At 37.9% G+C, this 125,401-nt stretch overlaps 4 protein-coding genes across 9 annotated transcripts in view; 3 read left to right on the top strand and 1 right to left on the bottom strand.

Annotated features, from left to right (window-relative positions):
• Window positions 1–3,948: 3,948 nt before the first annotated feature.
• Window positions 3,949–26,645, bottom strand: TCTN3 (tectonic family member 3). Its single transcript, XM_032225982.1, has 14 exons — window positions 26,420–26,645; window positions 26,132–26,258; window positions 25,195–25,316; window positions 23,823–23,953; window positions 23,442–23,550; window positions 18,912–19,030; window positions 17,112–17,147; window positions 16,670–16,744; window positions 16,427–16,552; window positions 14,602–14,697; window positions 12,472–12,569; window positions 9,777–9,942; window positions 9,282–9,407; window positions 3,949–7,181 (listed from the first exon to the last, which is right to left on the bottom strand). Exons 1-14 carry the CDS (start codon window positions 26,631–26,633, stop codon window positions 6,954–6,956), a joined length of 1,773 nt encoding a protein of 590 aa, XP_032081873.1. The 5' UTR covers window positions 26,634–26,645; the 3' UTR covers window positions 3,949–6,953.
• Window positions 26,646–26,841: 196 nt separating this feature from the next.
• ENTPD1 (ectonucleoside triphosphate diphosphohydrolase 1) lies at window positions 26,842–83,371 on the top strand. Of its 5 annotated transcripts, none has more exons than XM_032225293.1 (11): window positions 26,842–27,866; window positions 64,826–64,981; window positions 72,028–72,152; window positions 72,807–72,924; window positions 75,455–75,605; window positions 76,216–76,375; window positions 76,883–77,119; window positions 78,993–79,250; window positions 80,827–80,934; window positions 81,244–81,381; window positions 82,358–83,371. In XM_032225293.1, exons 2-11 carry the CDS (start codon window positions 64,978–64,980, stop codon window positions 82,562–82,564), a joined length of 1,506 nt encoding a protein of 501 aa, XP_032081184.1. In that variant the 5' UTR covers window positions 26,842–27,866; window positions 64,826–64,977; the 3' UTR covers window positions 82,565–83,371. The 5 variants fall into 5 exon arrangements, with proteins under 5 accessions (XP_032081184.1, XP_032081182.1, XP_032081183.1 ...); XM_032225291.1 differs by lacking the exon at window positions 26,842–27,866 and adding an exon at window positions 43,288–43,361; XM_032225292.1 differs by lacking the exon at window positions 26,842–27,866 and adding an exon at window positions 59,046–59,120.
• A 7,238-nt stretch (window positions 83,372–90,609) lies between these two features.
• On the top strand, window positions 90,610–105,560 carry CPN1 (carboxypeptidase N subunit 1). Its single transcript, XM_032225296.1, has 9 exons — window positions 90,610–91,073; window positions 93,195–93,391; window positions 94,740–94,895; window positions 96,623–96,805; window positions 100,810–100,921; window positions 101,176–101,315; window positions 102,325–102,424; window positions 103,833–103,951; window positions 105,267–105,560. The coding sequence occupies exons 1-9, from the start codon at window positions 90,851–90,853 to the stop codon at window positions 105,393–105,395; spliced, it is 1,359 nt and encodes a 452-aa protein (XP_032081187.1). The 5' UTR covers window positions 90,610–90,850; the 3' UTR covers window positions 105,396–105,560.
• Window positions 105,561–110,355: 4,795 nt separating this feature from the next.
• Window positions 110,356–125,401, top strand: part of DNMBP (dynamin binding protein) — a 59,982-nt gene continuing 44,936 nt past the window's right edge. The window contains exons 1-2 of one of the 2 annotated variants that reach the window (XM_032225096.1): window positions 110,356–110,623; window positions 112,568–112,645. The gene's annotated coding sequence lies outside the window, so the exon portion shown is untranslated. The remainder of the gene's footprint in view (window positions 110,624–112,567; window positions 112,646–125,401) is intronic. The other variant, XM_032225095.1, reaches the window with a different exon arrangement.

Below are 125,401 nucleotides of genomic sequence, written 5' to 3'. Positions count from 1 at the left end.
GAAACATGTTTTAAAAGACAGAATAGTTGCCTGTAGCTTCCTGCCCATCCCCACTGTTAATGGGCCATTAAGGCCAAGCTAGTCCACTTTTACATAATAAAGACTTCTCCACTGAAGCTCCAGAGGGGATGGGAGTAAAGGCATGATAATATTGGCCCTTTACTCAACTGACCAGATGGCATCTGAGAACTCATCCATACCTGGATTCAAAACACAACCTAGAGAGTAGCCCCTGCATGGCCTCATGGAGTCTGACAATCAATCAGAATACATTTCTTACACAGGAACAGGAAACAGAGAGGTGGGACTAAACAGGTTATAAAAAGTCTAGCAAGCCCCTCCTTCAGCCCTTCTCTTCTTCTCCACCAACATTGAAGCATGTGATCACCTTTTCTGTTCAGGGCTCAAGCCATGTGGCCCTGTCCAACAATAAACCATCTTTCCAAGCAGCCTCTATGTCTCCAATGTCTTTTTCCCCACTTGGAGCTGAACCCAGAAGGATATTTCTTTCATCAATACATATACACACATGCATACATATATTACATACCTAGATATAAATGTTTTCCAACACTGAGACAGGGACGTGAAGTCACTAGAGGCAGGGGAGGCGTGGCCTCACCAGTCATGAGGAAAAGGAAAGAATTTTAAAGAATTTTTTAAAAATAATTAAAGCCAAGGTAGTTGCTACCAGATTCCAAGTCACTCGGGGCCTCCTTTGCATAAGGAATTTTTCGCCTTTTAAAAGTTAAGCAAGGGTTAAAAATTGAAAAATTTCGTATGCAAAGGAGGCACTAATTCTCCCACCTCCTGATCTGGGAGCAGCAAATCATGCCTGTCCAAGGGCACTTGAGCGACTGCGCAATCTAGCAGCAGGAGCCTTGCTTGTAAAAAGCACCTGTGTTGGAAAACTTCATGCTCCGAGCAAGTTCAACTCTCCAGCATGCAAGTAAAGTTTTTTTGGTTTTTCCAACCTTTTACCATTATGTCTACGGAGAGGTTCTCAATCATTCAGATCTGCGCTTTTTCCAAAGGCGAGTGGACTTTCTGCCCCCCCTTTCAGACGTTTCTCTTCTCATGTGTTTTCAAAGGAGGGGGGAAAATACCCCAAGAAAGTCAACTCACCTTTTGGGGAAAAAAAAGCACCTTTGGGACCACTTCTTCTTGGGTTAATGAGATAGGGGGGAATGTGATTTTTGTCGGCAATAAATCTGGAGCGTTACCCTTTTCTGTCTGGGAAACGGGTTTTCTCTTGCTTTGGCAAGGTCGCTTTTTTGGCTGCTTTGGTATTTGGGTTTAAATATGTGGGGTTGACAAGCGTGTTTTCGATTATTTCGATTATGAAATAAAAGGGGCAAAACGCGGTTCCCGATCCCCTGACAGCGATCGGAGGCAGGGAAGATGCTCAAAAGGGCAAAAGAATGGGCAAAAGAAACCGAAAAAGCCGACGGAGGAGTTTGATTTTCAAGCTGGAGCGGTTAAATACTTCCCCGTGAAGTATACCCTGAAAGGGCTCGATGCAACTAAAAAAAACCAAACAAACCTGTCTGCAAAAGCAAATTTACAGAACGATCTCTGGGAGATTCCCCCCCCCCTGCCCCAACTTTGCCCACCCACGAACTGGAGTGATCCTGCTCTCCTAAATACGTTTGTCGGGTTGCAATTGTGGATTTCCACGCGCCTTTCTGACTTTCAGTGGCCTGAGTCTTTCGGAATGTCCCTGCGGCAGGGGATGGAGGAGGCGGGGGGGCGAGGCGGCAGAGTGTGGCAGTGGCGAGAAGCAACACCTCCGCCACTGTGTCCGACAGGCGTCCCACATTTATGTCCGCCATAAATGCGAGACGCTTGTAGGACACAGCGGCAAGGACGTCCCTGCCGCTGCCGCGCTCCCCGACCTCGTCCCCCACCTCCTCCATCCCCGTCCGCTGCGGGTGTTCCATCCCCCCAAGCTGTTTCATGAACGTCTGCTAACGAAGAATCGGGCCCCCGCCAGCCACAGCATGATTCAACCTCTGCTTTTCTTTTCAAGGTGCCCTTCTCCTTCTCCCAACCCCCCCTCCCAAAAAAAACCTCCCACTTCCAACTGGTTTCCCTCTTTTTACTTATTTTTTTAAAATAAAGGATGACATTGCCAAGCAAAGAGCGACGTGCCAGGGGGAAATGCCAGCCGGACCGAGGCTTTAATGGGCTATGGAGGTGAAGGGGAATTAATTGGGTTGGCTCTTGGTTGGCACCAAGGGCGCCCCGAGCGGGTTTCGTGGGGAGGGGGCATAGGGGGGGCCTTTCCTACAACTGGCTGAGCCCTAAATGGAGGCGGCTGTTTTCCTGCGGCTTCTTTATGGCTTTGTCAGCAGCGGGATCGCTTCGTGCAGGCGCAATTCATATGCAGATGGAGACGCGGGGAAGCAGGGAGGTTGACAGGAGTTGAAGAAAAGAGGAGGAGGTGGGGGGTGAGGTGGGGGAGCACGGCAGGGGCGGGGACGTTCTCGCCGCTGCCGCACTCTTGCCTCACCAACCATAATCCTCACTGCACGTCACTGCACTGAGATATGCACTTGGATAAAAACTTTCTTGTTACTCTAACACAGGCATAATCCACTATCCAAGAGTGCTCACATTATTTATGTGTTTTACATTTTACAAGATATAGTAGAATACAACCTTTTTTAAACCAGGGACTGTTCATTTCCCAAGTTATATATGATTTATAAAATATAAATTATAGGTAATTCAATTATCTCTGTGAATCTTAATAAAATTAAGATTTGGCAGCAATTTTCGAATAAGCTCAGAGACCATATATACTCCTGTGATCTTAGAGACTGTACATTAACATACTACAGTTTTCCATGAGCCCCTTTCAAAAATGTTTGATTGAATCTGAATGTCGCAGTACTTAAAAATTTTGTTGTGCTCACTGTTGCTCCACTTTGCTCAGAACAGATAAGTCATGCAGCTGAATGTAAAGCTATATTCAGTTCCTCTTTATCACTTTTGAAAAAAGAAACTATGCTCACATTTGGAATCTGTTATTTCAAAACAAATGGAAGGGGCAGTCCCTGTTAAATATAAACCATCTAGAATATGCAATCCAGTATGCAATGACTACCTAATAATCAGCAGCTTCCTCACAACTAAGAACACAAAGTGACAACTTGAGTCTAAACCAAGTATCAATATGTTATCTTATTGCTCCATCAGAATATTGGTTTACTTTTAGACAAAAAAGGGAAGTCAACATTCAAGATTGTTTTGAGGCCTGGGGCAGGTCAGGAAACAGGCTGTACTCAATAGTTACCCATTTGGGAGTTGGCCTCCTGCTTAAACAACTAAAGTCAACAAAAGTGGACTTTGTTATATGATCTTATGTAGCTAAAGCCCAATCAGAAAAACCCATTCTACAATTGGGAATCACATGTGCTTTAATAGCTAATTCTCAGATATAAGAACCATACATACAAACAGATTTTTTGAAACATGATTTCTGATTAAACATGACTAGGGATTTCTGCACCAAATTCTCCTGAAAATCTCCTCTAGGAAACAATAATTCAGCATGCAATACAAAGATGAAAGTGAGTTCTTAAAGTGTTAAATGAATGATGGAATTGAAGATGAAAGTGCTAAAATCTATAAGCCTTTCCTCTTACTATACCAATATGACTTTCTTACACTTTTGCTAAATGTGAGAACACGGACTCTTGCTACTATAAATGCTAACTTTTGATGGGAAGGAATATATTGTACTAAGGAAAAACTGTGTACCTGGAAGGATATACTCTCACCAGCATTAATTCTATTAATGCTACGGTATTAAGTTATCAAAATGCACCAATTTAATTTTGTAATTTCAATATTTAACATAAAAAAGAATCACTTCAAACAAAAGTAATCATTTTGAGGTTTATGATAAAAAGGCAGAATAGTTTTTTTTAAAAAATACTTTAATTAAAATGCTTACAAAAAGTGCAGACCAAGTAACAAATTATTTTCATCAGTACTGAATCAAATCATCCTAAATTGACATTTCAATTCAACTATTTAAAAAATAATTTCTAAAATCTAAAACAATAAAATATAATCCAACTTACAATTTTTGAAGATACTAAAATTTTTGTAATAAAGATTTTATTGCTTTCATTAGACAATATTAAAAAAAACTTACATTGCCATGTTATCTAATATGTAATTTGATAATAGAATCTTGAGACACAAAGCACACCAAAACACACAAAAAGGAACTAACTCTGGGTGCTGTGCTGAGCACCCTAAGAAAACATAGTAAAAAAATATATAAATAGGAAAAATAATTAGTAACAGCACAGAATTCCATCAATTTACATAATTGTCAAATTTCACTTTTTACTTTCAAATCTCAAAATATAGTTCATACGTGCTGAAATAAGGTATCACCTATTTTATAACCTTTCTAATGGTGCTGCACAGTGGTGTTTTATTTATTTTGATTTTCTTTGATGGAAGCTCATAGCAACTTATCTTTACAGACACATATAATTCAAAACAGTTAAATCTTAATAAGCTGTATAAAGATAATAAAGTAACGTTCCATACTTTTGATCAATTCTTTGACTTAAGAAAAGATTGCATATGAAATAAACTAAGTATTATTATTCAGATAGACATCAATATCTTTGCAACAATATGGAACCTTTCACCCAAGCATCCCAAAAGATTGGGTTTGAGATTATATGTGGATTATGCACTTTATTTATAGTATACTCAATGACATTTTATGAAAGAAATATTCGATGCATACATGTTTAAGAGAAACCGCCTTAGTTTCTTGCCATTTCAAAAAGCAGCCTATTTATACAAATTTCTATTGCACATAGGGCTGAGAATTAGAGCATCATTTAAATCTAATGTGATTTCTTTGGGCTTGTTGTGAAAAGGCAAACATATTTAAACACAGTTGCTGAGAACAAGTACTCCAGCAATACTTACAACCCTGTGTATTTTGAAAACAGAGAAGCCAGACTTTTGGCCAAGCACTGTCTTATTGCACTCCAACTGGAAAGTCATAAATTGCTAACTCTCCTATTTGGACTCTGAAATTAGTTTTTCATAGAATGTCCTTATTTTAAAGTTGACAAGGTAGAAGGTCACTGTATTTGTCTGCTATACGATTCAAAAAGATTCTGAAATGTTAGCTGGAGGTTTGAAAAGCATTCTCTTTCTAGCTGATCATCATGGCTACAGTATGAACTTTTTCAGGTAAAAAAGCTGAATAATATGTACATGAGAATACATAAGATACAAAAAAAGATTAAATCCAACTTTATTTCAACACTTTTTTGTACATGCAACATGAACTTTTCGTCCTAAAACCCTAAAATCGTTTCCAATTCATATCTACTTTTCATCAAAATAGGTTTGATGTGGGGAGGTAATTCAATATCTAATCTATATATGCATGTTTTGATAAAACTAGTAACAGTTTAAAATGCTTGTTATTTTAATAATTCCTCTTGTGAAATTATTAACTTAAAGGATCTATAGATCCACAGGGATCCATTACTATTCTGAAATATTGAATACCTAAAGCTAAGTAAACTGAATGTAAGAATACCTTCTGAGTTAGTCCCTGATAATATCCTTTGCTTCTCAAGGATATCATTCATTCATTCATTCATTCATTCATTCATTCATTCATTCATTCATTCATTCATTCATTCATTCATGTGGATTTAACATAAAAGTAATTTGGTACCAAAAAGATTTATGGTTTAAAATATTAAAGAGCGGCTAACATTATTGTGTATGGCTGCGAAATGCTAACAATCATTCATAAGAATTCAATTAGTTCAATTGCTTGAGCAAAGGGAAATTCAAAGTATAATTACTGAAAGCATGCTAGAATTTTTAACACTATATGAAACTACAATGAACAGTGATATAATTTGTCACATCCACTGTATATCACCATTTCAAAGTATATATTTGCAAACACAACTTTATACAACGCAGTAATTGATAATGAAAACATTAAAACATGAGAGTGGAAAACGTCATAGATTACAACGCTCATTAAATTCCCAGTTTTGTGTGTGTGTATTATTTTAATGAAATATTCATCAAATATTTTCAATTTAAAGAGTGATTCTGGTATTAAGGCACATATATAGATTTATATTATAGCTTTTGGTGGTTCAGGCTCATTCTTTTAGGAAAGACTGGAACATCCTACAAATGAAGAACTGGTATTCTAAACAGTCACAGCAACAACAGCATCAACATTGTTTAATTAAAAGATTAGCTGTTAAATAATACCTATGAAGCTAAGTACTTGTGATAATTACTGACTTGTAATTTATCAAATATCTCAATCATACTCCTAATAGGAAAAATGTATACTAAAAATTACAGGATTCTTCATACTTTTGATATAGTTCATCTTGAAAAAAGATACTAAGAGTCCATGATTAAGGATTTTTTTGGTCACTGGTAATCTAAAGATGCCTGGTTCAAAGCTAACACACCTTTAGGCAGAAGAAAGGCAAGGAGTTGTACAGACAACAGAAATTCAGAACACAAAAAGAACTTCTACCAGTATTGCTTTTGAACCCCACTTTTACATCTCCCAGGCTGGTAGCAAGGCTGGTAGCAAGCCTGTCACACAGAGCCCATCCATAAACAGAAACAGCAATCACTTATGGAACAATTGCTGTCAGGGGCTAAACATTAAATGTTATGCATAGGAAGCATATGGTCAATTCATTATGGACTATTGGTTTACAAAATGTCCACATAATCCTCCATGCAACCTTTAGACTGGTTGGGATGCATCTCAATTATCTGACACATAGATGTGGCAGAGCCTCCTTCCTTTAGGAATTTAGGGGAAAAAACTAGCGCTCAATCTTAAACACTCGATCACTCATCATGCAACCATTTTTGATTCCATGTTACATGAAATGCTACTCTTTTCTGTATTAGCTCACAAATATTCCATAAAACATTAATGACATCAGCAAAGTGCCCAATATGTTACATGAATCATTCCCAGCTTCATTCAATGCCATTTTAAAAGGGAAGAAGAAATCAAATGGAAGTTTCCTATAAACGTCAGGTTGACCATGTGGTGACTCTGGCCATTTGGTAACATCTGTGAAGGTAACTGTACTTGTTAAAGGCAACATGTTCATATAAATACCCAGAGACTGAAAGAAAACAGAGTATATAACATTATTTAGCTATTACCGTATATCAAGTGTTTTGAGGAAAGAATGTAGGGAAAGGATAGGAACAAAATGTAGGACAAAACTCTTTCATTTCTAACTGAACTATTTATAATTTAAGACTACTATTTATTCCTTTCATCTTAAAGTGAATAGAATATTTAAGAGAAGACCTGTGCCATTTGTTAAGGGTCTTGGATATAAAAAGTAGCTGTGTGTCATGAATATTCTTCCTGTTTCCTAGACAGGATATTTTATAACAAAGGAATTGGTATAGAAAAATGATGATCCTTTCTAGACTTATCATTACTTTCTTCATCACATAAGTAAAAATAAATACAGAAAGGAAGTCCACAGAACCTAGAGATTATTTAGATGCATGTAATCAAATCATTCCGGCAGCTGTCTGGACAGTTGCCAGAATGATTTGAAAGCACAGTTTTATTTAATATTTATTATAAATATTAGAACCTCTGTCATTATTATCATAATGCCCTTTCCTTAAAATGAAATGTAATAGGCAATTTTCTTTGGCTGGCTTGTGTCTAAATAGCTCAATAGGGTGTAAGTGAATTTGTTCTTTTGGCAGAATGTTATAGTTCTTTAAAAGTCTTACATAGCACAGAACTTTCTGGTGCTACTTAATGGCTTATGAGTAAAGCAATCCAAAGGCCCTGGAGATATAAAGTCCTTGGAAGTCAGAAAATCTAGATTTTATTTAATATTTATTGTACATACTAGCATTTCTGTCATTGTTATAATGTTCTTTTCTTAATATAAAATGTAATGGTCACTTCAGGCCTTCAGCTCTTTTAGTCTCACATATATACCATATTTTCTGGAGTACAAGACCCACCGGAGTATAAGACCCACCAAGGTTTTGAAGTGGCATTTTTTTAAAAAAATAGGTAGGTAGAGAGATAGAGGGATAGAGAGGGAGAGAAAGAGAGAGAAATACAGTAGGTAGGTAGGGGGAGAGAGAGAGTAGGTAGGTAGGTAGATAAAGGGATAGATAGATAGATAGATAGATAGATAGATAGATAGATAGATAGATAGATGATAGATAGATAGATATAGATAGATATATATATAGAGAGAGAGAGGGAGGGAGAGAGAGAAATACAGTAGGTAGGTAGGGAGAGAGAGAGAGTAGTTAGGTATGTAGATGTTTCCAGGTGTATTTATCCATGTGCTGGAGAAGGAAATCGCTGACAATCTGCAGCACCTAAGACTTTGTTTCTGCTGGTACAGCACTTGATCAATGTAATTCTCATCAATCAGTTAAGAGCTTTCCAAAAGGAAAAAAATGTTTTTGCACTCTGCAAACTTCCCCCAAACAGTCCATTTTTTGCAAAAATGCCTCCCCCTTAAAAAAAAAAATGCATGAATAGCCTTGGGGGGGGGGGCTTGCAGAGTGCTCCTGGGGGGTGGGGAGACCAAAAACGAGAAAAAAGGTCCATTTTTTTTGTCAAATAAATTGCATGCATAGCCTTATGGAGGCTTATAGAGTGCTGTTGTGGGCTGAGGGGGGGCAAAAATGGCCGTTTTTTGCTTATTTCTGCCCTCTCCAGCCCCCAGGAGCTTTCTGAAAGCCTCCGTAAGGTATGCACACCCATTTTGGTGAAGGGGGGGGGCTTCAAGAGGCATAAAATGCTGTATTCGATGTATAAGACGCACCCAGATTTTCAGCCTCTTTTTTTGAGGAAAAAGGGTGCGTCTTATACTCTGAAAAATATGGTAAATGTACACATGCTCTTTATCTCCTTTGATGAAATAAAGCATCCTTTAGTTTTAAAACTAGAATTCCCTTTTATGTCTGAATTCAGATAATCTGATTAGTAAAATTCCTAATTTATGAATAAATCAAGACAATCACTTAATTTAACTAGAACTTAATGTGACACATGAAATCAGAAAACAACCTTAAGATACTGAGTTCATACATGTTAAGTCATAATGCAATTTGTTTCATTTGCTTAACATAATATGGGAATTCAGATTATTTTTACTTATTCAACAAAATGAGATTAAACAAATCCTAGTTTAGTATGACTTTCGAATTCAGCATTATGTAAAACTAACCTTAAGAGGTCTGCAGAGGTAATAATACCGTGCACCCAACACTTGAGCTTGTGGATTAGATAAGAGGCCTACATTAGCCCATATCACCTGAATCTCCAGGGAAACAGGAATCATACAATGCCCATCCTAGAAAAAAAATACCAAAATTTAGATAATAGGAGCCCTAATACTTCCTGTTGATAATCATAAGTAAGATCAGAATTACTGCAACATTTACATTCAAGTACAAAACATAATTCACAGTACTACAAAGGGATACAGAATGTTCTGTCATCTCCATCTCTCCATTTGTGGGAAGAACAAACAATGTACAGCAGGCACATTGGTTCCAGTGGGGAAAAAAATTCTTTCCGAATACAAAGCTGCAAATGTACAGTGACTGTAACAAATTATGTCTAGTTTGATATAGCTGAAAAAATAAGAGAGGATATGTTTTGGTACTTGTGACAAAACTTTTATTAGGAAACTATAGATGGATACTCTTTCTCATATTACCTGCAACTTACACCTCTGGGTAAAAACTCTGGTCCATTGCTCTGGATGGCTTGGATCAGCATTGCCAATTATGGCCAAATGCCCTGTGCTGAGTCCTCCTTCGAAGGCTTGGTAAAATGGCTCCTGCAAGTTATTACAACTTCTTTCCTCAGGTTTGAAGGGTATACTGCGAAAGACCAAGCCACCATGTGTCAAAAATATGAAACACCAAAAAAGATATTAAACAGAACTAACGTTACTCCTATTAATACAGTGAGAAAAATCTACATGGGAAAACTAGCTAAGTTATAAAGGAAGGATAACACAAAGATCCAGTCCTTTTAGAACTGGAATCTCAGGAAGTAATTGTCTGGAAATATTTGTGGAGATGTTTATACACAAGTTCTTCAATGTTCAATGAACATATAGTATATGATGGAGAATATTTAGCAAAATTCTTCACTTTATGTGCCAAAACTGATACAGTACATCTGAAACCTGAATTAGAAGAGCAAAAATGTAGAGAGGAGGAGCCAATGCAACGACGATATGGTTGTGTGGTCTCAATGCTCTGAGACTACAACCAACACTTTTGCCGCTGGGTGGTTCAAACAGACCTAAACCGTCCCGAAGAGATGGTGAACAGGAAGAATACGTCTTGCTGATCTTAGGGATATCGCAAAATCCCTGAAAGAAGCAAGAGAAGTTCTTCAAGCCAGCGACAAAAAATCCAGCCAAGGCTAACAAAGTCGGGGCGGCTCAAAAACGGAAGGATATGGAAAGAGAAAGTGTTTCCAGCTGGTGAGGATTTTTTATTGTTTTAAAAAAGAGACTGCCATAAAAACTCAAAAATCAATTTAAATTGAATAGAAGAATCAAACAGCGGAATTAAATTTGGAATGGTTTTGGACAGTGGTTATTTTACTTTTTAAATATTATTTTCATGGATCAAATCTATGCAAACCTTTTGAAACGGATGGATTAAGTTTTCTTCTTCTATCTTCTCTTTGTGACTCTCTGTAATTTATAGATTAAAGTTTTCCTCTTTTATTGCTGTGGGTATTTTTCTAATTCATTTAAAGATTGGACCTCTTTTTCTAATTTGAAATACAAAAAAGATACAAAAAGAAACTCTTTAACAGTGTTTCTGCTCGGAGGCTGAGAGGTTTTGTTGATCGGAGCTTTGTGTATTCAAAATGGAACGTGTTTTTTTTTTCACGGATTGCTTTGACTTGGCACCACAAGGTTTTACTGTTTGGCTACAGAGTGATAAGAACACACAGATGTCCCTTTGAAGTATATTTTCAACCAGAGAAAAGTGAAAACAACGTTCTTTGTGAATCTATGCTTTAATTTTATTAACCTTCCAAGCTAGAGCAGCTGTCTTTGTTAGCATGACACAACCTCAAGAGAAAATAGAGGTCTTAACTTTGCAAAATATATTTTCAGAACTACAGAAATTATCAAATATAGTAGAGAAAAAACTGGAATACCTAGAGCACATAACAAGAAAATATGATGAAAAAATTGAGAATGTTCATCAAATGCAAAACGGGGTGATTGAAACTCAAAAAAACGAAGTGGAAAATGAATATAAAGAGACTAAACCTGCTGATATCTATGGTAATTGGTTTTTTCCTGAAAATGCAAAGAATGGAATACAGAAATAGGAATTAAATGGAGAGGAAATCTATTCCAAAGGTCAAGATATAGAAGAAGATAAAATTAAAGAATCTATGGGCTTAAAGAAAGAAATTCTATGAGCAAAAGCATTGATAACACTGCTGACAATCAAAGACAAACTAAATAAGGAAACAGAAAGAGGGCATCAAGATTATATGAGAGATTTTATAAGCAAGGAGTTGCTAAGAGAAGTCCATACAAAGCTAATCAAGAAGATGATTAGAGGATTAGTACCACAAATGGCAGAAGATATAAGATTGTTTTGTTATGGGAAAGATACAGATTGATAGATGGAAGAATATAACTTAAAACTAGTAAAACAATGAAATTTAGTGATATTAGATATAGTTAAATAAATAATTGATAATGATAATAATGTATACAATGTGTAGTGTTATGATAATAATTGGATATGAATATTGAATGGTACCCATGAAAGGAAGATTAGAAATCCTTTTGGATTATATACAAAGGTTAATAAAAAAGAACTAAGTTAGATACAGTTAAGTTTTGATTATTAGGGGGAAATGTTATAAAGGAGGGATAATGATGACAACCTATATATATGTATGGGTACAACGTAAGGAAACTGGATGAAAATTGCAAACAGTGTTTTGGAAAGGAGGATTAGAAAAGTTTGTTATTAAATATTATGGATGTTTAGCTAGAATAGGACATAAGGATTCAGTGTTATTGGAGGATTTTAGAATTAAATGAAATGCCAGTATGTGGTTATGTATTAAATATTGGTATATTTTATGATGAAGGACGTTTAAACAATTATAGTCAAATAAAAATGGAGGTATAAGGGTAACATGTATAAATATCTGAGTTAAAATACTTGAGTTAATATGAATTATGCTTGATGACTGTGGAAGAGATGCACAAAAGCCTTTTGTAATCAACTGATACACTTTCTACAGTATGTAAAGAAGGAAGATTTTATGTGTTGTGTTTGTTTTGAAAAATAAAAATTAAAAAAATTAACAAAAAAAAGAAGAGCAAAAATGTAAATGGCTATATAAGATGTTACCTGAATTGGCAGCCCGTTCTCACGTTCTCCCCAAATTGTACTGTAAATCTCTCAACTGCTGAGCAGTGGCCATTAGCTTGGTTCTGTAAAATGGTTACCTGAGGAAAGGGAGTGTTATGAAACTAAACAAGAATATAGTGGAGCCACAAAACAAATTACAGATTGATACTGGTACCACATATAACTTTTATCTATTATTTGTAAAACTATGACATGAACAAATTTTGAATAGTAAAACAGGCTGCTAAAGTTTTAAAAAACAAATTGAGTGTCTTGCTGGTTTAGTCAAACAGTAAAATTCTTCCTTGCGAAGATTTCATTATTCTTTTGGCAAACCTTCATTTAAAAAAAGTTTTACAGTAGTAAGGGAGCTATCAGGAATTCCTCGATGTTGTACTTGCTGCTTAAATATAACAAAGAAATAAGAAAGATTGGCAGCCCACCAGGATTTGAAGGTCACAGTACAACCAACTATTATATTCACAAAGTTGTTTTTTGTTATTAAAACCTCTGACTGGTACTGCAATAATGTGTTCTCCTATGAAGGTACTATGTGTATTTTGCATGTATTTTTATTTTAACCAAAATGTCAAATTTATTGCTAACTGATCTATTAATGTGCATGGTTTCCCTCATTCCTGTACCCATAATTATAAAACTGCCAGTTGGGGATATTCCAAGCGAATCCCAGTTCTAAACATTTATACCACTATAAATTCAGGTTTTTAAGCTGTATCTGTTGACTTCCTGTAATAAATAACTTGGAGACATTATAGCAGTGTTCCAATATCTCAGGGACTGTCACAAAGAAGAGGGAGTCAAACTATTTTCCAAAGCACCTGAAGGCAGGACAAGAAGCAATGGATGGAAACTACTCAAGGAGAGAAGCAACTTAGAACTAAGGAAAAAAAATTCTGACAGTTAGAACAATTAAGCAGTGGAACAGCTTGCCTCCAGAAGTTGTAAATGCTCCAAAACTGGAAGTTTTTAAGAAAAGATTGGACAACCATTTGTCTGAAGTGGTATAGGGTTTCCTGCCTATTCTACCTCTGGAAAACTGTATATATATATATAGATATGCTATATCCTTAAAGTCACAACCCCTGGTATGCCCAAGTCGATTCCCAAACTTGGGTATGGCTAGCTGATGAGAGCTAAATAGCTTGAAATAGATCTATACTAGTCTCCCTTTATTTATTTATCAGCATAAATATATAGCATATGCTATATCAAATATACATTTCATATACACTTATAAAATTAAGACTAGGCATATTCTACTTCCCTCTTGACTTTATAATAGACACAAAATTTCTTGTTACGGGTTAAAAAGCTTTTGAAAATTGTGGAATAGATATCAAAGAATTAAAAAAAAAACCAAATACATAGAACCCCCCCACCCCTACCCGGGGGAAAAAAAGAATGGAAAGAAAAAAAATGGAATTGCTATTATTTAAAACTAAAAAAGTATTGGAATTACTGGATCAAAAATCTATTACAAGTAACTGCTGGTTTCACACAATAAATGACAACACTCTTATTAGTGATTGTGGGTAAAAATGCAATATAGTTTCTTAACCTGGTTCCAAAAGGCATTATTTTCATACAATTATATGTTAGTTTCAAGAACCATAGGAACAGAAAACTTCTCTGTATTATGTTCTTGGATAATAAAAGCTTTCCAATGGACAATCGACTAAAGCCGTGATGGCACGCATGCCACAGGTGGCACAGGTGGTACGCAGAGACGTATTTGCTGGCACCCCAGTTGTCCACTCCAGCGTGCATGTGCAGCGCCAGCCAGCTGATGTTCGGCCTTCCAGAGGGCCGAGGGAGGCCGTTTTTCACCTTCCCCAGGCTACAGGAGAGTCTTCGGAGACAGGGGAGTGAAAAAAATGGCTCCAGCAGGCCAACCAGAAGTTCGTTCCCTTCATCCCCACCTCCAGAGGCTTTTCTGAAGCCTGGGGAGGGCAAAACGGCCTCCCCCAGCCCTCTGGAAGCCAGAAATGGTGTAGGCACGTGTGCACAATTTTGGCACGCCATAAGAAAAAGGATTGCCATTTCTAGTCTAAAGCTTATACCCACACATCTATTGACAAACATAATTTAATATAGAGTAAGAAAACATACATGTTGCTGGATCCCATTATATAAAGCTCTTAGTGGTGCTCCTTTGATATAGCCAGGATTTCCACTTCTTCGTTTGGTCAAAGAAGGTCTTCTGCTCTGTAAGAAACAGAAAAATGGCAGGAAGGGGTAGGGAGAGAATGTTACATTTAGAATGCCAAAGAAATGAGTCTGACCTTTCTCAGGTCAGGGCCATGCATGCCTACATTTTTGTTATCCAGTACTCCTTTAAAAATGCCCAGCAGGTGGCAGTATCCAATTGACCTTCTTAGTACTCAGGACACTACTATGGAATCCTGTATCAGGAAAATAGAATAGACTGGAAAATTGAAAAATGTCTTGGAAAAAATGCAATATCAAACAACTCTCCTACTGTGGCAAGAACACTGGCTGTAACTGTGTCTATAAAGATTTGTAAGGAAGACTTTTTTAAAAAAAAAAGTAAAAAACTGAAATACCATACAATAGTGAATTGCAAGGCAACTCAGAAATTATCAGAGAGATTAATCAAACAAGAATGAAACAATACATCTTATAATATCAATTGTACATCCATGGATGAAAGACATCCATATGGAAATGACAGAGAATTGGGAAAAAGCAAATAAAACATAATCAATTGTATTTATCTAAATTATCAAATATTGAGAAGAAAATAAGGATTTGTCCAGAAATATTTAAGACTGTCCATACTTTTGGATTTCTAAAGGTCATATTTTAGGTATATCTGAGTTTCATACCCACCAAATATATTTTCAGGCTTTTTAAATGTTTACCTGCTGTACAATTGATACATTTAAAGTATTTGTCCAACTTTTCTACTTAAAAAGAACTCCAAAGTGCTTTAATATGGTAGAATTGTTTATTAAAAGGTATTTTAATAGGTTATTTTGAAGCTATCTAGGCTAGAGATATAGACACTAAAATATATTAAAATACTTGAAAAAAAATCATAAATCAATCCAACAATGAAAGCATGAAAAGCATATAGATAGCAAACAAATCCCTCTAAAATCCCTGTGCATGTTGAGTTCTTAGTGATTTATGAGCTTGTTTGTTTCCTTGCATACATTTGGTCACCCTGACTAGGTAACCTCTTCTGTGGTAGAGGAGTGGGGTTTGCTCTCTGTATATCTACAGCAGCTCGCTCTGTCAGTGCTGGAAGGGAATATTTTTCTCCTTCATAGTTCCTTAATTAGGCTGTTGTTTACTGATTGATTGTTTACCTGGATTTAATTCCTGCTAAATCTGGGTATTTGATTACTGGTGAGGAAGTGCTCTGGTCCATTGAAATGTTTGTTGCAAAACTCACATCTATTTAAGCAACATGTGGATTATCATTTTTTTCCCCTGGTAATAGCTAGCCAGATAGTAATGTTTCCAAAACCATGCATACTTTCCCCCTTTAATTTCAGCAAACATATTTAAAACTGCCTGCTATTCTATATTAAAAATAGCACCCTTCTCTAGCTGCCATATTAGTCTACATTATAGTGCTATATAGCCCAATGTCATTTTTTTAAAAAAAATTCTTATTTAAGAAGCCTGAAACTTTGGTGGGACAGAAAAGAATCTAGACTTCTACATCATCCTTGCAACAATTTTTCCACAATGCAGATCTTTATGCAATTGCGTAAAGCCATGAAATTGATATGGAACCATGTCTACCAGCTTGCTTGGTGCTAAGGCGCATTTATTGTATTTATACAGAATCAAAGCTGTCGAGAGACACAACAAACATTAATTCAGAAACTCTTGCCACTGGGTTAAATACAATAGAAAGTTTAGTTGTATACTTTGAACCCAGTCTGAAGATATAAGTACTGACCCCAAAATGCAGAGAAAAACGTTGTTGTAATGTGACTCCTGGATTCCCAGATATATTGGTCAATTTGAACTGAACGTAAACCTTTTGGATTCCATGGATCCCATTAAACTCCATCTCATAATTCACCTAGAAATACAGCAAATACAGATCAGTAAAAAACAAGATATGCTCATGAATAATCTTTAGCTTATTTTCCCCCTTTTCTATTATAGAAAAAAAGCAATTGTTGATGTAACTAAATACCTCAGAAACAACATTGTGGCATGTATTTCCATTCAGCCCAGGAGCTGCAGGCTCTGAACGTGGGATAATGTGGACCTGTATAGGACCAAAACATATACTCAATTTAAAAAAAAAACTTCACCTCACATGATTCAATCACAACCATTTAAATCAGAAAATTTTATAATTTCTAAAATGTTACGATTTCTAAAATTACTCCACATAATTTTGCATAATAACTCACTTATTTGTTTCCTTCTGAACTAGTGACCTCTTTGATTCCAATCATCAAGTCATGACTAACATAAATAAACCAGTTATCATTCCAAATCTAATTTCTTAAATATATCTAGAACCCCACTTCCTTTCCCACTTCATATTAGTCCAAATAATCCCATGTTATTTCAAGATGGAATTTCCTTAAATTAAAAATGGAAAGATGGAAATAGTCAATATAATTTACCTCGAAGAGGTGAAAATCGCTAAAATTGACTGGGACCTGAAAAAGAAAAGAAAACCCAAAGTATAGATGCCTCATTTTGCCATAAACCCATACAGGCCATAAATGTGAGGTTTTAATCTTCTTTACAGCCCAATTTTCTGCATAATTTCTCCCCTTCTCTCAGTAGGAATGGAGGATTGTTTCGGAATACAGGTAGTCCTCGACTTATGACCTCTATTGAGCCCAAAATTTCCCCTGCTAAGCAAGACCGTTGCTAAGTGAATCACTGCAGTTGTTAACTGAATCATGTGATTCTTAAATGAATCTGACTTCCCCTTTGTCAGAAACTCACAAGACTCTGCGATACTGCCACCATTATAAGTACATATCAGTTGCTAAGCATTCAAATTCTGATCATGATGCTGCGAAGGTCATAAGTGTGAAAAACAGTCATAAGTCAGTGCAGTTATAACTTTGAAGGATCAACACTCAAATTATTGTAAGTCAAGGACTACCTGCAGTCAAGTTTTTCTAACAATATTCTGGTTTCCAGAATTTGCCACAAGTGATCTTTGAGGATCAGGTTATTCTGTAAATAAGTCATGCAGAAACAATTAATTCTAATCAAAAGTTTCACTACAAGAGCTGTTGAACTTCTATTTGCTTCAATGCATTGAATTATTAATATCCATGTTTAGGAAGTAACAAGATGAAATTTATTTTGAGAGGTTTTATTGTTAGGTTTTAATAAAGAACATTTAGTTCTTTATTAAAACCTAACAATTGCAAGAAAGTGAAATGGAGATTTCATAGCTAAAATAATTATAAGTAAGTTTTGATCCTACATAGTAGTATCTAAGTTCTAAGTCTCCTATTTATATATAATTTTACTCACTAAAAACAAAACTGTGGAGAAAGGGTTTAGATTGATGAGACATTCTTGATTTTAGGCCTATGTATGTCTCCGTTTTCTATTTTATTTGTATTTATGTATCTTTTCCCTCGTCTGATCAGATATATAAAATATAAAACAACTTACAAAGATTTAACCATAAACCTACTTGAGGGAGTCTGCCTATAATGCTCCCATAGGGCTGAACCCACAGATCACCTGCCTTAAAAAAGATATCTCCCTAGATGAGATATCTGTTTTTAAACAAGGAAAATAATTCTCTTTAGAAAAGTCCCAGATCTAAATCAGGACTCTTCCTTTAGTTGTTATCACAGAACTTCACAGGTGCTGTTGATAATACAAACATTTGTTGCAATTAATTATATTATCTCTTTTCCCAGAATGCTAGCATTTCATATTAGTTAACATAATTGTCTTTTACATTAATATCATATACAATACATTTTTATAGGACTTGAATTCCTGCCAGTAACAGGCCAAGAGATAATATTTCCTCAAATTTCTAATTTTCTATAGAAGAAAGCAGTGACTAAATTCACCTCCTCCTCTTTCTTTGACACATAAAAAGTATACAGGCTTACTTTTACTAATAAATATGCATAAGAGTCCACTGAAGTTGGACAGCCAATAATCTTAACGAAGAAATAAAATAATAACAACAATAGTAACCATTTGGAGATCCTCAGTATTGACAAATTCATCAATCAATTACAAGCAAAAGACAATTTTACTTGAAATAGCTTATATCCTGCAACAACATCCACATTTGCCTATCCCAGATCTTTGGGAAGGACTCAAGAGGCCAGCAAGAATGCCAAATCCGGTCTAAATATTTGGCTGACTGTGCAACAAACCATAATAAACAAAATAGCAAATTAATATGCTTCATGGGAGGTCAGATTTTACACCTGCAATACGCTGAAGTTACGATAATATGAAGCTGCATCCAATGCAGGGTCAGAGGTACAACTGCTCATCAGGTCAGTAAAGATCCTAATACAGCTGGTAGTTTTACTTTCCAGGAAACCTAAGAAATGAACATACTGTAAGAAGTAAAAAAAGACAGACAGACAGGAATTGTTGACTTAAGAGTTAAAAAATGCAGTTAACATTTTTAATATTTATATACGGTATACATGTTTTCCCTCTCTTTCTCTCTCTCTCAACCAGAGTTATAAACAGCCAAATTCCAGAATCTTATTTTTTGACAATGTCACCTTCACAGTACAGTATATCTTTTATATACTGAACTTTGTACTTCAAAGGTTCTGACTACATTGTCACCTGATAGAGTATCACAACAATAACAACCAACACTTTTATAAAGAGCTAGTTTCAGAATTTGCATATCAGACTGCATATCTTATTGGAGAAGCCTGTACCTGACTAAGCTTTTACTTTTCTTCCAGAATCTGAGACTCCACCTAGAATTGGGTATTTTTGAAAATTGAGCTGCTATGTAAGACTGCTTAGGAACCATGTTGCCATTTGTCACACTCCTAAAATGTCAATCAGTAATACTCAAGAATGACAATTAACAATGCCCTAAAGAATTTGAAAGTTGGCTCATTAGTTTTGCCCTGACTAAAATTTAATTTTCCAATCTGTCAGTACAGTGCTGGCAATAAAACATTTCTTTCCAAAAATGTTAGGCTGTATTTCAATATGTTTCTTACATTGGTTCTTACGCCTAGGCATGGGCTCACAATTAAGATTACTATGTTCCATCTATCATTTCTTTCTCATAAATTTGCTCCCCCTCCATTTACAAGAATTAAATAATGTATTTATTTTTCCTATCAATTATGCAATGTTAAAAACACTACAGCATATGGTGGCTTCTTGAAAAAATAGTTAGTCCTCACTTAACAATGTTTAATGGTAGTAATTGAGACTGGCAATACTTTTAGTAAGTGACAGTGTCATAAAATACTATGTCACATGACCATGATGACTTATACTGGCGGGGACTTTAGGGCTGGCCATTACCGGGGAAGGAGGGTTCACTATCTTACAGAGATCCCTCCTTCCGGCCCTATGAGTCCCACTCCAAGGCCAGATGGCGCGAGTAATCAGGACCCTGGTCTCAGGCTGCTGTTGCTAAATGCCAGGTCTGTTGTTCACAAGGCTCCCCTCGTCCGGGACTTAATTTCTGACAAGAGGGCAGACCTGGCATGTATTACTGAAACCTGGCTGGGCACAGAAGGAGGAGTCCCCCTTGTAGAGATGTGCCCAGAAGGATTTCAGGTGCTTCATCAGCCGAGAGCCCAGGGAAGGGGTGGCGGTGTGGCTATTGTTATCCGGGAGTCTCTAGTACCTCGTAGGATCCCTGCTCCGGAGCTTGTCGGGTGTGAGACTCTGCTGGTGAAGTTGGACCTCAAGGGTCAAGTGGGTCTGCTGCTAACGTACCTGCCTCCCAACTGCGTTGCAGCAGCCCTCCCCTCGCTCCTCGAGTCAGTAGCCGAGCTGGCAATTGAGTTCCCTAGGCTTATGGTTCTGGGGGACTTCAATTTGCCATCGCTCGGTGAACACTCTGACGGGGCGCAGGAGTTCATGGCTTCCATGACAGCCATGGGCTTGACCCAGGTAATTCGGGGCCCAACCCACTCAGCGGGTCACATGCTCGACCTCGTATTTCTCTCGGAGCAGTGGATGTGTGATCTTGGTCTGAGGGGTAATGAGACCATACCCCTGTCGTGGTCAGACCACTGCCTACTGAGGCTTGACTTCCGGAGGCCAAACCCCCACCGTAGGGAGGAGGAACCGACCAGGTGGTTCCGCCCCAGGCGACTTATGGTCCCTTCGAGGTTCCAGACGGAGCTTGGGGTTATTCCTGATACTCTCGCCCACAGTTTGGCAGAGACTCTGGCTGCTGCCTGGTACTCGGCGGCATCGGAGTCTCTTGACCGGATTGCGCCACTACGGCCCCTCCGGGTCAGCGGATCCCGGAGACCTCCTTGGTTCACCGAGGAGCTCCGGGAGAAGAAGCGCCGGAGGAGATGCCTAGAGCACTTGTGGAGGTCCGATAAGTCCGAGTCGAACCGAGCAATGTTGACAACTTGCACCAAGGATTACATCAGGGCATTGAGGGCTGCCAAAAGAACATATATCGCCACCTTGGTTGCATCCGCTGAGTCTCGCCCAGCCGCCCTGTTTAGGATCACCCGCTCCCTCCTAAATAGGAGGGACGTGGCAGACCCCCTACAGGGTAAGGCTGAGGACTACGCCCAGTTCTTAGCGGACAAAGTTGCTCGGTTTCGGTCGGACTTGGACTCCGCCGCTGCAGATCCAGCCGGGACACAAGAGGATTACTTGGCAAACCATCTCTGGGTTGAGTTTCAGGATGTTGCCTCTGGGGATGTGGACAAGGCCATTCGAGCTGTGAGTGCCTCCACCTGTATTCTGGACCCGTGTCCCTCCTGGCTGGTTGCCAACAGCAGTGAAGTGACACGTGGCTGGATCCAGGCGGTCGTAACCGCCTCCCTTCGGGAGGGGCACTTCCCCGCCGCACTTAAAACGGCGGTGGTGAGACCCCTCCTGAAGAAACCATCCTTGGATCCAGCCATTTTAAATAACTACCGTCCTGTCTCCAACCTTCCCTTCGTTGGGAAGGTTGTTGAGAAGGTGGTGGCCTTCCAGCTTCAACGGGCCTTGGAGGAAGCTAGTTACCTTGACCCCTTCCAGTCCGGCTTCAGACCCGGTTACAGCACAGAAACCGCTTTGGTCGCATTGACCGATGATCTCTGGAGGGCCAGAGATGGAGGCCATGCGTCCATCCTGGTTCTCCTTGACCTCTCGGTGGCTTTCGATACCATCGACCATGGTATCCTTCTGTGACGACTGCGGGAGGTGGGGGTGGGAGGCACTGTTTTGCAGTGGTTCTCCTCCTACCTCTCGGACAGGTCGCAGTCGGTGTTGGTCGGGGGGCAGAGATCGTCCCCGAGGCCCCTAAAATATGGGGTGCCGCAGGGTTCGGTCTTATCCCCCCTACTATTTAACATATACATGAAACCGCTGGGCGAGATCATTCGGAGGCACGGGATAAAATACCATCAATATGCGGACAATACGCAATTGTATCTGTCCGCCCCGTGCCAACTCAATGAAGCGGTGGACGTGATGAACCGGGGTCTTGAGGCCGTTAAGAACTGGATGAGTGCTAACAAACTGGTACTCAACCCGGACAAGACCGAGTGGCTGTTGTGTTTCCCTCCCAACAATTTGGCCAATGTTCCATCTATCAGGCTGGGGGGTCAAATTTTATACCCCTCAGATAGGGTTCGTAACTTAGGAGTCCTCCTGGACCCACAGCTGACTCTCGACCATCATTTGTTGGCTGTGACCAGGGGGGCATTTGCCCAGGTTCGCCTGGTCCGCCAGTTACGACCCTACCTGAACCGGGAGGCTCTCGCAACAGTCACTCGAGCCCTTGTGATCTCTAGGCTGGAATACTGCAATGTGCTCTACATGGGGCTGCCCTTGAGGTGCATCCGGCGACTGCAGTTAGTTCAGAATGCGGCCGCGCGAGTGATAGTGGGCGCACCGCGGTTCGCCCACATAACACCCATCCTCCGCAAGCTGCACTGGCTACCTGTTGATCTCCAGGTGCGCTTCAGGGTGTTGTTGAACACCTTTAAAGCCCTTCATGGTAGTGGATCTGAGTACTTGAGAGACCGCCTTCTGCCGATTACCTCCCTCTGACCGATAAGATCGCACAGACTGGGCCTCCTCCGAATCCCATCCGCCAGTCAATGCCGACTGGCGACTACACGGAGGAGAGCCTTTTCTGTTGCAGCTCCGACCCTGTGGAACGACCTCCCCGTCAAGATACGCACCCTCACCACCGTCCAGGCCTTCCGCACAGCCCTCAAGACCTGGCTATCCCAACAGGCTTGGGGATAAGCTTCTCATTTGCCCCACCCGAGTGTTGAGTGTTGAATGCAAGTTGTGTTTTTATTATTTTACTTTGTTCACATATTGTTTATTTTTGAACTGCACCCCCTCCCTAATGATTGTAAGCCGCCCTGAGTCCCCTCAGGGAAAAGGGTGGCCTATAAATCCTAATAAATACAAATACAAATACAAAACTTACACTGGCAATTCTGGCAGTTTTGGTGTGCTATCATTAAGCAGATAGCTGCAGTTGTTTGGCATGATGTCATATGATCGCCTCCTGCTGGCTTCTCCTCTGACTGTGCTTGTCAGAAGATGGCAATGAAGGTCACAAATGGTAATCACATGACAGCAGACTGCTGCAATTGTAATAATTGCAAGCTGGATGCTAAGAGAACCAACTGTTAAATCTTGTGCAGTGTCATTATAATTTTGAACTATAGCTAAATGAATAGTTATTAATCAAGGACTACCTGTAATCAGTTACCAAATCCAATAAACTTTGTGACCTGGTGCTAGAACATTACTAAAAACTCAATGCTCACCAGCAGGATTCTCATCAGTGCAAATCTGACTAGTTCCAATGCCCACAGGTTGCTTAAGCACACTTAGTGTAGATGAGGCAGCATAATAAATCTGAATTGGATCTCCTACCTGGAATGGAAACAGAAGAGGTAAAAAAGACTAATTCCTAGAATAGCCCGTACAGAAAAAGAACTTAAGCTTTAACTTGATTTTTTTTAAAGCCAACATTTTTCATCTATTTCACATAATTATTAACTAATCTTACATTGCAAGCTACTAGGCAAGTCTTACCTTGTTGAGATAAGGCTAAAATTATAAAAATCTAAATCTGGTCTGCTTCACATTTTTCCACTGCTAAAAATATCTCAAAGGGGGAGGGGGATATTGAACAACCAACTCACTTGATAAAAGGCAGATGGAGGCGGCCAAACTTGTTCTGAAGGGATGAATGATGGCCTTCCATATTGTGCTAAAAGTACTGGGAAATTTACTTCTGTCACCTTCTGTGGCACTTGTAAATAGTTCAGTGTGGCTAAAAATAAAATACGGATAGGGGAAGCACAACAGTAACATCACAGTGTTAAAAGGGCATCCCATATTGCAAATGTAATAAATGTTATTCCCTCTCTATATCCTTTTTTAATCTGAGCTATAATAGTGTAATTTTTGCAAGTTCTTTCCTTTTTTTTGTCAGAGGGCTTGTATATATGCCTTTTCTGTTACATTAGTTGTCCATCTCACTGGTTTAGGGCAGAAGCATTTGTGCATCTGTGCAAAAATGGAATAATAGAAGATATTTGGTGAATAAGGTATAAAGAGGTTGCATTTTTCAAATCAAACATCACTTGCCCTTTAACAGAAACAAAAATCTACACAGTACAAGTCTTGTAGCAGACAAATTGGCTTTATGTATTGATACCCCAATTTGATTTGATGTACAAATTTTCCTAGGTAAGTTATTAATGAAATAGATATTGGAAAAACTATTCCAGAGAAAAGTAAGTATATTATACTATATACTACTTATAAAGGTAGTCCTTTGATCATTCAAAGTTACAACAGAACTGAAAAATTGACTTATGACTATTTTTCACACTTATGACCCCTGTAGCATCCCCATGGTCGTGTGATTTACATTCGGAGGCTTGACAACTGACTCATATTTATGACAGTTGCAGTGCCCTGGGGTCATATGGTCACCTTTTGCAACCTTCTGATGAGCAAAGTCAATGGGGAAACCAGATTCACTTAACTAATTTAACTTAACAAATGTGACAAGAAAAGTTGTAAAATGTGGGCAAAATTCACTTAAGAAATTTCTCTTACCAATATATAAAGTTGGGCTCAATTCTGGTCATGAGTTGAGGACTACCTGTACTATAATACTACACTATTCATATATTTAAATTAAGATGTTCTTCTAATACTGTGGGTTTATTTTTATGAAAAAAATAGAATTCTAAGAGTTAGACATCATTTTACTATCAGAAAGAAATATTGAGAGAATCAGAAAGAAATATTGAGAGAATCAGACAGAAATATATCAGAAAGAAATATAGAGAGAAAAGGAAAGTGTTTAGAAAAATTGAAACCATAATGACAAATGAAAAATGACAAGATTTGAAAATGAAAATGATAAACAAAATCTATTATATTGTCCTTTAATCTTCAGAAAATAAGCATTATGATTTGTATTTCTATTCCTAAAATTAGATTCAGAGAATAGCTGCAATCGAAGAGTATAATTAGTTGTAGACAAAAAGTCAAACTTACAATCATTTAACTGTATACAGAAGAGTAATATACATCTCTCAGGACCTGGAAGAATTTCAGTATGGAAGGGAGTGTTATTTCGGAAAATCAGGGACTTTTCCAAACACACCCGACTCACAGCCCTAAGGAAAAATACAAATACAGAAAACTATCTTAAAGAACATTGTTTACACAAACTCAGATTAACAATATATATCAAACAAAAGCTTTCAAAACATAGAGCTAAATTCAAGGGTTACTTGGTTTTTGGTACACAATAAAACTTAACATTAAAAGCAATTTAAAAGCTGCTCCTCCAATTCCAAAACTGTGCTTTTTTTCAATCACAAAAATATGATTCCAATATGTTTTCTAGATTCAATTATTTATTTATTTCAAGTACTGCTCAATTCTGAGCAGCTGACCATTTAATACACAATAGACCACTATAGAACAAAATGGCATCTGGTCATTCTGTACAAAAACACACTTGATAATACTCTCCATTCAAATTAACCTTAAGCCTGTAAAAACAGCCAGTCCTTAAAATGTTACGGAATGCCAACAGAATGGGAGTCACATGGATTTCAGGGGGGTTTCATTCCAAGAGGCAATGCTGCCACACAAAAAGGCACACTTCCTGGGTCCCAAAAGATAGTACTGTTTAATCAAAGGTATCCGGAGGGTACTAACTCTGCTGGCACATTTTGGCCAAGCAGAAATCATGGGAGGCAGGATATCTCTCAAATAACCTGGTCCTATACCATGTACAGCTTTATAGGTGATGACCAGCACCTTGAATTGCACCCAGAAGCACCGGTGCAGTTCACAAAGCAGAGGTGTCCCACAGATATATTGAGGCATAACCATCCCTGTCCGTGCCATTGCCTTCTTGACCAGTTGAAGCTTCCAGCCTTGGTAGGATGTCTAGAAAGCTAAATAAAATCTTCATATTCACCTGGTACTGCCTGGAAGGCAGAAAGAGAAGGGACACCCAGGGGCACCAAGGTTGCATTCTGAACCACAGTGTGAATCACAACAGCAATTGATGTCGCAGAAGCCTGGATGCAGGTCACAGGGGCAGCCTGAGAAAACATTGGTGGGATACATAAGCAGCATGAGCAAAGATTTTAAAAACAATGCAAAAAAATCAAAACAAAAAAAAGTCGATAAGGGGGGTAATTCGCTTCAAAGGAAAGAGGGGCACATGCCTTTGGGACATAGCCCACACTTCCTCCCATCTCACCAGCACTTTCTTCTGTCTGCATGCCGGGAGTTCTGCTTGGGGAGGTCCCGCTTGGGGAGGTCCCGGGGAAGGACGTTTCGCTGGGGGCCGTCCTAGTGGGGGCCGTTTCATCTGTGGAGTTTTCCGCTTTTAGGGTGACGTTATCAGTCTCGGTCTTCGACCACATCTCCGACAGCAAGAGCAGCAATGGGAACAGGAGCCGCCACGCTGCCATAGCAAAGGCATTTCTGCGTTGCTTAGAGACTGAGTCGCAAAGATATGACGTTTGCCTAGAAGGCGACAGAACGTCACCCGTAACGTGCTTTCATAAACCTATAGAACTAGAAAATTATAGAGATGGAAAAAGATCCTTGTGTTTTTGACGCCGCGCAGGTTTTATGGAAGTTGTGATTGGATAGCGTAACAGGTATCCTGAAAAAGACACAATTGTAACAAAGACACTATCGTGATACGGTCCTGTAAAGAAACGACAGGTCAGAGATGGGATGGAGTTCGGTTTGTATTTTAAGCACTAAAGCCTGAAATGAGCTTTTTTTAAATCCTTTTTTTCCTTATCATCTTTTATCTATCCTTAAAAGAGCCTCTCGTTTGAGGCAACCGTATTGCCTCTCTTTCCAATACGGTTGTTTGTTTGTTTTTTGCTTACCGGAAGGTTGAAAATTCTGAAATGCAACATACCTGCATTCAGTAATGAGAGAATTAAGAGCTTTAAATCTGAGTCCCATCAATAACTTTAATTATTTCAGTTTAGTTATTGCAATTGTTATTTGTAGGTTATGATTTATACTATCCGAAATACAAACCGATCTCTGCCCCATCTCTGACCAGCAGTTTTTATAGAGCACTATTTTACAATGCTGTCATAGAAATTTTCTGTCAACTTTAACCAGCCTATGATGCAAGCTGTATAAATATTGGAAAAGAAACACAAAATATTTACAAATGCTTCTCAACCATAAGGCGAGGGAATTGAAATTAGACTGGTTGTACCTTTTCTGAACAGACAATTTTATTAAAAGACATAAACTGCAATGAGCTGCAGCTTACTTCATCTGGGAACTATGTTTGTAGCATTTATTATGCTTTATTATCCCTCCAACTGTACTTGACTCTGAAGATACTGGGATACAGTCAAGAAATTTTCAGGTAATAGTATGGCACTGGTTTCTCACTGCCTTCTTCCAGAATGTTTCTTTGACTCACCAGTCTATCCTACAACCTTGTGTTTCCCGCTGCACTTCCATTCAAGTACCAGGCAGAACCAGCCCTGCTCAACTTTCAATACCAGCGATATTTACCATATATCTGAATGGAGAAAGGAGAACGGACAATTCAAAGGAAGGACAGCTGAAGAGAAAAGGAGGATACACAAAAACTGTTTTAACTTTCTTGGCAGGTGCGACAAAAATTACAGCAAATACTGCAAAAAATGTACTTAGACCTACAGGTATGTGAAATTACTTTTCCAGCATCAGAAAGACTGGTTTTCAAGAATACATATGCTAGCAATAACATTGAATTGATGATGACATGCTTTTCAAGTTTTATCACAGAAACATAAAGCAAGCCATGCAATCTATTGACTACAAAGATCATGGATTTTAAGTGGTTGGATTGAAGCCAATTGCTAGAATTAGGAAAAAGATCATTAACATACATCTAATTTGTCAAATTTGTTGATAGATGAGGAAAAGAAAGAAGCAGGCTATTTTCAAGATCACAATGTATGAAATTTTGAATCATTACTGTTGTAAAAACAACCCAATTTAAAAAAAAAAAAAATACTCAGAAAGCTGGGACATATTTGATTTTAAGGCTGTGCCTTCTGAACAGAGGACATGAGGGCAAAAAAGAGGACAAACTATCCTTTTGCCAGACATCTAATAAAACTAAACCCAGGCAAGTGTTGATCAGGTGCACAAAAAGTGTCTTCTCTACACCATAGAATTTTTTTCTACAGAAATGGGGATTATTCTAAGCTATTACTTCATTTCAGAAATGCTTCTATACCAGAAGTTAGTTATGATAAACAATGGAATATTATTGTGCTAAGTGCTATAGATTGGTATGTAGTGTGATTGATTTTTATATGTTTTGGTTCCTATTATGGTTCTTATCCACTGTTATGATATTAAGTGAAGCTTAATTAAGGTATTAAAAGGATTTCATATCACTAGCAACCAGAGCTGTTATACAATTCTCCATCTCTCCTTAAATGAAGATCATTGTGCTTCTTTCCCAGCTTTTTAGCACAATTTATAACATAATTTATTACATTTTTATAAAGAAAAACAGAAGTGGGTTGCTCCCGGTTTTATTACCGGTTCGCTTTGCTCTCTTTTGCACCAGATGCGTGCTATGCACGCGTGCACAGTTCAATATAAAAAAATTTTCCGCATGCGCAGAACAATTTATAGTGAACTGCACACAAGTGCGCACTACAAAACAACATGCCGTCAGGGAACCAGTTCAGGGGCGTGGCCAGCCTTGATCGTTGCCAGTTCTGCAACCCAAGCCAAAAAACCTGGAAGCAACCCACCTCTGGAAAAAATGTGTTAAAGGTAAAAGAATCGGAGAGCTGCCATGATGTCCTTTGATTATGCACATTAAGTGTTATCCATCTCAAAGCATTTTTGTCTAGCAAATAAAGAAGTGAAAGGAAAACAAGTGAATGTTACAAATGGAGGACTTAGGCATCTCATAAAATTTTGTGAATAACATAAAAACAATAGTCTCAAATGGAAGTATTTTCTATCTTCTAGATACAGGCCACACAAATATAGAGTTGAATGGACTTTTGTGGTTTTGTAATCTACCCTGCTGCTCAGAGCAAGAATCTTCCAATCACGACAAATGATTCCAGCTTTTATTTGAAACCCCCAATGCTGGAGCAACCACAGCTTCTGGAGGCAATCTGTCCCACTACTTAATAGCTTCCACAGTCAGGAAATTCCTCTTTATAAAGTTTGGATCTCTCAGAGTAAAATTCTACCCATTAGTTCCTTTTCTTTCTTCAGGGACTATGAAGAATAAATCTATATTCTCTTCCCTGTGATAACCTTTCAAGTATGGGAAGACTGCTATCACATTTTCTTTCAGCTAAATTTATCAGTTCCTTAGGTATTCTACATAGAATTTAGTCTTCCGGCCCATTACTATCTTTGTTGTTCTTCTATACACTCTTTCCAGTTCCTCAACACCCTTGTTGTATTGTGGCAACCAAAACTAGACATGGTATTCCAGGTGCAGAGTGACCAATGCAGAATGGAGTGGAACTATAAATTCCCATAATCTTGACATATTTCTGTTGATGCATCCAAAGTAAGTTTCCAAAGTAGTAAATTGACTTTTGATTGAATATGCATAAAATTGGCTACAGGCAGGGGAGGAAGAAAAATAATATTTGAGTTTGGAGGGGTAGATATTAGGTAAATATAAATTTACAAAATGGGAGATAATTGGCTGGGGAATTACATTTTTTAGACTTAGAAGAATAAAAGCCAGGCTATATCAAAGAAGGAGCTTATGAGACTCCTGTAGTAAAAAAAACAGTACATAAAAGCAAACAAGTTTGCTTAAAGTATTAGATTATACAGTATATGGGAAAATATAGAACGAAGAGTTTGAATAACAAAAGGTTTCCAAAATAACATAATTTTCATGTGAACTGGATAAGGCAATGGCAGTTTATTGAGAAAAAATCCAGGATAGGTGAGAAAAGTGCTGAAGTTGTATGGGCCAATCTTATGCACTAGTCAGGTTTTGATAGAAAGTTTAAATAAATAGATTTTGGGAGCCATCATATGCAATAAACATTGCCTTTATTTTTCTGAAACTCAAATATAACCTGCTGATAGTTGCCTAGATTTTGAATTAGGAGGTGTGCTGGGGTGCATGAATAAGTTGAGATTTTTTTTAGAAACTGAACTCTACTGGTATTTTTGCTACATGCCTGAGTCTCTAGATAAAAAGAACAAGTAAATCTGGAAATAACCTTTGGAAATTGTAGGGAGGACATGTCAGAAAAATACAATAATTCAAGAATAATGTTTTTCAATCTTGAAATTCATGTAATAAAGAAATGTTTTCATCCAACCCACTTGCTCCTGCTTAAACCTCTGAAAAGAATTAAAGAAACTACTGAAACAATTGAGAAATATGAAGTTATAACATTCAAGAGTCACATGAGTTAACTTCTCCATTTTAAGAGCTCCTGCTACACATTTAAAAATAGTGCTACAACAAACCAGAATCAGGCTATCTTGGGGGAAAGTATGATAAATGTCATGTTCAAAGCAGCTATGTTTTCTCAGGAATTCTCGGCAATAAAAAATGACCATAAAAATTCAAATTTTGAGCATATTAATTTTTCTGGATGAAAAAAATCATACCACTCCTTGATTGAAGAAAGTTATTTTTGTCTATGCCAGTCATGCCTAATCAAACAGAAACTATCATCTTTGAATTCAATAGTCAAGGAAAGAGAGAAGCACACATATACTTTGATCTCAAACTTGTTGTGTATAGGGAGTTACTCCTTCTTTGATTTTTATTTATTAGTATCTGTTCTCTGTTTTATAGAATTAAATCCTTTGGTACAAATTTAGCAAATTTAGCAATGTTAAGCCAAATTCTTGTATTGTGGCTCATCCACATAGTTCCATCAATATACACTATATTGCCAAAAGTATTCGCTCACAACTGAGTCTGATTATTTGGATGGGTGAGCAAATACTTTTGGCAATATAGTGTACATTGCCCCCAACCTTGAGAGGAAAAAAATATGGCACTAGAAAACTAATGAAATGGTATGCCTGTGTACTTATTTATTAAAAAAAAACAGTAACTGCCCAGCAGAAAAGAAAGAAGGGAAAGAATAACTATAAATGGCCAAACAAACTAACAAATCTAACAAGCATTATTTCTGAGATTCAAACCAAGGATGTTCTATAGGTAAGGCAAGTATTAGATCTTTTATGCTAATAAAGAAGTCTTGCCATAATAGAACATGTAGCATGTATTTTTCAGAAAAAGTGGAGAAAATATGGTGCCGCAGAAAATAGCCTCTTGAATGTCAGGGGCTCACCTAGAAGAAAGAAAAGTACAGCAGGTAAACCAGAAAGCAGAACTTGAACCAACGAAGGATAAATATAGTAGTTGAAAACAGAGCAGGAAAATGCACCATGAGGTCCCATGTAAGGTGGGTGGGGTGACCACGAGGTGAGGTCTTGTATTGTTTAAGGTGTACATGTATATTTATATATATACGTACGTATCTATCAAACAACAAAAAATTTTCACAAGCAAATGCAAAATGATAAAGCATGGACATTTTATTTCCTCTAATTCTGAACATAGGAATTAGTATCACAAGGGAGATAGTTGATGTATTTGCTATCCTCTGACTGAAAGGAGATGATATAAATGATTGGAAAGGTTTTTTTTTTTTATTTTACTACAGATTTAAAGAATACATACCAAGTTTTAAAAATCCAAAAGACAGATTTTCTGGGGATAGAAATAGCAAATTTGTGCGTAATGTTCCTATTAATTCAATGTGAATAAAATTAAAGCCACTGAATTTAGTACAGGTCTCAGTTCCACTTTCTCATGGCCACATTTTAGAATGTAGCATTAGTATACTTAAAGAGAAAGTATGGCCTTTGCCCCCCCCCTCCCTCCGTTTCTCCAAAATTACATACATTCTACTGAAGACGCCGAAGCAACAGTTTTTAGTGATGCCAACTTTGGTTATGAAATTTTGTCATGGTCAGCCTTTTGTGCTTTAGCTGGAACAGGAAACATCTTTTAAGTTATGGTACCCCAGAGAAAGAAGCTGAAGGACAATTTGCTAAGTTCTTCTTTCCTGTTTCCGGGTTTCATTCTTTATCCAGATATAAATAATATTGTGACCTTATCACAGTTCTCTTTTATATTTATATTTTAAGATATTCTTTATAAATTGTATGTAAAATTTAATAACTCTATTTTGGACTGGGATATAATCCCCCACAAAATGGATTGTGATCAGATTTTTTCAAAATTTGAAGAGAACATTTCAAATTTTTGTTTCAATAGAAAGTGAATATATTTTGGACAAAGTCAGCTGTGGTAGTGTATATCCCAAGTAACGCAGTTTCTGCCTTGAAATTTAATTGTCCTAACTATGCAAGAAATCACTCATTTTATGAAAGAATTTTGTGGAGGAAGGAGCCTCATTAAATGCCGAAATTCTTTTAACTCTCTTAGGTTAGGATGGCTTGTGTTTTCTTCTCTTCAGGTTGCAACAATTTTTAGAGAATTTTTAGATTTAATGATACATGTTTTAATTGCAATGAAGCTGGATTACTGTAAAATACTTCACGGGTTTGCACTTGAAAGTGGTATGGAAACTGGGTTTTATGCACAATGCAATAGCTGGAATGTTCACTGGGATCTTAGTATACTGATTAAATTATGTAACACCAGAAGATTATCAGCTATGTAATTATCTATTTCTGGAGCAATTTCAGGAGTTGTTCGTGTCCTTTAAAATCTAATATAGTTTGAGTATGAATTTTTGAAATCCTGCACTATATGAATTATTTAAAAGGTTCATTTTTCATTTTCAAATTTTAGACTATTAGGAGATTAATAGTCCACAGTTTTGGTCCTTTCATCCTGAAGAAGATCCAGTGTTTTATAAAATAATATGTAAAGTTTTAGTACAATCAATTTTATTTAATTTATTGGCAAATGCTATCTACACTAGGCTTTTAATTATAAAGGCTATTTTTATATTTTTAGCCTGGTCCCTAGATAATTAAATGGCAAGGATGGGAGATTTTAATTATCATCTGATGTTGAAATAATATTTAATAATGTTGTCTCCTAAAATTTTATGGATTTTTTTCTCATAGTCCACCAAACTATGTATCCTAAACAAGGGTAAAAATGTGTAAATTATTCATATCAATTGGGGAGAACTGATTCATGGTCTCATGGATTTCATGGATTTACAAGTTTAGATTCACATTTGAATCATATAGATACCATTGATACCAGTGACGTGCGGTGAAGTTTATGGCTGGTGAGGCAAGCGGGCAAAAGCCGCCCTATGTCGGACACAGTGCCGGGGCTTTGGCGGGGCTTTCAGAAAGCCCCGCCAAAGCCCCAGCGCATCTTTCCAAAAGCCCCACTGAAGCCCTGCTGCTGTGTCCGACATAGAGGCGTCCCACGGGCATCATAGAGCATCAGAAGGAGAAAGGGGCAGATTATATTAATGAAGACATGCCACACTTAAAGTGGTTCCCCTTAGACAGGAATCGGAAAATGATTATAAATGTGCCTGCTGAATGGTCAGCCTCCTCGCTTTAACAGTTTTGGGTTGCCAAAACATTAAAAAAAAGTGCCAGCCCGCCTGCCAACAGAGGGGGGTAAAACACAAACACACAAATTACTTACAATAATACAATTACTTACAAATTACATTAATTTTGAATCCCTCCCCTTCCCTCCAATCCACATACCTTTTCCAGCTGTTTCACAGAGGATTTCAACTCTGCTCTTGTCTGCCATGATGAAAATGTAAAAATGTAAAAGGAAAAAGGCAAGAGCTACTGAGGTCAAACTGGGTTAGCTGCTGCCAGAGTCTCCAATGGATAACTCTGCTTAACTGTTTAAAAAATCCTCTAAAAAAAGTGCCCTCTACAGGAGGAGGCGAGAGAACCACGTGCCTCATCTACATAAGGAATTTTTCGGCTTTTAACCCTTGCTTAACTTTGCTCAAGTGATCATAAAGATAGACTAAATGAGGCACGTGGTTCTCCCGCCTCTTCCTGTAGAGGGCACTTTTTTTAGAGGCTTTTTTAAACATTTAAACACTAAGCAGAGTCATCCAACTGTGACTCTGGCAGCAACTACCTCAGCCTTTTTCCTTTTACATTTTTTTTCTTGTCATGATGACAGTGGTGAGGCCCTGCCTCCCCTGCCTCCCCTGACTGCACATCCCTGATTGATACAGCTGAGATATATTTTACATGATTACAATATATAAAACTCTTTTATGATCTGTTACATAAACACATTCATAAAAACAGTGGGCATTTCCATGTTCAACATTTTCTCTGGACTAGTTTCCTTTGAAATAACATGACTGGGTTTCTCATAATTTGTCTTCATATGCAGTGAGAGAAAGAGGGAGGAAAAAGAGAACGAGAAGATAGCAGAAGCCATGGCTATAAATAAATGTTCTGATAGAAGTTTTATGGATTTCCAAGGAGTATAAACTATATCTGCTTCCTCATCTTAAGCTATCTACCTTTATATGTTTCTCCCATATGAATATTTTCTCAAATATACAAAGTTTTACTTAAATAAATAAATAACCAACCAGGAGACAGTGCTGTTCTACCCCCTGTCCTATAATGAGTATTTTCAAATGCTGTTAGAGTAAATATATATATATAAACTCTGATATTCTTGTGATCTGTACTAGGGACACAAGATATGTTCTGTATTTCTATTTAAAGTATACTTTTTCTTTAAGTTTGGTAACTTCCCCAAAGTTTTGCTTCAAGGAAGAACATATGGTGACTTCCTCAGCAAATTTAAACCACTCTAATGCAGCTACTGTTTATAGAAAGAGATAGCACTACAGAGTCAAACAGAAACAAAAAGAAACTAAAAACTACACATTCATAATCTACAAAATTATTGTTCCTTCTCTCTCAAAGAATGCTGCATATTTGAAGAAAAAAACACGTTTATTCAGGATTCAGTGGATTTTTTGTTAAGGAAAATGCTTAAATCATGAATTAAATCATATTGCTTTTCTATATTCTCTCGAGTTACAGGATAGGATTCATTTGCTTTGATTCTACTTGTAGTTGGCACAAAATACTAAAATGTGTCTAAAAAGAAAAATTTGCATTATCCTGTAAATAGATAGAGAATATTATTTAAGAAAGTTAACAAAAAAATGATTGGGCTAAGTTTCTGGAATCTTAGCCCAAAGAGTAAAGAGCTGAGATTCAACACAGGATTGTAATCATTTCAGTTTGAATCTAATCTATGATTACATTTTATAGAAAGTTAATTCTGAATATCGGAGATAAAGCTAGACTAACCTGTAATTGAGTATTCTTGTACTGTGTGTGTACTGTTTTTCTTTAACTGAAAAACTGAGTTTACATTTGTTTCCTAGCACCGTCCTTATTCCAGATCCTAATTTTTCAAATTTCAGTATTTTTTCCTGAATATCAAGGGAAGAACTATGTTAGTTTATAGTAAGCAAACTTAGAAAGAATCTGGCAGCACCTTTTGAAATTATGAATTTTATTTAAGACACAATATTTCTACTTATAGAAGCTTATCCCTTAAATAGAATTGCTAGTCTCAAAATGTGTTTTTATTACACTTCCACATTTTTGTCTCCTCACAGCTCTTTTGAGGAACTGCAAAATAGAGTTTTCTCATGATTCCTCACCACTGAAAAAGAATTGATACATGGCAGTAATATGCTAGGCTAATATCTCAGTCTGTTGCACAATAGTTCATAATGAAAAAGACAAGTCTCACTACCTCTAGGATGTTTAAAAATATAAAAGTGGAACATGTAGCAAATTATCATAAATGAGAACAAACTGACATAAAAGGAAACTGCTAGATCGGGTAATGGAAAGGCACACTCAGGCTAAAGGCAACAACAGCTCTTTATTGTAACAGAACAAGTATGTACAATCCAGCGAAGGTTGAGTCTGACAGCAGCCCTTTTATAGGGAGCTGTTATGATGAAGGACGCTTAAACAATTATAGTCAAATGAAAATGGAGATATGATGGTGATATGTTTAAATATTTGAGTTAAAATGCTTGAGTTAATATGAATTATGTTTGTTGACTGTGGAAGAGATGCATGAAAGTCTTTTTGTAACCAACTGATACACTTTCTACAGCATGTAAAGAAGGATTGTGTTTATTTTAAATTAAAAATAAAAACAAATATTTTAAAAAAGAATGCAATAAATGCTGTACAATGGGTACAGGGTGTGCACTTTGTTGTAACACTTTATTGATTGTGCATTTGTAGTCCACACAGATGCAGACAGATCCATCAGATTTGACAGGTGTCACTATAGGGGTCTCCCAGCGTGCGTGATCAACCAGCTCTAGGATTTCCTGGCCTACGAGCTTGTCAATTTCCATATCAATTTTGGGGTGGAGAGCGAAAGGTACTCTCCTGGGTTTTAGCTTTATGGGGGCTATGTTGGGGTCCAAATTAAATGAGATTGGAGTCCCCACATACTTACCCAGACCGGTGCTGAAGACGTCCTCGAACTCCTTAAAAATTGCTTCGGCACTCTCATCTTTCAAGGCGTTGATACCAGTCACTTCTAGGCCCAGGGCTTCAAACCAGTCAAGCCCCAGGAGGCTCTGCAGGTCGCCATTGACCACCATCACTGGGAGCTGGCCACTGTAATTTTTGAATTGCACCCGGAAGGTGCTCTGGCCCATGATGGGGACTTGGTTCCCCTGGTAATCACGAAGACGGATGTCAGGGGTGCGTAGATGCTGCTTCTTCAGGCTAGGGATAGCTTGCTTGGGTGTAGACCACAGCATGATGGTCAGTGATGACCCCGTGTTGATCTCCATCTCGCATGGAGAGTCCTCGATGAGGACTGTGACCTTCAGCTTTTTTGGCCACCTAGTGAGGACTTGGCCGATTGAGGTGTGGTAGGTGACTCTGGTGTTGGCTTCTGGGCTGCCAGGTCATTGTGGGGTGCTTGCTTCTGTAAACCTTGGCAATGTGCCCTTTTCGCTTGCAGTGCTGGCAGATAGCATCGTGGAAACAGCAGGACGATCAGGTATGGTCTCCTCCGCAGCTTGCAGAGGTTTGAACTAAGTCATATGGAGTTGGTGATGCGTGCATGGCCATTTTGTGTTCTGTGGGTATTTTGAGTTTGCTGCTCAAAAATGGCTGCTCGAAGCCATGCTGAGCTCCGGGCTGGATTTACTTGCTGGATTGCTACGCTCTTTTTGGTTTGCCTAGTTGCCTCCTAATCCCACCTTTGTCGCCAGTGTTAGATCGGGTAATGGAAAGGCACACTCAGGTTAAAGGCAACAACAGCTCTTTATTGTAACAAAACAAGTATGTACAATCCAGCGAAGGTTGAGTCTGTTAGCAGCCCTTTTATAGGGAGCTGTCAGACCCTTCGACCAATGAGATTAAACCTCTGTTCCAGCGGGAATCTTGGTGGAAACCATTATAACTGTAGCTAGTATCTAATAGAAACACTCCAATATTACCATATTAATAGAAATAAATTTACCATCACCATCCTGCTCACCACTGCCATTCAGTAATTATAATAAACGTGCTGCATATTCAGGAATATTTCTGTTGGAGATCTGCTCTCAAATGGTGAAGTGTCCCAAGTGGATTCTAAGAGGTGACATATTTAATCATAGTTGGTTTTTCAATTACCTCAATATAGCTCAATAAAAATTGTGCAATTCTATAGCAAAATCTACTTTTTAGACCAATAACTGGGAATTTGTAATCTTGCAGAGCTTGTTGAACTACATGTACAAGCATCTCTTATGCTGGCTGGAATTCCTGGAAATTTGTAAGTTCACTTTGAGCTAAGAAAGAAACATACATCAGTATCAGTGGGAGGGATGTATCCAGATGATCTTTCTAGCAGGGTTAAATGTCAGCCATGTTTTAACTGTGGTGGAATATTCTTGCCAGGTGTCATTTCAACAAATACTGTGCATTTTAAAAAGCAAATGTGATTTTTGTGCTGATGGGTGGAAGATAATTATACTAGTCTTTTCTGTTTGGAGATAAAAATCATGCTAGATGGGACATCCCACTTACAAGCTATGTTTTGTTTATTTTACAATAAATATAAGTTTTAAAATAAGTTTATAACCCACCCCAATCCTAACAAATGCTGGGGAGGTACAATAAGGTCAAGTGCATGAAAGGTCTGAACATGACAATTATAATGGGTAGCACACACACACACACACACACACACACACACACACACACATACACACACACACCCCTCTATAAAATAGCATGGGCAACCTGTGTAATTAATCTTAGTAGAAAATGGACAAAATATACCCACCACATGGTTGACAACTATAAATACTTCATAGTTGTATGTTATTTATAAAATATTTAATATATACTCAAATATTAAAGTATGAGATGAAAATATTGTAAACATAATTGTTTGTAAACCATGTTCCTCAGTTAGCAACAAATACATGAGTGGAAAGTATCTTGATGTGAGGGCTGAAGCTGGTAAGGCAGGAAGCAAAAAGCTTGAAGTGATCAAGGCCATTAAGTAAAGAGGGTGCTTGTGCCCTCCCAATTCCTATTGGGGAAAAAGCAAAAGTCCATTGCAACAAAACAGCCATTTTGGGATTTAAACCCTGGGATTTGACATAGACATAACATAGTTGGATTCATTTGTAGTTAATATTCTATGTTGATATACAATATAATAACAGAGTTGGAAAGGATTGGAGGTCTTCATTTCCTGCAATCGTTCTTCATATGTTTTAGTCTCCAGTCCCCTCATCATCGTTGTTGCTCTTCTCTGCATTCTTTCTAGAGTCTCCACATCTTTTCTACATTGTGGCGCCCAAAACTGAATGCAGTATTCCAAGTGTGGCCTTACCAAGACTTTATAAAGTGGTATTAACACTTCACGTGATCTTGATTCTATCCCTCTATTTATGCAGCCTAGAACTGTGTTGGCTTTTTTGGCAGCTGTTGCACATTGTTGGCTCATATTTAAATGGTTGTCCACTAGGACTCCAAGATCCCTCTCACAGTTACTACTATTGAGCAAGGTACCACCTATACCAGCGATGGCGAACCTTTTTTGGCTCGCGTGTCATAATGGGGGGAGTGCAGGAGGATCATGTGAAGGCATGCTGTGCCCATAATGCAATGCGCAACCCACCCCAGTGTGCATGTGCGCACTACAGGCACTACCTCCATTAGATAGTATTATAATAATGAACAAGCATGAGATCAACAGCTAAGTTTTTAAAAAATCAATTTTATTTATTAAACATATTATCAATTATTAAATTATGTCTTCTTTTATACATTCAGATAATCACTTGTACACCAGAATAATTCTAATTTCCGAAAATAATGTAATTCATCAGGAGCCAGAGGTCTAGAGTATTTCTATAGTCTGTTGATCTTCTACAACTTATGTTGAAATTGTACATTAGAGCAGACGTCTTCAGTTTGCAAACTGTAAGCCTTTCTTCTAGATATCTCAGGGTTTTCCCCTTTACAGCTTAGTTTCTTCCTTTCAATTCCCAATAGATCCATTTCTTCATATAGCTATTTTATTTGATAGGTTATGAACATCCTCTTCCTATTTTATGGTGGCTTTTTATATATTTTAAATTCTCCATTTACGATCTAAAAAGTTGCCATTGTATTTAAGTTGCAGCAGAAATACAGGTGCAACTGTGGTAATAATTGTTATAAATGAATAGCTGTGGTTATAAAAAATAAAATAAACAAAATTATGCAGCCATTGATAAGTAGTATATGGATAATTCATAATACAAGTAGAAGAGATCATATAGTGCCCAATGTTCAAGTTTGTCAAGATCCTTCTGTATCTTAAGCCTGTCTTCTGGAGTATTGGCTCTTCCTGCCAGCTTGGTGCCGTCTGTAAATTTGAGGAGTTCCCTATTTATTCCCTCATCCAAATCATTGATGAAGATGTTGAAGAGTACTGGGCCTAAAACAGAGCCTTGGGGTACTCCACTGCATACTTCCCTCCATGTAGATGCAGTTCCATTGAGGACTACACATTGAGTGCGGTTGGTCAGCCACTTACGAATCCATCTGGTTGAGATGCTGTCCAACCCACATTCTTCTACTTTATCTTGTAGTAGGTTATGGTCTACCTTATCAAATGCGTTACTGAAATCCAAGTAAACTATATCGATGGCATTCGTCTGGTCCACTAATTTTGTCACTTTGTTAAAGAATGCAATAAAATTAGTCTGGCATGATCTGTTTTTGACAAACCCATGTTGGCTTTTGACTATTACTTTATTTAGTTCTAGATGTTCGCTAATTCGTTGCTTGGTTATCTTTTCTAGAATCTTCCCCGGTATTGAGGTCTGGCTGATAAGTCTGTAGTTTCCTGGATCTATTTCTTTTTCCTTTTTTGAAGATGGGAACCACATCAGCTCTTTTCCAGTCCTCTGGCAGTTGCCCGGTGCTCCAGGATCTCCGAAAGATATAGTTCAGTCGTTCTGAGATCTCGTCTGCAAGTTCCTTCAGAACCCTGGGATGTAATCCATCCGGTCCTGGTGATTTGAACTCATCTAGGGTAGACAGGTGCTCACTTACCATTTACTTCCTTATTTCAACTTGTCTTCCTAATCTGATTTTTGTGGTGCTATTTTTGATAGTTGGACTGTTTTGTACCTTTGTGTAAAGACAGATACAAAATGCAGAGCGGGATCCCGACGGGGAGGCCGCGGTCCTTGGTCGGGAACCGGCATTGGCGCTTCGGTCCCCATGTTGGGGCCTGGGGACATCCGCAAACGGTACATGGTCTGGTCTACTCGAGTCTGCCAAACCGGGCAGCTCACACGCATGGAGTCGTGTGGAATGGGATCCCAATTCAGGCGCGGAGACTTCGGTCCTCGGTTGGGAACCTCTGCCATTGGCTTGTGCCTGGCGCCAGGGCCCGGGGAGGTCCATGAAGGGCAGAGGTCCCAGTATATTGTCGCTGGGGCAATCCGGGCGCCACTCGGTGGGATGGGATCCCGGTGCAGAGGCCGCGTCCTTGGTCGGGAACCTCTGCCATCGCCTTGGGACCACCGTGGGGGCCCGTGGAGGTCCGTGAAGTACAGAGGGTCCGGTCTACTGGCGCCGGGGCAATCCGGGCGCTGCTCAGCATGACTGGATCGTTGGTCGGGAACCGCCGCCACTGCCAATTAGTTTTTCTAACTGTCAGGAAATTTCTCCTCAGTTTTCAGTCACTTCTCTCCTTGGTTAGTTTCCACCCATTGCTTCTTGTTCTACCCTCAGGTGCCTTGGAGAATAGTTTGACTCCCTCTTTTTTGTGGCAACCCCTGTGATATTGGAACCCTGCTATCATGTCTCCCCTAGTCCTTCTTTTCATTCAACTAGACATACCCTGCGACTGTTCCTCATACGCTTTAGCCTCCAGTCCCCAAATCCTCTTTGTTGCTCTTCTCTGCACTCTTTCTAGAGTCTCCACATCTTTTCTACATCGTGGTGACCAAAACTGAATGCAGTATTCCAAGCGTGGCCTTACCAAGATGTTATAAAGTGGTATTAATACTTCATGTGATCTCGATTCTACCCCTCGGTTTATGCAGCCTAGAACTGTTTTGGCTTTTTTGGCAGCTGCTGCACACTCCTGGCTCATATTTAAATGAGAGATCCGAGATCCCTCTCACAGTTACCATTATTGAGCAAGGTACCACCTATACTGTGCCTGTGCATTTCATTTTTCTTGCCTAAATGTAGAACCTTACTCTTTTCACCATTGAATTTCATTTGATTAGATAGTGCCCAATGTTCAAGTTTGTCCAGATCCTTCTGTATCTTAAGCCTATCTTCTGGAGTTTTGGCTATTCCTGCTGGCTTGGCGTCATCTGCACATTTGATGAGTTACCCATTTATTCCCTCATCCAAATCATCAACGAAGATGTTGAAGAGTACTGGCCTAAAACAGAGCCTTGGGGTACTCCACTGCATACTTCCCTCCATATAGATTGGACTGTTTTATCCCTTTGTGTAAAGACAGATGCAAAAAAAAAATGAGTTAAATAGTTCTGCTTTCTCTCTGTTGCTTGTCACCTTCTTGCCACTTTCTCCCAGCAATGGAGCAATTATTTCCTTAATATTTTTTTTGTTTTTAACAAGATATGATGTGTTTTAATTTACAGTAAAGGCTATATTTAGTTATACTGAGTCCTTGAAATTCAGCCATTCAGAACTCTGAATAAATTATTCTATTTACAGAAATAAAATCAAGACAGAGAATAAGAAATTTAATGTTAAGTCTCAGTTTATCCAAAAATATGTATATCAGAGGTTTACAGATGATGACCAAGGAGATCAATTTGATAAGATCTGTCTGTCTGTCCATCTGTCCATCTGTCTGTCTGTCTGTCTGTCTGTCTGTCTGTCTGTCTGTCTATCTATCTATCTATCTATCTATCTATCTATCTATCTATCTATCTGACAAATTTTATATATATATATATATATATATATATATATATATATATATATATATATATATATATATAATATATATAATTTTTTAATGAAGTGTGTATGCAAGCTATAGTAATGTACCAATTAAATAAAATGGAAACAAAACTACATGTCTATAGAGGGAAAGTCTAATCCCAAAACCATGGGGCTGCAGGAAAGGATAGCTTTTGTCTAGCATTTATAATCACCAAAGGTAGCAAGAACAAGGGGCACAGAAATGTTCTATTGTAAATAGTTATTCTATTTGGATCCAATAACTTGTATGTCAGGCAACTTCAAAAGAATGTAAGTAATTCTGTACATAACAATGGCACTAGTTCCCTCTGAAAAATGACCCTACAATGAGATATACATAACTGATTTCTGAAAGTTAGAAGATTAAGAAAGCAATGCATATACTTGGATAAAGGGTCATAAAATACCCAGATGAAACTTGTAAGAATTGCCCTGCAAGAGATGCAGATAAAGAAAGACTTCTGGGGTGGTGGTGACCTGTTCTCCTGAGTCATCAAATAACCCCTCCCACGGCCTTGGACCGTTAAATAACCCTGCTGCATGTGCCCCTGTCAGAGGCAGCAGAAGCTGATCAAAGAAGCGGGAGAAGGAAGAATAGCAGGCGTGAGCAAAGGGGATGGAAAAGCCAAGTGGTAAGAAAAAAAATTGTTCTGAATAAGCAGCAAAGGCAGACTCCCCCTCCTGCTTTCTTTCAACACAGAGGAAGAACTGGGGAGGGGAGGGAGTGAGAAACTCTTGGAGAAATTTGTGGCCGCTGAAAACAGCTGTAATGTCAGCCCCGATACAGACAAAAGTTGAAGAACTCATGAATATTCATGTGAAATGTGTATAGTCCTTCAGTTTTGCCATTCAAGAGAGAACTGAGTTCATTCTACCGGCTTCCGACTGAATTTCCAACCTCACTAACTAGAAAGAAAGTCCTTGTTGAATGAGGACTTTTTGTGTGTGTTGATTCTGAGATGATGGATTTGCTGTTAAGGAGACTTCTTATAGCCAGTGGAACAAACATAAATACCTGCTTTAAGTTTGGATCATGTGTAAAAGGTAACAGTGAAAGTATTTGTATGTGTTTGAATGTGTATGTGTGACAGCTATTGAAATTGTGATAACTATTCTGCTTAAAAATCCTTGTTAATGATCTTTGGAGCACATAAGATGACAGCAAGGAAATGTTTGTCATGCCACGTTATCTTAGATTGAGCATGTTGTATGGACATATATATAAACATGGGCTGAAAAGAGGAGGGAGCAGTACAGTTCTGTTTGGAATGTGTGTTTTATTCACTCAAGTTTAAACCTGCAATTTTCAGTATATTAGCTCCCTTTGATTTTTGCATTATGTTTTATTTTTAATAATAATGGCACATGATAGAAATTGTGCCTGAGAATATGCTTTTATATATTTAGTGTGAATGTTTCTTTGCAGCTTTCCGCTCTGTGTCACTGTACCCAAAAGCAAACCATTATATTGTAAACAAACATAAGTTGGTGTTGGAGCACATGCTTGTATGCTGAAGTCTCAGGTGTAGTCTTGGCCTCTGTGGTAGATAATCAAAACAAGCTCTGCCTGATATCCTAGACTGCTGGTATTATTCTAAATAAATAAGAAAACTTCATCATATATATGATATGAAAGTACCATGTGCAATGTAAATAAAAGAATAGTATAAGAAAAATATTCAAAAGTGCCAGGATATTTCTATCCTAAGTTCTGGTTGGGAAAAGTAATATTCTTTGCAGAAAATGAGATGCTGGTGTAAAACATTGCCACCGTTCAAACATGAATTAATTTGTTGGGCATATATGCAAAGCAGGAATTTGTTCCAGGCAACAATCTAAATGTTGGCATTCTGCTTTGATAAGCGTAGGGTAAAGTAGAGACTTTAAGTGGCTGGGATGCAAAGATTCTCCATATCTTGCATGGTTCATCAAGTCATGATTGGATCAAGATTATCTAGGCATATCTGGAGGTGGGGAGGGTATGTCAATAGCATCAAAAGAGCAGAGGTGATTAACATGATTGAAGCCTTGCCCTTTTTTATAAGCATACAATATATGGAGTGCACATTAAAAAAAGACCTATCTCAGACATGTTACTGGATTGTTTGTAGTTGAAAATACACATATTTCTTGCCAGGAAAAAAGCTTTATTTTGTGGTATTTCCCCTTTTGGCAGGAAATGCAAAAGAAGAAGAAGAAAAACCAAGGTTTTCTGTAGGCAAATAGTTTCCTGTGAAACTAGTGTATTGCCACATTACACCTACCTTTAGAAGCATATACTCTGGACTTTAAGATGTGTGGACTTCAACTTCCAAAATTCTAAGAGTTGAAGTCTATATAGCTTAAATTTAAAGGTTGAGAAACATTGCTTAGTAAGACTACTTCAATGGGAAATATGAATTCAAAGGGAGAGAATGTTAATACATTTAAGATGTCTATTACGGTAGACATCTTATACATTATACACACACACACCACCACCACCACCATCATCATCATCATCATCAGTTAAATCAACTCTTTATTTAAATCATCTGTCAACAAAGGAATACCTTCTAGATCAGAATTGTCAAACTCGCAGCCCAGATGCTGGCCACGGCCACGCCAGGCTTAGTAAAGGGGAGGAAAGTCCCAATATGTCATGTGGCACCACAAGTTTGAAACCCCTGCTCTAGATTCATTGGGTTGTGAAATCACCTTTGTAGATGAATCCAGGATAGTGCTCAAATGTAAGATATGAGCAGAGCACAATCCTCTCATGTGCTCTTCAGCAGTGATATATGAATACCACATTATTATGGGGTTAATACTATATGTAGTAAGGCCTAACCAACTTCGACTGATCTCAATATGCCAAACAGAAATAGTACTTGGGAGGGAAATCACTAGGAAATACCAGGGTTGTAGATTACAATAGAAAATTGAAAAAATGTCATGGAAAAAGGCAGAATCAAGCACATTGTACAGTTGCCAAGAAAATTACATAGATGTCTCCATGAAATTACCAGGAACCAACTTTGTCTCAAAGGAGAATTTACTTGTTTATATGTACAATGGGTGTGACTAATGCAGATTTAAATTGTAGCTTTTGTCCCTGGATTTGTCTGTTTCCTTTTAAAGCTCTCTGAATTGATGGCCATCACTGTCTCATGTTACATTATTTTAGAGGTAACATGATTCTGTTTTGAATGAAAATTACCTTTCTTTCTACCTTCCTTCCTTCCTTTTCTTCCTTTCTCTTTCCCACTTGAGCTACTAAAATTCAAACACATTTCAGCTATCTATTTATCTATCTATCTATCTATCTATCTATCTATCTATCTATCTATCTATCTATCTATCTATCTATCTCTATCTATCTATCTATCTATCTATCTATCTATCTATCTATCATCTATCAAGCTAATTTTTACACTGTCCATCTTACTTAAGTGATTCTGGGTGGTTTACAAATGTACATATATGCCAGATAGAAAGCTCTTAGATAACAATCCATTAGGTGCCCAATCCAAAGGTGCACAATCTAGTGCACTTTAACATTTGATAAGCCATCTTTGCTGCATTTGTAGTTCCCCTGTTTCTTCTACGGAGTAGAATCATCCCAGAGTTACCTTAAGAATTGTTGTTTCTCTGGTGTTGCTGTATATTATCTCCAAAAGTTATATGGATGATGGAATAATGTAAAATGACTTTGAAAAGCCAGTGAAGGCTTGGTAGATGATACCATAAATTAGTTGATCTGCTTCACCTGGATTGGAAACCTTACTTATCATAATTGCCCATACAACTTAAAGGAGCAGTCTGTAACAGTAATGGACTGGCATCCTGACAGGTCAATAATAATGATACCTTAAGAACAAAACAGGACAGGTCAATGGATACAAGTTGTGAAATTGGAAAAAGGAATGGCAGCTCCTTGGTTGTTTTGTTTCAATAAAAAGCATACTATTGCATTACTATAGAGTAGAAAGGAAACATGACAAGGGCTGTTTGCCCTAATTCATTATAAGGCTGCTATCTGCTGACTTTCATGTAGTACATCTTTTGCCCATTTTATGTATTAAACTACTAGGAGAAGGGGGATTATTGTCTTCCTGGCCAGTGCTTGAAGTTGAAAGACCAGTTTTTAAAACCCTACATTCAGACTTGAATCCTGACAGATGGCTTGGAGATTAAAAACACACCAGCATGATATCTTCAGTTTATCTGGAATTTGATTCTTTTCTTATCTAATGTACCATACACATGATAATTTATGAATAAACATAAAAGCTGAATAACTGGTTTGATTTATCAGTCTTCTATTACCTTTTGTTAGATAATGAGATCTGCAATGTTCCCCATAATTTTATTTCACAAAAAAATTAAACCCTGTAATTCTGCACAAACCTGAGTTGAACAGTAATATATATATTGTATAGAAGAGCTGTATGAATTATTTGGCAGCAGTTCCCCAACTGGAGGGGTTTTCTGTATGATTAAATGATCTGAAAAGACCCATAGAGTGACTATCGGACCAGGGGTATCCAACTGGCAGCCTGGATGCATCATATGCAGATCACGTCCACCCCAGCTCCGCGAAGGGAAAAAAACATCATGAAACGTCATGTGACTGCAAAATGATGCCATGAGTTTGACACCCGTGGACTATCCTAAACCTTTATGAGATCATCACTTCTTCACAGCTTCAAGAATAGGACTTAGCTTGCAGCATTGCTATGATTAAAACCCTCTCCAGCTTATTTGCCTAGCCCTACTAGCAGTTCAGTACAGATGGAACGCCAGGCCTACATATTAGCAACCATGGTCAGATAACATATAAGGGCGATGGAGTCCCCATATTACAGGCCCTTACATAGGCATAGCATGGTCATGCCACTATAAGCAAACTGTGTCTGTACTTTGTACAACTTCTTGCTTTGCTCCAGGCAGTTCATAGTCCCTCCCACTCAGTTCTTTGTCTTTCTGTGCAATAGTACCTCAGGAAGCTTGGCTCCCCCCCCCCTCTTTCTTTTGTTATTCTTAAAATCCCCTTGAAGTTAGCCAAGATGGCTGTTTGATTTCTTAGCTTGGCTAGTTATAGCTCAGCTACCTTTCTTTGTAAATGTACCAGGCTACTGGTAGGAACTGTTCTATCTATTCTCATTTACTGAAACTATATGCCGATATATTCCATGCCTTCTTATTCATTGATCAGAGAAAGAATATTAAAGTCATTCAGCTGAACAATATATAACCTGGCAAAATACCTTTATCTTGTTTCTCACTGTTCTTGGGCAGTTCCTGACTGACTCATTGACCCTGCTGTTATTCAATCAGCCCTACTTGGTTAAAGTATCTTATCTCAGCACTAGATACTATTAGAACAATGTTTTCAGATTTTATTTACTATTCAAATTACATGATTCACTATTTCCTTAATTATCCTACACTATTTTAATTATCTTTGTGGAAGGAAGTTAACTTGGATTTCTTTGCAGATAGAAACCTTAAAGTTTCTACAGCCCTTAAAAGAAGTTACCCAGGTAGACCTGAGGTGAGTGGGAGCAAGTTAAGTGGCCCTCCCTGGCAGCCAAGAACCTCTTAGTCTGGATTCTTTTCTCCTCTACATGAAAGGGAAATGGTGGGATGCAATGTATTGTTTTAAATCTGTACTTCTGACCTATCTTTCAAGGATCTTGGATAACAAACAAAGAGGCACTGCATATTTAGTTTCATGAACTAGAGATAGTTCATGAAACTATTGTATTGCAACTAGAGATATCCTATAATAAATAATATGCCATGTGACAACTTCCTGGGGTTTCTTTAAGCTGTTTACCAGAATATTTGGGGGATAGCTTTTATTTCAGGTATTAATTTAAGAATGTTGTTTTTCTGGTTGATTTTTTTATTTATTTTATGCTTCATTGCATGTATGTGGCTGATGCATTTCTAGAGAGCATAAAACTTTCTCATGGAGAAAAGACAACTTTTCCAAATGCTAAATGCTTGGCAAAATGCTTGGCATTTTCTTAATTATTTTTACCTGACTACAAAAATATTATACACTTATACATTATTTTTATAGAATTATATACTACCCAAGTCAAACAACAATCAGATTATCTGCATCAGATTCTTAAAAATAACTGGGACTGATTAGAAACTGGAACATACTGAAAATGCATTGATGCTCACTGCATCTATTATATGAGGAAGGTACATTATTGATAATGTTCCTAGTCCTGTTAGTGGACAGAAGGGACTCACAGTACTCTTATCCTGGTCACTTTCTAGTTGGACTATTGCAGTGTACTCTACATGGGCTGCCCTTGAAGAGCATCTAAAAACTTTAGCTGGTGCAAAATGCAGCAGTGTGAGCATTTATGTGTGATCTTGGTGAATACACATTACATCTCTGCTTCATGAGCTGTACTGATTTTTTCCCAGGTCCAATTCAAGGTACTGGTGTTCACCTTTAAAGCCTTCATAGCAAGAACTGGGTTATCTGAGAGACTGCCTCTCTCTGATTTCATCTGCCAATCTCACAAATCTAGCAAAGATGGCATGTTATGAATGCTAGGAAGCTACATTTGGTGGGTCCTAAGCAGCAGGCTTTTTCTGCTGTGTTGCCTGTGCTGTGGAATCTTCTCTCTCAGGTGAGGTCAGCCTCGACTCTTGTGAGTATCTGAAGGTGCCTTAAGACCTGATTATGCCAGTAGGCCTAGACCCCAGAGGGAGGGGGAACTAGTGAGGTAGCTCCAGTATTATTAACATCCTTTCATCTGTTGTTTATTTGTTGTTCTGTTTTTCAAGTCCTTTTTATGGTTTTAATGATTTTAACGATTGATGGTATTAGGTATTTTTGGACTATTTAAGCTAGCTGTCCATAGTCACTTTGTTTGATGAAATGAGGGAGGGGGTGTATATAAATTGGATAAATAAATACATAATCTTCCTTATCTTGTGAACATCAATATAAAGGGACATGCAGTGAAGAAATATACCACAGATTACCACTTAGAAGAAATAGCTGTGAAAGTTTTGAAAAAGAAACTCAGATGTTATGACGTGTCTATAACTACAAACATCAGTAATGGTACTCTTGTGACATTATAATTTAAAGAAGCAGAAATTGGACTTTAAAGAAGCAGAATAGAAAGAGTATGCTGCTTTTGAAATTTAGTGTTAAGAAAAACCTGAGAATATCATCCAACAAATGAATCAACAAAAAAATCAAGTCAGAATTTACACTCCACCCTTCCTAAGTCTGTATGTAAAATGTGTATACAGGACTGCACACATTGTATGTGTCAGCAGGCAACTTCTTCAAAGCAAAAATATCCAAAATAAAGTCCAATAGTGCAGACTACAAGATAACGATATGGCCATGTTGTCAGTAATGGTATCCTATTATCTTCACTACCGGTTCAGTAGAGGGAACGCGTGCGCACACACGCATACACAAGGTTATGCACGGAACCATGATGATGTCTGAGTGGGTATGCGGAGCCTCGTGCCGCTGCCACTACCGGTTCGCCTGAACCACTGCGAACCGGCAACAAACCACCTCTGCATGGTGTTCTACAAACTTTTATTAGATGTTTCCATGATGGGACTGGGAAAATAATTACCAATATTACTATCAGCCCTATAAAGTAGACCAAACTAAGAAACCAACACCATGCAGGCCTAAGGCTACTTAAAACAATTGTAGTAACAAAATCTGAATGTGTTTTCCTTCCTCTCTTTTTTATCTTCATATGAATTAAGGGGAAGATCTGACTGAGACATTTTCATAAACCACTTTCTTGCCTTGGAGTCAAGATGTATTTATTTGTTTGTTGCCTTAGTAACAAATATTCTCTCTGTCCTTCAAGGCCTATGCTCACTGTAATTACAGTTCACCAAAAGATTCTCTACAAGACTTTGTATCTTATGAGTGCGGGCTGAAGAATATATAAAAGCTACATCTACATCCAATTCTCTGACTTGTATAGAGAGTAAGATACAATTAGATTTAGGTCAGTATGGCAAACAAATACAAAAACATCCTAGCCTCATGTTTTATCTATTTGTACAAAAACAGAAATTACTTAAAACTATATATTTCTGTGCTATAATTCCCTGAACTTCTCTGCATCTTGGGAACTACACATAGCTTCTTAAAACTATTATAGAGACAGAGAACCTTATTCTTTGTCAGTCTCTCATTATGGATTACTGGAGTTTTGTATAAGTTTCCAGGGAAACTAGGAAACAAATGAAAGAAAATACAGACATAAACAAAAGATAGTGAGTCAGTTGTCAGCTTACCTCAGTGGCAACTTAGCCCAGGTGGATAGAGAGCTGGGAAGAATCATTTCAAATTGCTCAGAGATTCTGATTTAATTAACTGAGTATAAATAAGGGTGGGAATTGTTATAACAGCTTCCAAGATTCATTATTTACTCTCAATGTTACAGTTGCCTTTCAAAGTGACCCAACACTTTGTTTTTAAGCAGCTTTACAGGTAGTCCTTGGCTTAGAAACCCTTGCTTAATGACCATTCAAATTTATGACAGACTTGAAAAAGTTACTTATGACTTGTCCTCGGAGTTATGATTTCCTCACCACCTCTCTGGTGATGTAATTGCATTTCGGGTGCTTGGGAACTGGCTTACATTTAGGACCAGTTGCAGCATCCTGTACCTGATCACATTTTATGACATTTTTGTCATTTTCCAGCAACAAATGCCTATTGGATAAGCTAGATTTGGACTTACCACCATGTGCTTTATTTAATGACCACATGGTTCACGTAACATACCAACCAAAATTTCAGGCTAAATTGTAGTTGTAAGTTGAGGACTCCTTATGCTTTTTTTAATATCCAGCAGAAGGAGGGACTGGATTCAATCAGATTCTGAGGCTAGCAAGGTCAGATAGTTCTCATTTGTTGGAATGTGGAGTATAAATCTGAAATTAGCTGTTGTTAGCAAGCTGGCTTCATTGACAATAATTTGTCTTCTTGAAGTCAATTAACAGCCATTCTTTCCTTTAATTAATTAATTAAATTATAAATGTTAATTAAATTATAAAGGATGTTATCTCTCCAGAGCAAGGATTAGGGATGTGACAAAGCAACTTCTTAATTTATTCAGTTCCTTGACAATTATTATTTTCTGCTAATATAAGTAGGGCCAAATGATACCACAAAGAACATTTATAAATATATTACTACAAACTTTGCAAATTTAAGAAGGAAGCTCATGACCATAAAAGCTTAAGTGATGAATTCATCTATACTTCCAGTCTATAAAAAATATTGGAAATGGAAATAGACAACGTAAATGATATTGACTATTTGGATATCATTGAGAGATTTGTTTGTTGGAAATAAATTCTGCGGTATTCTAATGGGATGAAAATGAGTTGCACTTAATAAGGATTAATAAAAAAAAATATTCCTGGCTGTTTTTGATAGGATGATTCATATGTCTTAGAATAGAACAGTTGAAAGATACTATTTGTTAAAAAGAAACAAAAGCAATAGAAAGAGAAGAGGAATTGCAATGTATATTTTTTTAAAAATCAATTCCACTCAGAAATTCTAAAGAATGAATTGGCAAGATCAACTGTGTTAAAATAAGTATAAAAGCAAATAGAAGCAATATGTTTTTTTGCATCTCAGCTAAAGAGATGATGTGGATAAACACCTTCCAAAAGCAAACTGCACATCTTTTAAAGAGGCATAAAATCATAGTGATGAATGAAGAAAGAGTTTAATTTTTCTGACATTTACTGAGAGGCAAATTCTGCTAAGCAGGGGCCTCCTAGGAAATTCCTGATTTGTCTCACTGACAAGTTTTCATATCCGAAGAGTGAAGAAAGATACTAACTAATAGGCAAGGTTAGGTTGAGGACCCAAAAGTAGCAGGAAGCCTTGACACACTCAAATAGGAGGTTACCCATCAGATCGCATAGAGCTGGCCTCCTCTGTATTCCATCCGCCAGTCAGTGCCGACTGGCGACTACTCGGAGGAGAGCCTTCTCTGTTGCGGCTCCGACGCTATGGAACAATCTCCCCGTGGAGATCCGCACCCTCACCACCATCCAGGCCTTCCGCACAGCCCTCAAGATCTGGCTAGCCCGTCAGGCCTGGGGATAAGTTTTTATTTTCGCCCCTCCCGAATGTCGAGTGAATGTTGTGTTTTTATTGTTTAATTTATTCTCGCTCACATTTCTTTTTGTATTTGTCCTACACTCCCTTTCCCCTTTTATTGTAAGTCGCCCTGAGTCCCCTCAGGGAAAAGGGCAGCCTATAAATGCATAATAAATACAAATACAAAAATACCTTCCCAAAGATGTTACGGGTAGTGCCATTCAGCACATACCAACCATTCTGGTTGTCTTAATATGGAGTGAAACTATGCATAATGGCAGTTTACAGTTCTAGAAGGAAGTGATTCTGTTTAATTGAGAATAGTACAGTATCAGATGATGACTGCTAGGTAAATTCAGATGATGACCATAATTAGAAAAAATTCTCATCGCATGCTGATGTCCATTTCAGTTTTTGCTATCTAAATGCAACTGCATCTCAAACTGAGAAGCTTACTTGATTGCGTAGATATTATGGATTTCTTAAACTTTGGGAAAGAAGGTGGCTTATACATTTACAAATACAGAATGTAGCAAAAAGAAAAAAAACAGGCTGCCACCTCTCAGTTCAGACAATAGGATTTTCAAGTGCATGGAGCTGAACATGCGTTCAGTATTTGTATCTATAATGGGCAAAAATGCATTGGATCTGGGTGTGACCTTGCCAAATCTCTTGGTGATTTCTTAAAAGGGTTGTTCCTGTTGCCTCCTTATACTCTGAATTGAAATGCATATTTTTCTGAGGTGATGTGGCTACTATGAAAGGTCCAGGAAAAACACTGGCACCCTAAAGAGCTTCCAATAGGTACAGTGAAATAACTCATGCCTATTTTTCCAAATTCAATTCCGAACATACCTCTAATGCTTAACATGTTGTAGAAGCTTGCGATATCATCAGTATAACAAGTGTGTGGCTAGTTGGTGCAGATGATCCAAAGTGTGGGGATCAATTGATGCAACATAATTAAATCCTCATTGAGAGGAGGGGAAAGTTATGTTATTATTGCTTGTGCTCTAGATCACAGAAAACAAAAATTTTACAGCATTTATCTTTTACAGATCTGGGTAAAATTTTATTTTTTAATTATTAAAAAATGAAATTCTGTGATTGTTTACATTTGCTTTACCAACGCCTTTCATTTAAAACTGGTCTTTCCAATAATAAACTCTTTCAACTGTTTTTTAAACTTCATCAAGTTTAATATCATGAACTAATTTGATTATTTTCCAATCTATTTACTGAGTCTATCCTCTTGTCTAAGCTTCTTTTGCATTTTTCAGATTTTCTAGCAGCTAATATAAACTAAAAGCTTCTAAATTAAAATATAGTATTTTATATTGAAATTCCAATACTGTATATTAATAAGAATCAACACATTGTTAAAGGACATTATATAGAGACAGTTGGAGAAGGTTGCATGAATGGAAGAGAGTGAACTGAGATCACCATCTATTGCAGACATGCTGATTATTTCCAACCTTTTGTACTCTAGGTTCAACAGCTGCAGCTGATTATAGCAAATCCCATTTTCTCACCAGACATAAATGCAATTACATAAACTTGCTACGTAGGCAGCATCTTAATCTCCCTCATGCTCCTCTTAAGCTAAAGGATGCTTGGTCAGAATATGTGTGCCTGATTTAGAAATAACATTCCTATCTTAAAGAAGACCAACAGCACTTTTTTGAAGAAATCAATTTAAAAAAATATTTATTACAGGAAAAGGCAGTCATGGTTTTTTTTTTTAAAAAAAGTAAAAAAAAACTGTTCATGGGCCTTTAATTCATGCATGAAGCTCAGAAAAAAGGTAAATTGATTGATCTAGGCAGACCCAGGAATGCCTTTTGCACCAATGTTTAGGTTAATTTGCTTTGGCCGGAGGGAACCGACAGTTCTGCTGTTGTTGCTCTTTACTAAAGCTAGCTTGTCAAGAAGGCCAATCTTCATGCTAAATGGATTACCATACTTATAGCAATTTTAAGCATGCTGTGCCAAGGTATGATGCTCATCATTTTGCAAACATGTTGAAATAATTGAAACAGAAGGGAAGGATATTCTCCCTTCATAGTGTGCCATGTTCCTGACCTTCCTTGGGGAGTGGCCATATTTCTCTGTTAAATACATTTTAATATAAAGTGGCTTTCAGAAACTCTCCCAAGACTTTTGCTTTACTTGATCCTAGCTAATATTACTATCTTGGAAGACTCATCTGGCAGGGTTTTCTGTTTCTTTCTTTGTTTGTTTTCCTCTGTTGATATGGTCATAGTGACAAAAGCAACTTCAGGAAAAGATTTTGAAAAGGGAAAAACTGGTGCGAAACTATGTAAACTTCCCATATGAACAACTTTATGATTTACTGCCAAAGGTTAAAAATAGATTAATCTAGGAAAAAACAGTAGCAGAAAGAGTGTACAATAATGACTCAGTTAATAATCTCAGGAGTTTTTTCCACGGCTATGGAAAGGGTTATATGTTAGGGCTCCTATGATAGTGCTTGGTTTCATTTCCACAGGTAACTTGAGTTGTGGGGAATCTTGGGATGAGATCCATGTATGGGGAATGAAATTAAAGGGGTGAAGCACTTGCAAGATGGCAGGACAAGGAGGTTTATTCACCCTGCAGTAAACTCCAACATGAGGATCATTGTTTGGATTTAGATTGCCTTGTTTCCAAAGCTGAAGTAGACAATGTAGTAAGCCGAGGACAATAGTTATAAAAGTGAAAAATTGTGATGTCACCCTGTGCACACTCACAATGCAATAAAATGGTGATGTTGGACACTGCCTGCTATTGCATTACTTGTTCCAAATATTTCTAAAATGGTGAGTGTTCAGGGTGCCTTGGTTGCTCTGTAAATTTTAGTTGTAACCTGCAAGCAAGGCAGGAGGTTTGGAAAAGCTGACATGAAGTCCTGTGTTTTATTGAAAATGAAAACGTGAGCTGGCCATTATTATTCAGCTTTGGAACAATTGCTGAAGCAAGGATTTCACGGATTCTACTTTGGGGATTGGCTGCCCACATGAATCAACTTGGAATCTTTACAGAGACTAAGTTGTTACCTTATTGGTCTAGTCTAGTGTGTTAAAGTCCAAAAAAGGGAGTCCGAGCTTTCTACTGTTAATAATGAAAGCAGAGACTTCTGCTGGGTGGTTAAAAGTGTTCCATTCTGTCAGGCTGTACATGCTGTGGTTGATTATCAGGCTCACCACAGAACAGTAGAGAATATATTGAAAACTGATTATTTTTGTTTGCTTTTTATTTAAACATAGAAACCTCCACAGCACACCATCTTGAAACAAAATGCTGAGGAAGAACTACCCTTATTTACAACTAGAGAACAGCTGATTTATGGCTAGTTTATGATTTTCCAGGGAAGCAACACAATGAGATAAAATTCGTGAAGATGTGGCAGCCAGGAAAGAATCTAAATATTATTCTCAATTTAAAAAAATAATGGCCTTCAGAAGATAAGTACATTTTAGACCACCCATGATTTTTTGCAGTGTTTTAGGTCATGAAAGCAATTTAGGATACAGAATGGTACACTGGCATGGTTTTCTGTCATGCAATATAGTATCTGATTATCTATTTGTTCCATTTCAACACCTGAAAGAACAGTAAGCACATTAAGCTTCTGCATTTTATAGTACAATAAACCCTAGGTAAATTTCAGATACAGATTTGAACAGACAAAAATTGCATCCATTCAGCAGTATAAAATAACAGACTTGTCCATTATTTGAGCAATCTGGATAGTGGTTGTTGCTTCCTCTAAAAGGAATATGTTTCTAGGCACACTTTGTGTTTCAATTCCAGATGGAGGGAAGGCATCAGGGAGATCAGATAGATTAGTAGCATAATGGGTTGATGGGTATTGACTCAAGAAGATTTGAGTTAACAGGCAATACTTATCGCCACAATAGTCTATTAAATTAAGATTCCATAGTACTGTTGCTGCAAGTTGACAAATACTTCTTTACTGTGTTATCATTCACAGTACATGTCAATATTCTGCATTATTTATCCTTTCAGTGCTTATCTCCTCCCCTAAATAAGTGATGAAGGCAGTAGCAAATAACTTCTGAAAAATGTTACCAGCAAAACTGCATGACTTGTCCATATAGTCACCAAGAGGCATAAGCACCCACAAATCAGTGAAAATTGTGATCTCCACTGCAAGCCTGATCATTTATTCGTTCATATTTGTTAAATGCAGCTTAAAATAGATTACTCCACCTCCAGGCCAGTTCCTAGTTCATCCACCCGATTGGCCAAAGCAGTATCCATCATGTAACTATTCTGAAAATTGCTTGTAATAAATCCAGATAATCTGCTTCTTCCAGAATTTTCTGCAGTTGTGAACTCTTTGTCTTTTTATCCAATGATGGTAAATTAGAGAGTGAGCTATAATAACCTATTTCTGAGGGATCCAGAATGGCTACTAAAGAAGAGATCTAACAATTGTCTCCTTAAACAAGGAGACATTGTAGGACAAAATATTTAGTATATTAATGAAAATGTCCCTAACAACTTCCCAGTTACAAGACAAGTTGAGCAAGGATTCAGAGGACAACTAGTGGAGCACACCTTTTCAAGTAACCAGTGTATGTCCTTGGGATTTCCCAACTGTAATTGATTTAATCTAACTACAGTAGAAGCATTACTACATGTATATACCCTATAGCTGACTCTGTATCACAGGTGGGTTGCTCCTGGTTCGGCCCAGATCAGGTGAATTGGTAGTGGTGGGAGCGGGAGGCTCCACCACCTGCCTGGGCACTTCTGCGCATGAGTGTGCGCACTAGCAAACTGGTAGTAAAAAATGGAAACTGACCACTGCTCTGTATCACCATTTTGCAGCTTTGAAGTTTCTATACAGTAATAAGATTTTGGAAGACTTTCTGGAGGAAGAGGTTGCTGAGTCATCACAGACAAATGAATTTTACACATATTGTTTTAGACATTTTAACAGTTAATTAATCATAAAAAGCTTTACAGGCAAGCCAAACAATTCATGCACTAATTTAATGTTTTCAGACTGTGGAAACTTCCAGAAATATGAAGTTCAACTCCCAGAACAACTTATTTTCCAAAGCACCTGACAGCAGGACAAGAAGTAATAGATGGAACTTTATCAGAGAGAGAAGCAACCTAGAACTAAGGAGAAATTTCCTGGCAGTTAAAACAATTAATCAGTAGAACAACTTGCTTTCAGAAATTGTGGATGCTCCAACACTGGAGATTTTAAAGAAGAGATTGGACAATCATTTGTCTGAAATGGTACAGGAGTTTTCTATCTGAGTGGAGGTTTGGACTCCAAGGTCCCTTCCAACTCTATTATTCTGTTATTCTGAATCCTGGGAAATATCATTTGGTTGTAATTTTCAAAGCTGGCTATAAATTTCATCAAGTGATCAAGAAAGCCTGACTAGGTGGCTCAGTGGTTAAGACACTGAGCTTGTTGATCAGAAAGGTTTGGCAGTTCAGTGGTTTGAATCTCTAGTACAGGCCTCCTGCGTGAGCAGGGGATTGGACTAAATAACCTCAAAGGTCCCTTCCAAATCTGTTACTGTTAATTTATTTGTTTATATTAAGAGTAATTTCACTATAGCTGAAAATGTTGCTCAAAATTGGTAAGCTTGTGGTCCCTGTTTCAAAATGTTATCAGTCCACCTGCTGTACATGCACAACAAAGGAAGCTTTATATAACGATTCCTTAAAAAAGAAAATCTTCCGACTTCGTGAAATTGACAACATGTTCCCAATATCTGTTTTCCTTTCCACCCTTGAACTGCTATGTTGGGGCATTCTTTGCACAGTTGTATAACAACTTTCATCTGCTGCCTTACAATAGACTCTTGTCCTAATTTTTAATTCCTTCTTTTTAAAAAACAAAACCCAGATCGCTTGCTCCTTATTACTTGGAATAAAATATAAGCAAGATGAAACACAAAGAGGATAATAATAATAAGCAGCCTAAACTAACTTCTTACGATGCCATGAAAGTTCATAGTAGATGACAAACTTTAGGAGACCACTTCTAAGCCTCAGCAGGCAAATACATAGAAAAGATATAGGTGAGGGGGCATTCCTGCCAATGTGTAGCCAATCAAAGGAGTTGCATAGATAAAAGTATACTAGGCAAACTGGACTTCAACACCAGACTGTTGAAAAATGTAGAGCAGCAGAGCACAGAGTTCAAATCCATGGTGGGTGCGGGGTGAATAGAAGACAGCTCTTCAGAAATGGTTGATGACTGATACAGGTAGCCTTCGACTTGCGACCACACTTGAGCCCAAAATTTCCATTGCTAAAAAAATTACATTTTAAGCAATTATTTAGCAATCATTAGCAGCAAATAAGTACATGAGATAGTTTCTGTATTATATCTGTGGTTAGGTTTGAAGAGGAAGTTGGTTAGCTAGAGCTAAATGAACCTCTGGTTTGACATTTAGCAATTATATTTAGCAAGTACAACTTAGTGGCTCAAGTCAATTTTAAAATGTGCCATTTTAAAATTCATTTGTAACCAATTACATTTATATCTTGTATGTCCTTGTTGCTTAATTAAAAGTATGGCCTGTTTCCTATGTGTCAGGGTGTGGGCCATGGAATGAGTTTCAACTATTTGACCTGGCTTTGCAAACCTTGTAACAAAGTGTTTAGAGATTGAATAACTCCAATGTCCTGCCTGAGTAGGCAAAATTAACCCCATTTTGAGATGGGAGGGAAAAAGTTCAAGTTGCAAATGGGATGGAACCAGACTTTCCTCTTTTTATTCTACAGCTTGCAATAAATTATTCCAGTGGGCTATTTTCTGTGAAGATGGTAGTCTTGTTCAAAAAAAAAAAATGCTTGCAGATTCACATTGGTGAATTGTTTGAAATAGTTATTATTAACTGATACTTTTGGTTCGGAATTTATTTAGCAAATTTATATAGCTACCTGTCTCACTGAATGTGACTCTGAGCGGCATATAACTAACAACAAATAAAAACAATAGTTTAATGTATTATTTTATTTTATTTATTAAATGTATTTGCCACCCATCTCTTTTTGAAGTGATTCTGTGTAGTTTAAAGCATTAAAAGTGTTTAAATCATAAAAGATAAACATTTCAAAAACAATAAAAAACACTTCTATAAAAATATAGGTGTCATTAATACAACTAAAAATAAATAGAAACATGAAAACCAAGATTGCAGCAGAATAACTGTATGTAAATACAGTACAGCCATCTCGCAGGTCCCCTATTGGATCTCCAAGTTGTAAGGGCTTTCTAGAAGGCTAGCAGGGTTGGGACCAACCTCCTCTCAAGGTGAATGATGTTCCAGAGGGCAGGAGCCACAACCAGAAAAAAAGCATGTCTCTAGTAGCATCAACATCAGATAGAATTCCTTAGCAGATGTGACTTGCAACATGCTCCTCTTGCTGTGCCTGAAGAGATAAGTAGATGAGGTTCAAGGAAGCCTAGGAAACATGCCTTATGACTGTAAAAGTTAGCACCCAATAACTGTCCATATAACACAGAGTTGTATGGTATTATATTAAACAGAACTATACGGGTCACACTAAACTAGGTTTTTCTGTACATGTGATCCTGATGTTTCCTCAGTTGTAAGTAGTGGCTGCCATATAACATGTACTTATAAAATGTTTTTCCCAAATTTCCATTACATTATCAAAGAAGGCTGTGGGGAGTTTTGTACCATTTGTCTTGCATCATGTATCTAATAAATTAAGGATTTCCCCATTAATTTAGGAGAAGAGTTGCAAAGAATACTATGTTAATTTGTTTGCATGTAATATAATGCTCAGCAGGAGAGACAACAAAGGAAGTAGGTAAAGGGTCAGAGAATGTTCCCTCATTGTATGAACTTAGAGTCAGTCATAAGCTGTTGTCATCTGTCAGAAATGCTGTGAATCTGTATTTAAAGCTTAAGAAGCACAGGTTATATACTATTGTTCTGGGGGTAAAAGCTTCAGAGGGAGTTTTTTTAAATCAGGGAAATTGAATCAGATAAAACAAGTGTTACCATTCACATAGGCTGAGGCAATTCTAAGTATATCAGAAAACAAGAGAAAATGGGTAGGTTTGCTTCAGTTCATAGATCTTTGAAGATTGGAAGCTAAACTCCAAGAGCAAAGAAATGAACAGGATATATTTAGATAAAAGAACTGGGAAATAAAGGGACAAATAAATAATGGATTGTAACAATAAAGACAATAATTTGTATTAACCCATGTACTAAGTAAAACCATTTGAAAGATTTTTTGAAGAAACTTATATGAGCTGTGCAAAAAAAAACATCATTACGGTATGTTGTTGGTAAAAAGCCAGGCACATCTAAGTATCACAGGATGAGACAAAGATCAGAAATCTCAGATGAGAAAGGATTTCAATAATCGGTCTAGGAAAGAGATTTCCTGAATATAGAATGGAACTTTCTCCAAGAGGGGAGAGAAAAGTTTTTGTTATGTTTTCAAGGGAGACTTGTCACAGAAGAGAGAGAGGTGGAGTGAAAGATCAGACCAAATTTGTGTACTTGTTATGCGTGATATATAATAATGTTAATGGATAAGGAAAAACAAAATGGTCCCTCTGTCTTTAGACTGATTATACATAAGTCCTACATGACTGGTCCATGGTACAACTCCTTCAGTCTCAGCGAGATTAATAATTCATATTGCGTGAGAATAGTAAATTTGCCAGGATTCTCTTCAGGCAAGGAGGCAGGTTTGCTACACCATCGTTTTTTGTCAGATCTTAGACTGGGACAGATACTGAAGTTTCTACTGCTCCTGCTGAATTAGCTAGTTCATTTTTAGGCTAAGTGATCCATTTGAATCAAAATTTGATTTTGATATTGAAACAAAGTTTTGATGGCATAAAGCATACCCAGCAGGGTTGCAAGAATATCAATATGATCTTTTTTTTAAAGCTCAGAGTCAGAGTGTAGGTTTACCTCCTGCAATGTTGGAAAAACAAGTACATACTGTAAATGTTGCTACCAGACTTCATGCAGATATCTGTTCTCTAAAAACTCCACTCTTCATTCACTAACTGAAGTACATTCAAAGGCTAGGTAAAATTTATTTTTAAAGTGTTTGATTTATTTTATAGCATTTATTGCAGAGTAGGAAGAAGTTGTATATATATCCTGCAATCAACAGCAGTTAAGGCCTCTATGTATGTTATTCTCTATAGTTTAAATCCTGGGGGTGGGGGGGTTCCTCCCATCTTTCCAAATCAGTGTCTTTCCTCATGGTCATGGGAGGGAGGTGCAACTGAGATATGTTTATATACAGTTCTGTCTCGACTGAGAATCTTGTTTCCTGCCATGCCAGTTTCAGTTCTTTAAAAACACAGATTAGCTGGAGAATAAGGGCCTTCTTTAATAAGATAGTTAGTTTATATATGTTGATATTGTAAATAGTGTCAGGCTTGGAAGCCATCTTTTACAGTGGGCCTCAAGCCTGCCACATATTCAAACATATTCTACTGTGGGAAACTGGGAGGGGGGAATTGCATGGGAGATGTGTAGCTATAATAACATTCTTTCGCAGAGAGTCAAGGTCATTTTGTCCCTGCACCTGGACTGATGTGGATGAGAGAAGTCTTCCTTAGTGACAGTGGCTGATTGGGCTATGTGATGGACTTGTAGGTGCTGGGGCACCTGGGTGGGAAAAAACTGGAAGCTTTCAGATTCAGGTTTTCCCAGATGTGCCAACATGGCTCTTCTAATAAATTGGAATTTTGAAAAAACTCTAGCCTTGAACTTTTATTTTTTGGAGGATGCTATTTGGAACCTTGACAAATAGATTAGTATTTTAACAGAAAGTCTCAAGGCATGTTATAAAGAGTAAATAGATGGGATGGTTTATAGGTTGGACACAATCATAAGCAAACCAGATTAAGACAGCAGTTAACACCACTTAGTAGTGCTGAATTTAATGGATTTATATTATGTGGGTTAACCACTTGATTTACATAAGTGGCTTACTTATTTCATAAAACAGAGAAGGCAGAAAGTTATGAAAGGGCCAGGATCTCTGAAGGCTATTCCAAGGCTGCTAGCATTGTGTTTTGTGTAAGAATGGCTTAAATGATGCATCTGGAAGTCACTATTTGCCTCTCTTCAGTGTCGACACTAACACAGTGGGAGTGTCTCCAGATGGAAGGAATGTGCTTGGTATTGATGTGGTGAATGGGCGCATTGTCAGGCTGAGTTACCCTAGCTCACAAAGAATTCCTGTCTGTAACCCCCCGATGACATTTTGCCAGAAATAAGCCATCAACCTACTGCCAACACAAATAAAAGCTTGGATTCCTTGGTAAGCACAAAGCTTCTGTATGCTCATTTCCGGGCTGTGTGAACCCTTCTGCGAAAGGATAGATGGATGGTTCAGCTCCTGGTTATTCCTTCACACAGCTTAAAATGACAGATCCACACTCTTAACATGGAAAATCAACAAGAGACCATTTCTAATAAAGTTTGAATTCTTTATCAATGACATCTGCTCTTCATATATTCAAAAGTTAACATTTATGGCTTTCCATTAGAGCAAGAAAATGAATATTTTATTCATTTTACATTTGACCTTTCAGACATCACTTTTCCTACATGGGTCCAGCTCCCCAAAAGTAAAAACAAAATGAAAGCTTTTATGTAATCCAAAGCAAATCGTCTTGTACTTTGTCAAAAAAAAGGTTTTAGTGTCATGGAGAAAAAGAAGTCATGCATTAATACTCTGTGGTGGGACCACGGGCTAGCACACCTAAACATTTACAACTGCGGTTCAACATTATGACAATATTTTAAAACATCAGATGATCTTGAAAGAGATTGTTGTATCCTCTGTATTTTTAATAAATTTAAAATACTTAACATTTTCTGAAAATGCATGGAACAGAACCTCAAACTTAATAAAAGCAAATAGGCAGTCCCAAAAATTTTAAAAGCATGAGTGAATACTGTCAATGTAATATTTTTCTAGGAGTAGTTCCAGAATTTATTTCCAATATTTGTGTGTGATGGTGATCTACATTTTAATTCTAAGGCTATAACAATCTGTTTACATTTTGAAACTACTCTTATGCTTGTTGTATTGATATGAGTAGTATTCAACTCTTAGTGACCATATTGATAGATTCCCCGCCCTAGGATGATCCATTCTGAACTTGGCTTTCAGATTATCCTGTAGTGTATCCCTGCTGTAATTGCTATAATTGAGTTCATCCACTTTGTTGCTAAATCTTTCTTCCTTTTCTCCTTTCTCATCATTACAGATTTCTCCTGAGAGCTAGAACAGGGCACAGCAGAATAGAACAGAGCAGAACTTTATTCCGGTGACTGTCCACTAAAAATACAGTCAATAATATGAACAACACAAAATTGTTGTGTTGTGATAACTGAACTGTTATCAACCATACTCTGATTTCTTTTCAGATCACATTAATCTTTTGCTTTTTACTAAAGATTTTCAGAGATCCAGTTTGTGTCTAACATACAATATTTAAGCCTGAGCATTTTATGTCTCAAGTGAAAATTCTGAGTCAATATTCTTTTTATTCTGCTTCTACAATGTTCAGTTTTTGCTTCCAAGAGTGTTATGGAGAAAACACAATTTTCTCCAATTGCCTGCTCCATTCTGATCTTTGTAGATATAGACACACACCATCTGAATAACTTTTCCAAGACCTTAATGGCAATGTTATTAAGAGCTACTCTGTGGTGTATTTCTTGATTGCTGGTTCTTAAAAGGCAGAAGCTGTCTTCAGTATCTTCATTGTCAGTTCTAAGTCTGGTTGCTGTACCTATTGTCATGTTTGATCTTATTTATACTTAATATTAGTCCCATTATATAACTGTGCACTTTGGCTTTCATTATTAGGGAATGTAGAACTATCAATATAAACTGTACTAACATGAAATTTACTGCCATTGTTGATCTCACTCTTGTCTCTAGTGCATCAGCTATAACACACTATTGAATGGTGTTGGCCTGATTTTGCACATCCAGCATGTAATAAACAAATTGGTTCGGGACTTTACAGACATTCCTATTCTTCATATCAACCAAGGTGAAAAGCATCTGCCAATTACAGAACTGCATCAGGAATGGGTGAGTCATCTCTAGGATTCTTCCATTACTCTTTTCCAAGGGGAATATTTTTCTGAGTCAGAAAGAGAGTCAGAGAAGAACGGCAATTAGAATTTTTCTTCTTTCTTCTATTAAATAGGCAATAACTGCCATCTTCCAGATTTCTTTCAGCTCTCTTTGGCAAAGAGAGGGTTAGTTTCCATCATTTCATTGTTTCAGTAGTTCAGTCTTCCACCAAATTGGTAAGGGCCATTGAATTAAGGTATTTACTGTACAGCAGACTTCCTCAACCTTTGCAGACTGATGGTGGTGGTGGGAATGGTTCCATGCACAGCAGGCAAGTGTTTGCCTGCTCACCCGCCGCTTGCACAAATGGAGCGTGGGTTCATGCGCTCACTCGTGTGAGAGGGGAGGTGCCTGCAAACAAGCACTGTTTCGTGGCCCAGTTTTAAAAGGCTCAAGGTCCCATAGTGGCCCGTGGCCCAGGGGTTGTGGATCCCTGCTGTACAGTACTGCTTTCTAAGTAGACTAGTAATTCTGATGGGCATTTTGGTGTCTGTCATTTTAAGGGGATCTCAGTAGACTGTTGGCAGACAAGATTTGCTGGCAATTGAAGGTGAGGAGGCAGGGCAACAATAGATAAAATCACCAGTGGGATTCCATTATAGAAAAGCAGGTGTAGAGAAATTTCAAAGAAAGGGACTCTGACATCCCCCCTCCCCGCTGAAATCTCTGGAATATAAAAAGGAGCAAAGGGAAAACACCTCTACTGAGATATAGCCTATCTCAGTATAGTTCTAATCTTCCTGTAGAGCCTGTTTCCTGTGCTGAACTACTGTGAAGGGCTGACATCAGCACACATTGTGTGGTAATTTGGTGCAAGTAGTTAAAGGCCCAGAGAGGTTTTAAATTTCACTAAAGGCACTGCTTGCTGGGGGGAAGAAACAAGCAAATATATGTGTTCCCTACTGTAAATGTGGAAATATAGTACCTTATTTCCTTTGCCATCTTACTGTGTTCATCTTACTGTCTTTCAATTGTCAAGGGATTTCAATATCTGTAAGGTGATTGTGTTTTCTAAACTATACAAATTCTAGGAATTAGTATATCTTAGCAAAATATTTGTTGATATCTTATAAATAAATACTTTTCTTTTTTTGCAAGAACATTTGAAATCTTAGGGATTAACATTATTTTTCAACTGTGTTTTGAATAAAAGTTTAAGAATGAGTACTTCATAAATGACCTAGGCTTAGATAGTATAGATTATAGAAAGAAGAGAATTATGTTGTAATTATAAAGTAAGAAATAAATGCTGCAAAGATCAGAAGTTTTTTTGTAACTTTATTTTCTATTTTCTTTTTTCTTGTACCTTTAGCTTCCCCCTTTGATTTCTTCTTTTCTTTTTCTCACTTTTAGTTTGCATTAGCTTTTATTATGTTTTTAAAATGTTTAAAAGTATATAAATAAATAAATAAATATTCTAGGCTTTGTTGCATTTATTTCTCTTTTCCCTCATGAGGATCTTGTAAAAAACACATAAACCTAGATCTTTTTTTAAAAAAGCACAGTCACATATAAAATAATAAAAAGCAAGATTAAAAGATTAATATCAATAAATAATATGTATTGTACCAAATTCTACATACATTTTCCGCCTTAAACATTAAATAAGTAATCATGTACATTAATTTATAGCACTGAATAAAGTCATGCAGAAACTTAATCTGCAGGTGTTGAATGTAGGATTTCATCTTTAAACCAATTACCTGATAGCTTGATAGCCCTTTTCTGGGATTATCCAATCCCATCCTTCCTCCTCCTCCTATTACAAAATACAAAGACCTGCAAATAGAAATAGAAATACTGTGGCAGAAGAAAGCAAAGATAATACAATAATAATAGGTGCCTTGGGTGCAATCCCAAAACATCTGGAGCACCACTTGAACACCCTCAGCACTGACAAAACGATCAGTCATTTGCAAAAGGCACCTTTACTTGGCACAGCTTATATCCTGTAATAATACCTTTAACACCATCAAACAACAATATCTGCCTATCCCAGGTCTTTGGGAAGACTCAATAAAAATGCCAAAAGAAACATCTGGCTGATTGTGCAACCAACCACAACAATAAATTAAAAATTATATACATAAACATAAAAATCATATATATGTATATGTATGTATGTGTGTGTATGTATGTATGTATGTATGTATGTATGTATGTATATAGATAGATGATAGATAGATAGATAGATAGATAGATAGATAGATAGATAGATAGATAGATAGATAGATGCATTTGTGCTGATAAATAAATAAAAGGAGACTAGTATAGATCCATTTCAAGCTATTTAGCTCTCATCAGCTAACCCTTACTGGGATTTGAACCTGGGCTATTTTACATGTTAGGCAGTTGTATTAGCCTCTAAGCCACAAGTTCTCCTCTCTTATCAGATGAGCCAAGGAAACAATTAAGTGTTATATCAAAGCACCTGGTATGCCCAGATATGGGAGGGAGCATACTGCTTCCCTTTTAAGGAAGCAGTATGGTCAGTGATAAGGAAGGAGAGCTTGTGGCTTAGAGGCTAATACAACTGCCTAACATGTAAAAACAGCCCAGGTTGAAATCCCACTAAGGGTATGGCTAACTGATGAGAGTTAAATAGCTTGAAACAGATCTATACTAGTCTCCCTTTATTTATTTATCAGCTCAAATGCAACACAAAAAATGGTTTTCTGCCTGGAAGGCTCTTAGGGTGGAGCTAAAAGGCAAAAGGGAAGTACTATGCTCCCTCCCATATTTGGGCATACAAGGTGCTGTGACATAACACTATATACTATAAATTGGTTGGGGGTTGGGGGACAGAAGAAATAAATATTTACAGTAGCGATAAAATGTGAGTGCCAGTGGTGCTACTAACAAAGGATAAAATCAGTCGCAGCCAGCCCAGATCCTAAAATATTATGTCAGTTAAAGAAGTTAAAGAAATAAGCTTACAATATGCCACACTGCTTAGAATAAAGAGGCTTGGAAAGACAGCAGTGGAAGGAAAACATGGGCAACTTTATTTCTTGAACTATATTAATTAATTGATTTTAAAAACAAACAACAGAAACATTTACAATACAATACAATAGCAGAGTTGGAAGGGACCTTGGAGGTCTTCTAGTCCAACCCCCTGCCTAGGCAGGAAACCCTATACCATTCCAGACAAATGGCTATCCAACATCTTCTTAAAAACTTCCAGTGTTGGGGCATTCACAACTTCTGGAGGCAAGCTGTTCCACTGATTAATTGTTCTAACGGTCAGGAAATTTCTCCTCAGTTCTAAGTTGCTTCTCTCCTTGATTAGTTTCCACCCATTGCTTCTTGTTCTACCCTCAGGCACCTTGGAGAATAGTTTGACTCCCTCTTCTTTGTGGCAGCCCCTGAGAAATTGGAAAAGTGTTATCATGTCTCCCCTAGTCCTTCTTTTCATTAAACTAGACATACCCAGTTCCTGCAACCGTTCTTCATATGTTTTAGTCTCCAGTCCCCTAATCACCTTTGTTGCTCTTCTCTGCACTCTTTCTAGAGTCTCCACATCTTTTCTACATCATGGCGACCAAAACTGAATGCAGTATTCCAAGTGTGGCCTTACCAAGGCGTTATAAAGTGGTATTAACACTTCACATGATCTTGATTGTATCCCTCTGTTTATGTAGCCTAGAAGTGTGTTGGCTTTTTTGGCAGCTGCTGCACACTGCTGACTCATATTTAAATGATTGTCCACTAGGATTCCAAGATCCCTCTCACAGTTACTACTATTGAGCAAGGTACGACCTGTACTGTACCTGTGCATTTTGTTTTTCTTGCCTAAATGTAGAACCTTACTTTTTTCACCATTGAATTTCATTTTATTAGATAGTGCCCAATGTTCAAGTTTGTCAAGATCTTTCTGTATCTTAAACCTGTCTTCTGGAGTGTTGGCTCTTCCTGCCAACTTGGTGTCATCTGCACATTTGATGAGTTCCCCATTTATTCCCTCATCCAAATCATTGATGAAGATGTTGAAGAGTACTGGGCCTAAAACAGAGCCTTGGGGTACTCCACTGCATACTTCCCTCCATGTAGATGCAGTTCCATTGAGGACTACACGTTGAGTGCGGTTGGTCAGCCAGTTACGAATCCATCTGGTGGTGATACTGTCCAACCCATGAGAAATTGGACACATGGTCTACCTTATCAAATGCCTTACTGAAGTCCAAGTAAACTATATTGACGGCATTTCATATTCTTAAAACAATTACAATTAGATAAAGCCAATTAGATAAAACAAACTCCAGGAAATTATTTACTCTAGCAAAATGTGTGTTAATACCCTATAAATCAAAGTGGATTTTCTTGTCTCCTGATGAGATTCAATGGAGGTAGATAGAAAATTTAAAATTCCCCATCTAAGCGAAGGAGGCCAAACCAAAATCCTTATCCCTATTGGATTTCTAAATTCATTAACCATGATTAAATATTATTTCATTCCGCATTTTAAAGGGTCTGTTAAGTGGCTATTGTCTTTACAGTATATTTCTATATTAACTTTGGAACATTAACATTCTTTGATCTCTAACCTAAAACTTGGGAGTCTGAATTATGTTTTCTTATCTCTCCCCCTTTATTAGAATTTCTCACATAAATGAAGTTGTTATATTCTATTGTACAAGATCTTGAACTTTGATATTTTGAGCCTTAGTGATGTCAGAGAAGTTGGCATCAAACTGGGAAAGGGAAATATAATTTCCCCCACCTTTAAGCTAGAACTTCTAAAAAGATTCAAATATGCGTGGAATATATTAACATGACGTTAACCTGGGAATAGTAAACTGGCAACTTCATGAAAGTAACAAATGTCTAAATATAGCTCAAAAATTGTATTTATGGAATAAACATCAGTCGCTAAACAACATTTTGACAAAATTCCAACCATTTCAAATGCTGGCAACAGTATAGTGAAGTCTAAGCCAGGAAAAAGGCCAGAAATAATTTGTTTTGGAATTTTAGATCTCCAGCTGCATTGATCCTGGAATAGATATGCAGAAACCCAAAATAAAGCAGAGGCAGAGGGGATTGTGCAGCTGGGCTGTGATCTTCCCTCTATTACAGTGTTTTTCAACCACTGTGCCACGGCACACTAGTGTGCCGTGACATAGTGTAAGGTGTGCCGTGGGAAAAACACCTGCCTATAGTCAATATAGGCACAGAGTTAAAAATTTTTAACATTTTCTAATGGTGGTGTGCCTCGTGATTTTTTTCATGAAAAAAGTGTGCCTTTGCACAAAAAAGGTTGAAAAACACTGCTCTATTAAGTGGTGAGTGACAGTAAATGCCTGTAGTGCTAGACTTTAGAAACAATGGAATTGCTTTTGACAGTGTTTTTTTAACCTTGGCAACTTTCCAGTGACGTGAGGTGACGGTTACCGTTGGTGAGGCAAGACTGCAGCAACGGCGAGAAGCAACGTCCCCGGCACTGTGTCCGACAGGCGTCTCGCATTTATGGCGGACATAAACGTGAGATGCCTGTCGGACACAGTAGCGGGGGTGTTGCTTCTCGCCGCCATCGTGCTCCACCGCCTTGCCCCCTGCCTCCTCCGATGAACAATCCTGCAGCCAGCCCACCCACCCCTCGCCCGACCTGCTCCCTGCCTGGACTCACTGGTCTTCTCCTCCTCCTTGTCCCTGCTCGGTGCTGGGCTGGCTGCAGGCCGGGGCATCAGGATTGTTTTTATGAGGAGGCAGGGGGGGCAAGGCGGTGGAGTGCGACGGCGGCGAGAAGCATCTCAGATGGAGTTGGGACACCCGGAAGGCAAGCCGGAATTTCGGCACGCCTTTAAGTGCCGGCTTGCCTTCCGGGTGTCCTGGCTCCATCTGAGATGCTTCTCGCCGCCATCGCACTCCACCGCCTTGCCCCCCCTGCCTCCTCATACAAACAATCCTGATGCCCCGGCCTGCAGCCAGCCCACCCACCCCCGCCCGACCTGCTCCCTGCCTGGACTCACCGCTCTCCTCCTCCTCCCCACTCGATGCTGGGCTTTAAAGGGGTCTCCCCTCCCCAGCCAGCCAGCCCACCCAGCCAATTCCTCCCACCACCACCACTGTGTCCAACAGGCCAGGTGTCTCGCGTTTATGGTGGACATAAATGCGAGACGCCTGGCCTGTTGAAACACAGCGGCGAGAACGTCCCTGCCGCTCCCGTGCTCCGCCGCCTCACCCCCCTGCCTCCTCCGACCCCACCGCTGTGAAGAAAGAAAAAAAAAACACACAAACCTCACAATAAAAAATTATTTTTTTATTAAATTACAAATTACAAATTAAATTACAATAAATTTGAATCCCCCCTCCCTCCGTCCGATCCACCTTTTCCAGCTGCGGAAACTCTCTCAACTCTCCTCTTGTCTGCCCAACGTAAGCGTGCTAACGTAAGCGTGCTCCTAAGGCATGACTCGCTGCTCCCCGATCAGGAGGCGGGAGAATCAGTGCCTCTTTTGCATATGAAAGTGTTCGCTTGTTAACTCCGCCTTAACTTTTAAAAGCAAACAATTCCTTAGGCAAAAGAGGCCACGAGTTCTCTGGCCTCCTCCCATAGTTAACACTGAGAGCAGACACCAAGCCACTGTGACTTTGAATCTGGTAGCAACTACCCTGGCTTTAATTATTTTTAAAAAATTATTTAAAATTCTTCCTTTCCCTCAGGAGACTGGTGAGGCCCCGCCTCCCCTGCCTCTAGTGACTGCACGTCCCTGCAACTTTCAGATGTGTGGACTTCAACTCCCAGAATTTCCCAGCATGCTGATTGAGGAATCCTGAGAGTCAAAGTCCACATACCTGAACATTGGTAAGTTTGAGAAATGCTGTTTTAGACCCTGCCATCCTTAGTATAGCACTGCCCAATTAGACTTCACTTTAAATTGAGAGTTATAGCAATAATTAAAAAAAATATGTGGAAAAGGTATTCCTCTGTGGGACATGTTGCAACGTTCTGAATTCTATTGCTTCTAATCCTGTTTTTTCTTCTGTTGTAATTACAGGTATCATGCTGAGAAAATATTGTCACCTGAAATACATTGTTGTTGGATTATTGTTGGTGGTGGCTCTTATTACTTTAATCACTGTGGCTATCACACAGAATTTATCTTCCACCAGGAACCATAAAGTAAGTTACAGAAAACTTCCCTGCTGAACTGCTGTGCTTCCAATCCCATTAGACACAAAAGGGGAGCCCACATGAAGACTAAAGTCAGATGTGTGTTAATGCATTCACTATTGCATGCTTCTTTTTGTTGGAGGCTCCAGGTAACAATAATATCTCCTTTTCTCTTCCAATAGAATCCCAGAAGGATTGCCCACAACACAAAGAATGCTCTCATTTTAAAGTCCAATATATCTTATCCCCTGCTCACAAGTAACAGTTTTAGGCTTTAGCCTTCCTTAATTGTACCACTTTACATTCCATTTTGTTCTGGCAATTTCCAATTTCCCTTTTATTCTAACAATTTCCAAAGCAACCTTATGGTGTATAAAATCTGCTAGTAAGTACAGTTTAACGGTGGAACTAGTTACCAAGTTAGGTAGTGGATTTTTCTATACTGAAGGTCTTCTCACCAAGACTGTATAGTCATTTGTCAGGAAAATTTGTCCAGAGTACAGGGTTGGGTTCAATAATATAAATGTTCCCCTGAAAATGTGGTTCTGTTTGTAAAAGAAATCTGCTATGTGACACTGTTTTCAAAGGTACCTTTTATCACCATCTCCCAGTACAGTATCCTGAAATTTAAAAAACAAATTTGTGAGTTTTTCTCTCCTGCAGTATGGGATTGTGTTGGATGCCGGTTCTTCCCACACGAGTCTATATATATATGAATGGCCAGCTGAGAAAGAGAATAATACAGGAATGGTGCATCAGCTTGAAGTATGTGATGTAGAAGGTAAGAAATGGGGAAAATGGCATTTTGTAATAAATTAGCCGTCTCCATGGAATATGATGGAATTGTGAATGAGGAAAACAGATGCTACCAAGGAACAATCAGACAAGAGAGACAGGAGCCCTCAAGGGTTTAACAGAGAAAGAACTTTAGGAAGGTCTCACCCTACTTGACCATGTAATTAAAAGTGGCAGGAAATTTGTATTTTCAGAATTGGCAGATTCTTAAAATAAAGTGGAATTTGTTTGTCTAGTTATGTTTTCTGTCAGGTTTACCTGGGAGGGAATGTGTTTATGAAGAGGGAGGTAGTGCGATGGACTGCACTGAAGGGCAGAAAGGAGGGAGCAGATTCCAAGGAGTGGGGGGAAAGGCAAGAAATAGCACAGTCCAGACCTGAATCAACAATGGATAAAACAAATCAGGATTTAATACATAAAAACCTGCTCAAGTTTTTTTTTAGTCCTTTAATACAATTTAAGAGTTAAAATTACTACATTTAAGCAATTTAATGGGAGCAGTGTATATGTGAGATAAGAGATGGGAAGGAAAAAGCACTTGCTCTTGTAACCTTGAACAATCTTTCACTGCTGAAAAACACCACATAAAAATTATAATTTGTGTTCCTTGGACTGAATCCTAAACTGTGTCAAAGGATGCAATTTATATTCTTACACAGATTTACGGGTCCATCAAATTTTTGTTATGGTCATAGACCAACTTAAGGTTGGGATACAACAATAATTTTAAAAAACCTAAAAAAATAAAACAAAAATTTCACAAAATAAAAAACATAAAAATGCATTTTAAAAAGCTAATTATTTTTGTGTGTGTATACACACACAAGTTTTTTAAAAAAAACTATAGGGAGGTGTCATAACAGTAGATAAATACAAAAAACATAAAAGTTAATATATGGCTAATTCAATCTATCACAATGCAAAACACTCTTAACTAATGTAAATCTCAATAAGATTAATTTGAGGCATTCTAATGAATAAATAAAATTGTAATGAATTTTAAAAGCTGCTGTGCAACTCGACAACACTGAAACTTTTGCTATTTTAAATTAACTTGAGTCCGTGCATGTACAGGAGATACTGAATATTCTGAGTTTGAGCTGATCATAATTATTCTGTCTAGAAGTTATCATCTTGATTTAGTGGGAGGGCTTGATATCTTTAGAATCCCTGATAATAATGCCAGCTGGAGTAATATTTCGTAATAGGGTCAGTAACAACAGAGTAACAACCCAAAATGGAAGTAACCACACAAAAGTAACAACACAAAAGAGAAGATAAAGCTATGTAAAAGTATTCCATAAATAGAAATGAGGGAAATGGGGCTTTGCAAGCATGAGGGAAACCAAACCACATAGAAGGAGAAACTTCAGTACATAAAAGATGGCACTGAAAAACCATTTCTTCTTACTAGAGTAAGGAATAAGGTTGGCGAGGACAGAGCTGTTCTCAGACTCAAACTATTTATCGCAACATGGATCAAGTATCAAAGGTGGGATGTAAAAGTGCAATGAAAAAGCCAAAAAGTTAAACCTTTGATTAAAGTTCTGTATCGGGGCTTTGATTTTTGCGTGCTGCAGTGAAATAATAATACGTATTTATATGACTTCACTCATGTCTGCACTAAAGAGACTAACATGTCTGAGTCATGTCTGTGAGCCTTTTGCCAAGTGGGCCAAGGCTTAAATAAGGATTAGGTGGAGAGAGTTAGGAACCTTGATAGTTGCCAAGATAATTTAAAGGTGTAAGTGAAATGTCTGGACCTGTTTAGGTGCCCGATTATGAGTTATGAGATTGGAAAATGCTCCTATACTTACTAAAAAAACCATAGGTAAGAGCACCAAACTCTTCACAAGTAAATCTGAAAGTGATCATGACCAAAACCACAAGGAAGTCTCAGAGGGCATGGGGGGAAGGAGGGAGTGCAGTCAAGAAGGACAGATGACAAAAGCAACATTGCACTGTCACAGGACAAGGTCCATTCTTTTGTGCTGATATGATAATGCTGTGCGCGCGCACGCACACACACACGAACGAAAGGGATAAAGTTCACACTACAATGCTGCTTTCATTATTTTCATAAAAAACTTGGACTGTACTTTCTCCCTTCCCCAACCCCCCTCATGTATATGTCTCTGCTAGACACAACTATTGAAAGCATTATAAGCTGGATGTTTTAGGAATAAGTGGACTGAAGTGGACCATTTTAAATCAAAGTATATGATACACCACTCAAGACCATATGTAGGAGAGGACTCCAAATAAGGATACCACACAGAATGGGCCCAGCTGATCAATTAGCATGGTTGTCTCTATTAAAAATAATGGATACCAGATTAACAACAATAATATTCATACAAAGATATGCACCAACTACAGATGCAACTATGGAAGAGGCTGGCTAATTCAGCTTTTATTTTGAAAAAAAAAAGGATTAATTAGAGAAAAAGATATTTCACAGAATATATAGCTCTGAAATCAAAACAGTTGAAAATACTCTGCTTTTCTTCTTTCAGGTCCAGGAATCTCATCATATGCTAATGCTGTGGAAAATGTCAGTGTTCCCCTAAAACACTGTATGGATTCAGCAAAGGAGATTGTGCCACAGGGAAAGCATCAGGAGACGCCTGTTTATCTAGGGGCAACAGCTGGAATGCGGCTGCTGAGGTACCCTAGGAAAAGCAGCCTGCACTCTTTTTAATGTTTCATAGAAATGAGCTCAGAGAAAACAGGCTTTTAAATGTCTATTTTGATTGGACATGATAGGAATTTTGTATTAGTTTCCCGTGAGATGCTTGCATTTCACTAACCCACTGTGTATTTAGTTATGTGCGAATGTATTTCGGTGTCCAATTTTATATAAATAAAGGACAGTTCAGTTTAGGATATATTTCTGGATCTAGCACAACAACGTTGCATGCATTCCTGTTTCCCATATTCTTTCAGCTTCATTGGTTTTGTGGGATAGATCACAAAAGCCTGTGAGGGCCGGAGCAGAAGATATTTCTTATATTTAACCATGATATCTACAATTTTGCCATAAGCCACTGCTAAATAAGGATGTGCCATTGTTTGAGGCACTTGTTCCGCAGACCCCCTACCTTCTTTCTATGGTTTTAATGGAGCAATAAACCAGATGAGTCTTTCTGCTTCTCCCATCTTCTAAAAAATCATTTTTGGTAATATGTATCTTATTCCCTCACCATTTTCAAAAAGAAAAAATATGAGAACTCTTCCTAAGGAATCCTGTATAATCCCCCCTTCTTTTTACATGCAGTTTGAAAAATAAGGATGCTGCTAAGAGGGTTCTCTCTACAGTGGAGGAAACATTGCGTATATATCCCTTCAAGTTCCAGGGCGCCAGGATTCTCAGTGGTGAAGAAGAAGGTGCTTATGGCTGGATCACCCTTAATTACTTACTGGGCAAATTTACAGAGGTAATATGACATGTCAGAAAAGCAAGTGATGACCAGGAATTCTCACTTGATTTGGTTTTCTAAGAGTCCTTTCGTTCTTCAATTCTATTCAGAGCTATAGGAGAATATCAAACATTAAAATGGAATATAATGTAACAAATCCCACAGGATTATGATAGGGTTGGAAGGGGATACTGACCCCAATCGGATACAACAGCATGATTGTTAGAGGACTTTCCACTTCAGCTTCAAATAATATGCAAATGGGTGCCTAGAATTTAGTAATTTGTTCCACCATTTTTACCCTAACAAAGTTTTCATAACAATCCATTAGAATTTGCTTTCCTAAAATGTAAGGTCTTTATTCTAATTTCTTCATTCTGGGAAAATAAAGAAAAGATCACGATCACGTGGCTGAATGTGTGATATTGCTTTCATTTTTGTGCTGAGGTCTTATATCCTGTTGTAGTCACCTAGGTTTGGCTGTTATATCTCTCAGTCTAACTCTCCAATTTGTTCTTCTTGCAGTCTAGCTGGCCAAGAGTATTTGCTGATGCTTTCTTCAAAAGTGGGACAACAGGAGCACTGGATCTTGGAGGAGCATCTACACAGATTACTTTTGTACCCGATCTAGATAAGATTGAATTACCAACAAATATAATAAATTTCCATCTCTATGGCAAGGAATACATGGTATATACACATAGCTTCTTATGTTATGGGAAGGACCAAGCTCTTCAACTCAAGCTGTTACAAGATGTTCTTGTAAGTAATGGGTATCGATCCTTTTCTTAGATGTTGTGTGATGAAACTGATACAGCCTGCTTATCCAATGGTTTGCTTCTTTTAATACAGATAGTCCTTGACTTAATAACTACATTTGGGACCAGAATTTCCTATGCAATGTGGTTGTTAAAAGAGTTGCACCCTACTTTACAACCTTTTTGCTATGGTTGTTAAACAAATCATTGCAGTTGTTAAGCGAATTCTGCTTACCCCATTGACTTTGCTTATCAGAAGTTGCTGGGAAAGTTGTAAATGGTGATCACACGTCCCCAGGACACTGCAACCGTCATAAATATGTACCCGTTGCCAAACCCCTGAATTTTGATCAGGTAACTATGTGGATGCTGCAACAGTCACAAGTTAAAGAACCAGCTGTAAGTCACTTTTTCAGTGCCACTGTAACTTGGAACAGTCTCTAAATGAATGGTCAAGAATTGCATGTAATGCAATTAGGTTGTACTTCCTGAGCCTTTATACAATGAGATTTTGACTGTTCTGGAAACTTCAGTTTTATCCTTAGAAAATAAGAATTACTAAGCATAAATGGGAAACTTTGGCCAGTGAGCCAGCACTATCCCATCAGATCAGAGAATCTAACTCACAAAACCTCTGATCTTGGCAGTTGTACTCCCTCCCATAAGAGGTATCCACAGGATACGATCCAATAAAAGCACATCATTGTGATACAAACTTGGTAGTTGTAGGATGTCACAATGTATTACAAATGGGATAGAGCTTGTGTCACAAATCTGCTTTTGTAATTTGCCCACTCTTCAGACTCTGTGCAGATACCTTACCTCCTAACTACCTGAAGCTAGCAAGCTATGGCTGTGCTTTAATAACTTTACCCTTTTCTCCTGTCAAACTGTGAAATAGAACATACCAGTACATATTGTGTTATATACAATAACTAGGATTGTAAGAGAATGGCATGCCTCAGCTGTGTCAGACAGTATTCCTGCAGAACACTAGTTGTTTTGTGAATTGGAAACTGGATAGCAACTTCTGCTGCTAATTATTCTCACATATTTTTATTTGTACCATAATCACATTATACCACTAAAGCAGCTTTTCCTTGTCTAATGACATCTAGATATATTGATTTACAATTTCAATCATCTCAGTAGTTGGATATGTACTAAATCTAGAGAGTATGGGAATACACCCTACAGAATCAAGATTCAGAGGACTCGACCAAAATTAACTGAACACATCTTATGCTCCATTTTCCTTTTATTATTTGGCTCTGCTCAACAGTAATTTGAAATTAAAGTAAAAGGCATAGAAGAACTTTGACTTTGAGATGCTTATTCTTAGATTAAGAGTTTATGCCTTCATCTCAGCCTAATATTGTATTAAATCTTGAGAGTCATTTTCTTCATTTTTAATGTAATCCACTCAGTTGCCTAAAATGTGAGTTGAATAGCAAATTTCATAAATAAATAAATACCCAAACAAACAAACATTTGTAGGAACACTGCATGTGAGAACAAGTACACAATAGATTGCAATAATTTTTCTTTCTAAAGTATTTCTTTCATTTCATCATTGTGTGTGTTCGTTATTTTTTTTTTAATGGAATACATATATAAAATATGTAAGGATTCAAGGGTATAAATGAAGATTCAAGGCAGCCATTTCTTTTCTGACCTAGGCCTCACTGTACCCAGGTCAGGACTGTGACTGGAGTTATGCATAATGTTGCATATTTTGGCTTATTTGGTTTTGGCTTAATAAGATTTTTTTTTTCAATCCAATCATTGAGGATTGTAAGCCATTGTTTATGGTGTTATGTGATAAATGAATGTACTGGGACTCACGTGATTGCTGATGAATTTTTTAACTTTTTTAGCTTTCAAAAACTGTCAGAGTCCATGACCCATGTTTTCACCAAGGATACGAGAGGACACTTAATGTTTCTGATCTGACCACAAATCCCTGCACAGCACATAACATCACTCCACCGTATTCTCAGATCCAAATCCAAGGTGATGGGAATTATGAAAAATGCTTAGAAAGCATCCAGAGAATCTTTAATACTGAAGAATGTCATTACTCCAGCTGCTCGTTCAATGGCACTTTCTTGCCTGAGGTGTCTGGAGAATTTGGGGTGAGTCTTTTTAACATAGTGACAGCTTGGCAATGAACTAAAAGATTTCTGTGATGCTATTTCTTTTTTTAAAATTATTAATCCTATTATCTTTAGCAGTAGTCTTCAGCCAGGTTTGAACTGCAAAAATAGAAGCACTGACGAATCAGTCTAATAAAATTACTGACGTAAATGGCATGTAACAAACTGAGGATATAAAAATGACCATTGGTGCATATTGATTAAATGTGATTACATACCACTATCACAAAGGCTGGCATGGCATTTGTGTGATAGCATCATTACACAAATCATGGCATTTGTGTGATAGCATCATTACACAAGTATTGTTATTTGCTCTTGCTTGACATTCCCCATGTGCAACCATGTATTTAGTCTAAGTAGCTGCCTGTTCATTTAAGGCAGTGTTGCTCAGTTTTGCCGACTTCAAGATATGTGGACTTCAACTCCCTGACTGGTTGGGGAATTCGGGGAGTTGAATAATACTTCTTCAAGTTGCCAAAGTTGAGAAACATTGGTTTAAGGGAAATGTTTTTTTTTTTTAAACTTCCTAACTTTTTTCCCCAGAGACCCATTTTTGCAAAGGCTCCATTTTATAGTAGTGACTACATTTCCATAAACATTACTTTAACAGACACTGTGCAGAGGCTGGCAGTTGTAGATGCAGCACTATAGCATTTCCACTGGCTGGAAACATCCAAAATAAATTCCCAAAAGGAGGATTCCCTCTGGAGTCTATAGATGGCATATTTGATTTCAGTTTCCAAAAATAAAGAGCCAGGATCTTGGTAGAGTCTCTTTCCCAGCTTCTGTCATGTTGTAGCTTGAGCCAGCAGAGCTTTGGAAGTGGCGGGTGATCTATCCCTGTGATCTCTTTCATGAAAAAACTGCTCTGCCTCCATTTTTTCTTAATTGTTAACAAGTGGTTTCTATTTGCAAATAAAGTGCTATGTGTACTTGTTGACATGAAGCAATAGGAGAAGCCCCCTGGGTTGTTGTTCTTCTTACATGTAGTATTGAATTGGAGCTCCCAGCCATGTATAGAAGAAGCATAGCTTAGAGGCAGAGACACTGCCACTTTGCAGGTGGAAGATCTCACATTCACTGTCTGTCATCTCTAGTAAAAAAGCAGCAGTGATGTGGCTCAAGTCCCTAGAAACTGATGTAAGTCAGAATGATTGACTAAAATAAAGTTAGATAGTTTGTTGTCTAGCATCTTATTTCTTATGTATTCCAGCTCCTCATCTATTGTAATACGGTTTATTTCTTTGGACATAATATGTTATATCAATGTAGCAATTATGTTTTGTTCACCCAGTTCACATTAGTGTGTAGTTTCTAACCAATTATTAAGTACAGACAGTTGTGGACTAGATGAATAATTTGAACAAATATTTGTTCAGAAAACATATGCTTTGTGCGAAATATTGCTTATAGCAATATTTTGTTTCCATTTATTTATAACATTTGCAGGGCACCCCAATTTATTATGACTAAGTGGCTTATAAAAATACAACTATAAAAAATGAGTCTTTTTTAATCTTTCCTGAATAATTTCATATTACTTGATCTTTAGGCATTTTCTGCTTTCTACTATGTAATGAATTTTCTAAATGTGACCAAAAAACCCATGGACCAAGTGATAGAAACAGTGAAGAACTTTTGCTCCAAACCCTGGAATGAGGTATGTAATTTTTTCAAACAAAAAGACCATGATCTTGACTCATACAGTGAGTGGCCTTCAATTCGTGCTAATTGTGTGAGATTAACTCAACTCAAAAATCAAAGCAAGGGAAGGGAAATCCCTAAAATCCGTTTACACTACAAATGTATAGTCCTCATGGCATGTGAAAAGGTTGTTCATTTGAAAACACACAAGATGGATTGTGATAGCTCCAAGGATTAACATTTATATGGAAGACAGAGTGCCTCAGTTTTTATAAAAGAGGAAGAAAGTCAAAGAAATAAACTTGTTTCCTTTTTCTCTGTCTAGGTGAAAGTCGAATTTCCTAAGGCAAAAGAGAAGTACTTGAGCGAGTACTGTTTCTCGAGTACATATATTATCTCCCTGCTTGGCCAGAGATACAACTTCACTAAGGAAAAATGGCAGACTATCCACTTCCTGAAGAAGGTACCTTTAACATTCAGAGGTAGAAATTAATGAGTGGTGGTGGAGATTTATTTTAGAAGCTCACAAAAACTTTACACTACCATCTAAAATTAATCATTTGATTCAAAATCTTTTACACTAAGAATATATGGGGAGGGAAACAAAGACAAGTGGACTCCACAATAAAAATGTCTTTATAAATCTTCAAAAGATATCCAGAGATAAGGCTATTCAAATTTCCTAGGACAAGGTAATCTTAGTGTTGGTGCATTAATTGAAAAGCCTTATCCTTTACTCTGTCTCACTGAGGTGTGATACAGAGGACAGTTTCTAGTATTTTATGAAGCAGATAGATCAATATGGAAGGAAGTTAAGTGGAATATCATGAGCACAAAGCATTAAGAACTTTGAAGGCCAGGAGTAACTCTTTGAATGGATTCACACAACATGCTTATCTTGGCTGTTGAATTTTCTGAAAAATTTTGGGATGTTCATAATTTATAGAATCATAAGCTGACTGAAAGGGCCAGCTTGGCCCTTACATAATTTCCCAAGCTTAAAACCAACACTCTTAGCAGATAGTGTGAATTCAGCTGCTGAATCTTTGGCTGACTTGATTAAACTTATTATGCAAACCTAGCCACTGAATTGTTGGAGAAAGTTGCATGTGAGCCAATTTGTTCTAATGGTTAAGGCTCCAGGCTTGAAACCAGGAGACTATGAGTTCCAGTCCCACCTTAGGCCACCCATGAAAGCTGACTGGGTGACTTTAGGCCAATCACTCACAGCCCAACTCACCTTATAGGGTTGTTGTTCTGGGAAAAATAGGAGGAATAAGGAGTATTAGAAATGTTCATGCTTTGAATTGTTTATAAAACTAATAAAAGTGGAATATAAATAGTAAATAAATCAATTTTAAAAATGCAGTGTTTGCCCCAGTTTTCTTGGAGCTGTTTGATATTTCATTGAGTGATTCTTCTTGTCTCCTTCATTTCAGATTGGAAACAGTGATGCAGGATGGACACTGGGATATATGCTAAACCTTACCAACATGATCCCGGCAGAGCAGCCCTACACACACCTCTTATCTCACACAGGTTTTATCGGCTTCATGGTCCTCTGCTCTGCTCTAGTGATGACTCTGCTCTTAATAGGATGGATTATATATCACAAACCAAAGTGCCTGAGAAAGGAAATAATTTAGGATGCATCTATGGAAACATGTGGTCAACATCAGGGGTTGTACTTTCCCACTCTGCTCTGCTGAAATATCTAGTTTATATGAGAGCTTTCTGGACTATTTGATTTGGCACCAATAGATGCCAAAACAATAGCATGCTACCATTCTGTTCATCTCCCTCAGATTGAAGATTCGCTTCTCATCCTACTCTAATTGAGGGTTGATAAATTCTTGCATGTTGTTTTAAAACAAATCCCACTTCTCTCAGGAATGCTACTTCAATCATACATTGCTTTGGTCCTGGAAATACAACACAGGGGCATCCAGTCAGAAGGACTGAACACTGCAAGGTCTAACTTATACTGATAGCTGCAACTGCTCTTCGATTGTGTGTTTACTTTCATTCTACTGGAAAAAAACACAAGCATTCAGAAATACCATCTACTACCCAGTTACAGTTTTGGAGTGGTACTTTATCAGATTTGTGATAGTGTTTGTATTATTTCATTGTAGTAATATTTGTAATAATTCCTGTATGAAAGAGGTTGAAAGTAAAATCCTTTGACAATAACTTATCAATTGCTGGGAGAAGAAGGGAAGAGTACTCTCTACTGAAAGCTAAAGAACAAAGTGCAGCTTATGAATTTGCAGCTTGGCCAGAAAAAGGAGCAGTAAATTATTCCTGATGTGTAACAGTTGGTACCTGAGTAACAGGCCTTGCACTGATGAACTGTTTATGAAGTGTTTGGATTCACTGTCAGCTGCCTTATGTAAGTTATACAGTTCTTGGGCACTGAGGTTTGATTTCACATTATATATTATCAAAATCCATTGGTATTATTATTATTCTTCAAAAACTATTCTGGGGAAGAGGGAAACAAACTCTTTGCAATCAAATCCACATGCTTGCAATGCAGAAGTTCTTAAGAGTAGCGCCTGTGGAAGAAGAATTCCTTCTTACAACACCAAAGGAATGTTCCTAGGGACAAAATCCTATGGTTTGATTTGCACTGAGGTTTTATTGTACATTAGGAATATAGGTAATCCTCGACTTACAACAGTTCATTTAGTGACTGTTCAAACTTACAATGGCATTTTAAAAAGTGACTTATGACCATTTTTCACACTTTATGACCAATGTAGCATCCCCATTATCATATGATCAAAATTCAGACAACTGGTTCATATTTATGATGATTGCAGCGTTCCTGGTTCACGCAATCAACTTTTGCAACTTTCTGGGCAAGCAAAATCAAAGGGGAAGCCAGATTCACTTAACAACTGTGTTTCTAATTTAACAACTGCAATGATTCACTTAACAACTGTGGTAAGAAAGTTTGTAAAATGGGGCAAATTCACTTAACAAATGTCTCACTTAGCAACATAAATTTGGGGGTCAATTGTGGTCGTAAGTCAAGGACTACCTGTATAGTTAAAGCATTTTCCAGAGTTCCTATAACAAGTGAGCCAGTCTGTTAATCTAGTCTATCTGCTGACTAGCAAACCTAAGTTATCCTCTGGTAACATTATTGATCCAGCAACATTTGAAAAAATCTTCCATCAATACTGTACATCTGTGCCACTCTTGCAATTTGCTTCAGGATAATAACGTTCCTGCCAATCTCAACTCTTCTGGAGAATCAGACCAATGGAATAAGCCTGTCATCCACCAATAATCATGGCTTTAGTCAGGGAAGATTCCTGCAAACAGAACTGATACAGTAGAGTGGGGGGAGGGGAGTAAAAGCCAGTTTGGCTTAGTAGTTAAGACATCAGGCTAGAAAATGGAAGACCATGAGTTCAAGTCTCACTATGAAAGCCAGCTTGGTGACTTTGGCCCAGTCACTCTCTCTTAGCCCCACCCACCTCACAGGATTGTTGTAATGTGGAAAATAGGAGAAGGAAGGTGTGTTTGATATGTTTGCCACCTTTAGTTATTTGTAAAAATAATAAAGGTGGAGTATTAATTAAATAAATCCATACATATGGTCAATCAACTTTTTCACCCACCAGCTTTCCAGTTTTAAGAAGATTAGATTTATCATGTGTTGCATATTAGATCAAATCTGAGAGTTTCAATAGTAGAATCACATGGTAAAAAATATGGGGAGATAATCATAGATCCAGAGGCTGACAGTTGATCTGGTAGGCATCTGATACTGGCATTGAAGGAACTAGGATAGATAAAGGAAATGTTCAGACTGTTTTGGCTAATTTAAGGAATCTGCTTTTATTTAATCCACAATTATAGAAATATAAAAATAGAATATAGAAACATTGTTTAACATAATGAAGAAGTGATTCGCGTATGTTAAGCATTGGTCCATTTGGGGCACACTTTTCTTAAACTATAGTAGCTTATTTGTTCATTTCTTAGTTATAAACCATGTTTATAATCTACAGGGTCTGAGTTGACACATTGTACTAAGTCATAACGTGGCACATTTTGTCTTTGTACAATGTATAACTAAGATTTGCAAGAATTTTAAAAGCCCTTCTTATTTAACAAAGAATGTTTTTCAACAATGTGGTTCCCACCTCAGGAATTTTATTTCAAACAAGTATACTTTTGACAAGTAATGACATGGATTACCCTTTAAAAGAGTTTTCAAAGAAATGAAAGAGGATAGTATTTAAAATCTGATGAATGGAAGTAATAGTATACTTCAATAGAACTTGAATGAGAATGCTGAATCAGAGTATGAAACATACTCATGTCATACTCATATCATATTCATGACCAGTAAGTATTGACCACATTTATGTGTCAGAATTGTTGGAAATTTGGCTTAGTGAGAATAAGCATTACAGCATATACTATGCCACATATTCACATGCCAATTATTCAAAATAAGCATTCATTTTGCACTAATTTTTCAAAAGCTTTGTTACTAGTCACCAAATGCATTCATGTTAGTGAGTTTTCTAGATGAGTTGTATTTAAACTCACTCATCTTTGCACATTCAGAACCTTCCTTAGTCCAAATATAGAATAAATGAATAAAAATAAATAATCATGTTCTATCTACTTACCAGCTACTTTGGAATTTTAACAGAGTAAAAAAATCAGCATTTTTCTGCCTTACTGATTGGAGTGAGACAGTAACTAGAACAAGTGACAATCTCTTTATTTCTGCCAGTCTGATACTATTCAGATGTGCTGGACTACCATCTCCATCATTCCCAGCTAACATGTCCAATCCTCTTGTTGAAAAGATGGTGGCACTGATAGTCCTACATTCCTGGAAGGCCCCATAATTGGGGAAAGCTTTGTCTACCTCTTCATATTGATCCTAGTTAATAGGTGTCTGTTATTCTTTTGTGATTTAATCTGTCCATATTACACAATGTATTAGGTTCCTTATCCTGTTACTGGGTTGCTGCTGAATTCATACTCTTTAAGAGGCTGATTTGCATGAATCCCAACTGTAGGATATGGTGGGAAGGGAATTAAGAGCAAAGAATGTACAGTATATTATTAAACGTCTATGTTTAATAGCCCCTCTTTGCTGCAGACTTGGAGGAAGAATAATTCAGGACAGTTGATGCTGGGATGCGGTCACATACTTCCTGAAAATAGTTTAAATCTTGTCTTTCCTGTCAAATGAAACAAATATTCACTTTATATATGTGTACATATCTGTATTTATATGGCATATTAAAATGCTTTGATTATTGTCTTGGGTGTTTGTCCATTATTTCCCAAACGAAGGAAGAGAACAGCACTGCAAGTTAAATAATTTTCTCAACTAACAGCATCTGCTAGTTAGCTAAGGGTCAATGACAGGGGTGGGCTGCTGGGGTTTTACAGGGATTCAGGAGACCTCTAGCTAAGACACTGTGCAGTTCAGAGAACTTCCAAATCCCACTTTTGGCTGGCCTCACCCACCCCACACTGCTCCTCCCAGGAATCCCCACGCGGCCCGTTTTGGATGCAGGTAAGTGCAAGGCATGCACGGAGGCTAAAGGGGTGTGTGTGAAAAACAGGCCTACTGGAAGTTCGGGAAAGCCAGAAATGCTCCAGAGCTTGGGGAAGCTGTTTTTACCCTCCCGGCGGCTCAAGGAAAGCCTCCAGAGCCTGAGGAGGGCAAAAATGCCCCACCCACCCCACTGTGGTGCAGGAGGCTGACTAGGCAACCCAGAGAACCCCTTGCTAAAAATTTTGAAGCCCACCCCAATGGCACTAATTCTCTTGTGGCTATATAGGGATTCTAGGCTGACTCCCCTTTTCACTCCACCTGCAGGTTCTGCCATCCCTTCTATAAAATTTGACCCAGAAGGTAATAGCAAAAATGCCTAGACGTGGGATTCCAGCAGTTTCACTGGTTACAGCTAAAAATCTCACTGATGCATTTCAGAAGCTCAAGTTGAATTTAATGAGACTGTCTTAGCAAAATTCCTGCTCATTTCCTGAAACACAAGAACTATGTTCTGCTTAATTAAGGGGGGGGATTAGGAGAGATTAAGGACTAGCCCTCATATGCAGTAAAACAGTGTTTAGATGATAAAACAAAATATTTCATTCTGCAGATATTAAAAATCACAGATTCAATACGCGAGGGGGGAGGGAATTCAAGAAAAAGTTAAATACAGCAAAGGAGATGAAGGATTTACTAATTCATTCCCAGTAGATTTATTGTTAATAATCTGAGATAAGGGAACAATTGAAAATTTCAGTAATATCTATATTTATTTCTTCAGAATCCTTATGTCTCATTTTCTTGTCAGATGTACCGTTAGCTCAAACCTTAACTTTTCATTTATTTTGCATTTTGTTCATCATCACTGATTCAGCTATCTTCTTTTACCCTTTAGACAGAAACATGAGTCAAAATAGGGATGAACCAGAGCTGAACAAATGGGTGTTTCAATTCAATATTTGGTCAACTCCGTTCTTTCAATTGTTTTACAAATTAAATAATATAATTGGGTTCCTTCAAATCTTTGGAATGATTGGAAAGTGATTTAGAAATTTGATGACTGGGTTTGCCAAGTCTTAATATTATTGCTTCTTTCTTCCAGAAGGAAAATAGAAAGAGGGAGATTAAAAATCAGAAGGCGTCTGATAGCAACTTTCCAGATTAATAATTTTTTAAAAGATATAAAATTTCATAAACTACAGTTGACCCCATCAGAAGCATGGGCTAGCTAAATTGATGTAAGATTTAAAATGAAATGAGTCAGGGGAAGGGAAAACAGGATTTTTATACAAATCCAGGATATATGTGACAAAGATTGCAATTACCTTATAAATTAACCAATATGATATGTTAAAAACCCATTTGTGCTGAGATCATATGAAGTAACCTAAAGCTAAAATATGAGTTTCTGTGTTCCAAAGCATGTGTTGGGGTCTCATGGAAATTTTATACTCTGGCATTACTTTGTTCTTGTTTTGAGCCTGATATTAAATTTATATCTCTCAAGTATTTTGCAAAAACTCAGACATGTTTGTTCTAGAATTCAGAGAAAATTGTTGGCAGATGATGGCGTATATAACATTAGAGGAAGAACGTATGAAGATACCTCTACTGTTGTGTGAAATTGTTGAGGTTTGTGTTTGGTTGGTGTAAATGGATTTGTTTTAAGGTGTGGTTCGTATGTTAGCATCATTTCTTTGTTGTTGCTTGTTTTTTGTGAGAATTTTCTTCAAGCTAAGTGGTTGGTGGTAGGCAAGTACAGGTCTACCAAGTGCCTAAGAAAGTATAATGTTATTGTTCAGTAAGGATTCTTGCTTATAAATAATATGCTTGAATGACTTGAGGTATGCGTGGCACGACATAACCACGAACGTCAAAAGCGCGCCGACAACACCGCGGCGCTAAAACCGCAATGTCAAAAGCGCACCGACAACAGTGCGCCGACAACAGCGCGCCGACAGAAGCGTGATTTAACTTAAGGTAAGGTTTAGGGTTAGGTTTAGGGTTAGGTTTAGGGTTAGGTTTAGGGTTAGGTTTAGGGTTAGGTTTAGGATTATGTTACAGCGCGCTTCTGTCGGCGCGCTGTTGTTGGTGCGCTGTTGTCGCGTGGTTTTGACGGTGCGGTTTTGTCACCGCGCTTTAGTCACACGCACTTTAGTCTACTGCGGTTTTGTGGTGGAACCGAGGTATGAGCTGTAGCTAATGACTACTGGTGTTCTGTTTTCATGGTCTATCTGTTAATATCAACCTGGTTTATCTATGGGATAGGTATGGTAGTTCTGTCTGCTGAATGCCCGGTTTAATCCCATCAATTGAGCATTTCTGTTAAGCAGGTCAGAACAAATACAATTATAGCATATGGCCTGGCTTATTGAGATCAAATTGGATATATGTTCTGGGGTGAAATTATTCAGAGAGGAGAAGAGATATCATGGATTTTATTACCTTGACACAGAGTAGCCAATCCATCTACTTTATTACTTCTGCAAACCCTGCCTTTCAGCTTGACTCAGGGCTAATCTGCTATTTGCATCTTACCCTTCTCCTGAAGATATATTGTTTGAGTTTTACCTCTTCCCGTAATCCATATTTTATATCTATTTAATCTCATAATACCTTGTCTGCCATATTGCAGGCTAAAGTGGAACTGGTCTGCTTAATAGTAGGCTGCATAACACCCTCTATGTTGATTGGGCTGATAAAGCTTCTATAAATGGCACAAAATAAGCCTGAAGAAGAATAAACATTTGAAGCACAATTTATTAAGCAATGTGAGGACACATCTTCAGTATATGTAGTTTGATAGTTCCTGAATTTGAGATGTTGCAAAATGAATGAACATGAGAATTATCCTGAATTATTATTACCAGTATGTCATTAATAAAGCAAATATATTAGAAAGGCTTGTAGTTAGGTTAGATGGATCTACATCGACTGAAAATGTGGAGCACTTTTATGAGCATGTTATTAGCTGAGAATATGAGTGATTATCTATGAATGTTACAAAATTATATGCTGCAATAAAGAGCAGGGATCTGAAAATTAATCAAGCTAGTTATGTTTCACAGGAAAAATAAGTTATAAAATACATAAATGGTTAAAACAACAGCAAATAGATCAGTGGATATACTTTGGCAATATGATTAATGAAGAGGAATATTTGATTAGGAGTTTAAAGGAATTTTTAGTTTTTTCTTCAATTCAGGATGGCCCCCATCTTCTTACATCGGGGTCTCCCCATCATTTATTTTATTTAGACAAATTGCACATTCTTTTCAGATGCTAAAACTGAATGCAAACAAAAGACGGTTAGAATGCATGCTGTGTCTGGATTAAAACATGGCCAACCGAAAACCCTCATTTGTGTCCAGTCTGATTGTCAAGATAACTGTCAGGCCTTTTATGAATATTTATGACTATCATATCTGAGCTGAGACATTTCTGTACTTTTTTGCTGCTATCAAACAAACTTCCAGATTTTTCAGTCTCGATATGATAGGCCTATTGAAACTGGGCTTTAGTCTTTCTCCTAGTGAAACTGGGCTTTAGTCCTGAGCAAAATTGAGCATAGGACTAAGAGCTGAACCAATTTCATGCCTCATCATTTGCAGTGTCCTTTGTCCCATATAACATTTACTATGCAACGCACCCCTGTTTATTTTAAAGCACTGATTCTTTTATGGGATACAAACACTTTATGGAAATTTATAATATAAAAGTATTTTCAATTCCAATGGCAGTTTTTAAGACAGCTGCCATATCCCAGATCTGTTCTAGAATCAGAGAATATGTTCCGACTACACCTAAGATCTGAATATAGGGAAAGCATAGAAAGGAAGAAGCATGTTGTACATGTTCAGAGATGCTTGCTTTGTTACAGTTGTGTATGTAAGAGCTCTGGCATATATCTGAAAATGTGCTTCTTGAAATCTAGTGAGCCTAGGCAGAAACCAAAACTCCAGTGAAAGATGTCTCAGTTCCTGAATACCTTTTCCTGTCGGAGAGATTTTGATCAGGTCTCTCTCCTGTCGTGAAGAGCCAGGAGATTTCAGGCGCCTGTTTACCCTTCAGTTAATAAATGAACAGGAATCAACACAACTTTCTAAACGTGCAGAGATTTTGAATAATTCTGGCTCCAAAAGTTCTGAGGCATATGTGTGTGTATGAGAGCACAAGGGGAAGAACTCAGCATTAAAAAATTCTTCCCTCGCTGTAAGGGGCATTCACTGAGATGCTCCTCCCACCACTGTCTCCACCACAGGTGGAGTGGGCTGGCATTTGACTGTAAAACTGGAGAGAACTGGGTTGAGTTTGCATTCTGGTTGCTGTCAAAAAGCAAGCTTGGAGAGCTATCGTCTCCTGCACAAAGCTGCTTGCCACCCGGAGAAAGATGTATCAGTGGCTTTGGCTCCTTGGAAAAGTTCTGCTCTTGGTGAGAGTGGCTGCCTCAATTAACTTCGTCCATCACCGCTATGAGGAATTGGTGCAGGCGCTGTTCGATGTAAGGGGCTCATGCCCCTATATTACCAGGCTGTACAGCATTGGGCGCAGTGTGCAGGGCCGCAACCTCTATGTGCTGGAATTCAGCGACTCTCCTGGCATCCATGAGCCCAGTAAGTGTGCCCAGACGTATATCTCTTGTATAGTTGAAGAGATGCTTCTTTCTGCTCTGCCTGATCAATGCACAATTGGGTTCAGTGTGGTGCTGGAATCTCCATGCCTAATGGAATCAAGCCAGGGCCAAGGTTTTCCTAGTAGAAAGTTTGGTCAAGTTATGGGGAAGGGGGGGGGGCTGTGCAAAACAGAACCAGTGTTCAGATTGACTTGTTTAATTAATAGCATGGTTTTAAAAATGCATTAAGCCTCATGACATGCTAGTGGGTTTATTTCATTTCATGTGAAGGTCTGAGAGATGTGTACTAGCAACCATCTGCGGCTTGTAATTAAGGTAAAATTTAATTCCCATTCCAGAGATTCAACTCCAACTCTCTTTTTTTAATGCCGTACTTTAATTCTACAAAATATTATAGCTAATTGGACAAAATAAATATTAATCTTGGGAGATGACAAAACCTACACTATCTCTCCCTACACTGTTTCTCTCTGCCCTAACACTCATAACTTTGTTGTTGCAAATTGTAGCTTTGATAGATTACACTTTGAATAAGTGGGGCAGAGCCTGACTTTGTAACATGTTGATGCCAATGACAAAGAGAGGGAAATAGAGGCGCCAGACTCATAATTATGCAGCAAGAATTCTAAGTTCAAAGATCATATGTTGAAGCCCTTAATATACCTTTAACAACTAAAGCAAAGGGGTTTTTCATTAGAAGCATTCTGGTTAATGAGTACCTTTCCCAAAGTAGTGTACTTAAGAATTACAGAAGCTGAAGTTCAACATATCTGGGGGATGCCAGACTGGAAGAGACTAGTCTACTGCTAACCATTATCCAGTAGATGTCAGGCAAAAATATTTTTTATTCAACTAGGCATTGTAAAATTATTCATCAGTTACATTAAGCACAAGAGCAGATAATTAAAATTCTTTAGACAATCCTTTTACTTCTGCCTTTTTATTTTTATGACATTTTATGGTCTTTTTTTACTTGTACACCCCAAAACCTAATTTAAAAAGCTGTATTTGTTTTTAGTAATTTAGTAAATGTTCATTTCTCTGATGTGCAAAGTTCAGCATTTTCCAGTATGATATAAATTGTTTTATGCATGAATCCTACAAGATAGATAACACTAATAACTAGTAAGGTTTCTTACCACCAAGATTAGCAGGTAAGCCATTATAATTCATGTAAAGAAATCTCATAGACCAACTGGTTCAAAGATTTTTAAGGATACAAGAAGAGGAACACAGAACTAATGAAGAATGAATAGGGAAAAAGAGGCTGGGATCAGCTGCAAGTTTCGTCAAGGGATTCTATTATGTATACATGGATCCCCCCTTATAATCTACAGAAACATGTTTTATTCTTTTGTGCATAAAGTATGACTACCTATATTTGCAGATATATTGCCTACAATTCTAGAGACTTCTGTACATAATTAATATCCTTCTTCCTGTAGAAGGGCCTTCTCAGAGCCTAATAATTGTTTTTTTGCATCCTGCAGGGTACATGTAGAGAAAAGGGGGCCATCTATGGGGGAAGCAGTTTTACATAAATGAATTTGAGGCTAAACCATGCTGATTTTATTTTGCAATTTACTTTAACCCCTGTAAAGCTTTAGAAGGCTGGAATGTGACATTCCAGGAGATAAGCTGAAGAGGAACAATGGAAGGGGCCTTTGGATACCCTGTATGAAATAAAGAAATAGAGACCCTGATTATGTGGTTGTGACTGTGCCCTACTTTCAATTCTCCACCACAGGAAAAGATTTGCCCCCAGGATACATACCATTCTCATACAATGCACTGCTTCTTCCCATTTTCTCCAACCACAGATTCCTGTCCATTGCCCTGTACTTTAAGTTCTGTATGAGAGACAGCAATTGACCTCTCTTGGTTTGACAGTGAACATGTGGCCTGAAGAAGCACATAACCTCACAATGAGCTTCTTTCCACAATACAAAAGGCCACTGCTATAGTTTCTCACCACAGAATGCCATTTGGGAATCCATGCTGCTTCCCCCTCCTGCTTGACCTCAATGTTTATGCATTAGCACCCAGTTGTGTTGAATCCATCTACTCTGTTCCAATGTCAACAAATGTCTCCCTTTCACAGTGGAGCCAGAATTCAAGTATGTGGCAAACATGCATGGGAATGAGGTACTAGGCCGGGAACTGTTGCTCCAGCTTGCGGATTTCCTGTGTGAAGAGTATCGCCATGGTAATCCGCGTATTACACAGCTCATCCATGAAACACGCATTCACCTCTTACCTTCGATGAATCCTGACGGATATGAAGTGGCAGCTGCCCAGGTACCAGGCAAGCATCCCTTTTTTATTTCAATTGTCATGGTAATAACAAAAGTTTATTTTAAGGAAGTTAAGGGAGAGAGGAATGACGAGAAAGGAAACATACTTATGTTTCCTCCAATTTAATGCTTACTGAATGTGTAGGAAGTGCAATTTTCGGAATGTTTAGTTAGTTCCAGCACTTTTGGAGATATCAAATTTGGGGAAGCCAAAGTCACAGACAATAGCTCTAAATCAAACTTTATTCATTGCAACAGCTGAATTAAATTTCTGTGTCAAAAGGCAATACATCTTGAGAATAGACTCAAGTGACTGCTACAGAATATTGTATAAACTTTTCACGATTGCTTGTTTATGATCTTCCAGAGACATATAGCTTGTCGCTACTAAGAACTTATAAGTGAGACAGTTGGATCTTAATCTGATTTAGAAGGCAACATATGGCAGTACTATGTAGTAAAAAGTAGAACATATGCTTTGAATGCAGAAAATATTTTGGTATCTACTGGTAAAAAAAGTAGGGCTTGTGCCAGTCAATATCAACAATACTCATTTTTGGTCATGGATGCTGAGCTGTAGCAAAGCTGCCCCAATCCACTATGATTTGATGATGTCATAGTTGCAGATCTGTAAATTTCAATCTTCCCCCATATTTTCCAGTGATTGGGAAACAGGCATTACATTGCACTGAATGCCACTGGCCAACTTGCTTTCACTTTCTGGCTCTTCAGAAGATGACTAACCTCATGATGACTTCAAAGAAGGAAATTCACAGCAATTGGGGGACTTCCAGATAACAGGCTTTCCACAAACTCTTCCAATTTATAATAGTGCACTTACCCCAGTTCCAAACTGTTCTGATCATTTATCGTTTTGGATATTCTGTGTAGTTCATTGTTCTTTCGACAAAAGATCTTTGAGCAGGGCAAGTGACATTGATTAGTAAAGGCAACAGCCAATTTCCCAGTGCAAGGGAAAATTGATTTCTATAATTCAAACTGATTTATTGGGCCATAAAAATAAGGGAATTTCAATTCTGCATTTCATGTTTACGCCCTGTAGCTTTGAATACAGTTGTATTGAAAAAGAGATGTTTCTTAAAATATAATCATCTTTAATTTAGGGTTGTCTGTTGAATTCTGACTATGCTAATCTGTATCAGAAGATCCTGCTCAATAAATATTTGGCAACTATTCTTAGCATCCTGAAATCAAGAAGCTCCTGAACAGCTTTTATTCACTTTTCTGAAAACGCGTATCTCCCTTTTGATGCCTCAAGAGATAAACTAAAATTTGGTATTCACTTAAACATATCTACAGATTACACAAAAATCTATTATTCTCTTTTTTAGAACCAAAGTTATTTTGAGGATTTCACTGGGCGAAACAATGTCAATGGAGTTGACCTTAACCGTAATTTTCCTGACCTCAACACCATCATGTATTCCAATGAGAAACAGGGTGGACCCAATCATCACATCCCTTTGCCAGATAATTGGGAAAGCCAGGTAATGCCAATCCAATTAATCCCTTTCAAGTAATGTGTGTACTGTATCCACTTATAGTTCATCCACTCATCCATCCTAGTCAGGTGGTTGTAGAAACTTGTGATGGCGGTGTAATGCATGTTATTGTACTCTTATAATACTGCACGAATTAAGTTCTCTCTACTTTTTTGCCATTCTCTTCACTTTTCTCTAAGAGCCAAATTGCATATGAAGATAACCCAACTGCTTTAATACTCCCCGGATCATAGTCCTTTGGAACACAGGAAGAAGATTTTGTCTGGGTCTCTGTCTGTGTATCTAGATATGGAAAATTAACATATTGAGAATTGGTTCCCAAGTTCTTAAACATCTCTTGGGAACCTAGCAAGGCCATCATTTCTGATGTTAGCCATGTGAAGCCTTATATGCATTAAATAAGATCAGGATGAGTATAAAGTCTGCACACTTTCTTGAGCCTATGTGTGTATGTACATGCCTGCCCATGGGCATGCGTGCATGTATGCACGTGCATTCACATGCTGCCTTCAGGTCAGCATTGTCTCCTGGTGACTGCCTGGGCTAGTCCCTACAGTTTTCTTGGCCAAATTTCAAAAACAGTTTGCTATTGCCTCCTTCCAGGGCTGAAAGAGTATGACTGGTCCAAGCTCATCCAGGTAAGTTTTGTGCCTAAGGCAGGACTAGAATTTCCAGTTCCCCAGTTCCCAGGCTTCCAGTTTCTAAAATGCAGAATCATGACTAGATTCACATATTGTCCTAAGCCATGAGTTGCTTAAGGATGATTTGCTGAATAAGCCACAATGGGCTGGACATGTTAAAACATAAAGTTTGTGAACCTTAATGGTTGTGGGATTCCTGCAACAGATAATTTTAACCACTAAATAGTCTTCAATAGTGCGTTGTTGTTTTTTTGCTCTGTGAATGAGTATGTGTCTGTTTGTGTGTATGGGAGTGTATGGAAAGGAGGTAGGGAGGGAAGGAGAGAGGGAAGGAAGGAAGGAAGGAAGGAAGATGACAAACAAGAAAGTCAGATTAATTAGTGTGCACTTAAGATCTTTGCTCATTACTTATTATTTAGATACTTGTGTGTTGAGTATTTAATAGATACCTAATGCATTTTACAAAATTTTTGTCAGGTGCTTAGTCACTTAAAGTGAATGGGTGGCCATATAAATTATCTAAATAAATGAATAAAATTAGCATTGCAACAGCAAAATGGAAAACATAAACAAGACAGAGTCAGATAAACCACTCTTCTCCAATAAAGCTAAGTCAATTTGGCAGACTAAAATTCTGCCAAAATTTTGTTTTAATGGATGGAGTCTATATCTCATTGCAACCAAGAACATTTTTGTGGTACATGAAAGCAGGCAAATTTGATCTCAATAAGAGGCAAGCAAGGATGGTAGTTGAAGAGACAATGCCTCAGACATTGCCATTTAGGGCTTTCAAAATAATTACCAATCTATTAAACTCTGTCCAGAAATCAATTAGCAATTGGTCCAAGGACAAAAGGAAGGATTTAAAGGGTTTTGTAAATGGGCACTTGCTTACTTTGTTAATAATGTCCAAGGCCAGAGAATTCTGAGATTAGAGAGCAGTCATTCAGACATTTTTATATCTGCATCCTGGGTATGTTCTCATGGGGGCAGTGCTGCAAGTCTGAACAAATTAGAAGTATTAAGAATCAGGTTGAGCATCTGGCTTGGTATTTTGTGTATTTCTGACAGGTAGAATCAGAGACATTGGCTGTGATTCAATGGATGAAGAGTTACAATTTTATTCTCTCAGCCAATCTTCATGGTGGAGCTGTAGTTGCCAATTATCCCTATGACAAATCCCATGAACAGAGAATCCGTGGCAACTGGCAAGCAAATAGCACCCCCACGCCTGATGATATCCTCTTCAGAAAGGTGAGAAATGTCAGGGATAATAAAAACAAGATGAAATGGATTCAAATCAATGTCTGTGTAGAACAAAGGCTCTCTTTTAGGAGGTAATTAGATGCTGGCTACCTTCACATCTAACCTGACCTCAGGTTGGTTCTGCACATCAACATGACCAGTGCGGAAACCGACAGTAGAATATACCAGCTTAAGTGTGACTGCACTTTGGACAAATACCCAGTCTTGGGAATTAATCTGAATAGAGATTCGATCCAAATTGAGATCCTGGGAGAGAATTCAGATGGGAATGTCTCTTCTGTTCCTGGTTATCTTTGGTGCTCTTTTGCATCAGTTCTCAAAGCCCAAGGATAGGGTCAAAGAGCTTGCATCAAGTGAGTCATCCTCCCCTATTTCTTCCACCTTCACTTCCCCACCCTTGTCCTCCTGCCATTCATGGCAAGAGAATATTAGGAGAGAAGCAGTGTGGGATTCAGCCGGTTTGCACCTATTTGGGAGAACCAGTTGGTAACTTTCCAGGTAGTTCGGAGAACCGGTTGTTGGAAGAAATCTCCTTTTGTTTTTCTTCACTTTAAAGGGCTAATCCTGTAAGGAAGACAGGAAGGAAACATTCTGGTGTTGTTTCTAGCCTCATCTTTGTTGACCTGGTTACAGAAACTGTCTCTCCGGTTAATCATGATTACATTGTAAGAGCTAAGGCGAAGCACCCATTGACGGGAGTGATGTTGAGTTGGCCATACCCACCTAGTCACGTGACCACTGAGCCCCACCTACCCAGCTGGCCATTAGGGCAGAGAACCAGTTGTTAAATTATTTGAATCCCACCACTGGAGAGAAGAGACCCAGCCCTTCTTTCTTTCCGCCCATCCTCCTGATCACTTACCAAGAGAAGGTAGAGGAGGAAAAGCGGGTCTCCTTATATCTGTAGAGATTCTCAATCATCCAGGCCATAGTTGTCCCAAAAGTACTTTTTCAAGAGGCAACCGAGTTTCTTTTCTCTCTCTTTTTTTTTCTTTGAAGAGGTTTTGCTTCTCATCCAAGAAGCTTCTTCAGCTCTGACAGGTCATGCTGATCATCTGCATTCTTTTTCTTCCATTCCCCACCATCCCGTCAGAGCTGAAGAAGCTTCTTGGATGAGAAGCAAAACCTCTTCAAAGAAAAAAGAGAGAAAAAGAAAAACAAGAAAATCCAGTTGCCTCTTGAAAAAGCACCTCTGGATCTCTTTATCCTTTTTGGTGTGAATAAATGCAATAGAACTGCTCTTCCAGGGTGCATGCTGTATACTGTTTAAAACAAACTCCTCCCTCGGGGCTTTAGTGCTATGATGCCAAAACCACTGTGAGGAATTTTAAATATTTATCCAGTTACATTTATGCATATCCAGCAGTCTTATGAAATATTGCTGGATATATATAAAATAATATCTTTGCAGTTTTGGCATTGCCACACCAATACATGGAGAAATGGACAGCTGAGATGAGGGGAAGTGCCCCTTCAGCTGGCATCATTCTGTAAAGCAGAATTTCCATAGTAGGAGTGAATCCAATAATGGGTCTAGAAGAAACTGGTACCAAAAGACCATTTCTCTCCTTCCCGTGGTGTATGAGAAGGGTGATGAAGGAGAAAAGAGTAAAATGACTCATTTTCTCTCTGTTCTCTGATCCTGGCATAGATCCCTCTTTTTAACCTTTCTTAGGGGAAAGGGGTCATTTAAGTGCCTGGAGAACTAAAATCCTCAAAATCCTGCTTTCCTCATCCACTTCCCACTTCCCCTGCCACTCAAGAGTTGAAAGAGAAAGGGGAGATGTTAGATCGGGTAATGGACAGGCACACATAGGCTAATGGTAACAACAGCTCTTTATTATAACACGACAAGTATGAACAATCCAGCGAAGGTTGAATCTGACAGCAGCCCTTTTATAGGGAGCTGTCAGACCCTTCGACCAATGAGATTAAACCTCTATTCCCGCCGGAACAGAGGACCTTGGTGGAAACCATTATAACTGAAGCTAGTATCTAACAGGAGAGATGATAATTTGGGGGCGGGGGCACAGTGTGAGAGCAAAACAAATATCAAGGCATGCCTGAAATAGGCTAAGATAATCAACAGCAGGAGGCCAGCTTCCTTCCCTAGACTGACCTCAGAACATTTCATGGCAGACTACTTAGCAAAGCCTATGCTGGAAGAAACAGAAAAACGCCACTTCTATGAACTGAATGATGGAGAGATGCACAGAGGTCATCTAAGTGATAGTCTGGAGACAGATTGAGAACATCATATATTAATATCCTTAATTAACAGTTAATGGGTTATCTTTATACTGTGACATGCAGATATGAGGATGAATTCCTAATATTGAAAGTGAAGTGTCCAGTTGGATAGTAAAGTCAGAACTGAAAAAAGGATGTGTTCTAAACATGAAGGAAGGAACTGTAATAAGATGGAGGGGGGAAGTTTAAAATGTAAACAGAATGCAGCTGCTGTGAATACTGTGATACTGTAGACATTTTATGTCACATCCCAGAGTGGCTAGTGATCAGTTCTGTGTTTTAATTCTGATTCCCTGATTGTTTCCCCCTGGAATGCATATGAAGTAACTAGTTCTGTTGTAAATAATACTACTAGAATCCTTGTATATATTTAATATTACAAGTCTTTGTTCAATTTGCTCTGGGAGCTCTGAACTTGATCCTCAGGCCAAATGACTAGTATTGCAATATATCTTGTGTAGTACAGGACAATACTGATAATTTAAAAATTGCAATGAATATTTATGCTTGTTTGCAATAATGACTCTTAGCCAGTTATTGGATTCCTTCCAGTTGTACCATGAGAAAGGCTGAGGAGAAACGTCAAGGGGAAAAATGCAAGGAAGCCAACTCCTACACAGGCAGGAAAAAAAATAACATTTTTTAATAGACAATCTTTTTGAATGTAGTGCTGACTTTTCATTTTGAGAAAGCTTTCAATATATTATTCTGGATTCTATTAATTGATATTTTTGATGTTTTAAGTATTATTATTCCAGTGCTGGGTTTTTTATTTGTATTTGCTATGTACTACACTACTTCTGTAGATGATAGTGGAATAAAACTGTTTTAAATACATTATTTGATTGGCCCTGAATGGCAATGAATAATCCAGAAACTGCCAAAAAGGCTGATTTCAAGATGGAGGTGCTGGGCTATTATTAGGAAAGTAAAAATAATCTGGTGATATAATTCCCTATACAAAGTTATGCATTTGTAAAATTCAATATAACGTTGATTTTAAATAATAAATAATAAAATAATAATTGAGAATTGTAGAAGTAGAAAAGTACAACCTAAATTGTGAGTTGTTGGAATAGCCCTCCAGTCCAAGTTGAAAAATTACATTAAGGTTTCTTTAAGTTTGTTCATTATCTCTAACAATATATATATAAAGAAAATAATTATTTCTTCCTCTCCCCCTCTCCTCCTCCTTCTCCTCTTCCTCTGCATAAGAACATTAAAAAAGCCCAGTGTGATTAGACCACAGGCTCATTCAACCCATTTTATTTCATAGCAATGAACCACTTATCATTGAGAAAGCTATGGTAGACTTTCTCTTTGTTCCAGAAATATATATATAAGTCTACCATAGCTTTCTCAATGATAAGTGGTTCATTGCTATGAAATAAAATGGGTTTAATGAGCCTGTGGTCTAATCACACTGGGCTTTTTTAATGTTCTTATGCAGAGGAGGAGGAGAAGGAGGAGGAGAGGGGGAGAGGAAGAAATAATTATTTTCTTTGGCTCTTTCACTGTATGCTGTGAATGTTTATGTTTTTTTCTTGTTTTGCTCAGAACAGCATTGAATCTGCTATATAATATGATAGGATAGCTTTTCTTAATGGGAAGTGAGGACACTAATATTGCAAAGGGGATATTATGGTCTTCTTTTTTACCTTTTTAGATCTAGAGTCTATTTCCAGCTTGCAATGTGACTGGACAGGTGAAAATATATGACCATCTTAACATTTTCTTTCCAGTTGGCCAAGGTTTATTCTTTTTCCCACGGATGGATGCATCGGGGTACAAACTGTGGAGATTTCTTTATTGATGGCATCACTAATGGGGCATCCTGGTACTCACTCAGCAAAGGTAAGGCAAAATGGGACAAGAGAAAGAGAGTAAGTATGTTTTGGAGAGAAGATTTTGAAATGTCCCATTGTGTAAGAGTGATAACCTTTAGAATGGTTAGAAAAGTTCCCTACTTTGGAGCATTGTTGTTTTGATCTTTAGTCCTCATACTCAGATATCATCAAGAGACACCTTTTTTCCATCCTTTTAGTTGGTGACATTTAGCTCAAAGGGATGCTTAAGTCTTTTTATCAGTATACATATCTGTCCTTCAGGGATGCAGGATTTCAACTACCTGCACACCAACTGCTTTGAAATTACCCTTGAACTAAGCTGCAAGAAATTCCCGCCACAGGAGGAACTGGAATTTGAATGGCTGGCAAATCGGGAGGCCCTTATTGCCTACATAGAGGAGGTAACAAAATTATGACACAATATCATTCTGCTTTTTGGCAAATCTTTTTTAAAAATTGATCCCCTCTTTTTTCATGCTTGTAAGATGTTACATTAAATAATGAGGCCTTGATTTGACTATTTGGCAGTGCAATACCAAGGGCAAGGCAAAGGGGCTAGTCTGCCCTAGAAATAGGCAATGAGAGTTGCATTGTCTGCCAACCTGGTGATGACAAGGAGGCTATCCAGAGTATTGGTGGTGCGTGTGAAGTCAGGTCGGTGTTGCTGATGTATCTACCAGCTGTTTGGCTGTTAACAGTGCAGCACATTAATGACAATGGGTGGAGCTCCCATTGGCTAATATGCCATGTATACCACTGTTTTTTGAATAGGGGGATGGGGCATCTATTAAACCTGAGTGCCCATTGAACTTGAAGGTGCTCTTGAATATTCATAAAAAAGCCTATCTGCTACTTTGCACATGTTTGCACAAAAGTATGTTTCTTACCAATCCTCATACTTCTATCATCTCAGTTTTTTCTTGCCACTGCTGCACACCTCCACCAATTTGCCCAGTGCTTTTCTGTCAGCCCCTATATTGTTCCAAATCTCCCAGTGCCTTCCCACCATTCCTGTACTACTTCCACCGTCTCCCACATTTTTTCCTAACTCTTCCTAGAGATAATACAATTCTGATTAGATATGCGCAGACTCAGTTTTTTTTCTTGTTTGTCTAATAAATGAATGTAGAATACATGACAACCTAGAACTCTGTCCAGAGTTTCAGATACAGTCTTTTCTTCGGGAAGGCCTTTCTATCTATTCTGAAGCTGCTGATGGATGAACCTGGGACTTTCTGAACATACCACATTTATGTTTTATCATAAATCATTGTGAACTGGGAAAAGATCTTTTCTCAGACCAGTAAAGAAGCCCTATCACTGATGAAGCTTCAGACAAAATGACTTGTTACTGTATTCTTCCTAAGTACTTCCTTAGTCCTAAGGCTGTTCAGCATTTCTGTTGTGCAGATTCACCAGGGCATCAAAGGGCTGGTGTCAGATGAGAACAACAACAAACTTTCAGGAGCTGTAATTTCTGTGGAAGGAATTGGCCATGATGTCACCACAGGTTGGTATTCAGCCTAACATAAGTTAAAAGTGTTCTGCCTCAAGCGTTGTAGGCTTGCTCGAGGCATGCAATTAACTTCACGTTTAGGAATCTCTTTCAGGCATTCTTAATAGCAAAACTTGGAGTTCAGTATTAAGATACTTCTGACTTTCCATGATCTGTCCCATCACATAGTGTAAAAAGATGATGATTTTATCCCTGCTGAGCGAAGATGTAGAATGTTACTATTCCGGTTCACAAAAGCATTTAAACTGCCTGGCTATAAACTTTGCATGTGGGCAAGATGCCCCAGTGGCCAATCATAAACAGAGATGTGATCATATGTCATGGAACTACATTTCCCATAAGGCAGTATCTGCCTACATTTCCCATGCGGTAGTTTCTTAAAGGAGATAGTTCTTAATTCCTACACTAGCTATATACTGCTGGGGCAGCACAAAAAGCTTTTTCTTAAGAGTCCTTAAATTGATTTCAAAGGTATTTACCGCATTGTAATTTGAATTTTAAAAGTTGCTAGAATTTAGTAACACAGTCAGAAATTAAGCAATAACCCTATGAAAGCACTCCCAAAACTGGTTCCTGCCAAATTTATTAGGAGGATTTACTGTATGTACAGTCAGAATTTCCTTTCTGGAGATTTTGAAAGTTGTAATCCTATAACAATATAGGGAACACTTAATATTGTAGCATTGCACTATTAGCTTTAGACTATGTAAGGTATCTACAGTGTATGTTTATGTGAAATATACATGTAGTAAGCTGGTCTGTGGACAGGATTTCTGGAGTTTGTGGTATTTTTTTATTAACTTTATTAAATTAAATCAAATGTTAACCCTAAAAAAGTATGGCTGAAGGATTCTGACTCCCTTAGATTGCATTTCACCATCTAGAAAGACAAGGAAAAACTTACTTTACATCTGGGATTGTTTACTTATCCATTCTTTTTACCCATTCATATATGCTGTATTCAGCTTGAACTTATGAAGGTGCAAATGTCATACAAGAATTCCATGTATGTTGAATTGAAAACATTTAGACCTTCATATGATGAAGGAATAAGGAAGATGTTTATAGAACATTAAACATCAGTCACCTCCATATTTGTTTTCTTCTGCATTCATAATTAATATTTGAACAGAGCTATGGATTCCTTGGAAGTATCTCCTTAATCAAGAGGTCGGTTTAGTTGCTCTTTTGACAACTTACTATTCAATGGCATTTAGTCACTGATGGTTGCAGAAAAAATGTATTTCATGAGTGATTGTCAGGGGATATATCAGTAATTCATTAATTCCAATTCTACTAACAAAATGATGGCATTAGCTAGAAGTTTATCCTTCTAAGTTTCCTCATCTTCAAATGAAGTCTTTAACATCTGAATCTTTTAGTATCTTCTTTTCTCATGTAGGTGAACATGGAGACTACTTCAGGCTGCTACTGCCTGGTAATTATAGAGTTATTGCATCAGCAGATGGTTACCAACCTCAGACTGTGATGGTGACTGTTGGCCCAGCTCAGCCCTCACTGGTGAGTATGGAAGGAAAGAGGAAATACAATTCTCCCACTTTCAATATGAAGCATGAGTAGAGTAGGGAAGGAAAAAGAAGAAAATATCTGCATGTGTAGGTATTTCCTCAACTGAAGCAACTTGATCTCTTGATTAGTGAAAATACTATGGAAATTGCTTTTCAGCCCAAAAGAATGGTATACCCTTTCCATACTGGAAGGGGAAAAAACATGAAAATACTCGCTACATTTCCTTTAAGTATAAATTATCCACTAGTTATACAGTTTATCTTGGAATAAAGTTAGTTTATAAGAGGCTGGCTTATATAAGAAGCATCAATTTATGTTTTTGCTATCCAGAAAAAGCTTTGCCTGGGAAAACATTGCAACTAATATGTTTCAGGTTATTATCCATTAACAGCAAAAGTTATTCTTATACAGTAGCCAGGACTTTGATGCCCCATTATTTATTTATTCATTTAATTTATAGTGCTGTCCATCTCATGAACAAGTGACTCTGGGCAGCATACACTCCAGCCCTAGTTGGACTCCCTTTTAAAAAATAGTCAGTCCACCAGTCACCCGAGGACAATCAGTTATTGTTGAACTGTATGAGTCTTAAGCAGCTCCAGCCAGCATAGCCAAACGTAAGGATTGCTTTAGTTCAGCAACATCTGAAGGACCATAAATTCTCTAACCAGGCAGTAATGTGAGATGATTCACCGTAGTTAAATGTTAATTTCCCACATATTCTCCTTCATATCACTCATCTCAAAAATTGTTGGAAATTAATATGACACTTAGCTGTCTGGCACTAATCATATCATTCCTTGTAAATCTCTTGCTGTTTCTCATTGCTAGAAATATGCCCAAATCTGGAGCTAACTTATTATCGTTGCTTGCTCCAAAGATTGAAATGTATCTTATGTCCTTTTATTGGCTTATCTGAGGAAAGACTATAAAAAAATTATTAGTTAATCAAAATCAAAATCTTAGTTCTAATACAGTTTTCTAAATAAAACAATAAATTGTCCATCTAGAGACCATTAACCTCTTCTTTTTAAAAAAACCTTATAATAACAGAGATCTATACATAGATAGATGACTTTCCTAGAATGTAGTCCTGATTCACTGATGGAAATTTGGCAAATATATACTCCCTTGTTCTTTTACTGCATTGTTTTGTGTATTTTTTTAATTCATCCACAATTTTATTCTGTTTCCAAATGGAAAAAAGAGAATATGACAAGCTTCCATCTGGCAGAGGGGGGGAGGGGTACAATGTGTCATGTAACATTTTATTGGATGGCATTTCAGTGACTTTTGTCTCTTTCAGGTGGATTTCCAACTCAGACAGAAACCTTTGGACAATCCTCCTGTACCAAAGGCATATAAGAAAAGGTCCCACAATAAACCGCAGCAAAAGAAAATTGTCCCACGGGCTGCCCCATGGCAGACACTATGATGAAAATAGTCCTTGATTAGTTAAAAGCTGAAGGAGCATGTCTGGCATGTAATGTCAACAATAGTGGCAAATGAACTTTTTAAGGAGCACCCAACCCTCTGATGACCCTCACAATCATGAAATGCATCTAAAGCTTTCTGCATATTAAATATATATTTAACTGCATTGTGGACTGAAAACTCTTTCCAGAGGAGGACAGGCATTAGGCTATTCTGTTTTATGATATTCTAATCAGTCCTGTGTTTTAATTTCTCAAGAACAGTATAGTACTGTAGCTCATGAGAGCCTACATTGCCCTCTTCTGGGCACTGAAGAGTAATCATGGGGAAAAAATATAATAGGATGTTTTTAATCAGTTGTTTACATGAATATTGGAAAAGTTAGCAATGCATTTCTTCTTGGGGGAGAGGGCATAATATACAAAACAGAAACTGTTAAACATTTGCAGCACAACTTTATACTAAATTATAGAGGCTAATTGTATGTGCTTGCTCAAGCCAGCCCAATATCAGTTTATTCAAATCTGAACTTTTCTACAGATCATTGGGCCTGCAGAGTTAACACTATTCATCTATCTTTGGAGCAGCCAAAATTGTTCCCTCTTCTGACGCTATAGCAGTGGTGGGTTTCACTTTTTTTAGAACCTCTTATGTAGGTGTGGCCTGCTTTGTGGGAGTGGCTTGCCAGTCATGTGACTGGGTGGGCATGGCCAACTTGTAAATGTGGTGAAACTCACTTAACAATGCTCTTGCTTAGCAACCCTTTACATCCCAGGGGTGTTCAAACTTGACAGCTTTAAGACTTGTGGACTTCAACTCCCAGAATTCTTCCCCCCGCTCTTCAACTTGATGATGTGTGCACGGGCATGGGGTGGGAGCTGGAATCGGTTCTAAACGACACTGTAGATTTGTGGAAACTCTTCTATAGAAGAGGTTAGAACTGGCAGGAACCCAACTGGCAGGTTACTGCCAAGTGGGACTGATCTGATTATTTGTCTGCAATGCATGCTTCTGGCTTTGCATGCTCCCCTTCAGCTTGCCATGAGTCAGAAGGAAAACCATCTGCACATCAGACCACTATAGTAGGATTTTGTCTATAATTTCTAGGCTTGTTTTTCTATGTTCCTCTTCCAACAATCCATTTTGTCATTACCCAAATTCAATAAAGTGAAGACCAGAATAGACCAGATTTAGTAAGGGAGTTAAGTTACAAGCAGCTCACTCTGAATTTCTCTTCCCTTCATTTTTGCCCTTATATAGAAAGATACATGCAGATTTCCAAATTTCTCTGTGCTCTGTTTAGATTGCAATAGGAGTGGAGGTCAAACACTAGTTGAGCCTCCTATTCTATTTCCCTGGTACACAATTCCACTATTTTGCTATCCACACTTGCATTAAATGGTAAGGATCATACTGTAGAGTTAAAGCAGTTACTGCTAGGTTAGTAATCTAGGACTGTTTTGTAGTTTGATCAATCAGAACCACAATTTTGCTAATTCTGATCCACCAGCAGCACAATGTTTCTATATACAGCTGTATGCAGAGATTAACTACAGAACGCAGCTAGGGATTAGAAGGGAGGGCATATAACCACATCCATTCAAAATGACAAATAAGAACACCCCTGACTCCATCTCCCATTGATTGCCTGACTCTACCTGCAGGTTAATGGTTGAAATATACAATAACAGATTTTACACATTGGACTACCATTGAAATCTCTTGGTGTAAGGAAAAGAACTTATGCCTGTTAGATCGGGTAAAGGAGGCACAAAAGGCTTCAGTAAACAACAGCTCTTTATTGCAAGTCAAGTAAACATCCGGCTGAGGAATGGTCAGACAGCATCCCCTTTTAAAGGGATCTGTCAGACCTCTTAGCCAATGAAATTCAACCTCTGTTCCCGCCGGAACAGAGGACCTTGGTGGAAACCTCTTGCAATCTGTCAGCGGGGGGGGGGGGGGTATCTAAGGATGCCTATTTTACACACAGAGTGAAGATAAGATGAATGCAACATCATTGAAAAAAATAAAAAAATATGTTGGCAGTGCATTTTGATACTACACCCAGGTGAAAATGGGAACAAGCCAAAGATTCTTATCACAACTATTGCTACCATTACTACTTCAACTTAAACATCAGTGGTATATAGCAACATATAATTGGTAGCAATGACAGAAGCAACCCTCCTTAAGTTTTTCAAATGGTTTTTTATGCTTGCTGAGTTTGTAACTGTTTGATCACGTTGGCTCTTATTAGCAGTATTTTTTCTGAAGTGGATCCAAGGCCAAAAGCTGGTATTATACATATGCAGAGATAGTTTCATATGTCAGTTTTGGAGAAACCCCTCAACTATTATTGTAATTTAATTTTGTACATGAAGTGTGAGGAAGTACTATATTGCCCCACATTTCTGGCAGCAGTGGGTTACACTGTTTTAACATATATTTTTATTTGACATCTGAATCCATAAAACATACAAGATTTGATTTGAATTTTTGATAGTTCAGAATTCCCAAGCTAACGTCTAAATATCCATGAGAAAATAAAAATCCATATTCCATAGGGTATTATTTCATCTGGAATTAGTTTTTATAAAGTTGGTGCAAGTTTTGCAAAGCATTTATCAAAATTGTGAACTATTTCATGAACTTTGAATTTGCTAATAAATTAGTCTTCATGGGAATTTATTTTCCTTACGGGAAGTATAGCTGTTTACATTAATTGACACTAGATGAATACTGCTCTGGAAAAACCAATTTAAGTACCACTACATTTTAAAAAATCATGAAATATAGGTGAGTGATAAAATTTACCTTTTAGTTCTCTGGCATTTCTCCCAACTATTTTGGAACTTAATTTGAAAAGACTTCTAAACACATTTTGTCAGTGAAAATAGAATATTGATACAGAGAATTATTCTTCTTATTGGTTTTCTTTTCACATGTTTATACTTTTACAGAAATAAGAATAAGATACAAAAACATACACTATATTCAACAGTACCCACTGTTTATAATTATAAGTTGGAGCTATCCTTAATAAAAGAAATAATATAATTTGTTCCAACTGCAAATTGTGTCTCTCTCTCTGTGTAGCACATGATTTCTGACAAAACTGCTTCTGCTACCTTACTAAAAGGTATAAATAGTAATAAACTAAAAATACAATAATCTGATGGGACAATAAAGTACAGTAGAAGATCCTTGCTTAGCTGAGATTAATACTTCATAAAATAATTAGTGAAAGAAACTGGGTAGTCTTTACAATCTTTCCTAGCATTCTCAATGTATAGCAGTGGAAGAAAACTATTTAAACTAAGATTCAGAGCAGTGGGAAAGGGAGATTCTCAGAATTACACTTTGTAGTAATGTGAGCAATCTGTGGCCTGCTTACTGTCCTCAGTTCCTTCCTTTTTTCTTTTTCTTTAGCCATGAGTCTCCAGAAATTATGCCACTGAAATTTAGCAGCAAAGTTTTTTTTTAAAAAAAGGAAAGAACAATTTGGGTTATTATTTTAAGTAACAAAAGCTAAAGACAACTTTGGGAGAACTACATAGTGATGGAGGGAAGCAGACTTAGCAAAGGACTACCATAAATTATATCTAATTTGTAACAGAAAGAATATCTACTTGAATTCTCTTCTAATTTTCACTAGGAAATTTGGGTTTCTCAATGAGATGAGAACAATTTGGGCATTAAGTATTGGAAATTATTTTTATGTACAATAATTTATATACTGTCTTCTAGAATTTTATCAATCTTACTACCATCAAAATAAAACTCATCATCTGCACAAATAGATTAGCTATTTCCAGCTACGTTACAGTCTCTACCCTTAATGCTTGTTGGAAAGGAACTGCTCTCTCTGTTTTCTGAAAGAAAACAGGAAAGAAGCCATATTCATAAGCTGTTCCATAGCAAAGGACTGCAAAGATTGAATCCCTTGTCTCCCTCCGCTTTAACCTGTCACAGAAGATGGACTTTCACCCTCTGCTTTCAGAGTGGGCAAAATTGACAGGCAGACTTTGCCTGAATCAACCACAATGGACTTTTAACAGGTGATAACCAGCATCTTGAATTGGACCCAGAAGCCTACTGATAACCAGGGCAGTTCCTATTAGATTGGTTTTATTGGGCTGAACCACTTTGGACCAATTGCAGGCTGGCAGATGAATTCTGACTAGTTCTAGCTTCTGGGCCAAGACCTATAGAGTGAATTGCAATAATTCAAATATGAAATGGCAAGAGCAAGAATTACTGACGTCAGAACTTGCTGAGCCAAAAATGGTTGTAAATAGTGCCCCTGCAAGACTAAGAAAAGGCCCTGGCAGGAGCCATGAATCTAGAATCTAGAGTTTTTTCTTTAATAATATGGTATGCCATTTATATATGGCAGCTGAAATAATGACTCAATGCCTTTACTGTTCCCATGGCTACTTTTACTGCAGCAGCACTCCCATGCTGCCTATTTTTACACAGGGTGATTTCATACATCCCACTAAGCTATAATAAGGTGGCTTTGATTTTGATCTCTAAAAACCAACGTGGATCTTGGCCAATTCTTCATGCCACATTGGGTTTGATGTTTTCCCCCCCCAACAGCCGCTCTCTGTGCCAATCCTTTCTGATGTCCAGAAGTTTCAAAAGCAAGCTGAGAATGGAATGGGAAGGGGTGGGGGGAGAAATCTGCAGGTCAAAGAAAATAGTGTAGTCCAAATCAAAGGCCCCACTGGGAATGTTTTACTAGATTATTCTAGCCAGAGCTACATATCTCGACCCTCCGAGAATTATGCTTTTTCTGCGTGCCCAGTTGTTTTGAGAAATGTCGTGGAAATGATCAAAGGTGATATTAAAGGTTGATGCTAAGAGGAGGCCCTTGACCATGCACCCCGCGCCGCTAGACGGGAGTCCGGAGATTAATTTTCAGGGCTTTTGAGGACGTGCTGAGTTCCCTTCCTCCGCCTCTGGAACGAGCCTGGGTGGGTAGTCGGTTTTACCCGTTGCAATACGTCAACGTTAGACTTTGCCTCTGCCCGGCCAACTCGCGGCTGCGATCTGCCGCCTCCAACCCTGAGTACGCTCGGTGGCGGAAAGGGGGCGCTGGGAACGGCAAGCGGGCTGGAGAGAGGGCGGCGACTCGGGGTGGGCGAGGCTGAGCTCCGGCTGCTCCCGGGGGCCAAGCGACAGGGAGATCGGCTGGGCTGGAGCGGCCGAAGGACCGCGCAACAGGTAGGGGGTGCCGGGGACGGCGGAGGAGGAGGAGGAGGAGAAGGAAGGATTACCGCGAAGATATCCCTTTCCGCGTCCGGTCCCAGGTTTCTCTGGTGGTTTAGTTTCGCTCGCGTCCAAAAGGTTCTTCTGTGGAAACTCCTTCGATGGGGCCCCAACTCTCACTTCATGGCTTCTGCTGGTCCCATTTAGCGGTGCGATGCTGCTTCGGTCGCCTCAGTATTTCGTCTGCCGTGGGAGACCCCCCTCCATCTCCTCTCCCCTCCCCATCGCGTCCTGCAGGCTTCAGAGGACACGTTGACTCGCTTCCTGTACGATTCGTCCCCCACTAACACACACTCGTTCTCCGGACATCATATTTTCCCACAGTTCCCTGGTGTCAGTGCCCAACCTGGGAATCATCCCTCTGCCAGGAAGGGTGGGAATACGACTTTCTGCCACTTGGCTTTGGTCCCGTCGACTGGAGATTTTGCTTTGCTGCTCATCTTGTCACCCCTGCCGGTTACGGGAGCTACTTTAAGAATATAGTCTTAGAAGCAGCTTTTCCCTTTTCCTTCGTGTTGACAGGGTTTGTCAATGTCACTCGTTCCTTAGTTCAAGTGTTTCTCAACCTTGGCAACTTGGAAGATGTGTAGACTTCAACTCCCAGCATGCTAGCTGGGGAATTCTGGGAGCTGAAATCCAGGCATCTTCAATTTTGCCAAGATTGAGAAAGAGTGCTGTGTTGAAAGACACAGCCTACATCTGACATTCATTCTGCCTTTCCAAAGGTCCAGCATCACAATTATGATCATTGTAAATTGTGAGACAAGACTCAAAAGTTGTGTCATAGTTGCCTGCCTTTTCTGACGATTGAACTTGAAAATAAAAATCAGTGATCCTGCCATAGAATTATAATGTAACATGTTGAGCAATAACAAAACATTAGTGCAGAAAGGAATAGGTTATTGACTAAAGAAATGCTAGTTTTATCTGATATTACTAATATAATAATAGAGTGATAGACACAGATATATAATAGTGATATAATCACTATCATATGCCTTAGTTATAGATAACTCCAGGGTATGAATAAGATGAAAGAGCATAATATAATTATATGGTTCTTTTTAAAAGATACCTAGTTTCCTTAAAAAAATATGCTGCAACAAAAAGAAGGAAATTCTGCAAAAATTATTGCCATTAGAAATATGCCCTTGCTTGATTTTGGCTTGATACTTCATGTATTTTTTGTTTTGGTTTAATATCTCAAAAACTAGAATGTACTGAACTAAACTTTAAAAAAAAAAACACTTTCCCTTTCAGATAATAGCACACAGCTAACCTAGATTCATTCAGCATCTTCCCAGATCAGGGATACATTGAAGTATTTTGAACCATGTGGTTTCTCTCCCCATACTTCAGGATTTTTCAATACATGTCTTTTAAAATGATGTTGGGAGTTTAGATTTCAGTTCATATTTTGTAGGTTCAATGATCCAAGCCAGTGAATGTTCAGAAAGTTCTATAAATTATAACAATACAAGTTATAACAAAATACAAATATTGTCGTTTCTTAGTGACTTCGTGAGAAGTACTTAAGGCTTCCATTATCACGTTAAAGTGCCACCCACTCACCACTGAGTCAGTTGTAAACAATGCCAGCATACACTTTGCTACCCTTATTGTTTATTCCTGCCCTGATTCCCTCCAAAGTAATGGGAGATAGACTCTAATAAATTTTACAACTGAAGATGACTTAAACTTATTTCATTTGTGCTCTGAGGGATGAGATGAAGGCAATATTGCAAAGGCCAAGCATCGAAAAATGTTGCCAGGACATATTTATGATGTGAACATGACCTTAGATATCCATCTTCTTGAAATTGCATCACTTATTGTCAAATTCTTCGTCTGGATACACATATACTTTACAACAGCTCTCTTGGGCTGATTCCTTTACAGGTCTCACTTCTGTTTCTTGTGGTGCGGTCAGTTCTGGAGCAGCTTTTTTTTCCCCACACATTTGATTTTCAAACTCAGGTATGAATGTGCCAGAGGATGGCACTTTAATCAGTTTTTATCATCTTCAGTTAAGCCAATTCCTTCACATACTATATGATAAATTGCATCCTGTGATAACAAGTATTTAATGGTGAATATGCCGCTGGGTAAGCCTGCTTGCTTGGAAGTGTACATATGAGGGAAAGGGTGTGGTGGGAACAGTAATAAGATTGCAAGGAGGCCAAAATGCCAGCGGGTGCCGAAGGCCCCACCAATCAGCCCTACAAATGCTAAGCATTGGGCTTTTGCATGTGTATGCCACATGTTAAGTTATGACTTGTAATTTCCATGTAGAAATTTGTTGCACAGGGAACTGATTATGATTGGCCTAAGTTTTTCACTTTCTCTAATGCTTTTCTGTTGCTATTCAAAGCAATTCCTTTGCAAATTTTGGGAAAACTTGTAAAGAGTTCCTAGAACTGAGTTGTTGTTTATTTAGTATTTCTGAATTTATGCTTCCCAGGGCTAACTGTGGCATATAGGGTAACAAAAAAGGGAATTACATTTTCTTCAACTTATATTTTGTAGACAGGAGCCTCTCTGAGGTTATAACTAGGAACAAATATCTCCACAGAGTTTTGTTAAGCATATTTTCTAGAACAATGTTGTGCCTGCTGATTGCTTGTATGTTTGAATGGTGTCTCTGGCACCATTTTAAAGGACATCTCTCAATGTTTGCCCCCTTTATCTCTGGACTTTTAACAAATAGTGTAATTTTGTATACAGTATATTCATATATTTAATTTAAACAGCGTATTATAATAATACATGATCCTTTTTTCTTTTTTTGAAGAAAAATAGAAGGTTTCTGTTTTTTGAGGGATTTTTCCCCCTCTTTTTTTCAGATGCTAAGGTTGTTGAGTAATCTTGACAACTTTCTATTATCTCCTGTATTGGAGGCAGGGTGTTTCTCTAATTACCTAGGGGTTAATACAGCAGGACATTTCTTATATATATGCTTGCTTGCTTGCCTGCTCTGCCTCTAGTATCTTTGTTTTTAAGTTTGCATCCTTGCCTTACAGTACAAGAAATAGATCCAGTTGTATAGATCTAAGTATCCAGGAAGAAGAAATATGTATCTGATGCTTCACTTTCATAACCCATGAAACCTTTGACTTTGGCAACTCAATAATTTATATATATATATAGTCACAACCCCTGGTATGCCCCAATTATGGGAGGAAGCTAACTGCTTCCATTATCTGTCAATCGGCTCGTCACAAGAGACCATCACGACAGAAATCCAATATTTTTACTATTGCCTTTGTTACACATTTGAGTTGTATTTGTGCTGATAAATAAATAAAGGGAGACTAGTATACTGGCTTCAGCTGATAAGGAGGAGGACCTGTGGCTTAATGGTTAAGACGTCTGCCTATGATGCAATACAGCACAGGTTCGAATCCCAGTAAGGGTATGGCTAGCTGATGAGAGCTAAATAGCTTGAAATAGATCTATACTAGTCTCCCTTTATTTATTTATCAGCACAAATACAATATATATATATATATATATATATATATATATATATATATATATATATGTATGTATGTATGTATGTATGTATGTATGTATGTATGTATGTATGTATGTATGTATGTATATATAATTTTCTTTCTTTCTTTCTTTCTTTCTTTCTTTCTTTCTTTCTCCCTGGCTCAGCAGATAAGGAGAGGAACTCTGTGGCTTAATAGTTAACACATCTGTCTAAGATGCAATACAGCACAGGTTCCAATCCTTTCTCCCTGGCTCAGCAGATAAGGAGAGGAACTCTGTGGCTTAATAGTTAACACATCTGTCTAAGATGCAATACAGCACAGGTACCAATCCCAGTAAGGGTATGGCTAGCTGATGAGAGCTAAATAGCTTGAAATAGATCTATACCTTTCTCCCTGGCTCAGCTGATAAGGAGAGGAACTCTGTGGCTTAATGGTTAACACATCTGTCTAAGATGCAATACAGCACAGGTTCCAATCCCAGTAAGGGTATGGCTAGCTGATGAGAGCTAAATAGCTTGAAATAGATCTATACCTTTCTCCCTGGCTCAGCTGATAAGGAGAGGAACTCTGTGGCTTAATGGTTAACACATCTGTCTAAGATGCAATACAGCACAGGTTCCAATCCCAGTAAGGGTATGGCTAGCTGATGAGAGCTAAATAGCTTGAAATAGATCTATACCTTTCTCCCTGGCTCAGCTGATAAGGAGAGGAACTCTGTGGCTTAATGGTTAACACATCTGTCTAAGATGCAATACAGCACAGGTTCCAATCCCAGTAAGGGTATGGCTAGCTGATGAGAGCTAAATAGCTTGAAATAGATCTATACCTTTCTCCCTGGCTCAGCTGATAAGGAGAGGAACTCTGTGGCTTAATGGTTAACACATCTGCCTAAGATGCAATACAGCACAGGTTCCAATCCCAGTAAGGGTATGGCTAGCTGATGAGAGCTAAATAGCTTGAAATAGATCTATACTAGTCTCCCTTTATTTATTTATCAGCACAAATAAAAAAAAAACCACACAAATATAACAAAGGCAACAGTAAAAAAAAAATGTTGGGTTTCTGTCGTGATGGACTCTTGTGACGAGCCAAATGACAGATGATGGAAGCAGTTAGCTTCCTCCCATAATTGGGGCTTACCAGGGGTTGTAAAAATTATATATATATATATATATATATATATATATATATATATATATATATATATATATATATATATATATATATATATATATATATATAACCAACATAAACAAAACAACACGTATAAAAAACTTTCCTCAATTTCGTCAAGCATGTTGTTTGGTTACAAACTTTTGTGCATCAGTTTTTACAATTAAAAATAAGATCACTGGTTATCAATCAAACATAACAAAATACATCATTATCATTGAGCATTATGTGTTCAAGTTACTGCTAATATTAATCATCCATAGAGTATACAATACTTACAGTGTGGCATATTCAACTCCAGAAATAGTTTCCCATTGCTAATCCAAGTAGTTATTGAACATTTCAATTCATATATGTATCAATTATTCATTACATCATCAATAGTCCATTTAACATATAAAAATCTTTCCAGTATAACATGGTCAATACTTACAATTATACATAGGCTTCAAATCATCCCATTCTTATACATTGAGTACATTATTGTCCTTTGACTCACCATCATTTGTTTGGTTCAAAGTTATGACGGCCTTGGAAAAAGTGACTTGCAACCTCTATTATTGCTTATGACTGTCATATCACCCTTCCCCTGTGGTCATGTGATCGTAATTCACATGTTTTGCAACCAGTTCATATTTACGACTAGTTGCAGCATCCTGCAGTCATATAATCATGATTTGTGATCCTTTTTTTTTTTTTGCTGCTTTGTGGCAACAAGCAGCAAAAAAAACACCCAGTGGGAAAACTTTAATTTCTTTAACAACTGCGTGATATGTTTAATAACTGTGGCAGTTAGCTCAACAACCATCATAAGATATTGTTGTAAAACCGGATCTGATTTATTTTAACAACCACAACAACTTTCATTGGCAATTCCATCCCTATTGTGGTCATAAGTTGAGGAATACTAGTATTATGATTCCTAAGAGAAAACTACTTTTGTTTCTCCAAATGAGAGTTGTTTTGGGATGCCCTGATGGAGATCAAGCACCTCTCTAACTGTTAGTTTTTCTTTTTTTTTAATTTTTATTTTATCAATTTCATATATACATTCACAATTATATGATCTCATAACTGTTATTAATAATATGTATTTATAACAATTTTTTCCCTACAGTTGACAATATACTTGAAGATTGCTTTCTTACCATCCCATAGATCCATCTTATCTTACAACGGTCCTACTTCTTCTTCCCTCCCACCCTCTTTCCTTCCCTCGTTTCTTCTCTTCTACTCTCCTTCCTAACAGAGTAAAATGAAGTGGACTCAACCAGATGTTGCAACCGTCATAAATATGAGTTAGTAGCAAAGGATCTGAATTCTTATCACATAAGCATGGAGATGCTACAACAGTTTCTGCACCTCAAACTTTTTAAATATGGAAATTAATGTCATGGCTGAAAAAACTCTTTCTGTGGTATTGCAAGATGCTCTGTGCACCCTGTTCCATAAATACACACATCTAACCATTATCAAATATAGAATACTGAGTATAACTTTGGCGTGTTGGTAGATTAAACTGTTCCTCCTCAGCATCAATTCCAGATGTTTGAGCTACAATTTCCTTTAGCCCTAGCCAGACTAATTGATGGTCAGGGTAATGGACATTCCCTACTTCAGAGTTCTCTAGATGCATTGGAGTTCAGTTGCCAGCTGTTTGGAAGGCATATACAAAACATATTTTTGGCTCATATAAGGAATAGTGTTATTCATATTTGGGTCAGTAATGCAGCAAATCCCAGGTGTTTTACACCTTTGCTGAAAATACATAAGGAGTTGTGATAATGGTTTTTGGATTTGTGTGTGCAAATGGCTCATACACTTTAGGGAAATTTGCTGTACAATACAATGCAATAGCAGAGTTGGAAGGGACCTTGGAGGTCTTCTTGTCCAACCCCCTGCCTAGGCAGGAAACCCTATACATTTCAGACAGATGTCTATCCAACATATTCTTAAAGACTTCCAGTATTGGGGCATTCACAACTTCTGGAGGCAAGCCATTCCACTGATTAATTGATCTAACTGTCAGGAAATTTCTCCTCAGTTCTAAGTTGCTTCTCTCCTTGATTAGTTTCCACCCATTGCTTCTTGTTCTACACTCAGGTGCCTTGGAGAATAGTTTGACTCCCTCTTCTCTGTGGCAGCTCCTGAGATATTGGAACACTGACATCACCCCTAATCCTTCTTTTCATTAAATTAGACATATCCAGTTCCTGCAACCGTTCTTCATATGTTTTAGTCTCCAGTCCCCTAACCATCTTTGTTGCTCTTCTCTGCACTCTTTCTAGAGTCTCCACATCTTTTTTACATCGTGGCGACCAAAACTGAATGCAGTATTCCAAGTGTGGCCTTACCAAGGCATTATAAAGTGGTATTAACACTTCACGTGATCTTGATTCTATCCCTGTGTTTATGTAGCCTAGAACTCTTTTGGCTTTGTTGACCATTCTTAGTTATTTATTTCATTTATGTTTAATATCATGGCAAGTTTTTCTTGTCCATCATTCTGTATTTATCCTAACATAATGCTGTTTTCCAAATGCGGAACACATGAAAGAAAAATTGAGAGCTTATCACAACACAATTGGGAGATAGTTTATAGATGCAGTATCTAACTAGGAAGTCACAGTTTTGTTTCTGTCTCTCATAGTGCTTAAATTCTGAATGCACATATACACATATATGAAACTATGTACATGTACTGATTCATTGAAGAAGATATGGATCATTTGTCTAGGAAAATAAGTGATTAGACCTTTCGTTAAAACCTTAATTGGTCTAATCCCTGCACATGTTGCCCACTATGTTATCTCTGCTTGGGGGGGGGGGGGTAATAATCAAACAGCTATTATAGCTCTGGAAATGTTGCTAGAACATGCATGAATTTATATTCCAGCTATAATTTGAACAAAAGATTGCCTTATTAGCATGACTGAAGAATAATATTTTTCTGGGGATGGATTGGTTCTTCTGGACATGCCAACTCTGTTTATTATTGCATATTAATAAGTAGTTAGTCAATTCCCTGGCAAATTAGGTTCTTTTTAATAATTGTCTTGTGCTTGTCAATTTTAATGTTTGATAAGCATCCTCATTATCTGGGAATCAGGTTTGCCAGTCATATGGTTAATTCAGCTTGCATTCAGTTTGAGTAGGAGCCTACAATACATATTTTTTCCAATTTGGAAGGGCTGATTCAAGTGACAAGGATGGGGACATTGTTAGGCATACACACCCACATTCCTTCTATAATGTTAAACTTCACAAAAGCTGATCAAAGTTGCAGAGACCTATAACATTATAGTATTTCCGTATACTTAAGAAGAATATTGTAAGGGGACTGGAGCAAGAGTCAGAGAAGGTTATTCTGTGACTAGGGCAAGTTTCTTAAGTGGGAAAGGGATAAAGGACTTATTTTCTATTATATGCTTTCCTGGTATATTCACCTGTTAAACTGATGCAGCCAATCCCTAATTGCAGAATAAGAATTATGGGAGGTTTGGTGTTAGCTAATAGTGGTTAAGTCCAAAAGCTATCTAATATTGCCTTTGCTGTTGTCCAGCTCACAACTGTGGGGAAAAAAAGATCCTTCTCTATATTTCCATAGGTCTTGGAAAAACAAAACCTACCTTTCCCCCTTAAAAGATCTGCTAAGGTGCGTGGAGGCAATGATGCTGGGGTTGCTTACACAAACTTTATAGAGCTGCATTGTTTCAAAGATGACTCCCAGGCCTCAGAGGCAAAGAAAAAAACCCGACTCAGTTCGTGTATTAACTGATGTTATATGATTCCAGAGGTCTGAAACTGGTTCAAAATGGGTATTGAATTTGTGTGGAAATGCTCATAAACTTTGAAATCTAAGGGTTGGTAACATTTGTAGAACCCTTTCTCAATTTGGTCCTTTACCAATGTGTTTTATTTATTTTCATTTATTTGTTAGAGTTATATCCTGTTTTTTCTTTTGGGAGCTGTTACGGTAAGTAACTTATAAAAGGAAAATCTCTTCATTTTATCCTTGCGATAGCAAGTCTTAGAGATAGGCTGGATCGAGAGTGACTGGATCAAATAAATGTTTACCACTAAGATGGAGTTTGTCAGGTGCCTTGTGTTATTTTCAAAGATGGTTGCGGCACTTTTGGCAGAAGAAATGGAAGCACTGCAAAGGATAATCTAAACCTGTGGTGAGGGTTTTTGATTAGTATTGCTGAGGGAACCATGGAAAATTAAATTCAATGAAGGGCTATCAGGGTCTTCTGAAGACCAGAGTAATCTAGTCATCTTGCATATATAATAAACCTCTCTGAACCTATACAGCAGAAGGATGATAAGGATTCTTCTACTATTTCTTCATTTGTGGATGTCCCTGAAATAAGAGGGGAGGAGTACTGGCAGGGATTTAAAGTTGATGACTCAGCTGTAGGCCAAGGCTTGGGTACATAATATGCTTCCCCACCTCCTCTCCCCTGGATTGCCTTTCCCTGCAGCACACTGGCCTGTTATACTTGGACTGAATATTGCTGGTCAAAAGAAGGAAGCTGGAGGCAAGAAATCTGGGAACAGTTTGCTGTTTAGGATAGAAGGCTGGGTTCTCTAATGAGGCAGCCGGATGAAGCTGAGAGATTGTTTCCTCCCTCTAGGCGGTAGTTTGGAAGAAAGATTGGCAAGCAGATGTTCCTGAGGAGACAACAATCTGTTGATGTTTTATCGTGGAATAAGCTACGGTTTTTGGAGCCAGCCTACCAAACATAACGGAGGGCTGGCTGCAGAAGACAATCTATTCAATGAAAAGGATCCCAAGGCTTAACCCTCTTGTAACTCGCCAATATAGGAAAATATACAATATAGGAAAAGTTATAGTAAGCACATATTGTTCTACTTTTTGTATGTATCTATTTATGTAATTAATATAAGATATGGAACTCTTTGAACAATCTTTTAAATTGCATTTTCTATGTTACAGTAGCTAGAGGGTCCTTATAAGTTATAATCATCATTTTTTGCTCATTATTGCTCATTATTCTTATGCAGCTGATTGAATCTTTTTCTTAGCAAAGTCATCATAGTGCAGGGTTTTTTTAAATACTTTAGACATGACAGGTTGACTGCTGTCAAAATAGTAAAAGTAATACTGGATTCTGTGATGAATGTTATAGTTTGGATTCTTGCATAAAGATGGAGTTTGCACAATGGTCACTCTATAATTCTAAGCTGCAAGGCCAACTTGACTTGTATTATTATATCTTTGGAAGGCAGTAGCTTCTGTGCTAGATTATCAATATTTATGAGTTGGGACACTTCCAAATCTATTTGAGCCTTCTTAATACAATACAATACAATACAATACAATACAATACAATACAATACAATACAATAGCAGAGTTGGAAGGGACCTTGGAGGTCTTCTAGTCCAACCCCCTGCTAGGCAGGAAACCCTATACCATTTCAGACAAATGGCTATCGAACATCTTCTTAAAGACTTCCAGTGTTGGGGCATTCACAACTTCTGGAGGCAATTTCTGTTCCACTGCTTAATTGTTCTAACTGTCAGGAAATTTCTCTTCAGTTCTAAGTTGCTTCTCTCCTTGATTAGTTTCCACCCATTGCTTCTTGTTCTACACTCAGGTGCCTTGGAGAATAGTTTGACTCCCTCTTCTTTGTGGAAACCCCTGAGATATTGGAACACTGCTATCATGTCTCCCCTAGTCCTTCTTTCTCTTAAACTAGACATACCCATTCAGATTTAATACTCTTCATTGGCTTTGTAATTCATGTAATTCAAGGTTATTAGATTATTTGCAGCTCTCTATCAGTGACTGAGTATTCTATAAGGTTGGGATATAAATAAATAAATAAAAATAAATAAACAAATAAAATTTTGCCATACATTTTAGTCATATTTTCATCATTAGCTTGTCCATATTGTCACTGTGAATTTGCACCTCTTTCAGTGCTTTTATACTTGCAGGGTAATTGCAATTGTTGCACTCCATTCTGGCTCTTTCACACAAAGAGTAAAAAAAAAAAAGCTGAATGAATTGTTAACTTTCAGCTCAAAGCTTCTCCAATAATCCAGCTCTTTCTGACTGACTGTAAAGTGTTAGAAGTAGCATGTGGTTGCCTGTGAATGACATTATGCCAGTTATGTGCAGGGATTAAGTATCTGGGGTGCAAAGGCAGAATAGCTCAGGAACCAAAGAATGCCAATAATGCCAGAGGTCAGAAAGATGGCCAGGTAGGCAGGGAGAAATATGATGTTCAGTGTGTTAGATGACAATGCCAGAGATAGTTTCTATTTAACCCGGCTCTCCTAAAAGACCTTAAAAGTGATATCAAGTATTTTACAATTGGAAGAATATTCCACACGATCTTTAAAGAAAGAAGCAGTGTTGTAATCTAGGCTAAAATTCTGCAGCTGGTAGTCATTTGGGCAGTTCAAGGTCAGTAGAATGCTGCCAGATGTATTTTCCTCTCATTGCTATACACTTTGACTGGGAAATCAATTCTTAATCTGCAGCTCCTTTCATCTTGGAATCTCTAAAACAGGGTTCTCCAAAATGAGACATGCAGTTTTAACCCCCAAGGATCATGGGACTATCCAAGGGAGTCAATATTATTGTTAATAGAATTAGCTAAGGGAAATGTCTATTGAGATTCTCAGTCATCCAGGTCATGGTTGTCCCAATGCTCAAGGGGCAACTGGAGTTAATAAGTTAATGTTTCTTAAATTATTTTCATATAATAAATGTTTGGCAGTCAATAGACTATCTGGAACCTCATGAAAGGGTTGATGAGTTGAAGAGTTTGGGAACCTCTGCTTTATATTCCTCATGCTAGCTGCTTCCTTTCTACCAGAAATATAGAGTCCCTAAGCTCTTCAACTAAGATGGACGGACGGACAGACAGACAGACAGACAGACAGACAAATACCAACCTTTCTTTTATCCTTGTAATAATTATACATTTGTAATCCTCATGGGTTTTTAATTCATGGATTACTGGAAAAAATTAAAAATAGTTGGTTATATATTGCTTCATATACCAAAGCATTCCAAGGCAGTTTATAATAAAAACATAATCAATGAATACATTAGATAATATTAAACAATGTAAGAACAATATTCAATAAAACATACTCTTGTGTAAAATCAGGAAGGGAAAAAGAACATTTTAAAAATACATAACTTTCATATGAGGCCTTGGTGGAGTTCTCAACAGGTGCCAAAAATATCCTCTAATGCAAGGGTTTTCAAACTTTTTCAGGCCACAGAATCAGTGTGTTTTTTTTAAGGGGCGGGAGGGAATTCCTGATGAAAAACAAAGCTCTAGTGATAGAAAGTTGGTTACATTCAAGTGAATCCTTTCTCCCTTATTGTTTTATTGAGTTATTTTGGAACATTCTGTGAAACATCATTTGATCAACTCTAGTCTGATGGCTGCTTCCTGAATTTGAGGGATGAGCATTTCAAAGTTTGGACAAGACCTGTTACCTAATGACATTGAACAGCCCTTGTAGCATGATCTTCAGTAACCAACCATAATGGAAAAAAAGCATTTAATCAGAATCTTGGTCCTAAGATATTAAAACCAAATCTTTGAATCATTGCAGATGCTTCAGTACAGTTAGGGGTGCCCTGGGCACAAGCAGACTCCCCATTCAGTAACTTCTCCACTCTATTCTGTGGCTTTCCCGATCAAGAGCAAGGATGGTCCTATACAGACTGTATTACAATTATCTCAACATAAGCTTATTTGATACACAAACCTGAACTTGCCTTCTCTGTGTTGTGGTCTTAATAGTCATGTATGTATGGAGAGGGCTGATTCATTGTGTCTCACAAAGAGGCAAAATGCATCATCTCAAGATCTCTTATGGCTGTGATTTCTTTTTGTTTCTAAATATATCTATTGAATTTCGCTGCAATTTTTCATATATATCAGCAGCTGTTTTATTGGATGAAGTTACCTCTTAAAGTTACTGAGTTTGGAAGTATTTATTTGATGCAATCCAATCCAGAAAATCATAAGAAAAGATTTGTTTTATATGCTGCATGTTGCAGCTGGGATCATAGTTGAAAGACAACTGGTAACATTGTTCTCCATCTATCAGCAGTATAAAAGCTGGGAATTGCCAAGGCAGCATTTCTGAAAAAGGCAAGCTTCACATTGTTGCCATGTCGAAACCCATGCCTGATAATAAAGCATTGCCATCAAAACAGTATATTGTTCTCTGCAGTCCCTCATTCAAACTTCCTCCTGTTTTGTGGGTTTTGATACACACTTGTATCAATACACATCCAGTTATTTCTTTGAGGAACTACACAGCCAGAGTTCCACATGTGCAAATGGACACTTCTCAGGCACGGCACATGTTTATCTCCTGGTTGGAAGTAGGGGACATATAACTTATTTATGGTCTGAGAGGAAGCAAGCGTGGCATCTAATGAAAACGTGCTTTGTCCCTCTTGATTTCTAATGCTGAAGGCACAGGAATGTGTGAAATTCCCACGTAAGTCTCATGGTACACAGCAAAGGCATACAGTCTGTATCTTTGGCACTCATACAGTCCACAGCTCTCCCTCCTTTGTAAAGACTCTTTGGAGACCCTTCTACCCAACATTGGTAATGTGCTTTCCTGCCACAGAGGAAAAAATATATACAAAAATGATAAACTCCAAAATTGGGTTAAAGCAGTAAAAGAGAAAGATCTCCCCCCTCCAAAAAAAAAAAAACCCACCCCAAGAAAAATAACCCTAAAACCCATGTAATGCAGCCTATTAATACCAAAACATTGTCCATTCCCTTCTTTTTCACTATTTAAATGAAGTTACAATGACTAGGATAAAGCTGGTAGAATAGAACCACCAACTTTCCAGAAGCATCAGGAGAAAGCATCAGGAGAAGGACTAGAGTAAAACTCTTCATATTAGTGGAATGAATGTTATAATTCCAATCAAGTTAGGTAAAGAGATAAGAACAAAATTATTGGAAAGCTAGAAAAAGTTTGATAGCCAGATCAGCTTTTTCTTTCTTTGTGTCTATTCTCACCAATACTCACTCTTGTGCGTCAGGGAAGTTCTAAACCTCCGTGCTTGCTTGCCCTTCTTTCTTGCATGTCATCTGTTTCCTTCCTAAAAGCTCTGTTATTTTTGAATTTGGGGAAATGTCTATTGAGCTGGAGCTCACAGTAAAAAAAAAACAACCACAATACCTGACTGTATGAACATTTGGAAATTTCCTACATATTGCACATATGACCAGACACTAGAAAAAAACATTTCATTTGAAGAAATGCATTCTTTAACCTGGGAGTGAGCCAGAGAAAGGCATGTCAAACAAATGAGCCTCTTCACAATGGCTTCACCTTTAGACTGGTTTGGTAATGGGAGAGGCAGACATTCAGATAGGCAGAACCCAGTCCTTTGAGGGGAAACAATATGAAATAAATTACATTACAGTTTATTGCAATATAAGAATCCAATAACTATTTGCTTGGGTCACTCTGTATGCATATCACACCCACTTTTCAATACAAGAATGTCTTTCGTTCCACCCATATAGATTATGTTTGAACCCTACCCATACATTTTTAACCATATGAAGTCCTAATAGTGCTGTAATTTCTGGACCTAGTGCTCTCTTGAATTTAGTTTTCTCTAATCTGAAGCCTTTCAATGGGTGTTGAATTTCATTTCAGGGGTGTTGAATTACATTCCCATAATCCTCAGCCATATGGCCCACACATTCAATTTGATTCATATTTTGCAGTGCTGCCATTTTTAAAAAAATATGGTTTATTGAAAAAGTGTCAGTGGTTGGGCTCACACAGTGTACTACATTAAATCATGGCTTAGTTCAAGGATGCAATCCCTGAACCTTTTTGCTTGGCTCCTGCAACTTCTTTTGATTATTGGGGGGGGGAGGGGGAGGGGGGAGGGAGGGAGGGGCACAAAGACAAAAAAATATTGTACTTCGATGTTTTAATGATTGACAAATGATGAAATACTTGTGTTTTAAAAGAAATAAAACCTTTGAATCACAAAAAAAGAAAAAAAAAGAAAATCTA

This window comes from Thamnophis elegans, chromosome 10, assembly GCF_009769535.1.
Source record: "Thamnophis elegans isolate rThaEle1 chromosome 10, rThaEle1.pri, whole genome shotgun sequence".
Lineage (NCBI taxonomy): Eukaryota > Metazoa > Chordata > Lepidosauria > Squamata > Colubridae > Thamnophis > Thamnophis elegans.
This window is presented reverse-complemented; position numbering and strand designations above follow the sequence as displayed.

Excerpts from the sequence above, each read along its gene's own strand:
- TCTN3 (XM_032225982.1), bottom strand. The coding sequence starts at position 26,633 with ATGGCAGCGTGGCGGCTCCTGTTCCCATTGCTGCTCTTGCTGTCGGAG. Across the intron at positions 17,148-18,911 it reads GTAACTTCAGCGTATTGCAG|GTCCCAGTCAATTTTAGCGA; the intron begins GTGTAAAATCTG and ends TTTCTTTTTCAG. Across the intron at positions 9,408-9,776 it reads CCCAGAGGTGTAAGTTGCAG|GATGGGCATTGTATGATTCC; the intron begins GTAATATGAGAA and ends TTTTTTTTCTAG.
- ENTPD1 (XM_032225293.1), top strand. Across the intron at positions 77,120-78,992 it reads AGCTGTTACAAGATGTTCTT|CTTTCAAAAACTGTCAGAGT; the intron begins GTAAGTAATGGG and ends TAACTTTTTTAG. Across the intron at positions 81,382-82,357 it reads CTATCCACTTCCTGAAGAAG|ATTGGAAACAGTGATGCAGG; the intron begins GTACCTTTAACA and ends CCTTCATTTCAG.
- CPN1 (XM_032225296.1), top strand. The coding sequence starts at position 90,851 with ATGTATCAGTGGCTTTGGCTCCTTGGAAAAGTTCTGCTCTTGGTGAGA. Across the intron at positions 96,806-100,809 it reads ATGATATCCTCTTCAGAAAG|TTGGCCAAGGTTTATTCTTT; the intron begins GTGAGAAATGTC and ends TTTTCTTTCCAG. Across the intron at positions 103,952-105,266 it reads GCCCAGCTCAGCCCTCACTG|GTGGATTTCCAACTCAGACA; the intron begins GTGAGTATGGAA and ends TGTCTCTTTCAG.